The sequence below is a fragment of the Triticum urartu genome, chromosome 2A (genome assembly GCF_056163025.1).
Source record: "Triticum urartu cultivar PI428250 chromosome 2A, HENAU_Tu73, whole genome shotgun sequence".
In the NCBI taxonomy this organism is placed as follows: Eukaryota; Viridiplantae; Streptophyta; class Magnoliopsida; order Poales; family Poaceae; genus Triticum; species Triticum urartu.
Genome location: NC_141874.1, coordinates 646,316,932 through 646,461,110, shown reverse-complemented (window position 1 = coordinate 646,461,110; position 144,179 = coordinate 646,316,932). Strand labels below are relative to the sequence as shown.

The window sequence follows — 144,179 nt, the reverse complement described above, 5'->3', positions numbered from 1 at the left end:
TAAATCGACTGAGGAAACCAAGTCAGTTGATTTTGTTCCTGGCGATTCATCCAAGCAGTTTAGCATCAGTGCTAATCTGGATCCGAAATAGGAAAGCACGCTCATCGAGTTCATCCGTGAGAACCGGAACATCTTTGCATGGAAACCTTCTGACATGCCAGGTGTACCGAGGGAACTCGTTGACCACACTCTTAATATTGATCCGAAGTTTAAACCAGTCAGGCAGTTTCTCCGCCGCTTCAATGAAGATAGGCGTAAGGCTATTGGTGAAGAGGTAGCCCTGCTCTTGGCAGCATGTTTTATTGTGGAGGTTTTTCGCCCTGAGTGGTTAGCTAACCCGGTGCTAGTACTTAAGAAGAACGTCACTTGGCGTATGTGTGTGGACTATACAGATTTGAACAAAGCTTGTCCGGCTGATCCCTTTGCTCTCCCTCGTATTGATCAAATCATTGAAGCTACGGCGGGTTGTGAGCATTTGAGTTTTCTGGATGCTTACTCTGGTTATCATCATGTGACTCCCCCGATTTGACCGTACACTAATCATACACGCAAATGAGTACGATCAAGATCAGGGACTCACGGGAAGATATCACAACACAACTCTACAAATAAAATAAGTCATACAAGCATCATATTACAAGCCAGGGGCCCCGAGGGCTCGAATACAAGAGCTCGATCATAGACGAGTCAGCGGAAGCAACAATATCTGAGTACAGACAAAGTTAAACAAGTTTGCCTTAAGAAGGCTAGCACAAACTGGGATACAGATCGAAAGAGGCGCAGGCCTCCTGCCTGGGATCCTCCTAAACTACTCCTGGTTGTCGTCAGCGGGCTGGACATAGTAGTAGGCACCTCCCTAGTAGTAGTAGTCATCATCGACGGTGGCGTCTGGCTCCTGGGCTCCATCGTCTGGCCGCAGCAATCGGGTATAGGAAGGGGGGAAAGGGGGAACAAAGCAACCACGAGTACTCATCCAAAGTACTCGCAAGCAAGGAGCTACACTACATATGTATGCATTGGTATCAAATGGAAAAGGCTATCATATGTGGACTGAACTGCAGAATGCCGAAATAAGAGGGGGATAACTAGTCCTATCGAAGACTACGCTTCTGGCCACCTCCATCTTGCAGCTTGTAGAAGAGAACAGAAGGTAAGTTCGCCAAGTAGCATCATGTAGCATAATCCTAACCGATGATCCTCCCCTCGTCGCCCTGTGAGAGAGCGATCACCGGTTGTATCTGGCACTTGGAAGGGTGAGTTTTATTAAGTATCCTGTTCTAGTTGTCATAAGGTCAAGGTACAACTCCAAGTCGTCCTGTTACCGAATATCACGGCTATTCGAATAGATTAACTTCCCTGCAGGGGTGCACCACATAACCCAACACGCTCGATCCCATTTGGCCGGACACACTTTTCTAGGTCATGCCCGGCCTCGGAAGATCAACACGTCGCAGCCCTACCTAGGCACAACAGAGAGGTTAGCACGCCGGTCTAAATCCTATGGCGCAGGGGTCTGGGCCCATCGCCCATTGCACACCTGCACGTTGCGTACGCGGCCGGTGAGCTGACCTAGCCTCCCTTATACAAGAGTAGGCGTTCCAGTCCAACCCGGCGCGCGCCGCTCAGTCGCTGACGTCACGAAGGCTTCGGCTGATACCATGACGTCGAGTGCCCATAACTGTCCCTGCATAGACGGTTGGTGTGTATAAGCCAGTGGCCAGACTCAGATCAAATACCAAGATCTCGTTAAGCGTGTTTAAGTATCCATGAATGCCGACCAGGGCCAGGCCCACCTCTCACCTAGGTGGTCTCAACCTGCCCTGTCGCTCCGCCACAAAGTAACAGTCGGGGGCCGTCGGGAATCCAGGCCCACCTCTACCGGGATGGAGCCACCTGCCCCTTCAGCTCCCAACTCCCAACAGTACCACATGTAATGTAACAGTGTAAAGTATATAGTATATGCCCGTGAGCACCTCCCGTAGTGATCACGGCCCAGTAGTATAGTATGGCAGACGGACAAGAGTGTAGGGCCACTGATGGAACACTAGCATCCTATACTAAGCATTAGGATTGCAGGTAAAGGTAACAATAGTAGTAGCAAGGACAGGCTATGCATTAGAATAGGATTAACGGAAAGCAGTAACATGCTACACTACTCTAATGCAAGCAGTAGAAAGAGAGTAGGCAATATCTAGTGATCAAGGGGGGGGCTTGCCTGGTTGCTCTGGCAAGAGAGGGGGGTCGTCAACACCGTAGTCGAACTTTGGGGTCACCGACAGTCTCGGGGTCTACCGGAAAGAAGTAACGGAGGGGAACACAAAAAATAACAGAGCAATCAAATTATAACATGGCAATACGCGGTGCTAGGTATGCCCTAACGCGGTAGGAGGTGATACCGGCGAAGGGGGGAAACATCCGGGAAAGTATCCCTGGTGTTTTGTGTAGGATTGAAAGTATGTCTAGAGGGGGGGTGATTAGACTACTTGACCAAATAAAAACTTAACCTTTTCCCAATTTTAGTTCTTGGCAGATTTTAGCTATTATAGGACAAGTCAAGCAATCATCACATAATTCAAGCAAGCATGCAAAGAGTATATTGGCAGCGGAAAGTAAAGCATGCAACTTGCAAGATTGTAAAGGGAAGGGTTTGGAGAATTCAAACGCAATTGGAGACACGGATGTTTTTCCCGTGGTTCGGATAGGTGGTGCTATCCTACATCCACGTTGATGGAGACTTCAACCCACAAAGGGTAACGGTTGCGCGAGTCCACGGAGGGCTCCACCCACAAAGGGTAACGGTTGCGCGAGTCCACGGAGGGCTCCACCCACGAAGGGTCCATGAAGAAGCAACCACCCACAAAGGGTCCACGAAGAAGCAACCTTGTCTATCCCACCATGGCCATCGCCCACACAGGACTTGCCTCACTAGCGGTATATCTTCACGAAGTAGGCGATCTCCTTGCCCTTACAAACTCCTTGGTTCAACTCCACAATCTTGTCGGAGGCTCCCAAGTGACACCTAGCCAATCTAGGAGACACCACTCTCCAAGAAGTAACAAATGGTGTGTAGATAATGAACTCCTTGCTCTTGTGCTTCAAATGATAGTATCCCCAACACTCAACTCTCTCTCATAGGATTTGGATTTTGTGGAAAGAAGATTTGAGTGGAAAGCAACTTGGGGAAGGCTAGAGATCAAGATTCATATGGTAGGAATGGAATATCTTGGTCTCAACACATGAGTAGGTGGTTCTCTCTCAGAACATATGAGTTGGAATTGTGTATGTGTTCTGATGGCTCTCTCTTCGAATGAAGAGGAGGTGGAGGGGTATATATAGCCTCCACACAAAATCCAACCATTACACACAGTTTTCCAATCTCGGTGGGACCGAATCAACAAACTCGGTCGGACCGAAAATGTAAACCTAGTGACCGTTAGAGATTTTCGGTGGGACTGACATGCAACTCGGTAGGACCGATATGGTTAGGGTTTGGGCATAACGTAATCTCGGTGAGACCGATTACACAAACTTGGTGAGACCGAATTTGGTAATTAGCTAACCAGAGAGTTGGTCAGGCAAACTCGGTGGGACCGATTTGCTCTTTCGGTGAGACCGAAAAGTTACAAAAAGGAAACACTGAATTTACATTGCAATCTCGGTGGGACCGATTCGCTCTTTCGGTGAGACCGAAAAGTTACGAAAGGGAAACAGAGAGTTTGCAATCCCATCTCGGTGAGACCGAGATCCCTATCGGTAGAACCGAATTGCTAGAGTTTGGCAGTGGCTTATGACAAGTGAAACTCGGTGGCGCCGGATAGAAAGAATCGGTAGGACCGAGTTTGGCTTAGGGTTTAGGTCATATTTGGATATGGGAAAGTAGTTGAGGGTTTTGGAGCATATCACTAAGCACATGAAGCAAGAGGCTCATTAAGCAACACCTCATCCCTCCTTGATAGTATTGGCTTTTCCTATGGACTCAATGTGATCTTGGATCACTAAAATATAAAATGAAGAGTCTTGAGCTTTTGAGCTTGAGCCAATCCTTTGTCCTTAGCATTTTGAGGGTTCCACTTTCACATCCATGCCATGCCAATCATTGAGCTTTCCTGAATTAGTCATCTTGGAATAGCATTAGCTCAATGAGCTATATGTTGTTATGAATTACCAAAACCACCTAGGGATAGTTGCACTTTCAATCTCCCCCTTTTTGGTAATTGATGACAACATATAGATCAAAGCTTCGACAAATGATAATAAGCATGAAATATATCGTCGCTTTGAGAAGTATGTGATAAGTAAGAGCTCCCCCTAAATTTGTGCATATTTAAAATTTGCTTTGGACTGCAAATGCACAAGGAGTTAGAGTCACGGGTTACTCTTCCATGTCACATACATCTTGGTGGAGCGCTTAAAATGATAAGAATGAAATACATGCACTCATCACCAAGAATAGTGAATGATCACATAAGATAGATAAGATAATAGCATTAAGTGTAGCTTATGATCAAACACATGATCATCAATGTCTCACGAGCAATGACATAGTATCTCAAGCACTCAAAAGCAAACAAGGTTCGAAAAACCACCAAATAAAGCAAGAGAGAAAAAAAGCAACACTCTCTCTCTCTCGAAGCCTATGATCTATACATTTTCTCCCCCTTTGGCAACAAGTTACCAAAAAGTTCCTAGAAAATGCATAGTGCTAGATCGACGCTCAGGCTTGATCTTCTGGTGGTGGTGGAGTCCGGATCACTCCAAGGACGAAGGCTTCCGTAGACGCTGAAGTAGACGCTGGAGTTGGAGCTGAAGTAGATGCTGGAGCTGGTGGAACTGAGGCTGTAGCTAGTGCAGACGTGGTGGCTCTGGTGTCAGCAACTGGCACTGCAGACGACCTCGGACCTCGTGGCACTCTGGCAAAGGCATCAGTTGTAGTCCTGCCTCTCCTCTCCTGCATGTCATCCTGGAGCTGCTCCACGGTAGTCTGAATCTCTGTCACCTTGACATCCAAGTCATAGAACTTTTGTTCCATGATTCTCTCCAGGCTTGCCTGGTTCTGAGTTAGGGTGGCTAGTCCTTTCTCAATCCGCAGGGTGGATGCAATTAGGTAACCAAGCTGCTCTTGTTTGGTCTTCAAGAAATACTCAGATGCCTCCTCTTGAGTTGGCATCTTGGCAGCTTTCTCCTTCCTTGCCTTCTCCTTCTTCGCTTGTGCTTGGGCAGATGATGGCTCATTCTCAGTCATGACTACTTGATTGTCCTCAATCTAGACGGATGGGCAAGTGTTCCTTGTCCAACAAGTATATGCCCGTGCCCATCTTGGAGTTGATGAGCTCCTGAATCTGTGGGGCATATCCACAACTCCTCTTCTGGTCTGCTGCAGTCCTCTTGATGGTCTCTACCATGAGGCTCATCACTTTGAACTTCTGTGGCACATCAAATACATGTAGCAAGTTGATTACATGGCCTCTGATCATCTTGTGATCACCTGACTTGGGCAAGAGAGTGTGCCTCAGTATCCAATTTATAGTTGGCAGCCCTGATAGAAGATAATGCACTGAGCCAAATTTGAAAGTGTCAAGTGCCTCGTTTGGAATTTCCTTGTACATATTGGACATTGAGTTATGATCCATCTGAAGGAAATATGCCCTAGAGGCAATAATAAAGTTATTATTTATTTCCTTATATCATGATAAATGTTTATTATTCATGCTAGAATTGTATTAACCGGAAACATAATACATGTGTGAATACATAGACAAACAAAGTGTCACTAGTATGCCTCTACTTGACTAGCTCGTTAATCGAAGATGGTTATGTTTCCTAACCATAAACAAAAGAGTTGTTATTTGATTAACGGGATCACATCATTAGGAGAATGATGTGATTGACATGACCCATTCCATTAGCTTAGCACCCGATCGTTTAGTATGTTGCTATTGCTTTCTTCATGACTTATACATGTTCCTATGACTATGAGATTATGCAACTCCCATTTGCCGGAGGAACACTTTGTGTGCTACCAAACGTCACAACGTAACTGGGTGATTATAAAGGAGCTCTACAGGTGTCTCCAAAGGTACATGTTGGGTTGGCGTATTTCGAGATTAGGATTTGTCACTCCGATTGTCGGAGAGGTATCTCTGGGCCCTCTCAGTAGTGCACATCACATAAGCCTTGCAAGCATTGCAACTAATGAGTTAGTTGTGAGATTATGTATTACGGAACAAGTAAAGAGACTTGCCGATAACGAGATTGAACTAGGTATTAAGATAACGACGATCGAATCTCGGGCAAGTAACATACCGATGACAAAGGGAACAACGTATGTTGTTATGCGGTCTGACCGATAAAGATCTTCATAGAATATGTAGGAGCCAATATGGGCATCCAGGTCCCGCTATTGGTTATTGACCGGAGACGTGTCTCGGTCATGTCTACATTGTTCTCGAACCCGTAGGGTCCGCACGCTTAAGGTTACGATGACAGTTATATTATGAGTTTATGCATTTTGATGTACCGAAGGTTGTTCGGAGTCCCGGATGTGATCACGGACATGACGAGGAGTCTCGAAATGGTCGAGACATAAAGATTGATATATTGGAAGCCTATGTTTGGATATCGGAAGTGTTCCGGGTGAAATCGGGATTTTACCGGAGTACCGGGAGGTTACCGGAACCCCCCGGGAGCTAAATGGGCCATGATGGGCCTTAGTGGAAAAGAGAAGAGGCAGCCCTACATGGGCCGCGCGCCCCTCCCCTCCCTTGGTCTGAATTGGACAAGGAGAGGGGGCCGGCCCCTCTCTCTCTTTTCCCCCCTCCACAAGTCCTATTCCAACTAGGATTGGGGGGGGGGAATCCTACTCCCAGAGGGAGTAGGACTCTCCTGGCGCGCCCTATGTGGCCGGCCAGCCTCCCCCCTTTTGGTCCTTTATATACTGAGGCAGAGGCACCCTAAAACACACAAGTTGATCCACGTGATCTATTCCTTAGCCGTGTGCGGCGCCCCAGCCACCATAGTCCTCGATAATACTGTAGCGGAGTTTAGGCGAAGCCCTGCTGCTGTAGTACATCAAGATTGTCACCACGCCGTTGTGCTGACGGAACTCTTCCCCGACACTTTGCTGGATCGGAGTCCGGGGATCGTCATCGAGCTGAACGTGTGCTCGAACTCGGAGGTGCCGTAGTTTCGGTGCTTGATCGGTCGGATCATGAAGACGTACGACTACATCAACCAAACGCTTCCGTTGTCGATCTACTAGGTATGTAGATCATACTCCCCCTCTCGTTGCTATGCATCACATGATCTTGCGTGTGCGTAGGAAATTTTTTGAAATTACTACATTCCCCAACAGTGGCATCCGAGCCTAGGTTTTATATGTTGATGTTATATGCACGAGTAGAACACAAGTGAGTTGTGGGCGATATAAGTCATACTGCCTACCAGCATGTCATACTTTGGTTCGGCGGTATTGTTGGATGAAGCGGCCCAGACCGACATTACGCGTACGCTTACGCGAGACCGGTTCTCCCGACGTGCTTTGCACAGAGGTGGCTTGTGGGTGACAGTTTCTCCAACTTTAGTTGAACCAAGTATGGCTACGCCCGGTCCTTGCGAAGGTTAAAACGGAGTCAAATTGACAAACTATCGTTGTGGTTTTGATGCGTAGGTGAGATTGGTTCTTACTTAAGCCCGTAGCAGCCACGTAAAACTTGCAACAACAAAGTAGAGGATGTCTAACTTGTTTTTGCAGGGCATGTTGTGATGTGATATGGTTAAGACATGATGCTGAATTTTATTGTATGAGATGATCATGTTTTGTAACCGAGTTATCGGCAACCGGCAGGAGCCATATGGTTGTCGCTTTATTGTATGCAATGCAATCGCGATGTAATGCTTTACTTTATCACTAAACGGTAGCGATAGTCGTAGAAGCACAAGCTTGGCGAGACGACAACGATGCTACGATGGAGATCAAGGTGTCACGCCGATGACGATGGTGATCACGACGGTGCTTCGGAGATGGAGATCACAAGCACAAGATGATGATGGCCATATCATATCACTTATATTGATTGCATGTGATGTTTATCTTTTATGCATCTTATCTTGCTTTGATTGACGGTAGCATTATAAGATGATCTCTCACTAAATTATCAAGAAGTGTTCTCCCTGAGTATGCACCGTTGCGAAAGTTCTTCATGCTGAGACACCACGTGATGATCGGGTGTGATAGGTTCTACGTTCAAATACAACGGGTGCAAAACAGTTGCACACGCGGAATACTCAGGTTATACTTGACGAGCCAAGCATATACAGATATGGCCTCGGAACACGGAGACCGAAAGGTCGAGCATGAATCATATAGTAGATATGATCAACATAATGATGTTCACCAATGAAAACTACTCCATCTCACGTAATGATCGGACATGGTTTAGTTGATTTGGATCACGTAATCACTTAGAGGATTAGAGGGATGTCTATCTAAGTGGGAGTTCTTAAGTAATATGATTAATTGAACTTAAATTTATCATGAACTTAGTCCTAGTAGTATTTTGCAAATTATGTTGTAGATCAATAGCTCGCGTTGTTGCTTCCCTGTGTTTATTTTGATATGTTCCTAGAGAAAATTGTGTTGAAAGATGTTAGTAGCAATGATGCGGATTGGATCCGTGATCTGAGGTTTATCCTCATTGCTGCACAGAAGAATTATGTCCTTGATGCATCGCTAGGTGACGGACCTATTGCAGGAGCAGATGCAGACGTTATGAACGTTTGGCTAGCTCAATATGATGACTACTTGATAGTTTAGTGCACCATGCTTAATGGCTTAGAATCGGGACTTCAAAGACGTTTTGAACGTCATGGAGCATATGAGATGTTCCAGGAGTTGAAGTTAATATTTCAAGCAAATACCCGAGTTGAGAGATATGAAGTCTCCAACAAGTTCTATAGCTAAAAGATGGAGGAGAATCTCTCAACTAGTGAGCATGTGCCCAGATTGTCTGAGTACTACAATCGCTTGAATCAAGTGGGAGTTAATCTTCCAGATAAGATAGTGATTGACAGAATTCTCTAGTCACCATCACCAAGTTAGTAGAACTTCGTGATGAACTATGATATGCAAGGGATAACGGAAACAACTCCCAAGCTCTTCGTGATGCTGAAATCGACGAAGGTAGAAATCAAGAAAAACATCAAGTGTTGATGGTTAACAAGACCACTAGTATCAAGAAAAGGGCAAAGGGAAGAAGGGGAACTTCAAGAAGAACAGCAAGCAAGTTGCTGCTCAAGTGAAGAAGCCCAAGTCTGGACCTAAGCCTGAGACTAAGTGCTTCTACTGCAAAGGGACTGGTCACTGGAAGCGGAACTACCCCAAGTGGTTGGCAGATAGGAAGGATGGCAAAGTGAACATAAGTATATTTGATATACATGTTATTGATGTGTACTTTACTAGTGTTTATAGCAACCCCTCAGTATTTGATACTAGTTCAGTTGCTAAGATTAGTAACTCGAAACGGGAGTTGCAGAATAATCAGAGACTAGTTAAGGGTGAAGTGACGATGTGTGTTGGAAGTGGTTCCAAGATTGATATGATCATCATCGCACACTCCCTATAAAATTCGGGATTAGTGTTGAACCTAAATAAGTGTTATTTGGTGTTTACGTTGAGCATGAATATGATTTGATCATGTTTATTGTAATACGGTTATTCATTTAAGTAAGAGAATAAATTGTTGTTCTGTTTACATGAATAAAACCTTATATGGTTACACACCCAATGAAAGTAGTTTGTTGGATCTCGATCGTAGTGATACACATAATCATAATATTGAAACCAAAAGATGCAAAGTTAATAATGATAGTGCAACTTATTTGTAGCACTACAGTTTAGGTCATATTGGTGTAAAGCGCATGAAGAAACTCCATGCTGATGGGCTTTTGGAATCACTTGATTATGAATCAGTTGATGCTTGCGAACCATGCCTCATGGGCAAGATGACTAAGACTCTGTTCTTCGGAACAATGGAGCGAGCAACAGATTTGTTGGAAATCATACATACTGATGTATGTGGTCCGATAAATATAGAGGCTCGCAACAAGTATCATTATTTTCTGATCTTCACAGATGATTTGAGCAGATATGAGTATATCTACTTGATGAAACATATGTATGAAACATTTGAAAAGTTCAAAGAATTTCAGAGTGAAGTGGAGAATCATCGTAACAAAAATGAAAGTTTCTACGATATGATCGCAGAAGTAAAATATTTGAGTTACGAGTTTGGCCTTCAATTAAAACAATGTGAAATAGTTTCACGACTCACGCCGCCTGGAACACCATAGTGTAATGGTGTGTCCGAACGTCATAACCGTACTTTGTTGGATATAGTGCGATCTATGATGTCTCTTACCGATCTACCACTATCGTTTTGGGGTTATGCATTAGAGACAACCGCATTCACGTTAAATAGGGCACCATCTAAGTCCATTGAGACGACACAATCTGAACTGTGGTTTGGCAAGAAACCAAAGTTGTCGTTTCTTAAAATTTGGGGTTGTGATGCTTATATGAAAAAGTTTCATCCTAATAAGCTCAAACCCAAATCGGAGAAATATGTCTTCATAGGATACCCAAAGGAGACTGTTGGGTACACCTTCTATCACAAATCCGAAGGCAAGACTTTTGTTGCTAAATTCGGAGTTTTTCTAGAGAAGGAGTTTCTCTCGAAAGAAGTGAGTGGGAGGAAAATAGAACTTGATGAGGTAACTGTACCTGCTCCCTTATTGGAAAGTAGTTCATCACAGAAATCTGTTCCTGTGACTACTACACCAATTAGTGAGGAAGCTAATGATGATGATCATGTAACTTCAGATCAAGTTACTACCAAATCTCGTAGGTAAACCAGAGTGAGATCCACACCAGAGTGGTACGGTAATCCTATTCTGGAAGTCATGTTACTAGACCATGACGAACTTGCAAACTATGAAGAAGCGATGGTGAGCCTAGATTCCGCAAAATGGCTTGAGGCCATGAAATCTGAGATGAGATCCATGTATAAGAACAAAGTATGGACTTTGGTTGACTTGACAGATGATCGGCAAGCCATAGAAAATAAATGGATTTTCAAGAGGAAGACGGACGCTGATAGTAGTGTTACTATCTACAAAACTAGAATTGTCGCAAAAGGTTTTCGACAAGTTCAAGGTGTTGACTACGATGAGAGTTTCTCACTTGTATCTATGCTTAAGTCTGTCCGAATCATGTTAGCAATTGCCGCATTTTATGAAATCTGGCAAATGGATAAACAAAACTGCATTCCTTAATAGATTTATTAAAGAAGAGTTGTATATGATACAACCAGAAGGTTTTGTCAATCCTAAAGGTGCTAACAAAATATGCAAGCTCCAGCGATCCATCTATGGACTGGTGCAAGCATCTCGGAGTTGGAATATACGCTTTGATAAGTTGATCAAAGAATATAGTTTTATACAGACTTGCGATGAAGCCTGTATTTACAAGAAAGTGAGTGGGAGCACTACAGCATTTCTGATAAGTATATTTGTATGACATATTGTTGATCAGAAATAATGTAGAATTAATCTGCAAAGCATAAAGGAGTGTTTTTAAAGAAGTTTTTCAAAGAAAGACCTCGGTGAAGCTGCTTACATATTAAGCATCAAAATCTATAGAGATAGATCAAGACGCTTGATAAGTTTTTTCAATGAGTACATACCTTGACAATATTTTGAAGTAGTTCAAACATGGAACAGTCAAAGAAAGAGTTCTTGGCTGTGTTACAAGGTATGAAATTGAGTAAAGACTCAAAGCCCGACCACGGCAGAAGATAGAAAGAGAATGAAAGTCATTCCCTATGCCTCAGCCATAGGTTCTGTAAAGTATGCCATGATGTGTGCCAGATCTATTGTATACCCTACACTGTGTTGAGCAAGGGCGTACAATAATGATCTAAGAGTAGATCACTGGACATTGGTCAAAATTATCCTTAGTGGAATAAGGAAATATTTCTCGATTATGGAGGTGACAAAAGGTTCGTCGTAAAAAGTTACATCGATGCATGTTTTGACACAGATCTGGATGACTCTAAGTCTCAATCTAGATACATATTGAAAGTGGGAGCAATTAGCTAGAGTAGCTCCGTGCAGAGCATTGTAGACATAGAATTCGCAAAATACTTACGGATCTGTATGTGACAGACCCGTTGATTAAAATTATCTCACAAGCAAAACATGATCACACCTTAGTACTCTTTGGGTGTTAATCACATAAATAATGTGAACTAGATTATAGACTCTAGTAAACCCTTTGGATATAGGTCACATGACGATGTGAACTATGGGTGTTAATCACATGGTGATGTGAACTCTTAGTGTTGAATCACATGGCGATGTGAACTAGATTATTGACTCTAGTGCAAGTGGGAGACTGAAGGAAATATGCCCTAGAGGCAATAATAAAGTTATTATTTATTTCCTTATATCATGATAAATGTTTATTGTTCATGCTAGAATTGTATTAACCGGAAACATAATACATGTGTGAATACATAGACAAACAAAGTGTCACTAGTATGCCTCTACTTGACTAGCTCGTTAATCGAAGATGGTTATGTTTCCTAACCATAAACAAAAGAGTTGTTATTTGATTAACGGGATCACATCATTAGGAGAATGATGTGATTGACATGACCCATTCCATTAGCTTAGCACCCGATCGTTTAGTATGTTGCTATTGCTTTCTTCATGACTTATACATGTTCCTATGACTATGAGATTATGCAACTCCCGTTTGCCGGAGGAACACTTTGTGTGCTACCAAACGTCACAACGTAACTGGGTGATTATAAAGGAGCTCTACAGGTGTCTCCAAAGGTACATGTTGGGTTGGCGTATTTCGAGATTAGGATTTGTCACTCCGATTGTCGGAGAGGTATCTCTGGGCCCTCTCGGTAGTGCACATCACATAAGCCTTGCAAGCATTGCAACTAATGAGTTAGTTGTGAGATTATGTATTACGAAACGAGTAAAGAGACTTGCCGATAACGAGATTGAACTAGGTATTAAGATAACGACGATCGAATCTCGGGCAAGTAACATACCGATGACAAAGGGAACAACGTATGTTGTTATGCGGTCTGACCGATAAAGATCTTCATAGAATATGTAGGAGCCAATATGGGCATCCAGGTCCCGCTATTGGTTATTGACCGGAGACGTGTCTCGGTCATGTCTACATTGTTCTCGAACCCATAGGGTCCGCACGCTTAAGGTTACGATGACAGTTATATTATGAGTTTATGCATTTTGATGTACCGAAGGTTGTTCGGAGTCCCGGATGTGATCACGGACATGACGAGGAGTCTCGAAATGGTCGAGACATAAAGATTGATATATTGGAAGCCTATGTTTGGATATCGGAAGTGTTCCGGGTGAAATCGGGATTTTACCGGAGTACCGGGAGGTTACCGGAACCCCCCGGGAGCTAAATGGGCCATGATGGGCCTTAGTGGAAAAGATAAGAGGCAGCCCTACATGGGCCGCGCGCCCCTCCCCTCCCTTGGTCCGAATTGGACAAGGAGAGGGGGCCGACCCCTCTCTCTCTTTTCCCCCCTCCACAAGTCCTATTCCAACTAGGATTGGGGGGGGGGATCCTACTCCCAGAGGGAGTAGGACTCTCCTGGAGCGCCCTATGTGGCTGGCCAGCCTCCCCCCTTTTGGTCCTTTATATACTGAGGCAGAGGCACCCTAGAACACACAAGTTGATCCACGTGATCTATTCCTTAGCCATGTGCGGCGCCCCAGCCACCATAGTCCTCGATAATACTGTAGCGGAGTTTAGGCGAAGCCCTGCTGCTGTAGTACATCAAGATTGTCACCACGCCGTCGTGCTGACGGAACTCTTCCCCGACACTTTGCTGGATCGGAGTCCGGGGATCGTCATCGAGCTGAACATGTGCTCGAACTCGGAGGTGTCGTAGTTTCGGTGCTTGATCGGTCGGATCGTGAAGACGTACAACTACATCAACCAAACGCTTCCGTTGTCGATCTACTAGGTATGTAGATCATACTCCCCCTCTCGTTGCTATGCATCACATGATCTTGCGTGTGCGTAGGAATTTTTTGAAATTACTACGTTCCCCAACACCATCTTCTTCTTGGCATAGATATCAAAGTCATCCTCATGCTCCTCTGGGGCATTGATGAGCTGTGCCCACTCAGCAACAGTAGATTGGTACCTCATACCCTCTGACATCCATGTGATCTTTCCATCTGGGTAAAAGTGTGTTGTGGAGTAGAATTGCATGATCAGTTCCTCGTTCCACTTTGTGAGCTTCTTCCCAACAAAGTCTGCAACTCCACAAGCACTAACGCTGCCATACACTCCAGGGTAGTGTTTCTCATTTTCCTTCATGTAGGTCCAGTCGACCCATCTCATATCACACACAATTGGCTTCTTGTCCAACAAAACTGTCTCATAGAAATCCTGCTGTTCCTTAGTGTGGAACCTGTAGTCAATAGCAGTCCTTCTCCTTGAAGCATACGGATCTGCTTCTCTCCACTTCCTCAGCCCCAAGTCTCTCCTGAGCTTCATATCCTCAGCCACAGGATGAGCATCGTTGTGGTCTGGGATCTTGGGCTTGAGTTTTCTGAGTACTTGCTCTTCATCATCTTCTTCTGCAACTTCAGGCACTGGGGCCTTGTTCTTCTCAGCAGCAGGTATGCTCCTTGTATTTCTCTTTGGTGCAGACTTGGGCTTGGAGGCAGCTTTGGGTGCTTCTTTGGGCTTAGATGCAGCAGCCCCTGTCCTGATAGCATCACCCATAAGCTTAGGTGCCTTAGGTGCTGGTGCAGCAACCTCTTCTTCCTTTTCCTCTTCCATGATGGAAGCCTTTCCAAGCACTCTGGCTACGGTCTTCTTGACCCTTTCCTTCCTCTTCTTGCCTTCAGTAGCAACTGGCTCTTTGGGTGCAGGCTTTTCAGTTGAAGCTCTAGCCTTTGACATAGGTTGCCTGCCTGCTGGCCTTTTGATCTCTAAGCCTGGCTTTGTGCCCTGTGCTGGCTCAACTCTCTTTGATGTGGCCTCTTCCTCTGCCACATAATCTTCATCTTCAGAATCTGAAGTTCTCTTCTTCCTCTGTCTAGTGGCAGCTTTTGGCAAATTGCTTGGGGTACTTCTGCTGCCATCATCTGAAGAGCTGGAGGGACTAGTGCCCTCACTCATGTGCACTTGCTGTTCTGACACATTCTGGCTGTCACTCTGGTCTGACATGATGAACAAGCTGACTGCTGACCCTGTGAACAGTTTATAGATGAGGTAGAATAGATGAGCATCACAAAATGCAGAGATTTTTGCAAAAGAATGATCCAAAAACTTAGTTTTAGTTTCCCACTGAAATCATCTCGGATCTACCGATTTTTAAACTCGGTGATACCGAAGCAGTTTTGGAACCTAAACTAGTGAACTCGGTCAGACCGAGTCACAGTTCGGTGGCACCGAGACTGCTAGGGTTTCACAGAGTTCCAAAATCGGTCACACCGATAAGTAATTCTCGGTCAGACTGAGTCTCACTTGTGCAATGGCATAAGCCAAATCGGTGGGACCGAGTTTTTCAACTCGGTGGGTCCGAGATGGTTTCGATGGAAACCTAACCCTAAAATTTTCGAATCAAACCTAATCTACGAGCGCATTGACTGGATAGGAGTGTTTCAATCGTGGCAAGAATCATGATGATCACAATGTGCTAAGAATCAGATTGGAGAATAGCACAAAGATCGAGTCCATACCCTAGTTCGGCGGAGACTCGCTACGGCGGCAATGGCGGGGTAGAATTACATTGACGGCGATGGAGACCAGCGACTGGAGGCGGCTGGCGGCGAGGAGATGATCCGGAGACCAAGTTGGCAGAGTAGGCTATCGCGCGGGCGAAGGGGTTCGGAGAAATTTCCAAATTTTTGCCCGTGACTATATATAGCCCGACCCTGTCGGTGTGACCGTATGGATCTGCTTCTCTCCATTTCCTGAGCCCTGAGTCTCTCCTGAGCTTCATATCCTCAGCCACAGGATGAGCATCGTTGTGGTCTGGGATCTTGGGCTTGAGCTTTCGAAGGACACTCTCTTCCTCTTCTTCGATAGCTTCAGGCACTGGGGCCTTGTTCTTTTCTACAGCTGGCATGCTTCGTGTGTTTCTCTTTGGTGCACTCTTAGGCTTAGATGCAGCCTTAGGTGCTTCCTTGGGCTTGGATGCAGCTCCCCCTGACCTTATGGCATCTCCCATAAGTTTGGCTGCCTTGGGCGCTGGTGCAGCTGCCTCTTCTTCCTCATCCTCTTCTACCATGATGGAGGCCTTGCCAAGCACCCTAGCCACAGTCTTCTTCACTCTTTCTTTCCTTTTCTTGCCCTCGGTTGCAACGGGCTCAATGGGAGCAGGCTTCTCAGTTGAGGCTCTAGCCTTTGACATGGGCTGCCTGCCTGCTGGCCTCTTGATTTTCAGGCCTGGCTTTGAGCCTTGAGCTGGCTCAACTCTCTTGGAAGTGTCCTCTTCCTCTGCCACATAGTCCTCATCTTCAGAATCTGAGGTTCTCTTCTTCCTTTGACGTGTGGAAGCCTTAGGCAGATTGCTGGGGGTGCTCCTGCTGCCATCATCAGAAGAACTTGAGGGGCTAGTGCCCTCACTCATCACAACTTGCTGCTCAGACACATTCTGGCTATCACTTTGATCAGACATGTTGCAAACTGACTGCTGACCCTGTGAATACATTATGGATAAGATAGAGTGGATGAGCATCACAAAAAGCAGAGATTTTTGCAAAAGATTAATTCAAAAACTTAGTTTTAGTTTTCCACAAAAAGCATCTCGGATCTACCGATTTTCAAACTCGGTGACACCAAAGCAGTTTTGGCACCAGAACTGGTGAACTCGGTCAGACCGAGTCACAGTTTAGTGGCACCGAGACTGCTAGGGTTTCACAGAATTCCAAAATCGGTCGCACCGATAGGTTATTCTCGGTCAGACCGAGTTTCACTTGTGCAATGGCAAAAGCCAGATCGGTGGGACCGAGTTTTTCAACTCGGTGGGTCCGAGATGGTTTCGGCGGAAACCTAACCCTAAATTTTTTGAATTAAGCCTAATCTACGAGTTCATTGACTGGATAGGAGTGTTTCAATCGTGGCAAGAATCATGATGATCACAATGTGCTAGGAATCGGAGTGGAGAATAGCACAAAGATCGAGTCCATACCCTATTTCGGCGGAGACTCGCTACGGCAGCAACGGCGGGGCAGAATTCCGTTGACGGCGGCGGAGACCAGCGACTGGAGGCTGCTGGCGGCGAGAAGACGATCCGGAGACCACGAAGGCAGAGCAGGCTATCGCGCGGGCGAAGAGGTTTCGGAGAAATTTCCAAAATTTTGCCCGTGACTATATATAGCCCGACCCTATCGGTGTGACCGAGTGGAACAACTCGGTGGCACCGAGATGCAAAACTGCGTGCAGTTATTGCAACTCGGTGTGACCGAAAAGTTCAAATCGGTTGCACCGAGATCGAAAACCTAGATCAACTTAATGAACTCGGTAGGACCGAATGGAGTATCGGTCAGACCGAGATTCATAAAGAGGTGTTGGAAGTTTAAGTCTATGACGAATCGGGGACTCCGAGCGCTCCTCACACAGAGTGGTTCGAATCTGACTTGATCAAATTTTGTGATGTAGCATGAATAGAGTTTGAGACGAGAAAAGCATAGATAGCTAGAGGAGGTTCTTAGGCACTCTTGTCCATCCACTTGGCAAAAGGAAATAAAACCAAACAATAAAAACAACAAGTGGATGTCCTCGAATGAGTAAAATATGCAACCAGCATGCTCACACAATAAGATGGCAAATGAAATATGTGACAAGGCATGCACAACCAATTCTAGCATCTATCAAGCAATTTGCGATGACAAGGTCATCTATATATGAGTATATTGACTTAGGAGTCAAGCGAGAACACTTGATCATAGGTCATACTCATCGTTTAAGCTCAAGTGGGGTTACCACTTTTACATAAAGCATTGTTGTGTTCACATCTTTAGAGTTGCTTTAGCTCAAGTCTTAGAGTAAAGCTCCCCCTAGATGTGATATCCCCCCTTAGAGGGATGAACTAACCTCGGGTTTTGTCGATGATAACTTCATGTAGATGTTGAAGATGTGGATGCTCAATGTTGATGTAGATCTCTTGGAGCTATCCATTTGAGTGAATTGCACTTTCAATACCTACATGGGTTAGTCCCACAAGGAACAAACAAGGATATCCATAGACATAGAGTGATGCACACACAAGATGATGTCCATGAAAACTTTTAGGTTACCTTGTCCCTTGTCTTACCAACAAGAGGGTTTGTGACTCCTTGAACTAGTGCAAGATGTGGAAGTTGATTGCACTTGTTCTTGCCAAAATGATAAGAGTGAAGTATGTTGGCGGAGTCACCCTCAAGAACTCTCTAGTTCTTCTTCTTTTGGATCCACATCATCTTGATGGGAATCCTTGGAGTTGTAGTCGTACTTGATGAAGTGGAACTTGAAGTAGTCTTGGGAATCCACTTGACTAAGGTCTTAGGAGCTTCTTCAAATGCATCAATTTCCTCTTGAAGCTTGTCCTTGCCTTTTTGCTCGTAGTCTTGTGGTGGAAGATCATCTTGAGCTTGTGTCCCCTTGAAAGAAGTATACTTCTCTTGTTTAGGGACAAACTTCATCTTGGGGTATTGATCTTCTTCCCATTCAACTCCATTGGCATTGAACTTTCGTTCAAAACCAACACCTTGATTCTTCCGGTGCATTCCTTGCTTGCGCACAATTTCCTCGAATTGCTTACTCCCGGCAAGGCTCTTGTACACTCCTTTCTCTATAATTCCCTTCAATAAGCTATTTTCTTGCTCAAGTGTAACTTGGCTAAGAGAATCATTAGTGGAATCAAGAGAACTACTAGAAGCAACAATATTGGATTTAGCATGATCATTGTTACTACTAGAGGAAGAATCTTTCTTGTTACTAGACTTGACTTGAGGCATGTAAGTGGATAAGAGTAAACGCTTGGCAATGTAAGAAGAACTTTTCTTGCGGAGATCATCGTTGATTGCTTTTAAGAACTCATGCTCTTGCTCAAGATTGAGCTTTTCAAAGCGTACTTTCTCATGAGCTCTTAAAAGTTCTCGATGATCTTCGAAGATAGTTTCGTGAGCTAACTTAAGAGTGTTTAGTTCTTTAGTTAGAGACTCAATCTTCTCCTTATCATTGTCATTCGTTTTATCTTTATTAACATGATTAATTGACGTTTCATCATAGTATTCATCACTAGAGTTGTCAACAAGCAAATCATCACCTAACAAGTCATCTTCATCACTATTGAAATCAACATACTCGGGTGTGTTACCTTAGGACCTTTGGCCATGAAGCATCTTCCAATTCCTTCATTTGGTGAGTCAAATATGTCGTAGGAGTTGGTTGACACAAGTGCTAGACCGGCAACACCTTCATCTTGAGTATCTTCGGAGTCGGAGTGATAACTTCTCTCGGAGTGGCTGTCGGAGTCAGAGCCAGATACCCATTCACCAACATGAGCTTGATGTCTTCGTTTTGTGTAGCTCCTTGATGATTTTTCCTTCCTTTCCGAATCCTTGCTTCTCCGTGAGTATCTTCGTTCATAACGATCATCTCTACTCCTTCTCTCTCTTGGTGGTGATTCTTTGCTTCTTCTTTTTGGAGAATCTTCTCTTCTCTTGTAGGGAGCCGTACACTCATTGGAATAGTGTCCGAGTCTTCCACAGCTGTAGCAGTTTCGCTCTCGACTAGAAGATCTTTTGTCATTGTAGGACCTTGACTTGAAGCTTCTATGTTTGCTTCTACTCTTGTAGAACTTGTTGAAGTTCTTCACCATTAAGCTCAATTCTTCATTGAAGTCATGTTTCTCACTTGATGATGTGGGGGCTTCACATGAGGCTTTATAGGCACCACTTGACTTGTTGTGAAGTTCCTCTTTATCCTTAAGTGACATCTCATGAGCAACAATTCTTCCAATCACCTCCGTTGGCTTGAGATCTTTGTAATTGGGCATCATTTGGATCAATGTGCACACGGTATCATATTTTCCATCCAAGGCACTTAGAATCTTCTTGATGATGAATCTATCGGTCATCTCTTCACTTCCTAAGCCGGCAATCTCATTTGTGATGAGAGCAAGCCTAGAGTACATTTCAGCGACACCTTCACCATCCTTCATTTTGAACTTGTCAAGTTGACTTTGAAGCACATCCAACTTGGATTCCTTGACGGAGTCGGTACCTTCGTGCATATCAATCAAAGTGTCCCAAATTTCCTTTGCATTCTCAAGGCGGCTCATTTTGTTGAATTCTTCGGGGCATAATCCGTTGAAGAGAATATCACAAGCTTGAGAATTGTATTGCAACATCTTCAACTCATCCGCGGTAGCTTCACGGTTTGGTTCTTTCCCATCAAAGAAGTCACCTTGCAAACCAACACACACAATAGCCCAAACGGTGGGGTTATGTCCAAGAATATGCATTTTCATTTTATGCTTCCAACTAGCAAAATTAGTACCATCAAAGTAAGGACGTCTACGGTGATAATTTCCCTCGCTAGACGCCATACTCTCCTAGGTTGTGAAACCAAGGCTATGACCACCAAAAGCTATGGAGATCAAATCGAATTACACAAACTCGGTGGGACCGAATTTGGTAATTAGCTAACCAGAGAGTTGGTCAGGCAAACTCGGTGGGACCGATTTGCTCTTTCGGTGGTCATAGCCTTGGTTTCACAACCTAGGAGAGTGTGGCGTCTAGTGAGGGAAATTATCACCGTAGAGGTCCTTACTTTGATGGTACTAATTTTGCTAGTTGGAAGCATAAAATGAAAATGCATATTCTTGGACATAACCCCGCCGTTTGGGCTATTGTGTGTGTTGGTTTGCAAGGTGACTTCTTTGATGGGAGAGAACCAAACCGTGAAGCTACCGCGGATGAGTTGAAGATGTTGCAATATAATGCTCAAGCTTGTGATATTCTCTTCAACGGATTGTGCCCCGAAGAATTCAACAAAATCAGCCGCCTTGAGAATGCAAAGGAAATTTGGGACACTTTGATTGATATGCATGAAGGTACCGACTCCGTCAAGGAATCCAAGTTGGATGTGCTTCAAAGCCAACTTGACAAGTTCAAGATGAAGGATGGTGAAGGTGTCGCTGAAATGTACTCTAGGCTTGCTCTCATCACAAATGAGATTGCCGGCTTAGGAAGTGAAGAGATGACCGATAAATTCATCATCAAGAAGGTCCTAAGAGCCTTGGGTGGAAAATATGATACCGTGTGCACATTGATCCAAATGATGCCCAATTACAAAGATCTCAAGCCAACGGAGGTGATTGGAAGAATTGTTGCTCATGAGATGTCACTTAAGGATAAAGAGGAACTTCACAACAAATCAAGTGGTGCCTATAAAGCCTCATGTGAAGCCCCTACATCATCAAGTGAGAAACAAGACTTAAATGAAGAAGCAAAGATAGAAGCTCCAAGTCAAGGTCCTACAATGATAAAAGATCTTCTAGTCGAGAGCGAAACTGTTACAATTGTGGAAGACCCGGACACTATTCCAACGAGTGTACGACTCCCTACAAGAGAAGAGAAGATTCTCCAAGAAGAAGAAGCAAAGGATCACCACCAAGAGAGAGAAGGAGTAGAGATGATCGTTATGAACGAAGATACTCACGGAGAAGCAAGGATTCGGAAAGGAAGGAAAAATCATCAAGGAGCTATACAAGACGAAGACATCAAGCTCATGTTGGTGAATGGGTATCCGGCTCCGACTCCAACAGCCACTCCGAGAGAAGCTATCACTCCGACTCCGAAGATACTCAAGATGAAGGTGTTGCCGGTCTAGCACTTGTGTCAACCAACTCCTACGACATATTTGACTCACCAAATGAAGGAATTGGAAGATGCTTCATGGCCAAAGGTCCTAAGGTAACACACCCCGAGTATGTTGACTTCAATAGTGATGAAGATGACTTGTTAGGTGATGACTTGCTTGGTGACAACTCTAGTGATGAATACTATGATGAAAGACCAATTAATCATGCTAATCAAGATAAAACGAATGACAATGATAAGGAGAAGATTGAGGCTCTAACTAAAGAACTAAAAACTCTTAAGTTAGCTCATGACACTATCTTCGAAGATCACCGAGAACTTTTAAGAGCTCATGAAAAACTACACTTTGAAAAGATCAATCTTGAGCAAGAGCATGAGTTCTTAAAGGCAATCAATGATGATCTCCGCAAGAAAAGTTCTTCTTACATTGCCAAGCGTTTACTCTTATCCACTTACATGCCTCAAGTCAAGTCTAGTAACAAGAAAGATTCTTCCTCTAGTAGTAACAATGATCATGCTAAATCCAATATTGTTGCTTCTAGTAGTTCTCTTGATTCCACTAATGATTCTCTTAGCCAAGTTACACTTGAGCAAGAAAATAGCTTATTGAAGGGAATTATAGAGAAAGGAGTGTACAAGAGCCTTGCCGGGAGTAAGCAATTCGAGGAAATTGTGCGCAAGCAAGGAATGCACCGGAAGAATCAAGGTGTTGGTTTTGAACGAAAGTTCAATGCCAATGGAGTTGAATGGGAAGAAGATCAATACCCCAAGATGAAGTTTGTCCCTAAACAAGAGAAGTATACTTCTTTCAAGGGGACACAAGCTCAAGATGATCTTCCACCACAAGACTACGAGCAAAAAGGCAAGGACAAGCTTCAAGAGGAAATTGATGCATTTGAAGAAGCTCCTAAGACCTTAGTCAAGTGGATTCCCAAGACTACTTCAAGTTCCACTTCATCAAGTACGACTACAACTCCAAGGATTCCCATCAAGATGATGTGGATCCAAAAGAAGAAGAACTAGAGAGTTCTTGAGGGTGACTCCGCCAACATACTTCACTCTTATCATTTTGGCAAGAACAAGTGCAATCAACTTCCACATCTTGCACTAGTTCAAGGAGTCACAAACCCTCTTGTTGGTAAGACAAGGGACAAGGTAACCTAAAAGTTTTCATGGACATCATCTTGTGTGTGCATCACTCTATGTCTATGGATATCCTTGTTTGTTCCTTGTGGGACTAACCCATGTAGGTATTGAAAGTGCAATTCACTCAAATGGATAGCTCCAAGAGATCTACATCAACATTGAGCATCCACATCTTCAACATCTACATGAAGTTATCATCGACAAAACCCGAGGTTAGTTCATCCCTCTAAGGGGGGATATCACATCTAGGGGGAGCTTTACTCTAAGACTTGAGCTAAAGCAACTCTAAAGATGTGAACACAACAATGCTTTATGTAAAAGTGGTAACCCCACTTGAGCTTAAACGATGAGTATGACCTATGATCAAGTGTTCTCGCTTGACTCCTAAGTCAATATACTCATATATAGATGACCTTGTCATCGCAAATTGCTTGATAGATGCTAGAATTGGTTGTGCATGCCTTGTCACATATTTCATTTGCCATCTTATTGTGTGAGCATGCTGGTTGCATATTTTACTCATTCGAGGACATCCACTTGTTGTTTTTATTGTTTGGTTTTATTTCCTTTTGCCAAGTGGATGGACAAGAGTGCCTAAGAACCTCCTCTAGCTATCTATGCTTTTCTCGTCTCAAACTCTATTCATGCTACATCACAAAATTTGATCAAGTCAGATTCGAACCACTCTGTGTGAGGAGCGCTCGGAGTCCCCGATTCGTCATAGACTTAAACTTCCAACACCTCTTTATGAATCTCGGTCTGACCGATACTCCATTCGGTCCTACCGAGTTCATTAAGTTGATCTAGGTTTTCGATCTCGGTGCAACCGATTTGAACTTTTCGGTCACACCGAGTTGCAATAACTGCACGCAGTTTTGCATCTCGGTGCCACCGAGTTGTTCCACTCGGTCACACCGATAGGGTCGGGCTATATATAGTCACGGGCAAAATTTTGGAAATTTCTCCGAAACCTCTTCGCCCGCGCGATAGCCTGCTCTGCCTTCGTGGTCTCCGGATCGTCTTCTCGCCGCCAGCAGCCTCCAGTCGCTGGTCTCCGCCGCCGTCAACGGAATTCTGCCCCGCCGTTGCTGCCGTAGCGAGTCTCCGCCGAAATAGGGTATGGACTCGATCTTTGTGCTATTCTCCACTCCGATTCCTAGCACATTGTGATCATCATGATTCTTGCCACGATTGAAACACTCCTATCCAGTCAATGAACTCGTAGATTAGGCTTAATTCAAAAAATTTAGGGTTAGGTTTCCGCCGAAACCATCTCGGACCCACCGAGTTGAAAAACTCGGTCCCACCGATCTGGCTTTTGCCATTGCACAAGTGAAACTCGGTCTGACCGAGAATAACTTATCGGTGCGACCGATTTTGGAATTCTGTGAAACCCTAGCAGTCTCGGTGCCACTAAACTGTGACTCGGTCTGACCGAGTTCACCAGTTCTGGTGCCAAAACTGCTTTGGTGTCACCGAGTTTGAAAATCGGTAGATCCGAGATGCTTTTTGTGGAAAACTAAAACTAAGTTTTTGAATTAATCTTTTGCAAAAATCTCTGCTTTTTGTGATGCTCATCCACTCTATCTTATCCATAATCTATTCACAGGGTCAGCAGTCAGTTTGCAACATGTCTGATCAAAGTGATAGCCAGAATGTGTCTGAGCAGCAAGTTGTGATGAGTGAGGGCACTAGCCCCTCAAGTTCTTCTGATGATGGCAGCAGGAGCACCCCCAGCAATCTGCCTAAGGCTTCCACACGTCAAAGGAAGAAGAGAACCTCAGATTCTGAAGATGAGGACTATGTGGCAGAGGAAGAGGCCACTTCCAAGAGAGTTGAGCCAGCTCAAGGCTCAAAGCCAGGCCTGAAAATCAAGAGGCCAACAGGCAGGCAGCCCATGTCAAAGGCTAGAGCCTCAACTGAGAAGCCTGCTCCCATTGAGCCCGTTGCAACCGAGGGCAAGAAAAGGAAAGAAAGAGTGAAGAAGACTGTGGCTAGGGTGCTTGGCAAGGCCTCCATCATGGTAGAAGAGGATGAGGAAGAAGAGGCAGCTGCACCAGCGCCCAAGGCAGCCAAACTTATGGGAGATGCCATAAGGTCAGGGGGAGCTGCATCCAAGCCCAAGGAAGCACCTAAGGCTGCATCTAAGCCTAAGAGTGCACCAAAGAGAAACACACGAAGCATGCCAGCTGTAGAAAAGAACAAGGCCCCAGTGCCTGAAGCTATCGAAGAAGAGGAAGAGAGTGTCCTTCGAAAGCTCAAGCCCAAGATCCCAGACCACAACGATGCTCATCCTGTGGCTGAGGATATGAAGCTCAGGAGAGACTCAGGGCTCAGGAAATGGAGAGAAGCAGATCCATACGCTTCTAGGAGAAGGACTGCCGTGGATTACAGATTTCATACCAAGGAGCAGCAAGATTTCTATGAGACTGTTTTGCTTGACAAGAAGCCAATCGTTTGTGACATGAGATGGGTCGACTGGACCTACATCAAGGACAATGAAGAGTACTACCCAGGAGTTCAGGACAGCTTCAGAGCGTGTGGAGTAGAGGACTTTGTTGGGCAGAAGCTCACAAAGTGGAACGAGGAACTCATCATGCAGTTCTACTCCACCGCTCACTTTTATCCAGATGGGAGGATTACATGGATGTCTGAGGGTACAAGGTACCAATCCACTGTTGAGGAATGGGCAAAATTGATCAATGCCCCAGAAGAGCAAGATGAGGACTTGGATATCTATGCCAAGAAGAAGATGGACCACAACTCAATGTCAAATATGTACAAGGAGATCCCAAATGAAGCACTTGATACCTTCAAGTTTGGCTCAGTACATTACCTTCTGTCAGGGCTCCCGACGATCAATTGGATACTAAGGCACACCTTACTGCCCAAGTCTGGAGATCACAAGATGATCAGAGGCCATGCTATCAACTTGCTACATGTGTTTGATGTGCCTCAGAAGTTCAAGGTGATGAGCCTCATAGTGGAAACGATCAAAAGGACAGCGGCAGATCAGAAGAGGAGCTGTGGATATGCCCTCAGATTCAGGAGCTCATCAACTCCAAGATGGGCACGGGTGTATATTTGTTGGATAAGGAACACCTGCCCATCCGTCCAGATTTTGAGAACAATGAAGTTGTGATGACAGAGAATGAGCCATCGTCTGCACAAGCATATGCAAAGAAGGAGAAGGCGAGGAAGGAGAAAGCTGCCAGGATGCCTACTCAAGCAGAGGCATCTGAATACTTCTTGAAGACCAAACAAGAGCAGCTTGGTTACTTGATTGCGTCCACCCTGCGGATTGAGCAGAGTATAGCCACCCTGACTCAGAACCAGGTGAGTTTAGAGAGGATCATGGAACAGAGGTTCTATGACTTGGACATCAAGGTAACAAAAGTTCAGTCTGCAGTGGAGCAGCTCCAGGAGGACATGAATGAGAGGAGAGGCAGGACCACGACTCATGCATTTGCGAGGGTGCCACGAGGTCTGAGGTCGTCTGCACTGCCATTTGCTGACACCAGAGCCACTACTTCAGCACCAGCTACAGCCTCAGCTCCAGCGTCTACTTCAGCTCAAACTCCAGCGACTACTTCAACATCTACAGAAGCCTTCGTCCTTGGAGTGATCCGGACTCCACCACCACCTGAAGATCAAGCCTGAGCGTCGATCTAGTGCTATGCATTTTCTAGGAACTTTTTGGTAACTTGTTGCCAAAGGGGGAGAAGATGTATAGATCATAGGCTTCGAGAGAGAGAGTGTTGCTTTTCTCTCTTGTTTTATTTGGTGGTTTTTCGAACCTTTTCTGCTTTTGAGTGCTTGATACAACGTCATTATTTGTGAGACATCGATGATCATGTGTTTGATCATAAGCTACACTTAATGTTTGCTTAATGCTTGCTTAAATATTATCATTCTATCTATCGTTTGTGATCATCCACTATTCTTGGTGATGAGTGCATGTATTTCATTCTTATCATTTTGAGCGCTCCACCAAGATGTATGTGACATGGAAGAGTAACCCATGACTCTAACTCTTTGTGCATTTGCAGTCCAAAGCAAATTTTAAATATGCACAAATTTAGGGGGAGCTCTTACTTATCACATACTTCTCAAAGCGACGATATACTTCATGCTTATTATCATTTGTCGAAGCTTTGATCTATATGTTGTCATCAATTACCAAAAAGGGGGAGATTGAAAGTGCAACTATCCCTAGGTGGTTTTGGTAATTCATAACAACATATAGCTCATTGAGCTAATTCTATTCCAAGATGATTATTTCAGGAAAGCTCAATGATTGGCATGGCATGGATGTGAAAGTGGAACCCTCAAAATGCTAAGGACAAAGGATTGGCTCAAGCTCAAAAGCTCAAGACTCTTCATTTTATATTTTAGTGATCCAAGATCACATTGAGTCCATAGGAAAAGCCAATACTATCAAGGAGGGATGAGGTGTTGCTTAATGAGCCTCTTGCTTCATGTGCTTAATGATATGCTCCAAAACCCTCAACTACTTTCCCATATCCACATATGACCTAAACTCTAAGCCAAACTCGGTCCTACCGATTCTTCCTATCCGGCGCCACCGAGTTTCACTTGTCATTAGCCACTGCCAAACCCTAGCAATTCGGTCCTACCGATAAGGATCTCGGTCCCACCGAGATGGGGTTGCAAACTCTCTGTTTCCCTTTCGTAACTTTTCGGTCCCACCGAAAGAGCGAATCGGTCCCACCGAGATTGCAATGTAAACTCAGTGTTTCCCCTTTGTAACTTTTCGGTCTCACCGAGTTCCACTCGGTCTCACCGAAAGAGCAAATCGGTCCCACCGAGTTTGCCTGACCAACTCTCTGGTTAGCTAATTACCAAATTCGGTCCCACCGAGTTTGTGTAATCGGTCTCACCGAGATTACATTATGCCCAAACCCTAACCATATCGGTCCTACCGAGTTGCATGTCAGTCCCACCGAAATTCCTAACGGTCACTAGGTTTACTACTTCGATCAGACCGAGTTTATTTATTCGGTCCGACCGAGATTGGAAAACTGTGTAACGGTTGGATTTTGTGTGGAGGCTATATATACCCCTCCACCTCCTTCTCATTCGATGAGAGAGCCATCAGAACACACACATCATTCCAACTCATATGTTCTGAGAGAAAACCACCTACTCATGTGTTGAGATCAAGACATTCCATTCCTACCATATGAATCTTGATCTCTAGCCTTCCCAAGTTGCTTTCCACTCAAATCTTTTCTCCACCAAATCCAAATCCTATGAGAGAGAGTTGAGTGTTGGGGAGACTATCATTTGAAGCACAAGAGCAAGGAGTTCATTACCTACACACCATTTGTTACTTCTTGGAGAGTGGTGTCTCCTAGATTGGCTAGGTGCCACTTGGGAGCCTCCGACAAGATTGTGGAGTTGAACCAAGGAGTTTGTAAGGGCAAGGAGATCGCCTACTTCGTGAAGATCTACCACTAGTGAGGCAAGTCCTTCGTGGGCGATGGCCATGGTGGGATAGACAAGGTTGCTTCTTCATGGACCCTTTGTGGGTGGTTGCTTCTTCGTGGACCCTTCGTGGGTGGAGCCCTTCGTGGACTCGCGCAACCGTTGCCCTTGGGTGGAGCCCTGTGTGGACTCGCGCAACTGTTACCCTTCGTGGGTTGAAGTCTCCATCAACGTGGATGTAGGATAGCACCACCTATCCGAACCACGGGAAAAACATCCGTGTCTCCAATAGCGTTTGAATTCTCCAAACCCTTCCCTTTATATTCTTGCAAGTTGCATGCTTTACTTTCCGCTGCCAATATACTCTTTGCATGCTTGCTTGAATTGTGTGATGATTGCTTGACTTATCCTAAAATAGCTAAAATCTGCCAAGAACTAAAATTGGGAAAAGGTTAAGTTTTTATTTGGTCAAGTAGTCTAATCACCCCCCCTCTAGACATACTTTCAATCCTACACGGAGGCGGGCACCGGTCGAGGCCAGACAGGGAGGTGAGGATCGATGACGGGGGGCGACCGCGTCGGGGGCAGGGCGTGCGCCCGATCCAGATCGCGCGGGGAGGGGAGAAGGGGATCATGTGTGTGTGGGGGGGGGCAACTGGGTAGTGGTTGGAGCCTAGGGTTCCTGTCGGTGGGGGTTAAGGAGAGTGCGGGTTGGGCCGGTTGGGGCCAGTTGGGCTGGCCAGCTAGGCCGTTTGGCCCAGTAGGCTGGGGGTATGTGGCTTTGTTTTGCCCTTTCCTTTTATTTATTTTCTGTTTTTATTTTACTTTAGTTTTGCAAACTATAAGCCTAGCCCCTAAATTAGTGCTAATACTAATAACACTGTCGCAATTAACTTGGCACCCTAAACAATTATTTTATATTTGTTTAGTATTTAAAGGCATTTAAATTTTAGTCTTACTGTTGTTTTAATTAATTTAGTGCAGTCAACTATTTTATAAAAAGAAGTTTTCTCGACCATAATTACCTATGCAATATCTGGTTCATCTAGAGCATTTTAGTTTTAATGTCTGGAAACTTTTATTGTTTGACTTTATTTTTAAAATTTGAACTAGGTTTCGAACTGACGCGAGATTAGCAACAATAATCATGATGACGTGGCATCATTAGCAGAGGTTACTGTAGCTTGATTATCCGGGCGTCACACATCAGATCAAAATGGCAGTTGAGGACCAGGAGAAGATGACTTTTATAACTCCCTTTGGAGACTTCTACGATGTATCTATGCCTTTTGAGCTCAAAAGTGCCCAGGCGACTTATCTGCACTGCGTGCAGAATTGTCTTCATAATCAGATTGGGCGCAATGTTCATGCTTATGTGGATGATATAGTTGTCAAGTCCAGGAAGGAGGAAATGTTGATAGATGATTTGAAGGAAACTTTTGATAATCTCTGAGTTTATAAGATGATGCTTAATCCGGCCAAGTGTACCTTTGGTGTACCGACGAACAAGCTCTTCGGTTTTCTAGTGTCTAACAGGGGTATTGAGGCTAACCCGGACAAGACCAAAGCAATCACTGCTCTAGCTAAACTGGTGTGCATTAATGATGTTCAACGTCTGGCGGGTCGTATTGCAGCATTGAGCCGGTTTATCAGCCGGTTGGGGAAGAAGGCTATCCCTCTGTATCAGATGTTGAAAAAGGCAGATAATTTTGTCTGGAGTGATGCAGCTGATGCAACATTTGAGGACTTGAAGAAACAATTAGCCGAGCCTTCCGTGCTTGCTGCTCCTATTGATAAAGAGCCACAACTGTTATATGTGGCTGCTAATGCCCGAGCTGTCGGTGTGGCTATTGTGGTAGACCAGAAGGAGGCAGGCAAGGAATATCTGGTTCAACGGCCGGTTTATTATATCAGTGAGGTACTCATTGAGTCCAAACAGAGATACCCACATTGACAGAAGCTAATGTATGGAGTTTTTGTGGCAAGCCGGAAGCTTAAACAATATTTTCAGGGTCACCCCATCACTGTGATTAGCTCTGCTCCTTTGGGGGATATAATCCAAAACAGGGAAGCAACTGGCCGGGTTGCCAAGTGTGCCATTGAGCTTGGACCTCACAGGTTAAAGTATATGCCTCGAACGGCAATCAAGTCCCAAGCACTTGTGGATTTCATCAATGACTGGACAGAATTGCATACACCAGAGGAAAATCCGGATAACACATATTGGACTCTTCACTTTGATGGGTCCAGGAAATTGGAGGGCTCAGGGGCTGGAGTTGTGCTAGCTTCCCCTCGAGGTGATAGATTTTGTTATGTCCTCCATTTAATGTTTCCTTGCACTAACAATGTAGCTGAATATGAGGCTTTACTCCATGGTCTTCAAGTGGCTAAGGAGATGAACTTGAGCCGGGTTAGGTGCTTTGGTGACTCAGATTTGGTAGCTCAACAAGTATCATGTACTTGGGACTCTAAGGATCCACTCATGGCGGCTTATCGACGGGAGGTGGATATTATCGCTGGTCATTTCAAGGGTTACCAGGTTGAGCATGTGGACCGGAGGAAGAATGAAGAGGCAGCCGCTTTAAGCCGGCTGGGTTCTCAACGTAAAGTGGTGCCGCCCAACGTTTTTCTTGATGTCCTTCATAACCCGTCGATAAAGTTACCTATAGAGGAGGATTTGGCTATTCCTGACCCGGAGGCTCAATTGTTGGTGGCTCTTCATGTTATCCCAGATTGGACGGTTCCCTATTTGGCATATATGACCCGGGACGAGTTACCTGAGGATGAGGTTTTGGCCCGACAGATAATCCGGCGGTCCAAGTCAATGACTATTGTCAACGGAGAGTTGCATCATTGCAGCGTTACAGGGGCGTTTCAGCATTGAGTGTCTCCGGAAGAATGCTGTGAGATCCTCCGTGAGATCCATGAAGGGGACTGTGGGCATCATGTCGGTTCAAAGTCTCTGGTAGCCAAAGCTTTTCGTCATGGTTTTTATTTGCTGACGGCTCATGCTGATGCTGAGGACTTGGTTAGAAGGTGTGACGGTAGTCAGAAATTTGCACGTAGAGCTCATGTTCTGGCTCAGGAGTTAAGAATGATTCCAATCACTTGGCCATTTGCAGTCTGGGGGCTTGATATGGTGGGGCCCTTTAAGAGATCCAAGGATAAGAAGACCCACCTCTTGGTGGTAGTTGACAAGTTTACTAAATGGGTAGAGGCCGAGCCAGTGAGCAAATGTGATGCAGCGACAGCGGTTCAGTTCATGAAGAAAGTGATCTTCCGTTTTGGCTTTCCACATAGCATTATCACTGACAATGGCACTAACCTTTCCAAGGGAGCTATGGAAGATTTTTGTCAACGTGAGCATATATCCGGTTTGATATATCATCAGCAGCTCACCCCCGGTCTAATGGTCAAGCTGAGAGAGCCAATCAAGAGATCTTAAGAGGTATTAAACCCCGGCTTATGGTTCCTTTGCAGAGGAGGCCGGGTTGTTGGGTTGAGGAGTTACCTTCCGTATTATGGAGCATTAATACCACCCCCAACAAGTCTACGGGTTATACGCCCTTTTTCATGGTTTATGGAGCAGGAGCAGTTCTCCCTAGTGACATCCGTCATGACTCGCCCCGTGCGGTGGTTTATGTTGAAGCTGACAATGAAAAGGCACACCAGGAAGCACTTGACCTGTTAGATGAAGAGCGTGATATTGCAGCAGCTCGTTCAGTGATTTACCAGCAAGACCTGTGCCGTTACCACAGCCGCCGGGTTAAAACCAGAACTTTTCAAGAAGGTGATCTGGTGCTCCGACTCATCCAGGATCAGACTGATATGCACAAGCTATCCCCGCCTTGGGAAGGACCCTTTGTGGTCAGCAAGAATCTAAAAAATGGGTCATATTACCTTATAGATGTTCGAGACCACAAGGACTCACGCACGTCGGAGGAGGAGACCCACCGGCCCTGGAACGTTGCTCAGCTTACGCCATACTGCACGTGAGCTACAGGCTCTCCGTGTGTACATATTTAAAACAATGTATATATTATGATTGATATAATAAAGCGACATCCTTGCTAAAGCGGGGCTTCTGTCATTCTCTTACATGAGTTTTTGATTACCTTGGTAATCCGGCTATCAAGCCCATATTATAAGAGCACAGCTCTGTTACCTTGGTAATCTGGCTATCAAGCCCGTATGATAAGAGCACAGCTCTGTTACCTTGGTAATTTGGTTGTCAAGCCCATATTATAAGAGCACAACTCTGTTACCTTGGTAATCCGGCTATCAAGCCCATATTATAAGAGCACATCTCTGTTACCTTGGTAATCCGGCTATCAAGCCAATATCACAGCTTCATATGAGCAGGGTTCTGATCTACTTCAGGCTTAATGCCCAGATTAAAGGGACTAAAGAGAGTGTGATGCATAGCAAAACTCAAACATAGGAATCCCTTGAGCACAGCACACAAGATCACTTGGGGGCTTGGTCATATTCAAACCATAGCTACACCTCTTGATAGGCATAAGGCCACCAGGGAAACCACTTGGGGGCTTGGTCGTATTCGAACCATAGCTACACCTCTTGATAGGCATAAGGCCACCAGGGAAATCACTTGGGGGCTTGGTCGTATTCGAACCATAGCTACACCTCTTGATAGGCATAAGGCCACCAGGGAAATCACTTGGGGGCTTTGGTCGTATTCGAACCATCGCTTTAACCCTCTTGATCGTTGTAACACCACAATTATGACTATTTCAAACTTTTTTGATTTTTTCTTCGGTTTATAATGCTTTATGAGTGTAATTTATTTATGCTATTTAAACTTGGTCTGGGCCCGTTCATAAACCGGCAACAACTGAGGAATATCAATATTCAAGTTATGGGTTATCACCCTTATTATACTACCTTGCTGATCCAGCAGTGTGATAAAATATCACAGGTATGCTATCTTTCATATTTTGTTAGTCTTAAGTACAACTTTTGTCGTGGGTTTGTCACGGCAGATGTCCTTGTGAAAGGACTTAGTTGTGGAGCCATCGGTACGGGTTAGCTTAAAGGGGTTAAACCGGACAAGGGACACAAGGGATTTTATACTAGTTCGGCCCCTTCGATGAAGGTAAAAGCCTACGTCTAGTTGTGATTAGTATTGCTAGGGTTTCGATGACCAGGGAGAGAATCCGCTTTACCTGGCTCTCGAGTTGTTGTCTGTTGTCCCTAAACTGCGGCCGGGTCGTCCCTTTATATACATAGGTTGACGCCGGCCGGTTTACAAAGTCCCGAGGCCGGATCATAAACGTGTCCGGCTCGGTCTCTATTCCTCTAACTTACAATACAAGTTACATGAAAGAGTCGGTTGACATCTACATGCCTTAACTCGCCTTTGGGCCTTGGGCCTTCGTAAAACGCCACCATCCTCATGTCTTCATGGGCTTCTATATTCATGGAGTTAACTCGGCCACTCTTATCTGGTTTACCTCCAGTAGTCATATCCCCAACATTAGGCCCCAGATTGATTTGAACTTGTTCATGTCAATCTTCAATACTTAGAAACATTCTTGCCCTGGCACCTTCGTATAGATCTGGTAAACCACCGTGATGTCATCCTTTAGATCCGTAGTAAACCGTCATGACGTCATCTATCCGTTAAAGCCGAAGATACCCTTCATTAATGAATATCCAACCCTCGAGGAAACATCCTTATTAACTATCCATTTTAAGCTCCTCGATTTATGCACTTGTCGCTTATCGGTTCACCTTATAAATAGGCCCGGCGGGCCATTATCTTTTCCCCCTTCGCCTCCTTCGCTTCTTCTTCCTCATTGTGACACCTCTGCACCCGAGCGCCGCCGCCGTTGCCGAGCTTCGCCTCCGCCTCTCCGTTGGCCGCTGCATCAACCTGGTTGCACTAGAGAGCCACGACGTGCCTCCATTGCTTCAACAGTCGCTGTAAGTCCCTTCCTTTCCTCCTTTGTAGATCTGTCTAGGGTTTTCTTGTTCATCTCAGTTCGCTGAAGTTCATCGGGGATTCGGTGCTGCTCTTCCCTGTTCCTCCTTAGTCCATGGATAAAAAACCTCAAGCTTGATATATTCCGCGTAATAGCTTATCTTCCGCTACCACAACAAACCCTTGTGCGCATAAAAACTGATCTGGACCTTTGCGACCCGCTTCGGGACCAACCCTTTTTAGGTCAAAATATTTTTGCTTTCCTGTCTTATGGTACATCAAAAATTTCCATGCAACCTTGTGAAATCTGTTTTACCTTACTTAGTCATTTTTGCCTCGGATCTGTATTCTCTTTATCACATAGGCGAGTTACCTTTGTAAAAGCAATCTATCACATACCATTAGTCCCCTGGTGAACCGGCAAGCCCTTTATTTCCGTTGTCACACTCTGGTTTAACAGCATACATATACCTTTGTTCCGACATTGCTTTGTTATTCATTATTGTAGTAGCCTCCGGTTTACGAGATTTACATACTTGTATATCTTTATTCCGTTGCACCTCATGCACCATCATGAATGAATTGTAAGCCCGTATTTCTTTTCAGCTTTTCACTTGCAATGGCCAAACAGTTTTATGCGTGTAACTGGGCTCCTTCCCGGATTATCGAGGAGCAGCTCAATGGAATGGTCAGAATTGGTACCTTACCAAAAAAGAATGAGATCGGGTGGCGAGTTCCTGGACCGGAGAATCCTCCCGCCCCTAAGCAGGGTGAGGTAGTGGTATTTGTTGATCACATAGGCCGTGGTTTCAAACCGCCCGGGTCAATGTTTTTCCGGGATGTGCTTGCTAGTTTCCAGCTCCACCCTCAAGATATTAGACCTAACTCAGTATCCAATATATGCAATTTCCAAGTCTTCTGTGAAGTGTACTTACAAGAAGAACCAACTGCTGAGCTGTTCCGGGATTTTTTCCATCTGAATCAGCGCATTGAATTTGTAGACGGACCCAACACTGAACTGTTGGGGAACGTAGTAATTTCAAAAAAATTCCTACACACACGCAAGATCATGGTGATGCATAGCAACGAGAGGGGAGAGTGTTGTCCACGTACCCTCATAGACTGAAAGAGGAAGCTTTAGCACAACGCGGTTGATGTAGTCGTACGTCTTCATGATCCGACCGATCAAGTACCGAACGTACGACACCTCCGAGTTCAGCACACGTTCAACCCGATGAACTTGTAGACACCTGTAGAGCACCTTTACAATCACCCAGTTACGTTGTGCGTTTGGTAGCACACAAAGTGTTCCTCCGGTAAACGGGAGTTGCATAATCTCATAGTCATAGGAACGTGTATAAGTCATGAAGAAAGCAATAGCAACATACTAAACGATCGGATGCTAAGCTACTGGAATGGGTCAAGTCAATCACATCATTCTCCTAGTGTTGTGATCCCGTTAATCAAATGACAACCCATGTCAATGGTTAGGAAACTTAACCATCTTTGATCAACGAGCTAGTCAAGTAGAGGCATACTAGTGACACTCTGTTTGTCTATGTATTCACACATGTATTATGTTTTCGGTTAATACAATTCTAGCATGAATAATAAACATTTATCATGATATAAGGAAATAAATAATAACTTTATTATTGCCTCTAGGGCATATTTCCTTCATGAACTTGGTGGCGTCTCTATTTAAAAAAGAAAAGAGGTTGAATTTCCTCATGCCAAGCTGCACAGTCACCCCAAAGAGTGGAACCAAACTTGGTTCTACTGTAAAGACACTTCCCCTGAAGACGAGAACCCTCTGCCGGGTTATCGTGCCCACCGGCTTTCTAACACTCATCCACTGCCGCAACGTCTAAGTGCCTAGGAACGGGCCTCATATGCCCCTCAACTCGCCAAGCTCCGAGCCTTTATGGCCAACGGCTTATCAGGCGTCGACTTTGTGCGTTGCTGGATATCTTGGAGCATCTTGCTATTAAGTCGCCGCTCCGGTTTAATGTGTGAGTACACTGGTGAAGTAGAAGACCCTCAACGTCACATCAACATTTAGTTAACCGATGAAGAAGTCACTGAGGGTGTCAAGAAGATTTTGAATGAATCGGAGTCTGTCTGCCGCCAAACCGGCTAAAACCCCTTTTACGCAAAAAACAAACCGCCTGCTGTAAGTATTATCTTCCACTTTACACTTGATATCCTTGTATTGTTGAATCTGTGAATATCCCTTGCCCCTCTTTGAAATAGGGTGATGATCCGTTCTGGAAAAGGAAACCTTAGGAGAAAGCAGCAAAGCCTTCCTGCCCTAAAAAAAACCGTCAAGAGAACCTCAAAGCAGAAGGCAGCTGAACGCATCAGCATGGAACTTGATGACGACGCGGATGATCCGGAAGTTGAGGTAGAACTTGATTCACTTGGCTCCCTTTTCATGCATCTCATTAACAATGATACTTATCAGGAGGATGTGGAGGGCAGCCAAGCTGACAATGTAGAGATAATTACCCTTTCCTCCGGTTCAGACTCTATGCCAACACAAAAAATCTGTCAAGCAGTTCGGAAAGTAAGCTTTTCTTATCCTCTTGCTCATTTGGACCCAACATTTATTTTGAAGACACGGCAGCACGAGGCTCGCCGCACCACCTGGCATAGCGGCCAAAAGGTCACGTCCGCCGGTTTACCTGACATTCCGGTTCGAAAGCGCCGATCTGAGGTCTCACCCACTTCTGACAATTCTTATCCCAAGGCAGGTTATTTCCGACAACCACTTAATCCGTCCGATTCAAATTATCAGGTGAAACCCCCCTCATCCTCTGGCGAGTCAACAACGACCCAACTTCCTCCTCTCAAAACTATAGCTGGGTAAGTACTTGAACCCCTTCCTTGAATGTTTCCATACTTTGTATGCTATGCTTTAACTGTTGCATCTTTTTCTGTTTTTTAGAGCCAAAGCCAGACCCAGCAAAAAGGCTCAGGTAGACAATCCGCCCGAAAACCAAGTAGTTCTTGAACCAGAGCAAACAGTTGAACCGGAACAAACTATTGAACCGGAGGGTCCCAATCCTGAAGCTACTTTTGATGAACCACCCCCTCAAGATCACAATATCAATGAACAGCCAGAAGTTGACATTGCTGCGCCTGATGCTGAACTGGCGTATCCAAACCAGGCCGATGACAGGTCTTCTAGTCCGGTGAGAGCTACTAACACTCCATCAACTCCAAAAATGGCTGCCGGAGACAAAGAAGGCGAGGTGACCATTACTGGCATTGGCCACACCTCTCCTGGCCATCCTGTAATCTTGGCCAAACATAGTGCCAACGAAGAGCGTGCTGCCATGGAGAAAGGCAAATGGAGCACTGACTTGTCAAGCTACGCCCATCTCAGCGCTGAAGAACTCCACTCCGGTTTTCTAAACGTCTTCACTCAAACCGTGATTATGAAGCCGGTTTGGTGAACCTGATGAAGGAACGCTATGAGGTATTCACATCCCTTTTCCTTTCCTAGATTCAAAGTATAACCATCATCCCAAGTAGCCCCCAAGGGTCGGCTTATGATTTTAATCGTAAGCCGGGACTTTGTAATCTCTGAATCCTTGCATGCTGATCATCCATATGTCAAGTCATCGTTAGAAACAAAACGATACTTTATCGTTGTATTCATATAGTGTTCATCGGTGTAGCCCCCAAGGGCCGGTTTAGCTTTGCGAGGTAAACCGGGTCTTGAATCAATGCGTCAGCTTTGAACAGATGTACATTAGCCCCCAAGTATTAAGGATAATGCTTGCATTGTACTTGAGACTTGTGAAAAGTATGTTAATGATAGAGCAAATAGGCATTAGCCCCCAAGTACAAAGTGCATAACTTGTTATACGCTTGGTACTTCATGACCTGTTTTGATAATATGTCTCACACTACTAGGAAAAGGGCTATAGATGGAAATGACACTAATGGCGCACCAGACATGTGGTGCGCCATTAGTATATACTAATGGCGCACCATGTGTTGGTGCGCCATTAGTGTCCAAATACTAATGGCGCACCACATCGACGGTGCGCCATTAGTAACAAATTTTTTTTCATTTTTTTTCAAAACTAGTAATGGCGCACCGTGAGAGTGGTGCGCCCTTACTAGTTAAACTAGTAATGGCGCACCACATCCACGGTGCGCCACTAGTAAATTATTTTCAAAAAAATTTTCCAATTTTTTTTCAAAACTAGTAATGGCGCACTGTCCACTGGTGCGCCATTACTAAGTTTTTTTAAAAAAAATCAGAATTTGTTTTATTGTTTTTTCAAAACTAGTAATTGCGCACCGTGGGTGTGGTGCGCCATTACTAGTTTAACTAGTAATGGCGCACCACCCCCATGGTGCGCCATTACTAACTTGGTCCAAAACGTACCGAATGCACCCCCCTGGACCGCCTTTTCAGTTTTAAAAAAAATAAAAGAAAATGATGGAAATGTCAAAAAAATAAAAGAAAATAAGTTTCCTATGTGATATGTGGTCTAGTTGTTGGGAAAATTTACAAATATGAATTTCGACTTTATTTGCAAAATCTCTCTGGAATTTGTAAAATGGGCATAACTTTTGCATACGAACTCGGATTAAAAAGTTTTTTATATGAAAAATCATCTACTCGAAAAGTTACATCCAAATTTAACACCCCGTTAAACATTTTCAAAATCCCCAAAAACCTAACAGAAAAAAGTTACGGGGCTTTTAAGATCCGGAGGGAAAAAAATTCAAAATTTTCAAACTTACTAGTGGCGCACGTATGCTAGGTGCGCCACTAGTAACAGAAAAAAAATTGGTTTCGAAAAAAAATTTGAATTATTTTTCAAAATATGATACGTAATATGACCGGGAAGTTTGAAATATTTTTTCAAAATTTCATCATACTCATGAACATGAACAAAGTCCTAGACATCAGCAAGGTTTAATAGGATTGATATGATAGATATATCAACAAGTGCCTGTGAAGTGAGGTGGTGCTGGGGTTGGATAGAACTATGAAGTTAAGCGTGCTTGGGCTGGAGTAGTGTGAGGATGGGTGACCTTTCGGGAAGTTTGAACACAGAGTGCGATTTGACCTAAGATTAAGCATATTGACTCGAGATTAAGCCATAGTGACCCGACATAAAAAAATTGAAAAAAAATTGAAAAAAAATTATTACTAATGGCGCACTTCTATGTGGTGCACCATTACTAAGTCAGATAGTAATGGTAGTAATGGCGCACCTCTAGGCATACTAATGGCGCACTACTGGTGCGCCATTAGTACCAGATACTAATGGCGCACCACTACTAGTGGCGTGATACTAATGGCGCACCAGTAGTGCGCCATTAGTACGCAAAACTGGTGCGCCATTAGTAGGCGTTTTCCTAGTAGTGTCACCTTTGTAGGCTGAGCTGAATAAGAGGGATGCTCAAACCGCTGATCTTCAAGAGAATGTCAAATCTCAGCAAACAAAGGCTGCCAAAGCCAAAGAAGAGCTGACCAACGCCTTAGCAGCTATGGAGAAGCTGAAAGCAACTTTTGATAAAGAGCGTGCAGACTGGGAAACGGAGAAGGCCGGTTTAACAAAGAAGGCCGAGGACGCCAAAGCAGCCCTGAAGCCAGTGGTTGATGAACTGACAGGCTTAAAGCGGTAGATTGACGCCATGACTTCCGCTGTGTTTGGTAAGTACCTCCTTGTGCAATTTGTCTAAGTTATAAGATCTTATCAATGGCCGGTTTACTGATGCTGAACTATGACAGGGACCTGCATTGCTCATCTGGGCTCTGGCATGCGATGAAACTTAAAGCAGCCTACACCTTAATAGAGAAGCTGTTCTCTAGATCCCAACGTGCCATTTGCACTGCAGCCTATAACAAGCTGGCGCCATCGTTGATAAAGGAAACAATTGAGAAGCTGGCCATGCTACCTGCCCGGATCAATGAACTGAAGAGATCAGCCACAAGATCAGGAGCGCTGACCGCGCTAATCCGGGCCAAGGCATGGATTCCGGATCTTGAACCGGCAAATATCACAAAAGGGTATCCTGGCGTGAAAGAAGATGGCTCAGACTTCAACAATGACGATCTGCGAAGGCTGACAAAGGAGATGCGGCCAATAGCAAGCAAACTGGCGGAGGACACAGATTTATCTCATTTCCAACCGGTTTATGATGCTGACGGAAAGAGACAGCCCACGGTGATCCATGATGTTGAAGATCTTGTGCCTCCAATCCGTAAGCATACTTACGCTCCTGACATTAACCCCTCCAGCCTTATCCATGAAGAGGCTGTGTTTCAAGCTTTAACCGGAATCGATTGGTCGATGGTTGATTTCCAGCGTCTGGGGAGGGATGAAGAGGATGTAACTGCGCAAGATGACCCTCAATCGTCAAGCCATCCCAATGAAGAATCCTAAACCGGCGGCCGGTTTATCAGCTACAGTCTGCCACTTCTTGAAAACAATTATGCAATTTGGGCCGTTTTGAAACGCCTTGTAATAGGATAGCAGAAACACCTTTATTTGCCATGCCACCGAGCATGTTTGGGTTGCTTGATACCTTGAAAACTTGTTCCACTTTTGGGATCTATTTATGCATAGTCCATTATGATTTGTGTTCCTGCATATAAGAACTTGAAAGCGTCCTAGTGGTTTACCACTGGACGGGTCATGATGCCCAAAATATATACATAACTTGGACGAATAACCAAGATTTGTATTAACCAGATAAAATAGATGATATCTGTGACATACCTCGTTGGCTGACCAACTGCTTGTATAGTAATGGTGAAAAAAATACCAATTCGGAGTGTTGATGACTCCTTGCCCTCTTGCCGGTTCACATAAAAACTGCTATGCGCTATAATAGCCGCTTATGTATAAGACCGGTGACATCTAGTCAAAACCAGACCGGAGCAATGTACTACCAGTTTTTAAAACTGACCATGTACTGACAACTAAGCGTTGAAAGTCATGTCGGTTTGTAATAAACACTGGTTTATCAGAAAATATTCATAAATCCCTTATCATAAAAAACAGCAAAGACAAAAGAAATATGCAAGGCTTTTCATGGGCTGTCAGGCCCTAAATCGAGGCTTTTCATGGGCTGCCAGGCCACTGAGTTAAACCATTTTGCAAAGCCTTTTAAGATGGACCTCAAGCTTTAACCAATCACCATTTTAACTTTGATAAGTTCAGGGTCCATGGGATTGACTTGTCAAACGTTTGATGGGTCATACCAGGTTTACCTAGACGGAGTGGCTTACTTAAAGAGGCAGGATTACTCGGGGTTTTAGATGAATACACCTGGCTTCCAAGCCTGGCTTGATAGCCTATTACAAGGGTGCAAGCTCGTTTGTTCGTTGAGAAGCAAGGAGCCCCCAGGTAATATTTGAGCTGTGCTCACTGGTTACCTATGTTTGAGTTGTGCTTGATGCTATAGACTCTCTTTGGTACCCCATAATATCCTTTTGGCTTGAAGCCTATCAAGAGGTGTAGCTATGGTGTGAAGACAACCAAGCCCCCTAGTGATATCCCTTTTTAGTTTTAAATCGATCAAGAGGTGTACCTATGGTTCGGATACGACCAAGCCCCCTAGTGATTTTCTTTATATCTGTGTGGCCGTATAGGCCAGGTTAATAAAACGCCGCTTTGTCAGTAGAAGCTCCTGTAGGCTCACACATGATGTAAAAGAAAAGAGACCCCGCTTTATTCGAGGCTCCGGTTTATTATATAATATATACATTGTCATAAGTATGTACATAAGAAGAGCATGTGGCTCAAGTATAGTAAGGCCGAAGAAGAGCTATATTCCACGGCCGCTTGGTCTCCTCCTCCGAGTTACGTGAGTCCTTGTGCTCTCGAACATCAATGAGGTAGTATGACCCATTGTGCAGATTTTTGCTGACCACAAAAGGTCCTTCCCAAGGTGGGGATAACTTGTGCATATCAGTCTGATCCTGGATGAGCTGGAGCACCCGATCGCCCTCTTGAAAAGTTCTGGTCTTAACCCGGCGGCTGTGATAACGTCGGAGATCTTGTTGATAAATCGCCGAACGTGCTGCTGCGAGATCACGCTCCTCATCTAACAGGTCCAGTGAGTCCTGATGTGCCTTCTCATTATCAGCTTCAACATAAGCCGCCACACGGGGCGAGTCGTGACGGATGTCACTAGGAAGAACCGCCTCTGCTCCATAAACCATGAAGAAAGGCATGTAACCCGTAGATCTGTTAGGTGTGGTGTTGATGCTCCATAACACAGAAGGTAACTCTCCCCCCCAACAACCCGGTGTCCGCTTTAAAGGAACCATAAGCCGGGGTTTAATACCTCTCAAAATTTCTTGATTTGCCCTCTCTGCTTGTCCATTAGACTGGGAGTGAGCCACTGATGCTACATCAAGCTGGATGTGCTCACGTTGGCAAAATTCCTCCATCTCACCCTTTGACAGATTAGTACCATTATCAGTTATAATGCTGTGTGGGAAACCAAACCGAAATATCACCTTTTTGATGAATTGAACCGACGTGGTTGCATCACACTTACTGACTGGTTCTGCTTCCACCCACTTGGTAAATTTGTCAACTGCCACTAACAGGTGGGTCTTTTTGTCCTTGGATCTTTTAAAGGGTCCAACCATATCGAGCCCCCAAGTTGCAAACGGCCAAGTTATTGGAATCATCCTCAACTCCGGAGCCAGAACATGAGTGCGGCGTGCAAATTTTTGACAATCGTCACACCTTTTGACCAAATCCTCAGCATCAGCATGAACTGTCAACCAATAGAAACCGTGATGAAAAGCCTTAGCCACCAAGGATTTTGAACCGGCGTGGTGACTACAATCTCCTTCATGGATTTCTCGCAAAATCTCACAACCCTCTTGAGGAGATACACAACGCTGAATTGCTCCTGTGACGCTGTAACGATGTAACTCCCCATTGATTATGGTCATTGACTTGGAATGCCGGATTATCTGTCGGGCCAAGGTTTCATCCTCCGGTAACTCGCCCCGGTTCATGTAAGCCAAGTACGGGACTATCCAATCCGGTATAACATGCAAAGCTGCCACCAATTGGGCCTTCGGGTCAGGAATAGCCAACTCCTCCTCTGTGGGTATCTTGACCGACAGATTATGCAGTACATCGAGGAAGACATTAGGTGGCACCGGTTTATGCTGAGAGCCTAGGCAACTTAAAGTGTCCGCCGCTTCATTCTTTCGCCGGTCTATATGGTCAACTTGATAACCCTTGAAATGACCAGCCACTATGTCCACCTCTCGTTGATATGCAGCCATGAGTGGGTCCTTAGAATCCCAAGTACCAGATACTTGTTGAGCCACCAGGTCCGAGTCACCGAAGCACTTAACTCGGCTTAAGTTCATCTCCTTAGCCATCCGAAGACCGTGGAGTAAGGCCTCATACTCATCTGCATTGTTAGTACAAGGGAACATTAAGCGAAGAACATAACAAAACTTGTTACCTCGTGGGGAAGTTAATATGACTCCATCCCCCGAGCCCTCCAATTGCCTGGACCCATCAAAGTGAATAGTCCAATAAGTGTTATCTGGCTTTTCCTCTGGTGCTTGCAACTCTATCCAATCATTGATGAAATCCACGAGTGCTTGAGATTTGATCGCTGTGCGAGGTGTATACTTGAGCCCGTGAGGTCCAAGCTCAATGGCCCACTTTGCAATTCGGCCAGTTGCTTCTCTATTTTGAATGATATCTCCCAGAGGGGCTGAACTGACCACTGTGATAGGATGACCCTGAAAATAATGCTTGAGCTTCCAGCTTGCCATGAACACCCCATATACTAGCTTCTGCCAGTGCGGATACCTCTGCTTTGATTCGATAAGTACCTCACTGATATAATAAACCGGCCATTGAACCGGATACTCCTTTCCAGCCTCCTTGCGCTCCACCACAATAGCCACACTAACAGCCCGGGCATTAGCAGCCGCAAGAACAGGTGGTTCAGCTAACTGCCTCTCCAATTCCTCAAATGCTTTATCAGGCGCATCACTCCAGACAAAGTCATCCGTTTTCTTCAACATTTGATATAAAGGGATAGCCTTTTCTCCTAGACGATTGATAAACCAGATCAAAGCCGCAATCTGACCCGCCAGACGCTGAACGTCATTGATACATGCCGGTTTAGCCAAAGAAGTGATAGCTGTGATCTTCTCCGGATTAGCCTCAATGCCCCTGTTAGACACCAGAAAACCCAAGAGCTTGCCTGCCGGAACACCAAAGACACATTTGTCCAGAGTAAGCATCATCTTATAAACCCAGAGGTTATCAAAGGTTTCTCTCAAGTCATCTATCAATGTTTCCTCCTTCTTGGACTTTACCACAATATCATCCACATATGCGTGAACATTGCGGCCAATCTGCTTATGAAAACAATTCTGAACACATCGTTGATAAGTCGCCTGGGCACTCTTGATCCCAAAGGGCATGGAGACATAGCAGAAGGCTCCAAAGGGAGTTATAAAAGATGTCTTCTCCTGGTCCTTAACTGCCATTTTGATCTGATGATAACCACAATAAGCATACAGAAAACACAAACGGTCACAACCCGCCGTAGCATCAATAATCTGATCAATATGAGGTAGGGCAAAGGGATCTGCTGGGCAAGCCTTGTTCAAATCTGTGTAGTCCACACACATACGCCAAGTGCCGTTTTTCTTAAGAACCAGCACCGGATTAGCCAACCACTCTGGGTGAAAGACCTCCACGATAAACCCTACGGCCAACAGCCGAGCTACCTCCTCACCGATAGCCTTGCGCCTTTCTTCGTTGAAGCGGCGGAGAAACTGTCTGGCCAGTTTAAACTTAGGATCTATATTAAGTGTGTGCTCAGCGAGCTCCCTCGGTACACCTGGCATGTTAGAAGGCTTCCATGCAAAGATGTCCCGGTTCTCATGGATGAACTCGATGAGCGCGCTTTCCTATTTGGGGTCCAAGTTAGCACTGATGTTGAACTGCTTGGATGAATCGCCAGGAACAAAATCAACCATCTTAGTGTCTGTGGCCAATTTAAACTTCAACACCAGATCGTTCTTCGTGGTTGGCTTTTTCAAATAAGGCATGTCTGCCGGATCAACCTTGTCCTTATAAAACTTCAGCTCTTCCGTGGCACAAACCGACTCAGCGTAAGCCGCATCACCTTCCTCACACTCCAAGGCAATCTTCCTGCTTCCATGTATTGTGATGGTCCCCTTGTGACCTAGCATCTTAAGCTGCAGATAAACATAACACGGCCTCGCCATGAACTTGGCATAAGCCGGTCGCCCAAACAGAGCGTGATACGGACTCTTGATTTTCATCACCTCAAAAGTCAATGTTTCTGACCTTGAATCATGATCATCTCCAAAGGCCACTTCTAGAGCTATCTTGCCCACTGGATATGCAGACTTACCGGGCACCACACCATGAAAGACGGTGTTCGACGGTTTAAGATTCTTATCTGTCAACCCCATATGGCGGAAGGTATCATAGTAGAGAATATTGACACTGCTTCCCCCATCCATGAGCACCTTGGTGAACTTATACCCCCCAGCCTGGGGTGCCACCACTAAGGCCAGATGACCCGGATTATCAACCCGGGGCGGGTGATTCTCTCTACTCCATAAAATGGGTTGCTCAGACCAGGGCAAATACTGAGGCACTGCCAGTTCAACAGAGTTCACGACCCTCCTGTGAAGCTTCTGATCATGTTTACACAAGCTAGTGGTGAAGACATGATACTGCCCACTATTCAACTGCTTCGGATTGCTCTGATAACCCAATTGTTGTTGCTGCTGATTCCCCTGATGGTTATAACCTCCCTGGTTACCCTGGTTCCCTTGATTGCTATGTCCGGTTTGATTGCCTTGAAACACTGAACCGGAGCTACTGCCTCCATAACCCGACCCATCAAAACCACCTCCTAAACCGCCGGGCGGGCCATTGTCGTATTGAAACATATTGGAGTTCTTAAACTCTCGCATGATATAACAATCCTTCCAAAGATGCAAAGCTGGATTTTCCTTCGATCCATGCTTTGGACAAGGTTGATTTAACAGGCGCTCCAGATTGGGGCCTGAACCTCCGCCCCTCTAGGGTTTTTTGCCCTTACGATGTTGAATGTTATCCTGAGCATTGGTGTTAGCCACAAAGTCCAAACTATTGTCTGCCTTGCACTTACCATTGTTCCCATGACCTGCTGAGTTATGCTACTATCCCTTGGTGTTGCCGTTCTTTTTCCCTTTCCCCGGTTTGTCCTCCTCTGAGTCAGGGTCTTTGGTATTATCTGAATCGGCATATTTAACCAAAGCGGCCATAAGCGTTGACATATCATTGAAGTGACGTTTGAGCCTTCCTAACTTCTGTTTTAACGGTAGAAACCGACAATTGCCCTCCAACATTAACACTGATGTATCCGCATTGATGCGATCCGACGAATGCAGAATAGCTGAGACCCGCTTCACCCAATGGGTTGTAGACTCCCCATCCTCTTAAACACAAGCGGCCAGGTCCCCAATCGACATAGGCTGCTTACAAGTATCCTTCAAATTCTGGATAAACTAGTGCTTTAGCTCAGCCCATGATCCGATAGAGTTAGCTGGTGAGCTCTTCAACCAGGTTCGAGCTATCCCCTCCAACATCATGGTGAAGTATTTAGCACACACCGCTTCATCCACGTCCAGCATTTCCATTGCCATCTCGTAACTTTCCACCCATGACTCTGGTTGCAAATCGGCAGTGTAATTGGGCACCTTATGAGGTCCCTTGAAATCCTTGGGCAGCCGCACATTACGCAAAGCGGGGGTAAGACACAGTACCCCTAAAGAACTGAAGACCACCCCGGGTTCTACTGAGGTGGTAGGGCGAACCAGAGTATGCTGAAGAGTGGTGTGCAGAGCTGCTAACTCGGCTTCTCGACGTGCACGACCATGATCCACCACATCCTGCGCATTAACACCACCACCTGCCGGGTTGTGTCCTCACGGCGAGTTACGGTGAAGTGCACTGCTTGATACGGTCGGTTCATCCTCAACATGCCTGCTGTAGCTCCGGGTCGGACGGGGGGTGGAATGAATCCTCTCGCGACTATGTGAATAAGCCTGCTGCTGGTTTAAAGCTGTCTGAAGGAGCTCTCTGGCCCGTCATGTCTCGATCGCCACAGGTGACTCGTCGTTAGTTAGGAGGGCTGCCAATCGTGAAGCGGCGGCCACAATGTTATCCAACGGGTTGGAGTAGTGCCCCGGAGGTGTCGGAACATACTGCGGCACAACGTTGTTCTAATGAGGCGGGTCCATTGCGCGTTGCTGAACCAGCGCTCCTGTCCCCGGCGCTTCCGTCCAGTTTACTACTGGCTGGTGACTGGCTCCAGCTCTTGGCGTGTTGAAGAGGTTTCTTGGCTCATAACCCAGTGGGAGGTGCGATCGGTATCTCCTTCTCATGACCTAATCTGAGGCATTCTGATCCATCCTAAGCCGGTAGGCTTGAGCTTCCAACTCGGCCCGTCCTGTAGCCATCCTGGTGTTCTCTGCTGCCAGGTCCGCTTTAGCCTGAGTTATCTGATCCTTCACCTTTGCAATCTCCGCATTGTGCTGATCTCGAGCTGTGGCGTCCACTTCTGCTGCCATCAACGTTGCCAAAGCGTCGAACAAATCAGACAATATTTGAGCCGGAGGCGGCGCAGAGCCCCCTGCTCCCGCTGGAGTTGCTTTTGCTGAACCGAAGAGCATCGCCGCAGCGGTGGAAGAGTGTTGTGCTGGCTGTGTTTCGGCCATGAAGACCGTGACCCGGTTTGGAAGATCGAGGAGGTTCGGAATACTGTTGCCATCGGACCCTCTGCTAATCCGGCCATCCTGCAACTGATACAGTGATTCGGTTTCTCCGGTTGAAGACTCGTCATCGGAATGGATAAGGGTTTCTCCATCAGATGCTGGCCCATCCTCATACTCCGTCCCATGGATGACACCTACAAAAACATGCCTTGCTGCGGGTTGAACCAGGGCAGGGCTTGCATGCTGAGCCGTCTCGATAATGTCGGTGCAGGTGTCCGGCTTAGGGCCTGGTTCGCCAATTTTTCCGATGAAGACGTGAATTCCTCCAAAGGGGACCCGGTACCCGTATTCGATCGAACCGGCCTCGGGACCCCACCCCGCGTCGTCGATGTAGAGCTTGCCGCGACGACTCTTCGTCATCCGGCTCACAGAGTATCCCTTGAGTCCTTCAAAGCTGCCCTTCAAGAACTCGAAACCATCGTGCGATAGCCCCACGGTGGGTGCCAACTGTCGTGGGTTTGTCATGGCAGATGTCCTTGTGAAAGGACTTAGTCGTGGAGCCATCACTATGGGTTAGCTTAAAGGGGTTAAACCGGACAAGGGACACGAGGGATTTTATACTAGTTCGGCCCCTTCGATGAAGGTAAAAGCCTATGTCTAGTTGTGATTGGTATTGCTAGGGTTTCGATGACCAGGGAGCGAATCCGCTTTGCCTGGCTCTCGAGTTGTTGTCTGTTGTCCCTAAACTGCGGTTGGGTCGTCCCTTTATATACATAGGTTGACACCCGCCGGCTTACAAAGTCCCGAGGCCGGATCATAAACGTGTCCGGCTCGGTCTCTATTCCTCTAACTTACAATACAAGTTACATGAAAGAGTCGGTTTACATCTGCAGGCTTAACTCGCCTTTGGGCCATGGGCCTTCGTAAAACACCACCATCCTCATGTCTTCATGGGCTTCTATATTCATGGAGTTAACCTGGCCACTCTTATCCGGTTTAACTCCAGTAGTCATATCCCCAACAGCTTTGGTTATAAACCCGGGTTATATGTTGGGCCTTATGACCCGTACGACGGTAAACCGCCAGGACACTTTACACTTGTTTTATGCAGAAACAGGTTGAATAAAACTGCTAAAAATCATAAGCAGACATAGCATAATCATGGAGGATTAACAGTGTCATGCAAAACGAATATGCACGATGGCATAGCAGACCAGGTGTTTAAACTAGCCTATTACAAGGCGTTCTGTTGCCCAAAAGGATAATTGTTTTCAACAAGTGTTGCAGTATGCAGAAGGCTAAACCGGCCTCCGGATCATGATTCTTCGCCGGGCTGACTTGACGGTTGTGGATCATCCTGTGCCGGTTCATCCTCCTTCTCTCCACCCAGCGGCTGGAAGTCAATGGTTGCCCGGTCGATTCCAGTTAGGGCCTTGAATACAGCTTCGTCGCTTATAAGTGTGGAGGGATCAACATCAGGGGCGTAGGTATGCTTACGGATAGGCGGGATAAGATTTTCCACATCATGAGTTGGCGCATTAACCCGTTTGTTGTTGGCATCATAAATCGACTGGTAATGAGAAAGATCCATCTCTTCAGCCAATTTGCTCGCTAATGGGCGCATTTCCTTCGTCAAAGCTCGGAGATCATCATTGTCAAAATTTGACCCGTCCTCCTTTATGCTCGGATAGCCGCATCCTATATCAGTCGGGTCAAGATCTGGTATCCATGCTTTAGCCTGGATTAGCGCAGTTAGAGCACCTGCCCTTGCAGCTGATTTTTTAACTCCTCAAACCAGGCAGGCAGCATTGACAGCTTCTCTAATGTTTCCTTGATCAAAGTTGGGGGCAGTTTGTTATGAGAGGTAGTACAAATGATCCGTTGCGCGCCGGTATATAATTTCTCTATAAGAGTATAGGCAGCCTTCAATTTCTTCTGCATATCAGAGCCTAGATGGGTAATGCGAGATCCTGCATCATTAAGCACACCGATAAACCGGCAGTTCATAGGATAATACATGTTAACAGCTTATACTAAGGGTACTTACCAAACACAGCAGGGGTCATGGCATTTATTTGCCGCTTCAAACCAGTCAGCTCTTCTACCACCGGATTAAGGGTTGCTTCTGCATCCTCAGCCCTCTTTTGTAGTGTGGCTTTTTCTATGTCCCTGTCTGCCCGTTCCTTCTTGAAGTTTTCCTTCAATTTCTTCATGGCTACTGATGACCCACAAGTATAGGGGATGTATCGTAGTCCTTTCCATAAGTAAGAGTGTCGAACCCAACAAGGAGCAGAAGGAAATGATAAGCGGTTTCCAGCAAGGTATTCTCTGCAAGTACTGAAATAAGTGGTAACAGATAGTTTTGTGATAGGATAATTTGTAACGACCAAGTAACAAAAGTAAAGAAAGTGCAGCAAGGTGGCCCAATCCTTTTGTAGCAAAGGACAAGCCTGGACAAACTCTTATATGATGTAAAGCGCTCCTGAGGACACATGGGAATATCGTCAAGCTAGGTTTCATCACGTTCATATGATTCGCGTTGGGTACTTTGATAATTTGGTATGTGGGTGGACCGGTGCTTGGGTGCTGCCCTTACTTGGACAAGCATCCCACTTATGATTAACCTCTATTGCAAGCATTCGCAACCACAACAAAAGTATTAAGGTAAACCTAACCATAGCATGAAACATATGGATCCAAATCAGCCCCTTACGAAGCAACGCATAAACTAGGGTTTAAGCTTCTGTCACTCTAGCAACCCATCATCTACTTATTACTTCCCAATGCCTTCCTCTAGGCCCAAATAATGGTGAAGTGTCATGTAGTCGACATTCACATAACACCACTAGAGGAGAGGCAACATACATCTCATCAAAATATCGAACGAATACCAAATTCACATGACTACTAATAGCAAGACTTCTCCCATGTCCTCAGGAACAAAAGTAACTACTCACAAAGCATAAACATGTTCATAATTAGAGGGGTATTAATATGCATATATGATCTGAACATATGATCTTCCACCAATTAAACCAACTAGCATCAACTACAAGGAGTAATTAACACTACTAGCAACCTACTAGCACCAATCCCGGACTTGGAGACAAGAATTGGATACAAGAGATGAACTAGGGTTTTGAGATGAGATGGTGTTGATGAAGATGTTGATGGACATTGCCCTCTCCCGATGAGAGGAGCGTTGGTGATGACGATGGCGATGATTTCCCCCTCCGGGAGGGAAGTTTCCCCGGCAGAACAGCTCCACCAGAGCCTTAGATTGGTTCCGCCAAGGTTCCGCCTTGTGGTGTTGGAGTTTCGTCTGAGAAGATGGCTTACGATTTTTCCCATCGAAAGACTCCATATAGCAGAAGATGTCCACCAGAGGGCCACCAGGGGGGCCACGAGGTAGGGGGGCGCGCCCAGGAGGGTAGGGCGCGCCCCCACCCTCATGGGCAGGGTGTGGCCCCCCTGGTGAAGTTCTTGCTCTCAGTATTTTTTATATATTTGGAAAACATCTTCCGTGAAGTTTCAGAACTTTTGGAGCTGTGCAGAATAGGTCTCTAATATTTGCTCCTTTTCCAACCCAGAATCCCAGCTGCCGTCATTCTCCCTCTTTATGTAAACCTTGTAAAATAAGAGAGAATAGGCATAAGTATTGTGACGTAATGTGTGATAACAGCCCATAATGCAATAAATATTGATTTAAAAGCATGATGCAAAATGGACGTATCAACTCCCCCAAGCTTAGCCTCGCTTGTCCTCAAGCGAAAAGCCGAAATCAAAAAATATGTCCACATGTTTAGAGATAGAGGTGTCGATGAAAATAAAATACGGACATGAGGGCATCATGATCATTCTTAGAACAACAACTCATATAATTCTTTGTCATATAATCTCTAATCCTAGAGTAATAATTCAATCACAATATCAAGTATGAATCGTAAACTTCATTGAAAACTAACAAACTACAATCTCAGTCATTGAAGCAATTGCAATTTATCATAACATAGGAAAGAGTCAATGTATAAAAGCTTTTCAGCAAGTCCACATACTCAACTATCATATAGTCTTTCACAATTGCTGACACTCATGCGATACTTATGGGTATGGAGTTTTAATCGGACATAGAGAAAGATAGGGGCTTATAGTTTTGCCTCCCAACGTTTAACCTCAAGGGTAATGTCAACAGTAATAGTTCATGAAAACTCACATCCAGTTAGCCATATATACCAGGATCTTTCCAACATATTGTGCTTGCCAAAGGATAAAGTGTAAAAAGGAAGGGTGAAAATCACCATGACTCTTATGCAATGTAGGAGATAAAAGTAAAAGATAGGCCCTTCGCAGAGGGAAGCAGAGGTTGTCATGCTCTTTTATGGTTGGATGCACAAAATCTTAATGCGAAAGAACGTCACTTTATATTGCCACTTGTGATATGGACCTTTATTATGCAGTCTGTCGCTTTTATTACTTCCATATCACATGCTCGTATAAAGCTTATTTCCTCCACACCAATCAATCATACATATTCATAGAGCAATTTTTATTGCTTGCACCGATGACAACTTACTTGATGGATCTTACTCAATCTATAGGTAGATATGGTGGACTCTTATGGCAAGACTGGTTTAAGGGTATTTGGAAGCACAAGTAGTATCTCTACTTGGTGTAATGAATTTGGCTAGCATGAGGGGGAAAGGCAAGCTCCTCATGTTGGAAGATCCAAGAGAATATAATTTATCTCAGATGTAAGAAAACATAACCCATTACGTTGTCTTCCTTGTCCAGTGTCAACTTTTTAGCATGTCATATTTTAATGAGTGCTCACAATCATAAAAGATGTCCAAGATAGTATATTTATATGTGAAGACCTCTCTTTCTTTATTATTTCCTATTAATTGCAACGATGACCAAAACTGTGTTTGTCAACTCTCAACAACTTTTATTCATCATACTCTTTCTATGTGAGCTCATTACTCTCCATAAGACTCACATGGTCTCTTTGTTTCTTTTATTTCTTTCTCTTTTCTTTTATTCACTTAGGATCATGGCAAAATAATCAAGCCCTTGACTCAACACTAATATTTATTATATAGATCATGGAATCGATTACATAGAAGGATAATAAAGCAAAACTCACAACTAGAACACACTAAGAACTTTTATTCTACTAGATCAAGATATTACCAAAAGGATCAAACTAAGAAAAACGGTAAAGATAAAAGTGATGGTGATACGATACCGGGGCACTCCCCCAAGCTTGGCAGTTGCCAAGTGGAGTTCCCATACCCATGTGATTATGTCTCCTTTGTTGGTGAAGAAGGTGGGGATGTCGATGATGTATAGTCGCACATTGAGCGTAGGAGGTCTTCTAACTTGCGGATAATGCCCTTGAGTGCGATGATATGCTCCTTCAACAAAATATTTTCACGTGTGAGATACTTATTTTGTATACGAGCTAACTCAATCATCTTGAAAGCTTCGATTTCTGTTGGGGTAAGAAGATTGTGATCCAGTTGAAGGGTGTTTTCTGTTGCCGGAACTTGGTCCTCCATGGCCTTCTTGATCCCTTCATCCTTGTTGATCTCCATGGGTTCTTCTCTCTTCAGCTCTATCTTCATTAGCCAAGCATCGTTGCCCTCATGGTTGGAGGAGGAGGGAGATGACATAGTGCATGGCCTTGACAACCCTGACAGAAAACAGCTCGAAACAAAGACAGGAGATTTTTGCGTGATATGGGAGTCAAAACCCCCGGGAGATTATATAATGAATTTTTACCGACCAAATTAGGTGTCGTGTACGAAAACGGAGTCCGGAGAGCACACGAGGTGCCCACAAGGTAGGGGGCGCGCCCAGTAGGGTAGGGCGCGCCCTCCACCCTCGTGGAGCCCTCGTGTCCTTCCCGGACCGCTTCTTATTTTTCTATTTTTCTAAATATTCCAAAACGGAGAAATATTGCCTTAAAAACTGTTTTGGAGTCGGTTTACTTACCGTACCACATACCTATTCCTTTTCGAAGTCTGAAATGTTCTGAAAAGTGTGCCTTATGTATTCCTCCGGGGTTACGGTTTCAATAACATTGGTTTCAACATTTATGGGATTACCTGAGATATAATGTTTGATTCTTTGACCGTTCACCACCTTCGGATTTGTGCCTTCGAAGTTGTTGATTTTTATGGCACCGAAACGGTAGACCTCTTCGATAACGTAGGGACCTTCCCATTTAGAGAGAAGTTTTCCTGCAAAAAAATCTTAAACGAGAGTTGTATAGAAATACATAATCACCTACATTAAACTCACGCTTTTGTATCCTTTTGTCATGCCATCTTTTAACTTTTTCTTTAAACAACTTGGAATTTTCGTAGGCTTGGGTTCTCCATTCATCAAGTGAGCTAATATCAAATAACCTCTTCTCACCGGCAAGTTTAAAATCATAATTAAGTTCTTTAATAGCCCAATAAGCCTTGTGTTCTAATTCGAGAGGTAAGTGACATGCTTTTCCATAGACCATTTTATACGGAGACATACCCATAGGATTTTTATATGCAGTTCTATAGGCCCATAATGCATCATCAAGTTTCTTGGACCAATTCTTTCTAGACATATTAACAGTCTTTTGCAAAATTAATTTGAGTTCTTTATTACTCAATTCTACTTGACCACTAGACCGAGGGTGATAAGGAGATGCGATTCTATGATTAACATCATATTTAGCAAGCATTTTACGGAAAGCACCATGAATAAAATGTGAACCACCATCAGTCATTAAATGTCTAGGGACTCCAAATCTTGGAAAAATAACTTCTTTAAGCATTTTAATAGAAGTGTTACGATCAAGACTACTAGTTGGAATAGCTTCTACCCACTTAGTAACGTAATCAATAGCAACTAAAATATGTGTATAACCATTAGAGGAAGGAAAAGGTCCCATATAGTCAAAGCCCCAAACATCAAATGGTTCAATAACAAGTGAATAGTTCATAGGCATTTCTTGACGTCTACTAATATTACCAAATTCTTTGACATTCATCACAAGATAAGACAAACTTACGAGCATCCTTGAAGAGAGTAGGCCAATAAAAACCAGATTGCAGTACCTTATGTGCAGTTCTATCTCCAGCATGGTGTCCTCCATAGGCTTCGGAGTGACACTTGCGTAGGATCTGTTCCTGTTCATGCTCAGGTACACAACGTCTAATAACACCATCCACTCCTTCCTTATAAAGATGTGGGTCATCCCAAAAGTAATGCCTCAAATCATAGAAGAACTTTTTCTTTTGCTGGTATGTGAAACTAGGTGGTATAAACTTAGCAACAATGTAATTAGCATAATCAGCATACCATGGAGCAGTATGAGAAGCATTTATGACATTTAATTGCTCATCAGGAAAGCTATCATCAATAGGTAGTGGGTCATCAAGCACATTTTCTAACCTAGACAAGTTGTCTGCAACGGGGTTCTCAACTCCTTTTCTATCAACAATATGCAAATCAAATTCTTGTAGCAAGAGAACCCATCTAATAAGTCTAGGTTTAGCATCTTTCTTTTCCATGAGATATTTAATAGCAGCATGATCAGTGTGAATAGTTACTTTAGAATCAACAATATAAGGTCTAAACTTATCACAAGCAAATACAACTGCTAGGAATTCTTTTTCAGTGGTAGCATAATTTCTTTGAGCATTGTCTAGAGTTTTACTAGCATATTGAAATTTAGTTTCTTATCAACTCTTTGTCCTAGAACAATACCTACAGCATAATCACTAGCATCACACATAATTTCAAAGGGTAAATTCCAATCAGGTGGCTGAACAATAGGTGCAGAGATCAATGCTTTCTTAAGTATTTCAAATGCTTCTACACAATCATCATCAAAGACGAACGATATATCCTTTTGTAATAAATTAGTCAGAGGCCGAGAGATTTTCGAGAAGTCCTTAATGAACCTCCTATAAAAACTGACATGACCAAGGAAACTTGTACCTTTGATATCCTTGGGATATGGCATTTTTTCAATAGCATCAATCTTGGCTTTATCAACTTCAATACCTCTTTCAGAAACTTTATGACCCAAGACAATACCTTCATTAACCATAAAGTGGCACTTTTCCCAATTCAAGACAAGATTAGTGTGACGCCCCGAGACCGATGCTCGAGAAGACTTCCATATGTTCCGGGTTTCTCCATGTGTTTCATTTGTGCCTGCCCTTTTATTTTTGCATTGCATCATGTCATCATGCCATCATCTCATAAATCTTTTGCAACTCAACTAAATAAATTGCATGGATCTTCGGTCCATTTAAACCGAGGGAATTCACATGGTGATTCTCTTTATAACATATCCTCCCGATATTAGGGAGCTATTTTAAATATTCCATTCTTTTGGAGTTAACCATAACACACGTGTAAAAATAATCCTCATGCCTATTCCACTTCGAGTTTGACCTTCAAATCTTGTCCACAATTCTGTGTCTCTTTTATCGAGGCTCCTCTAAAAAAAGGGAACATTTTTGGACCTTCCAAACCTCCACTTCCTATTCACCCATTTGAATTTAATTCAAATGTGTTTGAATCTAAATCTTGCATCCATGCCCACTCCTATTTCTTGGATTAAACTCATTTTTCTGAGTTTGAGAATATTAACCCCGTGCCTAATTATTTCTCCTACCATCTTCTTTTCTCTCTTTTCTTTCTTTCTTGTTTTTATTCTCTGTAATGGAAAGGAGGGAAGAGGGAGATCTTTTTTTCTTTTCTTTCGTTGAATCCAGCCGGCCTGGTCCCTAGGCCCAACTCCTGCGGCCGGCCCAACCTTCTCCCATCCCCGCAATCCCACCTACCCCCGCTCTAAACCTAGCGCATCTCTCCTGTCTCCCTCGACCCTTTTCCTCTGCCGCCGCCTCCTATCGATCCCCACAGCGCCCCCGCAGCCAGCGCTAGGAGCCCGCGTCCCGACCCCCTCGCTCTTCCTCCCCTCGTATCCCTCTCCTCTCTTCCACCTCGAGCTAGGGGAGGAGCCCCCGCGCCCAATCCCCTCCAGCGCCGCCGGCGACGACCGAGCCTCCCCCGGCGCGCCCCTGCTTCTCCTTCGCCTCCCCATCACCATGGCCTGACGCCCGAGCGTCTCCTACCGCGAGCTTCACCAGGAGCGCCGCCACCAGTTCTCCGCCTCGCCTGGAGCTCCAAGTCCGCCGGCCACAGGTGCCGCTGCCGGCTGGCGCCCCGTCACCATGCGGTCCTCCTCCACCTCCGTCCCATGGCGCTGCAGCCCCCGTCGTTTTCCTGCCTCTCTATTGCGCCAGGGACTCGAGCCTTCCACCGCGCGTCGCCGCCGTGCTGCCTTCCCCACCATCGGCTGCTACCTCGCTGGAGCTCCTCCGACCTCCCCGTCCTCTGCTTCGTCTCCTCGCGCCCCTGCCTTCTACGCCCACGCCGTCCTCCACCAGCAGCGTCGCCACCCTCGCCGGACCTCGTACCTCGGCCCGCAGCCATGGCCTCAAGTTCGTCAAGCCACTGCTCCGCCTCTGCCTCGTTCGAGCGGAGAGGAGGACGCGCCTCTGCTCGCCCGCTATGACCAGTCGCATGAACCGCAACTCTTTGTACCGGCCTCCGAACCGCAAGACAAGAACACCCACCGACCTGAGCGTCCCCTGGACACGTCAAGGTCGACTCCATCGCAAAGAACGACTACATATTTGACCCTGGATATGGGATTGCAAAACGTCAAGTACCCTTCAGTTCGGCAAGACCGGCAAGTTCGACTGCAACACTGTAATATCAAGTACACGACGAACCTCGAAGACTTTGGACGTGCAAAGTTCCTCTTCAAATATGAACGACTACATCTGATGTGGAATTCGTCAAGTACCCTGGAGGCCACATTGACGTCAAGTACCTCTACCGCCGCCCGAACTTTTACAGAACGTGTACCACAACCATCGCTGAAGACCCGTGAACAACTACTTCCCCCTCGACACGTGTACCCCTACCGCCGAACTCGATCCATTTCGATAATGCACGCGTCAAAGGTATAACCCCGAGACAACCACCCGTGGACCGTATGCATGAGTTGTATGAGGATTATTATTATATTTCCTTGTTCATGATAAATGTCTTTTATTCATGCTATGATTGTGTTATCCGGAAATCGTAATACATGTGTGAATACATAGACACCAACATGTCCCTAGTAAGCCTCTAGTTGACTAGCTCGTTGATCAACAGATAGTCATGGTTTCCTGACTATGGACATTGGATGTCATTGATAACGAGATCTCATCATTAGGAGAATGATGTGATGGACAAGACCCAATCCTAAACATATCACAAGATCGTATAGTTCGTTTGCTAGAGTTTTTCCAATGTCAAGTATCTTTTCCTTAAACCATGAGATCGTGTAACTCCCGGATACCGTAGGAGTGCTTTGGGTGTACCAAACGTCACAACGTAACTGGGTGACTATAAAGGTATACTACGGGTATCTCCGAAAGTGTCTGTTGGGTTGACACGGATCAAGACTGGGATTTGTCACTCCATATGACGGAGAGGTATCTCTGGGCCCACTCGGTAATGCATCATCATAATGAGCTCAAAGTGACCAAGTGTCTGGTCACGGGATCATGCATTATGGTACGAGTAAAGTGACTTGCCGGTAACGAGACTGAACAAGGTATTGGGATACCGACGATCGAGTCTCGGGCAAGTAACGTACCGATTGACAAAGGGAATTGTATACAGATTGATTGAATCCTCGACATCGTGATTCATCCGATGAGATCATCGTGGAGCGTGTGGGAGCCAACATGGGTATCCAGATCCCGCTGTTGGTTATTGACCGGAGAGGTTTCTCCGTCATGTTTGCATGTCTCCCGAACCCGTAGGGTCTACACACTTAAGGTTCGCTGACGCTAGGGTTGTAAAGATATTAGCATACGGTAACCCGAAAGTTGTTCGGAGTCCCGGATGAGATCCCGGACGTCATGAGGAGTTCCAGAATGGTCCGGAGGTAAAGATTTATATATAGGAAGTCCAGTTTCGGCCATCGGGAAGGTTTCGGAGGTCACCGGTATTGTACTGGGACCACCGGAAGGGTCCCGGGGGTCCACCGGGTGGGGCCACCTATCCCGGAGGGCCCCATGGGCTGAAGTGGGAGGGGAACCAGCCCCTAGTGGGCTGGTGCGCCCCCCCTTGGGCCTCCCCTGCGCCTAGGGTTAGAAACCCTGGGGGTGGGGCGCCACCCTTGCCTTGGGGGGCAAGGCAACCCCTTGGCCGCCGCCCCCCCTAGGAGATTGGATCTCCTAGGGCCGGCGCCCCCCTAGGCACCCTATATATAGTGGGGGGGATGGAGGGCTGCGCACCCAAGCCCCTGGCCTCTCCCTCTCCCTCCCGTGACACTCCTCCGTCTCCCTGCGCTTGGCGAAGCCCTGCTGAGATCACCGCTGCTTCCACCACCACGCCGTCGTGCTGCTGGATCTTCATCAACCTCTCCTTTCCCCTTGCTGGATCAACTTGGAGGAGACGTCTTCCCAACCGTACGTGTGTTGAACGCGGAGGTGCCGTCCGTTCGGCACTTGGTCATCGGTAATTTGGATCACGGCGAGTACGACTCCATCATCCCTGTTCTCTTGAACGCTTCCGCTCGCGATCTACAAGGGTATGTAGATGCACTCCCCTCTCGTTGCTAGATGACTCCATAGATAGATCTTGGTGAAACGTAGAGAAAATTTTTGTTTTCTGCAACGTTCTCCAACAACCTACGCATCAAAACCACAACGATAGTTTGTCAAGTTGGTGTTGTTTTAACCTTCGCAAGGACCGGGCGTAGCCACACTCGGTTCAACTAAAGTTGGAGAAACTGACACCCGCCAGCCACTTGTGTGCAAAGCACGTCGGTAGAACCAGTCTCGCGTAAGCGTACGCGTAATGTCGGTCCGGGCCGCTTCATCCAACAATACTGCCGAACCAAAGTATGACATGCTGGTAAGCAGTATGACTTATATCGCCCACAACTCACTTGTGTTCTACTCGTGCATATGACATCAACACATAAAACCAGGCTCTGATACCACTGTTGGGGAACGTAGTAATTTCAAAAAAATTCCTACGCACACGCAAGATCATGGTGATGCATAGCAACGAGAGGGGAGAGTGTAGTCTAAGTACCCTCGTAGACCAACAGCGGAAGCGTTATGACAACGCGGTTGATGTAGTCGTACGTCTTCACGGCCCGACCGATCAAGCACCGAAACTATGGCACCTCCGAGTTCTAGCACACGTTCAGCTCGATGACGATCCCCGGACTCCGATCCAGCAAAGTGTCGGGGAAGAGTTCCGTCAGCACGACGGCGTGGTGACGATCTTGATGTTCTACCATCGCAGGACTTCGCCTAAGCACCGCTACAATATTATCGAGGATTATGGTGGAGGGGGGCACCGCACACGGCTAAGAGAACGATCACGAAGATCAACTTGTGTGTCCATGGGGTGCCCCCTGCCCCCGTATATAAAGGAGTAAGGGGGGAGGAGGCCGGCCCTAGGAGGGGCGCGCCAGGGGAGTAGGATTCCTACTCCTAGTTGGAGTAGGTTTCCTCCTTTCCTAGTCCAACTAGGAGAAGGGGGAAAGGGGGGAAGAGGGGAAGGAAGGGAGAGAGGGGCCACGCCCCAAACCCCTTATCCAATTCGGACTGGGCTTGGGAGGGGCGTGCGCCACCTCCTGGTCCTTCCCACTAAGGCCCATTGCTTCTTCCTCGTATTCCCGTAACTCTTCGGTACTCCGAAAAATACCCGAACCACTCGGAACCTTTCCGATGTCCGAATATAGTTGTCCAATATATCGATCTTTACGTCTCGACCATTTCGAGACTCCTCGTCATGTCCCCGATCTCATCCGGGACTCCGAACTCTTTCGGTACATCAAAACATATAAACTCATAATGAAACTGTCATCGAAACCTTAAGCGGACCCTGCGGGTTCGAGAACAATGTAGACATGACCGAGACACGTCTCCGGTCAATAACCAATAGCGGAACCTGGATGCTCATATTGGCTCCCACATATTCTACGAAGATCTTTATCGGTCAGACCGCATAACAACATATGTTGTTCCCTTTGTCATCGGTATGTTACTTGCCCGAGATTCGATCGTCGGTATCTCAATACCTAGTTCAATCTCGTTATCGGCAAGTCTCTTTACTCGTTCCGTAACACATCATCCCGCAACTGACTCATTAGTTGCAATGCTTGCAAGGCTTATAGTGATGTGCATTACCGAGTGGGCCCAGAGATACCTCTCCGACAATCGGAGTGACAAATCCTAATCTCGAAATACGCCAACCCAACAAGTACCTTCAGAGACACCTGTAGAGCACCTTTATAATCACCCAATTATGTTGTGGCGTTTGGTGGCACACAAAGTGTTCCTCCGGTAAACGGGAGTTGCATAATCTCATAGTCATAGGAACATGTATAAGTCATGAAGAAAGCAATAGCAACAAACTAAACGATCAAGTGCTAAGCTAACGTAATGGGTCAAGTCAATCACATCATTCTCCTAATGATGTGATCCCGTTAATCAAATAACAACTCTTTGTCTATGGTTAGGAAACATAACCATCTTTGATTAACGAGCTAGTCAAGTAGAGGCATACTAGTGACACTCTGTTTGTCTATGTATTCATACATGTATTATGTTTCCGGTTAATACAATTCTAGCATGAATAATAAACATTTATCATGAAATAAGGAAATAAATAATAACTTTATTATTGCCTCTAGGGCATATTTCCTTCAGGAATATCCTTCGTTAACCGTGAGAGCTTGTGACGGGCTAAGTTGGGACACCCCTGCAGGGTTTTGAACTTTCGAAAGCCGTGCCCGCGGTTATGGGCAGATGGGAATTTGTTAATATCTGGTTGTAGAAAACTTGACACTTAACTTAATTAAAATGCATCAACCGCGTGTGTAGCCATGATGGTCTCTTTCCGGTAGAGTCCGAGAAGTGAACACGGTTCTTGTGTTATGCTTGAACGTAAGTAGCTCTCATGATCACTTCTTGATCACTTCTAGTTCACGACCGAGCTTTGCTTCTCTTCTCGCTCTCATTTGCATAAGTTAGCCACCATATATGCTAGTGCTTGTTGCAGCTCCACTTCACTACCTTTTCCCTACCCATAAGCTTAAATAGTCTTGATCTCGCGGGTGTGAGATTGCTGAGTCCCCGTGACTCACAGATTCCTTCAAACAGTTGCATGTGCTGATGACAACCGTGCAGGTGACGCAACTGAGCTCAAGTGGGAGCTTGATGAAGTTCGTGTTCGTTGTGTTGTTTCATTTCTAGTTGTTCAGTAGTGGAGCCCAGTCGGGGCGATCGAGGATCTTTTGCATTAGGGGTTGTCTTTCTTTATTTGGTCCCGTAGTCGGACCTTGATTGTATCTGGATGATGTAATGCTATATTCATGTATGAAGTGGCGATTGTAAGCCAACTCTTTATCCCTTTCATATTCAGTACATGGGATGTGTAAAGATTACCCCTCTTGCGACATGCCTACTATGCGGTTATGCCTCTAAGTCGTGCTCCGACACGTGGGAGATATAGCCGCATCATGGGTGTTACAATTAGTTTCTTCACATATCTGCAAAACTCGATCAAGGTTGCTCAAGCAATCATCAAAAGAAGATCCATAGACGGAAAAGTCATCCATGAAAACCTCACAAATCTTTTCACAAAAGTCAGAGAATATAGCCATCATGCATCTTTGAAAGGTAGCAGGTGCATTACATAAACCAAAAGGCATACGTCTATAAGCAAAAATACCAAAAGGGCATGTAAAAGTAGTCTTTGATTGATCTTTGGCTGACACAGGTATTTGAGAGAAACCAGAATAACCATCTAGAAAGCAAAAATGTGTATGTTTGGATAGTCCATTTGATCGATAAAAGGTAAGGGGTAATGATCTTTTTTAGTAGCCTTATTTAATTTGTGGAAATCAATTACCATCCTATAACCTGTGATAATTCTTTGAGGAATCAATTCATCTTTATCATTAGGAACAACAATAATACCTCCCTTCTTAGGGACACAATGGACAGGGCTTACCCACTGACTATCAGCAACGGGATAAATTATACCTGCCTCAAGGAGCTTTAGTATCTCCTTTCTTACCACTTCTTTCATTTTAGGATTCGGCCGGCGTTGATGATCACGAACTGGTTTAGCATCTTCTTCCAAATTAATTTTATGTTGACCTAGAGTGGGACTAATTCCCTTAAGATCATCAAGAGTATACCCAATAGCAGCGCGGTGCTTCTTCAGAGTTTTCAATAATCTCTCTTCCTCATGCTCTGAAAGGTTAGCACTAATAATAACATGATATATCTTTTTCTCATCAAGATACGCATATTTAAGAGTATCAGGTAATGATTTAAGCTCAAACACAGGATCACCCTTGGGTGGAGGAGGATCCCCTAGGATTTCAACAGGTAAATTGTTTTTTAGAATAGGTTCCTGTTTAAAGAATACTTCATCTAATTCCCTTCTTTCATTCATAAACATGTCATTTTCATGGTCTAGCAAATATTGTTCTAAAGGATCACTAGGAGGTACGGCAATAGAAGCAAGACCAATAATTTCATCCTTACTAGGTAATTCTTCTTCGCGGTGTTGTCTACTAAATTTATAAAAATTAAATTCATGAGTTATATCATCTAAACCGATAGTAACAACATCTCTTTTGCAATCTATGGTAGCATTAACAGTGTTCAAGAAGGGTCTACCAAAAATAATGGGACAAAAGCTATCTTGTGGGGAACCAAGAACAAGAAAATCAGCAGGATATTTAGTTTTCCCACACAAGACTTCAACATCTCTAACAATTCCCATCGGTGAAATAGTATCTCTATTGGCAAGTTTAATTGTAACATCAATTTCTTCTAACTCAATAGGTGCAATATCATGCCTAATTTCTCTATAAAGGCTAATAGGTATTGCACTAGCACTAGCACCCATATCACATAATCCATGGTAACAATGATCTCCTATTTTAACAGAAATAACGGGCATGCCTACCACAGGTCTAGGTCTATCTTTATCACGGGGTTTAGCAATTCTAGCAGTTTCATCACAGAAATAAATAACATGCCCATCAATATTATCAGACAAGAGATCTTTAACGATAGCAATATTAGGTTCAACTTTAACTTGCTCAGGAGGTGTATATGTTTTAATATTTATTTTACGAACCATAGTTGAAGCTTTAGCATGATCCTTTATCCTAACAAGGAAAGGTGGTTTCTCAACATAAGAAGTAGGAACAATAGGATCATTATAAGTGATAGTCTTTTCTTCAACTTTAATAGGTGAAGCTACTTTTACTTCTATGGGAGGATGATATTTAAACCACTTCTCCTTGGGGAGATCAACATAAGCAGCAAAAGATTCACAGAAAGAAGCTACTATCTCAGAGTCAAGTCTATATTTAGTGCTAAATTTATGAAAAATATCGGTATCCATAAAAGATTTAACACAATCAAAACTAGGTGTCATACCTGACTCCTTACCATTGTCGAGGTCCCAATCTTCAGAGTTGCGTTTAATTCTTTCCAATAAATCCCATTTGAATTCAATAGTCTTCACCATAAAAGAGCCAGCACAAGAAGTATCAAGCATGGTGCGATTGTTACGAGAAAGCCGAGCATAAAATTTTTGAATAATCATTTCTCTTGAGAGCTCATGATTGGGGCATGAATATAACATTGATTTAAGCCCCCCCCCCCAAGCTTGAGCGATGCTTTCTCCTTCGTGAGGCCAAAAATTATATATATAATTGTGATCACGATGGACAAGATGCATAGGATAAAACTTCTGATGAAATTCCAATTTCAATCGTTTGTAATTCCAAGACCTCATATCATCACATAGCCTATACCATGTCGATGCATCTCCCCTCAAAGATAAAGGGAAGACCTTCTTCTTAACAACATCTTCGGGTACACCTGCAAGCTTAAATAATCCATAAACTTCATCCACATATATCAAATGTTCATCAGGATGTTTTGTTCCATCTCCTAGAAAAGGATTAGCTAGCAGTATTTCTATCATACCGGCAGGAACTTCAAAGCAAGCATTTTCATTTTCATTTTTAGTAGGTTCAGTAGGTTGAGGAGCAACTCTTTGCTCTACTGGTCGGGGTGAAGATACCCCGAACAAGCCCCTCGGAGGATTACTTTCCATAGTAACAAGTGACAGTAAATTTCAGCACACTATATAAATTTTTCCTTACCAAATTCCACCTACAAAAGGCGCTTCACTCCCCGGCAACGGCGCCAGAAAAGAGTCTTGATGACCCACAAGTATAGGGGATCTATTGTAGTCCTTTCGATAAGTAAGAGTGTCGAACCCAACGAGGAGCAGAAGGAAATGATAAGCGGTTTCCAGCAAGGTATTCTCTGCAAGTACTGAAATAAGTGGTAACAGATAGTTTTGTGATAGGATAATTTGTAACAACCAACAAGTAACAAAAGTAAAGAAAGTGCAGCAAGGTGGCCCAATCCTTTGGTAGCAAAGGACAAGCCTGGACAAACTCTTATATGATGTAAAGCGCTCCCGAGGACACATGGGGATATCATCAAGCTAGGTTTCATAATGTTCATATGATTCACGTTCGGTACTTTGATAATTTGGTATGTGGGTGGACCGGTGCTTGGGTGATGCCCTTACTTGGACAAGCATCCCACTTATGATTAACCTCTATTGCAAGCATCCGCAACTACAACAAAAGTATTAAGGTAAACCTAACCATAGCATGAAACATATGGATCCAAATCAGCCCCATTCGAAGCAACGCATAAACTAGGGTCTAAGCTTCTGTCACTCTAGCAACCCATCATCTACTTATTACTTCTCAATGCCTTCCTCTAGGCCCAAATAATGGTGAAGTGTCATGTAGTCGACGTTCACATAACACCACTAGAGGAGAGACAACATACATCTCATCAAAATATCGAACGAATACCAAATTCACATGACTACTAATAGCAAGACTTCTCCCATGTCCTCAGGAACAAAAGTAACTACTCACAAAGCATAAACATGTCCATAATCATAGGGGTATTAATATGCATATAGGATCTGAACATATGATCTTCCACCAATTAAACCAACTAGCATCAACTACAAGGAGTAATTAACACTACTAGCAACACTACAAAAAAATACACTTCTGTGATGATACGTGTTTGTCACAGTAGGTCGCTTTTTTTGTCATGCATGTACATCCATGACAAAATTATGACAGATTCAAGATAGTCATACCTGTGCTGTCGTAGAAGTGTTCCATGACATTACCAAAATTATCATCACGGAAGTGTCCACTTCCATGACGATAAATCGCGCGTCACAGAAGTGCTTTCATCAAGGGTGACCGACACGTGGCATCCACCGTAACGGAACGCCGTTAAGCTATCGGGTCGGGTTTTGGATCCGATAACCCGTTAACAGCCCCAACCAATGGGGATTTTCCACATGTAAAATCATCATTGGCTAGAGGAAACACGTGTCGGCTCATCGTCGGGACAGATGTCATCCACTTAGTGGACAGAAGGCGCCTATGATACGTCGACACGTGGCACGGCCCAACAAGTTTAAATGGGCAGGCCCAACTAAAGGCCCACAAGATTTTGCGGACCATAATGGGCCGGCCTAGCTAAAGGCCCACGAGATTTTGCGGACCATAATGGGCTGGCCCAGCTAAAGGCCCACAAGATTTTGCGGGCCATAATGGGCCAGCCCAGGTAAAGGCCCACAAGATTTTTGTGTGCCATAATGGGTCAGCCCAGGTAAAGGCCCACAAGATTCTTGCGGGTCATAATGGGCCAGCCCAGCTAAAGGCCCACGAGATTTGGCCGACATTAATGGGCCGGCCCAGCTGTAGGCCCACAAGATTTTGAGGACCCTAGTAGGCTGGCCCATTAACTGGCTGCCATGTTTTGGGCCAAATGCCGGCCCATATTTGATCCGGTCCATTAATGGCCTGCCACGCTCCGGGCCTAATAGTGGCCCATATGAGATTCGGCCCGTTAAAAGCCTACCACATTCTAGGCCAAATTATGGCCCAGATTAGGTCCGGCTCTTTAAGAGGCTTTGGGCTCAATTATGGCCCATATCAGATTCGGCCCGTCAACTGGACACTATGCTTTTGGGCCCACTTGCTAAAGGCACACTTAGTAATTCGACCTGATATTAGTTTTGGCCTGTTAAGGGCCCGTTTAACATTTCGGCCCTATATTAATTTCGGCCTGTTAAAAGCCCGTCATATAGTTGGGCCTAACTACGGCCCGGTTTGCATCCGGCCTGCTCGTAGCCGATATCTGATTGAGCCAAACAAGGACCCAGACAATTTTGGCCTGTTAAAAGCCAGTGATTTGATTCGCACAATCATGGGCCAGGGTTCATTTCGGGCTGCTGCGTAACTAGTAGGAATTAAGAACAAACCTACTCTATACAATAAAGAAATTACGACATAGTAACTAAGAATAAACCTACACTACACAATAAAGGATTTAAGGTATATTACATCCACTGGGCATCAAAGTTCGCCACCAGTGATCATAAAGCGCAACGAAGAAGCAGATTACAAAAACTGGGCACCATTGCAGCGTAACAAAATAATACTGAACCGAGACCACTTCCAAGACAGTTCAAGAAAGGTTAGCCTTGCGGGGGAACTGTTGTGCAAGCTGCTGAGCAAGGCTATGAGACTGGCCTAGCATGTCGGTCATAGCTTCCAGGTGTGGATGTTTAGCGATGAGGTTCTCATTGGTGTTCTCCGCAATCTTTCTTAGAGATAGGACTTCAAGTCGAAGTTGAGTTGCAGAATGCCTTTCTGCTAGAACTTGGGACTGAAGAAGTCGAACTGATTCAGACAACGAATTCTGTGAGCTTGTCTGACTATTAGTCTCAAGTAACTTGAACACTGCATCAAGACAAGACTTTGGGGTTGTCTCGCTATCTTCAAGATGTTTTGCCTTCTTTGCTGCAATATATGTTGGGTTTGTCTCACAGCCTTCAGCAGACTTGTGCATGCCATCAGGCATATCACCCTGAAACAAAGTAGAGAGATGACATGTTTTGCACGTGTATAAACAAAGATTATAATTGTTCTGTCAATTCTATCCAATTTCAAATTAGAAAATCAAGAGTATGTTCAAAATATCAATAGCATAATTTGGCATTGTTCATAATGCGGGGAGCTTCACCACACTATTGGATTACCATGTCAACATAACAAGCATAGATGAAGGGCAAAGAAAATCATTGTATCTATTTTGGATAATGTGCATGGCATGTTGTTCATATCATCAGCCACATCAGTAAGATAAAACAGGAGATGACAAGGTGCAAACGTATGCTGCTTCACCACACACTGGATTATAGATCCACAAAAACAAGCATACATATAGGGAGTATTAAGTAATGTGCATGGTATGAATAAGGAATTTAGTTTTACAAGTAAAACTTAGAACTTACGGTTCTTACGAACATGCATTTTGGTAGAAACAGCAAACTAAACAGCAGTAAACAATAGGGAGTATGAGCAAATTAAATAGCAGTTGAGGATAAAGGCTTTAGAAGGACTGACTTACATTAACAGTTAACACCGGCTTTATAATGACCTTCTCCATGGCAAGGGAAGGATAACTCAAGAATTTTAGCATAGAATCTTCTTCATAAGCATTGCCTGTACTCTACATTTTGTAGAGAGTAATTATAGATATGATAATACTGGAAGGGATAGAGGATTATGAAGATAAGATGCAGATTGATGCTACATAATCAACTACCAATCCCTAGAAGTACAAGCGTTACAGGACAAAATGTACTGACAAGAGTAATGGGCTACACTTCTGCACTGGCATTGTCTGTGTATTCTACTTGTTGGTAAGATTAAATATAGATCTGATCTTTTTTAGTAAATGGTGGGCGAGGGAGATAAGATGCAGATGCTACAAAATGAACCAATCCCTCTTCCCATAATACAAGAGTGTTTTGAGCACTTGTGTACTATACAAAATGTTCTTATATTATTTTACGGAGGGAGTAGCTGTTAATGTAAGTACAGTGATAGACGACGTTCAGTCCTTACAAGAGGACTGCAGAGCTAAACCTCTTCAAAAGCATTGGGTTGATTCTAAATTTATGTAAGAGTCCATATGGATCTTATAATGTCCACCAAATGGACGATTACGAGGCTAACATGTGCAGTGATGCTACATAATCAAACAGCTATGAAAGTAAGTATGGTCATACAGGGCAAGAGGTACTCACAAGAGCAATGCAGTGTGCAGTATAGTTGCGAGATTCTGTGGTCCCTTGAGAACGAATGTTCTTCTGTTAACAGTTTTCATATAAGTGAGACATTAAGGCAAATGCAGAAATGTAGTTCAAATTGTGATGTGATATCATAGACAGTACCTTACGCTGCAGCCGAGACCAATGTGTAACAAGATTATTCCAGTCACCGTCGGATAAATGTAGCACCGGAGACTTTACAGAAATTTCGTTCAGAGGCTTTCCATCGAAGTGCGCTTGCCTCAGGTAGGAACGATACTTCATCAATGAGTGCTTGAAAAGCGCAACCAACCGTTGCTCATCATCACAATCCAGTTTACGCCTTGCCTATTTAAAAGAATGAAATCTTGTGTCTTCTGTCAGCAGAAACATATGCAGTAATGACCATGAATAACATTAGTACATTACTTACACGTAAGTTGCGGAGGAAGACTGGAAATTGTTCTGTGTCTACGGTATAATCTTTCCATGAAGGAAAGATGCACACAAAGTTCCAGACAACAACATAAGCTTCGTCTTCTAAACTGGGAAGAAATGGAACAGGGGTCCTATTTGCTGCAGTTGGGGCTCTCTCTGGTTCGAAAAGGGATTTGGCAACTGGATTTGGTGTACTCTTTGCTGGAATGGGGGTTTTGCGTCGTACAGCTGGTGCTATGTCAACTGGCATAATCATACTGTTTGCTGCAGTTGGGGTCTGCTGAGTTGGGGCATCAGAAATGACCAGTGTAGTAGGGCTAGAGTCTGCTAGAGTTGGGGTATTTTGTGGGTCAGGTGATATTGCAACTACACCTAATGGGCTATTTGATTTATCAGGTGCCACTACCTTTTCCAAATACTTTGCTTGTGCTCCTCCACGATCAGCAATCGCCCTCTTCCTTTTGAACTTCTGATACACAAGAACAACATTTGAATGGATAAATATGGTATGATGACAGATGGAATATGTACTGAAAATGGATAGGCATGGTGTATTCACATACACGATGTGTAAACTAAGCTAATGGAAGTTCAACAAAGTAGAAGCAATGAAAAGCATCAGTTGCAAGATATGTGCGAGCAATGTAACCTTGGAAAGTTAGAGCAAGTACCTTGATGGGTGAATAAGATAGGGCATCTTCCTCTGACTCCTCCACTAGGGAGCTACATTGACTTAGGTCTCCCTCTAGCTCAGAATCACTGTTAGGATCATATTCTGAGCATGAATCTGTAGGTGGAGAGTGTTTGCATTGCATTGCATCCAGACTTGATTTCAGTCCCTTAATGCCAAGTTTGACAGCCATGGCATTGTTCTGCTTTATTCTTTTCATGCGCGCAAGCTCATAATCATTACGATGCTGTTCAGAATCTGAGATTCATGAAAACATAAAAAGTAGTCAGATTATCTATGGAATGCATTGCGGTTTCAACTCGGAGAGTGTCTCCCTATAAACCCCTGCATATGCAAAGTTCACCTCCCCAACCATGCTGACCAGACCACACACAGAGATACACACCCGAGCGGTGAACATGCATTTTCGAAACTAATTTAGGAACATTTAGCTGACCAATTAAACAACTCTGTTTTAATAATATCAGATTCGTATTTGAACAACTAAGCTTGTTTAGCTTGATGGGTGGAGCAGTGTTATTATGACACGAAGCATGTATTCTGATCGTATAGTGATCATAAAAGGGGGAAACTCTAAGCATATATTTTTTAGCAAAAGAGGGTTTCCCCTCTGATTTCTATTAAAGAAACCACCACGGAACCAACATGATCAATTAAACCCTAAGCATGATCAATTAAACCGTATTATGGCTGTGCCATGGCAGATTTGAAGCTGCAAACCGGAGAAATGATATTTAGCATCCATTGTTTACTTCGAACTAAGAACTAAATTCTAAGAGCTGAAAAGAAAGTAGAGTAACCAAGTTAAGATCTATTTTCTGGTTGAGATCAAAAAGTTGAGGAGATATGAAGTACCACCTCTCTTGCGGTGCCGTGTAGGCATCGGGGGTGCGATGGTTGTCGGTGGTGTTGAAGCCGATCTGCGATGGTAGATGGGTGCATCAGGGGATAAGTCCCGTTGCGGTGTAAGAGAAGGTCGTGTGAGCGGCCCCGGCATAGAGGACGACGGCACCGATGAAGCGAGAGGACGCGATGCAAGGCTATTGGTTCGTCGCCGTGGATGAGAAACGTCCATCTCTAGCAGTGGACGACGCGGTCTTGGTAGGCGCTCCGGCATGGTGGAGGACGGTGGCGATGGATGTGGTGGAGGACGGCGGCGATGGATGGGGTGGCGGACGGAGGCTAGTGTGGGAATGGGGTGTTCTAGCGCGGACGGTGTACGAATGGGAAAATGGAGGGAGAGGTACGGGGAACCGTGTTTTTGGGACGCGCCTGTCTGAAATATGGGAAAGTTATGAACTTATCCCCCGTTTCAAATTTGGACGTCTCGTCGGTTGGGGATAGGACGGTAATCTCGCATCTCCCAAATATTTGCCGGTAACTATTTCGGGCGAGGAGAGGGTGTTTTGCCACCCACGGTTGGCGCCCACGGTGTATGAATGGGGCTGACAGGTAGGGCGGTTGTGTCACGTCTGATGGAAGTTACACATCTGCCCCTATTTAAAATATTAGCCTACATCTATTTCGGACGAGGAGAGGGTGTTTTGCCGCCCACCGTGTATGAATGGGGAATGGAGGGAGAAACACAGGTCTTTCGGACGAGCTTGAATCAAATGAGTTTTGCCGCCCATGTTTGACGCCCACCGTGTCAGAATGGGCTCAGAGGCGGTCGTGTCACGTCTAATTGAAGTTACTAACCTACCCCTATTTAGAGCAGTGGAAATCGGGCCGATGGATTATCCGTGTAATGGGTAGACAGTAATTTCCATCTCCCAAACACTTGGCTTCGGGCAGCCGATGTGGGAGTGGACATTTTGCTGTTTCTTTCGAATTTTGGGACAATAAGCATCCACGTTTACCCTGGCAACTAAATTCGAATCCATTTTCTTTTCCTATATGAATCTTTATAAATCATTCTATGTGTTTTTATATATCTTCAAAAGGACGACAAAGATGTATTCCACTGTCATATATGAATATGGTTTACAAATGCCGATACTCAAATTCAGAAACTAGAATCCAGTTTAAGGTGAATTCGAATATTTGGAACACTTCATGTCCAACTCAAATGTCACACGCAGCATAATGTGTACTGCCATTTAGATATGTACACAAGCGATGTATCAAGATTCAAATACAGAGTCAATCAACCAAGAATGTACGGAACTAACAGACATATAAACACTTATAGAGTATATGGATCAATAATATCAACTAACATACATAAGCCAGGCCGTTGTACTTTTTTTGGCTACAACAGCATCCTTTTTTTAGCCAGCATCTTGGCCCTTTCCGATGTGTGCCACTTATGGTCCATCTATACTACTATTGTTGAATGCACATTCAGCCCGATTGGCATATTTGTAGGTCTGGGACAGCAATCCAAATGAAATGTCTCCGAGTCTTACCAATTAATACAGACTTGTGCTCAAATAAAATTACAAACAAAAAAAACAAAAAAACAATTATTATATGATCTCTAAAACAAATGGTTTGATTGATTACATGAACAAACAACACAAAGGTTATTCAACTATGGAAAGAACATTTCACCTATGATTTACCAAGTAGGAATTTAATTTGCTTTTTCCTTCAGGACCTTAACAATCTGGTCAGTCTCAGCTTGCTTTGTTTTGAAATCCACCAAATATTTAATGGTTGTTTTGAGTACTGCTTGTGATTGTGCTGTTTGCTTCCTCAACATGTCAACTTCATCTCTAAGTGCAGAAGCAGAATCTCTTTCTACCACTAGTTTAGCCTCTAGAGCATCAGCAGTTGGCAATTCATAATGCACGATTGGGCCGGTGCCACTGCTGTGGGATGATGCAACGTCCATGGGGACCTCGTTCTTTGATCTTGGGCTAACCTGTTTTGCCATTAAAGTTCCGATTGGATTCAGAAAAGTTGAAGTTAGCAAAACATCTCAACTGGGAGTTATAACAGCAAACCATTTAAACAAACAAGGAATTAAAGAGTTTCAATTGGATGCTGAAAAGTAGTTATTAACATCATTGTAACCCGCTGTTGCAGCAGCAAAGCAGTTAAACAAACAAGTAGATATTTAAGTTAAGGCAAACAGGTAATTCTTAACAGTAAGTATCAAACACATAGATAGGCGCAGTCTACAATATGATTAACATGTTGTGCCATTATGTAATCAGTAGCAAACTAAATTAAGCCAAGCAACGTAATTGAACAATTTTGCAATAAGTGGCTAACTAAAATTCTGAGAAGCAGGTAACTGAACTTACACTAGTTCTTTGTACAGGCACACTGCAACTTCTTTTTCGCTTACAAGGTTGTACGAAGGAGTCCATGCATCAATTGCTTGGATACGCAGTCCCAATACTTCTTTCTTCCCACACTGCATGGGTAAGTCGAATGGTTAATCTGGTAAGATGGTGCGTCCTTGATATGTTATATGAGGACGTGTAGTCGGACTGGTTGTAGCCAAACACATCACACTGGCTTTTACTGTATATTTCATGCGATTACTTTTGGCATATCGAGATCTAAGCAATCTACAATAGGATGAAAAGACTGGCATCCTTCACATTATTGGCGAACTCGGTTCATAGAAACAAGCAATTCAACCATTCTGTGGGTAAATCAAAAGCGCCACTGGAATATTTTTTACTATCCAATCATACACGCAAAAAGGGGCGACGCCACCATAGGGGCTGGTATGGGCGGCCGCCTCAGGTGGCTGGAAAGTGTGCACCTAGTTTGAGTCGTCCAGGTTGGCCCATGCTAGTTTTGTTCGTCCCAACGCACGAGCAGGCAATGTAAAAAATGAAGAAAAATGTTTCAATTTGGATGGGCCAATAACATAAGTGCAAGGTAGTCCCTATAGCAGGCTCGCGGCCCAAATGAGCGCCTCCCATATCGATCGACAACAGGAAAAATTCTAATTCATTCGCTCCAGCCTCCAGTCTTGTTCGCTCCTAACCTAGCCGCCGCTGGACAGACCGACACAGCACTTCCTCGCGCCCTCGTTGGAGGGCGGTCGCCGGGCTTCAAGCAAACGGAAGGACAAGAAGATGAAGATCCAACCCTGGGTGTAGCCTGCATGGGAGGCAGCGGCGGCATCACGGGCATGGCATCGAGCTTGCGCAAACAGACAGTCGCAGCTTGCAAGAGTAGCATGTGCAACGAGCAGGTACATCACATCCCTGATTATATCTAATTCAACTCTTCAATTTCTGGCCAATAGTTAAACCTGACGGTGTTGTAAAACTGCTTGTATGTAGGGAATCTATGAGAAAATGAAACCAATTTCTACTTATTTTATAATTACCCCAATCAATACTGAACTGACTAAATCTGATGTATCTAATCAAGTTTCCGGTGCAAACATACAAGCTCATGTTGTTCTTGAGCCTGAAGTGTCTAATGAACAGACTGCTAATGAAGGATTTGATGCAAACATTTTACATGCTCCTGGTGATGAACATATAGTGTCTAATGAGGTATCTAATGCAAGCATTTTGCAAGCTCATTGAAGGATTTAGTGTCTAATGATGATCTACTATGTTGAGAGAGACAGAGATTTGCAGGCATTGATGACAAGCAAATTATAGTGCATTTTCATAGCTTGAGAAAACGTCGAGGCCATCTACCAGAAAGTCCCCGTATCATGACAACATAGCATAAATACTTTTATAATCTGTTTGAAACTATTGGCATACTTGTGCAGGATAGATATATTGATATGCAGTTTGCGCACCGGTTATACGTGCAATTACACTTCGATATTTTCAGCCAGAGAACGAATAATTCAAGCAGGTACAAACCATGTTTGTAGTCCTTGTACACCATGTTGCATTTTGTGTTTCTTGGTGCTTGCATCATTTAGTGTTTATAATCTGAACTACTTTGGATCATTAGCTGGTTTTCAAAGTGCATGTAGCTTCACATTTCTCAAGTTATGTTGATTTCCGGAGTGCAAGTGCCTTCGTATTTTTTAAGTTAAATGTTCACCCCTGGTAACTTGAATTCGTGGATCAGCCACTGCACACAAATCATACATGAATGCCAGTACGAATTAAATGAAATGCAGTGACTTACGCTAGCTCGTTGTACAGGCTCACTGCAGCTCTGCTTGCGCTTGGGATGTTCCATGTACAAGTCCATGTTACCACTTGCTTGGATGTGCAGGCCTTGTGCTCCTTGCATCCCCCTCTGCATTTTGACACGGCGAATGGTTGATCAAATAAGAGGAATCGACCTTGATGTTGTATCGGAGGACAGATACTTACAAGGTTATATGGGTGTGCTGGATGTGTACCAGATCCCGTAGCACCGTCATGCTTCGCTAAAATATGGATTTGCTTGTTTCAGATGATATCTCCAGAAGAAATAAGAGTTAAGGTCAGAGTTGCATAGGCGTGTAAGCTAAGAAAGCAGTGAAAGGATATCCAAACATCGTCGGAACAGTGCACAAGGGAGTGATGTGTGGATACCTAGTTCAGGCCGACGTTTGGGCATGCTCGCCTAGCTAGAGTGCGGGTCACTTCAGAGCCGATGAGGGTGATGCGCTGGCGTTGGCTAGCCGTGCACGGATGCAGATCTTGAGTGGCAGCGGAGCGCTACGATGCGGTGGACGAGACCGTTGGTGAAGCCCCAACGGCCTCGGGGGGCGGAGGTGTGACGATGTGCTCAGTGAAGTAGCCCCGGTGAGCTGGGAGACGGCGTCCGTGAAGCGCACCTGATGCGGTGGAACTCGATGTTTGTGAGGCACGTCAGTTGCAGCAGCCGACGTTGTCGGTGGACCACCCGGTGTGGTGGACGAGGGCGTAGATGAGGTAGCTCCGGTGCGGTGGTGAAGCGCGACCGTCGTCTTCATCATCGTCGTCCGGCACAGAGGTGGGGAACGGTGGGGAAAGAGACGAGACGAGGGGCGATTCGAGGGTTGGCGGCAAATTAGGGATTTGAGCAATCTGGGCACGGAAGGGGACGGTGGAGAAGAGAGATTTTGCAGGGCTGGAATTAGGGCCGCCAGATATTTCAATCCGAAACGTGGAAGCGCGAACTTATATTGTCGTCATCCTTTTTGGGGGGTGGGGGTGGGTGGCTGGGTGCTACGCGTTCGTCCGACACACGCGACCACCCCGACAGGGCTATGCTTCAGTGCCTTAAGGCACCTGCCTTTGTGTCCATGACATATGGGCCCAACAGGTGGCTGGCCCACATGTCAGTGACCCAAAGGCAGTTGCCTTTAAGGCACCGAAGCAGCGTCCACCCCGACACGACCCTGGTTTGCCTGGTGCGCCTACATTTGAGAATGCAAACGAATCTTCTTTCATTTGCAAACGAATCTGTATGTATTACCATGCCCGTGTTTTCCTTGCAATAATTAGTCATTCGAAACGAGATACTCCATCCATTCACTTTTGTAAGTCGTTTCAGACAACTTAAAATGAATTGTTTTGCACATTGTCTGAAATGTCTTCAAGGTCTTATAAAAGTGAACAGAGGGAGTACCAAGGTTGTCAGAATTACGATTTTGAATCGGATCGGAGCTCCGATGGCAGGATCGCAAATCATAGAATCTTCACTATCAGGATCGTAGAAACGTAGATTCTATGAACTAAAATCGTACAATCATAGGGGTTAGTTTGGATCGTAAAGTCATAGAATCGCGATTCTGACAACCTTGGGGAGTACTATAAATTATTTAATGAGCAGTTATTTGAAAAAAATCGAAACGGTACCCACGCTAACGTGGATTAGAGTGTGTCGGTGTCAAAACCGGCGGATCTCGGGTAGGGGGTCCCGAACTGTGCGTCTAGGAGAGATGGTAACAGGAGGCAAGGGACACGAAGTTTTACCCAGGTTCGGGCCCTCTCGATGGAGGTAAAACCCTATGTCCTGCTTGATTAATATTGATGATATGGGTAGTACAAGAGTAGATCTACCACGAGATCAGAGAGGCTAAACCCTAGAAGCTAGCCTATGGTATGATTGTTGTTGTGTATGTTGTCCTACGGACTAAAACCCTCCGGTTTATATAGACACCGGAGAGGGTTAGGGTTACACAAAGTCGGTTACAATGGTAGGAGATCTGCATATCCGTATCACCAAGCTTGCCTTCCACACCAAGGAAAATCCCTTCCGGACACGAGACGAAGTCTTCAATCTTGTATCTTCATAGTCCAGGAGTCCGGCTGAAGGTATAGTCCGGCCATCCGGACACCCCCTAATCCAGGACTCCCTCAGTAGCCCCCGAACCAGGCTTTAATGACGATGAGTCCGGCGCGCAGATTGTCTTCGGCATTGCAAGGCGGGTTCTCCTCCAAATTCCGTGTAACTTTTGAATAAAGTCCGGTTTCTTGTAAATGTTGCGCTCCTTGGCTTCTACGCCCAATAATGGCCGTCTCCCACGTGTCAAACAAATATGAAAAGTCTGAGTGTTTTTTCATTCACACCCCTAGCCGCGTAAATGAGCTGCCCATTTAAGGGGATGAGGATTTAGATCCAAACCACATCTTCCCCCTTCGCGAGTGTTCATCGGAGCGCATCCGACAAAGGTCCATTCCACCATGGCCAGCCATCGCAACTCCTCCTCTCGCCCTTCCAGCCCTCAGCCTGGATATTGGGAGAGATGCTCCGTCCCGCATAGCGAGCTAGTGACGCTCAAGACCAAGGGATTTCTCCCCCCAGCCTATATGATCCCGGTTCGAGCCGGTCTTGCCATCTATAACGGCGGAAAGCAAGCGGAGAGTGCCCCTAATCCCTCCAAAGGAGAGCAGGTATGCCTGATCCCTTATTTAATAAGAGGGCTCGGATTTCCAATCCATCCATTTCTTCGGGGGCTGCTGGAGTTCTACGGCCTCCAGCTACACAATCTCATGCCTGCCTCCGTATTGCATATCGCGGGCTTCGTAGCTCTCCACGAGCTGTTCTTGGGTGTTGAGGCTCATTTCGGGCTATGGAAAAGGTTATTCTGCCTTGTGCCCCGCTCTAAGGAGGGGTCAATGTATCAAGTGGGCGGAGCCGAAGTGTGGCGCATCGCCGGGACCGGATATCTATCCGGAACCCCAAAGAAGGCATCCGAAGAGTGGCCTTCGGAGTGGTTTTATATAGAGGACGTCCCGCTGTCGGATCCTATTCGGATCGGCCTCCCTGAGTTCGACAATGCTCCCTTAAAGAAACGCCTAAGCTGGCGTCCACGGAGCCCTCAGAGGGAAAGTGACAGGGACATCATTTACCTGATGGGCCGAATAAGATTGTTAGCCCATTCTGGACTGACCATGATCGGGGTTATGGCCGAATGCATCATGCGGGGGGGTGCAGCCGCTTCAGTATAGGAGCCACCCCATGTGGGACTTCAATGGGGAGGACGACGCCACCCGCTACGGCCGTAAGGGGCCGGATTCAGCCGCCGCTCTACTAAAGATCTTGTCCACTTTATATAAGGGAGAAGAGGAGGAATTCCTCCGCGTCAACCCACAGGGTGGATTCTCTATGCACAATCCCCCAAGCTGGGTAAGCGGTCGCATTTACTTGCCCATCCGTTTTGTATTCCCATTGTTAAATATTCAGTCTAACGACTTCAACGCAGGAACTGCGCCGGGCTGTTAAGGAAATAAACAGCCCTCCTCCACAACCCGAGGACCCAGGAAGGTCCTTCGACCCGGCCTCTCAAGAGGATCCGGACATATCTGTGGAGCTAATTGATGGAGTGTTCCATCAATTGAGCAAGGACAACGCCTTGGTGGCCATTACGGCCGATTACCCAGGGCTAATCCCGGCCTCCCAGGTAACCGAGATCGAAGTCCCAATACCCCGAATAGGTGTCCGCCCTCTCGTGTTTTCAGTTTCCTGATTACAACTGAGCTTTGCAGGGGAGGTTTTTGAGACGGGAGGCCGAACCTGCGGCGGCAAGCCAATGAGGGGCCGCAGGGCCCCGTGGGCAGAAAAGAGGTGCAGTCCGGACCGAGGCGTCAGCGCAAAGGTATGGCGCACCCCCTTATCCCAGGTGTTACACCTGCGAGGCATATTAACACTCGCGCTTTCTTCAGGACAAAGAGACCTCGCCGGACTATACCCGGAGAGGCTGCCAACCACGCCTCCACCAGCCAGGCTCCAAAGCCTGGTCCGGAGGTGGAGGCGAACACAAGGCGCGCACCGGACGCTCCTCCGATGGAGGATGTGGACAGGTTGTCTGCCACCAACTCTGAGGTGGAGAGTGCCATGAACCACAGGCGTCGCCGGACAATTCTTCGCGATGCTTGTTTCTCCCAAGAGGCATTAGATGCCTTTAATTCGAGATATGCATACCTCCGTGCCGCTCAAAATGGTCTAGCCAGAGCCACGGAGCGATATGTGAAAGACATACGGGTAAGAAAATTTTGGTAATTATATATATATACCAGTAGCCCCTGAGACTTGAAACAGTTAGAATAACTGATTTAAGGATCATTTGTTATGCAGGTTCTTACAGAAAAGAATTCCCTACTGTCCAAGGAGCTAGAAGAGTGCAAAGCCCAACTTGAGGCCGCACTAGCCGTGGCAGGAGAGCCCAAGGAGACCCCCTCTGGTAATATACACTTCGAAAGATAAGTATTTTGCGAAGCACGACATGGGTGCGAATTTGACAAATGAAATTGCAGATGGTGCCGGATTGAATCCAGAAAGGCAACACCTCCTACGCCAGCTAAAAGCTGGTGAGAAGGTGCTGACAAAGGTGAGGCGGGAGAAGAACGATCTCCAAGATGCCAACACCAAGCTGGGCGTCGAGCTGAAAGATGTTCGTGCCCAGCTGTCAGACTCCGTTAAGGAGAATCAGCGGCTTCGGCGCGGCATTTTTAGTAAGTGCTTAAACGAACCTTTGAAAGAAAGTTCGGCGGGGAAGTCGACTAACAGAGCAATGTCTGTAGGTGTGCTAACAGGTCGTCCTGCAGAGGAGATGCCCGGTTCTACGGGTGACCTTCTCCCCGAGCTCTCGCAACTGCTCGATCGAGTTCGGCAGGCGATGCAAGGCGTCGCCCAGGCCCTGTGGCCATCCATCTCCATGCCCAAAGGTCTTGGAGAGCTTGTGGAGAAGCTAAAGGGAGCACGGCGGCGCTTCCGATTGTGGAAGATATCGGCCTGCCGTTAAGGTGCTAGGGAGGCCTAGGCCATGGTGAAGACGCGGTACACAAAGGCTGACCCCAACCACATGGCCGAGGTCGGTCCTGTAGGGCCCGATGGGAAGGAGATCCCTGTAAGCTTAGTATACGGCCAAGTAGAGTTGGCCGCAAAGTATTCCCAGCAGGACTATAAATTAGACAGCCTGTTAGATGGTATTGAAGAGGAATACAATCAATCAAAATGACTATGTAATTTAATTGACATTTATAATGCCTTCTAGCCAGATTGTAGATCATTTGCCATGGCCGACCTTTTCGCTTCAGCCTCGGGACCTGACGGTCCGGAGTGTGTCCGAATTCCCATGCGGTTATATAGGAACCGGGGAATGCATGGAGACCAGGCGTAGGGGTCATTAGTGCGTGAACAGACAAGTGCCCGACAAGTTATGTTATATTACATGGTTAGTAAGAAACATCTTCCAGGGAGAATAGTTCCGTTAGGGGTTCCTTTCCCTGGGGGGCATGCCCTAAAGTGCATGTCCATGCTGCGAAAAGAAACGCAGGAAAAAACATCTGCGGGCGTATAGATAAATAAAAAAAGATCATCTTTAGTTCACCGACCGAATATTCCCTTAAGAACGCTAGCTTTTGGCTTCACCCAGTCTGAGGTACACGTCCGGCTGACCCGGCAGTAACAATCGCAGAGGTGCTCCCTTTACCACCTAGCCGAACAATCGGGAATGTAGGGGTAAGCACAGGAGCCAGGCAACCCAGCTTGGCCAAAACTTAAGTCATATCGATGCATATAATGGTGAATAAAAGGTACATGCGGAAGTGTGACACGTGTGTTGGGCATGAAGCCCATATAAATAAGCTTCTGTTTAAAGAAGCCCCCAGGTTTAATGAGCGTGGATAGCGCGTCACTTTATGAGCCTTTAAAGGCTATAAGAGAGAGAGAGAGAGAAGAAGAGCAATATAAGACAGAAAGTATATAAAAAATGGACAGAGGAAAGAGACGAACACAGAGTCCGGCGCTAGGCATAGAATCTTCGGAGACGGGCTGCGTTCCATGGGTTCGGCTCAAGTCGGTTATCCGATGCATCTCGCAGGAGGTACGCTCCACCAGTCAGGACTTGATCAATTATGAGGGGACCTTCCCACTTGGGCTTGAGTTTGTCCTTTTTCTTGTCCGGTAGTCGTAGAACTAATTTGCCGACGTTGTAATTTTTGGCCCGTACTTCTCTGCTTTGGTATCTTCGAGCCTGCTGTCGATAGAATGCAAAGCGGGCTTTTGCCACGTCACGCTCCTCCTCCAATGCGTCCATGCTGTCCTGTCGATCGAGCTCGGCTTCTCTTTCTTCGTACATGCGCACTCGAGGTGAGTCATGAATTATGTCGCAAGGCAAAACTGCCTCTGCGCCGTACACCATAAAGAATGGTGTGTATCCGGTGGTGCGATTCGGCGTGGTCCGCAGCCCCCAGAGTACGGAGTCGAGCTCCTCTACCCAGTGCGTGTTAGATTCCTTGAGGGACCGCACTAATCTGGGTTTGATGCCGCTCATGATAAGACCATTTGCATGTTCGACCTGGCCGTTAGTTTGTGGGTGATAGATGGAAGCATAATCGAGCTTGATGCCCATGTTTTTGCACCAGAGTTTTACCTCGTCGGCCGTAAAGTTCGTGCCGTTATCTGTGATGATGCTGTGGGGGACGCCGTAACGGTGTACAACCCCGGATATAAAGTCTATCACCGCTCCGGATTCGGACGTCTTAACAGGCTTGGCTTCTATCCATTTGGTGAACTTATCCACCATGACCAGTAAGTATTTTTGCTTGTGGGTTCCGCCTTTAAGGGGTCCAACCATGTCAAGCCCCCAGACCGCGAAGGGCCAAGTGATGGGGATAGTTTGGAGGGCGGTGGGTGGCATATGGCTTTGGTTTGCAAAGAGCTGGCAACCGGTGCATCGTTGGACTAAGTCCTGGGCGTCTGCCCGGGCCGTCGGCCAATAAAAGCCTGTACGGAAGGCCTTGCTTACAAGGGACCGAGCTGCCACGTGATGACCGCCGAGTCCGGCATGAATTTCAGCCAGGAGGTTCCGCCCTTCCTCTTCAGAGATGCACCTTTGAAGGACTCCGGTAGTGCTTTTCTTATAAAGCTCTCCCTCATGGACTTTCTAGGCTTTGGATCGCCGCACTATGCAGCGTGCCTCATTTTGGTCCTCGGGGAGTTCCTGCCTAGTAAGGTAGGCGAGGAATGGTTCCATCCATGGGGCGATAACGGCCATTATTACATGGGCTGAAGGGGTTATTTCATTGGCAGAGCCTCCAATTGTGTCAGAATGATCGGTGTCGGGCAGTGTGGTTGGGTCTGGGCTGTTATTGTTCGGCTCCCCTTCCCATACTACGGATGGCTTGAACAGCCTTTCCAAGAAGATGTTGGGGGGGACTACATCGCGTTTTGCGCCGATGCGTTCCAGGACATTTGCCGCCTGATTATTTTCCCGGGCTACATGGTGGAATTTGAGCCCTTTGAACCGAGCTGACATTTTTAGGACGGCATTGCGATAGGCTGCCATTTTTGGATCCTTGGCATCGAAGTCTCCATTTATTTGGGATATTGCGAGGTTCGAGTCCCCGCGCACCTCTAGGCGTTGAATGCCCATGGATACTGCCATCCGGAGACCATGTAAAAGGGCCTCGTATTCGGCTGCATTGTTGGAGTCCGTGTACATAATCTGGAGTACGTATTGAACTGTGTCTCCTGTAGGGGACGTCAAAACGACGCCAGCCCCCAGTCCGGCCAACATCTTGGAGCCGTCGAAATGCATGATCCAATTTGAATATGTGTCGTACTCTTTAGGGAGTTCGGCCTCCGTCCATTCTGCGACGAAGTCGGCCAAGACTTGCGACTTGATGGCTCGTCGTGGCTTATAAGTTATGTCGAACGGGAGGAGCTCAATGGCCCATTTTGCAATCCGGCCCATTGCGTCATGGTTGTTTATTATATCGTTAAGTGGTACTTCCGAGGCTACTGTTATTGAACACTCTTGAAAGTAGTGTCGTAGCTTCCGGGATGCCATGAATACCGCGTACGCAATATTTTGATAATGCGGGTACCGTGATTTGCAGGGAGTGAGGACAGTGGACACATAATAGACCAGCTTTTGAAGGGGAATTTGTGTCCGTCCGTTTCTCGTTCGATGACGAGCATTGCGCTTACAACCTGATGTGTTGCTGCAATGTATAATAGCATTGGTTCGCCAATGTTTGGCACGGCCAGGACTGGGTTTGTTGCCAATATGGCTTTTATTTCTTCGAGTCCGGCCGTGGCTGCATCCGTCCATTCGAAGTGTTCGGTGCGCCGAAGGAGGCGGTAAAGGGGTAGGGCTTTTTCTCCCAAGCGGGAGATAAAGCGGCTTAGAGCCGCCACGCATCCGGTTAACTTTTGTATCTATTTGAGGTCCTTTGGGATATCCAGTTGCGACAAGGCTCGGATCTTGGCTGGATTTGCTTCAATTCCTCTACCGGATACAATGAAGCCCAAGAGCTTTCCGGCTGGAACGCCGAAAACACATTTTTCCGGGTTGAGCTTGATGTCGTATGTTCGGAGGTTATCAAATGTGATCCTCAAGTCGTCTACTAGAGATTCGACATGTCTTGTTTTGACGACCACATCATCTACATATGCCTCCACTGTTTTGCCGATCTGGGTTGCCAGACATGTTTGAATCATGCGCTGATATGTTGCGCCGGCGTTTTTCAGCCTGAAGGGCATTGTGTTGAAGCAGAATGGGCCGTATGGTGTGATAAATGCCGTTGCGGCTTGGTCTGATTCTGCCATCTTGATTTGATGGTAGCCGGAATATGCGTCGAGGAAACAAAACGAATCATGTCCTGCGGTGGCGTCGATAATTTGATCGATGCGGGGGAGGGGGAAGGGATCCTTTGGGCAAGCCTTGTTAAGGTCTTTAAAATCAAGGCACAGGCGCCAGGATTTGTCCTTCTTTGGTACCATCACCAGATTTGCTAGCCAGTCCGGATGTTTTATATCTCTGATGAATCCGGCCTCCAATAGCTTTGCTAGCTCCTCTCCTATGGCCTGTCTCTTAGGTTCGGAAAAACACCGAAGAGCCTGTTTGAGAGGTTTGAATCCTGTTTGGATATTTAAGCTGTGCTCGGCCAGCCTGCGCGAGATTCCTGGCATGTCTGACGGGTGCCAGGCGAAAATGTCCTAGTTCTCACGTAGGAACTCTCGCAGTGCGGCATCTACATCAGGGTTTAACTGTGCCCCGATGGAAGCTGTTTTATTAGGGTCCGTTGGATGGACTTGGAATTTGACTATTTCGTCCGCCGGTTTAAAGGAGGTGGACTTGGATCTTTTGTTGAGTACCACATCGTCCCTATTCACCGTAGAGCGCAGCGCAGTCAGTTCCTCAGCCGCTAGGGCTTCGGATAGTGCCTCGAGGGCCAGTACGGCTGTCTTGTTTTCGGCGCGGAGTGCTATGTCCGGATCACTAGCGAGAGTGATGATCCCGTTAGGCCCGGGCATCTTGAGCTTCATGTACCCGTAATGGGGTATTGCTTGGAAGATTGTAAACGCTTCCCGCCCTAGCAGAGCGTGATAACCGCTGCTGAACGGAGCCACATCGAACGTGACCTCTTCGGACCTGTAATTATCCGGTGTGCCGAACACCACATCTAGTGTGATTTTTCCTGTACAGCGCGCTTCCCGACTGGAGATTATTCCTCTAAAGGTTGTGCTGCTTCGCTCAATGCGGTTCCAGTCTATTTCCATTTTTTGAACGGTTTCCTCATAGATGAGGTTCAATCCGCTGCCGTCGTCCATGAGTACCTTGGTAAGCCGAAAGCCGTCCACTATTGGACTGAGGACCAATGCGGCTGGTGCTCGGGCTGTTCGGAATTTAGGTTCATCACTGGCGTTAAAGGTAATAGCCGTGTCACTCCATGGGTTTATTGTTGCTACTTGGTAGACTTCGGCAAGGCTGCGGAGTGTTCTTTTTCGCATATTATTTGATGCGAAAGTCTCGAAGACTGTTAATACCGTATTGGTGTCTCTGGGGTGGCTTTCTGTGGCCTCCGTAATTAGGAGATCTTCGCCAATTTTGGCCACCTGTCGGAGTATCCAACATGCTCTAAGGCTGTGAGTTGGTGTGGCGTCCTCTGTACTGTGAATTTTACAGGGTCCATTAAGCCATCCTTCCAGTACGGTTCCATGCCCTGTAGAGGTTTTTTGCTTTTTGGTGCTTGACCCGGGTGTCTGGCGATGATGCACCCTTTTATTTCGGACTGGGTTTGTATTCAGGGCCGGATCGTCCCAAAATTTTATTTCGGTTTTCCAGGCGCTTTCCATCGCACAGTACTTTCGCACGATGGACGCCAAGTCAGCGAAGCATGCAATATCACGGCGACTTATGGCGTTGAGGATTCCCTTGTCCGTGCAATTATTGCAAAAGATTGAGATTGCGTCTTCCTCGCGGCAGTCCTTTACCCTGTTCTTAACCAGGAGGAATCTGGCCCAGTAATGATGTACTGTTTCATCGGGCTCTTGCCTGATTTGGGGTAGATCGCTTATGTTCGGGTGGGTGGGCGGAATTAAACCCGAAGCCTCACCCCATCTAAGGCTCAGAGGCCGAGGAATTTCCGAACTCGAAAATTTGGATTCCTGGATGTTGTCCAATGAATCCAGCCCGTCGCCTGACTCTAAGTTCAGGTCTTGAGTGATATCCTCCCCTCCGCGGGTATCGGGCTTGGAGGGATCGGGAATCCAGACGTAGCTAGTCCTTAAGATAGATGAAGGGTCGCTGCACTGTCCCTCTACCACGGGAACGTGATGGGTGACTTGGGGAGAGTTAATCTTTCTCAGATCGGGTTTAGGCCCAATCTGGTCGTAATCGGTAGCAACTCCCAGGGCGGCGATACGATCCAAGAGCTCGTTTATGGAGGAGAGATCCATTGGATCTAACTGCTCGACGAGTTCCGAGCTGACATGAAGATTGTTTTCGATGGCTCGAGAGGTCATCGTCGGCGCAGAAGCCGAACAGGCGGTCATAAGAAAACCACCTAGCCGGAGGGTTTGGCCGACAGCCAAAGCTCCCTTAGCAACGGTGTCGTATTTAAAGACGGGACGAGGCATCCTTCCTGATGGCGACAACACAGAGGAAATCTCAATGAAAGCACCAATGTCGGTGTCAAAACCGGCGGATCTCGGGTAGGGGGTCCCGAACTGTGCGTCTAGGCCGGATGGTAACAGGAGGCAAGGGACACGAAGTTTTACCCAGGTTCGGGCCCTCTCGATGGAGGTAAAACCCTACGTCCTGCTTGATTAATATTGATGATATGGGTAGTACAAGAGTAGATCTACCACGAGATCAGAGAGGCTAAACCCTAGAAGCTAGCCTATGGTACGATTGTTGTTGTGTATGTTGTCCTACGGACTAAAACCCTCCAGTTTATATAGACACCAGAGAGGGTTAGGGTTACACAAAGTCGGTTACAATGGTAGGATATCTACATATCCGTATCACCAAGCTTGCCTTCCATGCCAAGGAAAGTCCCTTACGGACACGGGACGAAGTCTTCAATCTTGTATCTTCATAGTCCAGGAGTCCGGCTGAAGGTATAGTCCGGCCATCCGGACACCCCCTAATCCAGGACTCCCTCAGAGTGTGTGTCACATAATTAGTTATTTGAATTAGAGTATGTGTCACGTAGTTAGTTATTTGAATTAGAGTGTGTGTCACGTAGCGATCTCCAATTCTAACATGAATTTCACATTTCACTGTATCCACGCTACTTTTTTAATACAAATTCATATGTATATGATGAACACCATGGTAGTGAGAAAATTTTTGGATGGATTCAAACATATGACCTACAAAATAGCACAACAAACTGAGTCAATGTCAACTTTTTGAAACTTAGTATGGCACAAATTCGAAATAATTACCCGTATGCCTGGTCCTCGGTTCAAATCTTACAATGTACACTGAATTGAAACATCGATATTAAGTCTCGTACTATGTACATTCAAATGTTGTTTTTAGCCCCCCCCCCCCCCCCCCCGCACAAACGTTGCATACTTCCTGTATCGGTCAATCTTCCTCTCCTAACCACCTTAGGAAGCTATCGGTTTCCAACACACGCTCATTCTTTCTCTCCATGTTTCGATCTCTAAGTCTCTCAACTACACAACCCCTTTTTCCACTCTGTTACCAAATGTATTTACCTCACACACCCGCCATTGCACCCCATGCCGAGCTCTCTCTCTCCCCCCTCTCCCTCTCACCCTCTCGCGCTAAATACATGCATTGCCTATCTAGCCCCCAACCTCTCGTGCATGCGCACGCACGCACATTGTATATCTAGGTCACTCCCTCGAGACTGTCTCACTCTTTCTTCCGCACGGCGGGCCACACTTGCTCAATATCGCTCTCTTTATCTGAGTCTCGTTTAACCTCGTTTTCTTTCACACACAAATGATATACCTCCCTGTTCGGGCCTCAATCGACACACTCTATACTCTCTCACGCAGATTGTCTATCTAGGTCAGTCCATCCAAGCCGCCACCACTCTTTCGACCTCATGGTAGGCCACGCTCACTCAATCTCTCTCTCTCTGTATGTCTCGATTGACCTCGTTCTTTCTCGGACAAAAACGATATATCACCATGTTTGATCCCAATTCGACCTATTCACATTGTATACTCTCTCACGCACATCGTCTATCTAGGTCACTCTCTCCAATCGGTCTCACTCTTTCGATCGCACGGCGACCCTATGTGATCGGTTGACCTTGCTTCCTCCCACGCACAAAATATATCTACATGCCTGTGACTGGAACATCTCTCAAGCTCTATCTTACAGCCCTCACCCTTGCCAAAAAGCTCGGTCGGACAATATCTCTCCAGAGCATATATATTTGTTCAATGAATGTCGGACCACACTCACTTTGTCTCTCTATCTATATGTCTCTTGATTGACCTCGCTTTCTCACACCGTATCTTCCACGCGTTGAAGCTACTACCTCTCCATCCCTCGCAAACCCGGAGCTATTTACATTGCGAGGGACACTCCAACCTTGGATTAATTTGTGTAGGCATTTATTCCGGTCGGTTTAGATTATATTTTCGTAGCATTCGGCCCACAACTACTCCAATCACCATAGCGGGTAATTAAGCTACGGGGAGCACCTAATATGAGCACCGGGGAGCCGTTGGATTGAAGATGCAGCGGCACACACGAGGCCTGAATGTTTTATTTGCAAAAAAACCTTTGGAGAGTTTGGAAATTGCGCATAATTACAAAGACTACTCCCAAGCCATTGGATCTCACTTCCAACGGTGTAAAAACTCATATCACCATAGTATCTAAGCTACGGGGTGGATGTGATATTCTATGCCGTTGTCATTTTTGTTCGTAAACTTGCAAAAAACGTGTAACTCGTGCCGTTACTTGTCTAACCGCGCAAAGTGTAACTCATATTCCACTCGGCATTCGACATGCCCGGTGGCTTCAATGGCGGCGCCCTCGGCTTCCTCTGCTTCGGCTGGGCCACGGTGCCAGTCGTGGTTGCCGCCGCGCGCGGCATGGCGTACTTCTTCGACGGTATGGCGGCGACTGAAAGGCGAGCGGGAAGGGGTTTGGCGGGAGAAAGGGAGGGAATGGCGGGAGGAAGGCGAGCGAGCGGGAGGGATGCGAGGGAAAAGCATCAAGAAACGGCGGGAAAAGGCCCTCAGGTCACCGCCAGGGCAGACCCACACGTCTTTTTCGTTTGTGCCGGCTCCCCAAACGCCCCCCAGGGCGCCGGGTTCGGCCTGGGTCCACCGGCATCAGTTTTGTCCCAAGCCGGCGAAAAACGGGCTTCTGGGAGCGCGACTAGGCCGTTTTTTTGGCGCCGGCACGACAAAAACGCCTGAAGAGGGCCTGTTGGGGGCGCGACTGGAGATGCTCTAAGGCATTGAGAATTTTGTCACCCCGCGCGCTCCGCCCTCGCTAATCTTTTCACATTGATATTTTATCCTTTATTGGCGGCTGATGGGACGTGCTTCATTTTAACCCCACGTGACATAGTCTATGCAAAATTTTATTAGAATTCCCAATGTTATAACATTATTACATAGACTTACAATAAAAACTTATAATTACCGAAAAAGGCTTTTGCCCCGTGATAACCCACAAGTATAGGGGATCGCAACAGTTTTCGATAAGTAAGAGTGTCGAACCCAACGAGGAGCTAAAGGTAGAACAAATATTCCCTCAAGTTCTATCGACCACCGATACAACTCTACGCACGCTTGACGTTCGCTTTACCTAGAACAAGTATGAAACTAGAAGTACTTTGTAGGTGTTGTTGGATAGGTTTGCAAGATAATAAAGAGCAAGTAAATAAAAAGTAGGGGTTGTTTAAATAAAGAAACAATAAAGTAAATATAGCGAGTGTGGAAAGGTGGTGGTAGGAGTTGCGAAATTGCCCCTAAGCAATTGACTACTTTACTAGACAGATAGCAAGTATTATGTGGGAGAGGCCACTGCTAGCATGTCATCCCTGACTTGGAATTCTATGCACTTATGATTGGAACTATTAGCAAGCATCCACAACAACTAATGTTCATTAAGGTAAAACCCAACCATGGCATTAAGATATATTGGTCCCCCTTCAATCCCGTATGCATCAATTTCTATGCTAGGTTGAATCTTCTGTCACTCTTGCCCTCCAATACATAGTCCTATCAACATACAACTAACCCTAGGGTGTGATCCACGCGCGCAATCATATGATGGTCACCAAAGGACATCAACATAACCACAAGCAAATTAAATCAATCATAGCAATTCATCAACAACCGATAGGACAACGAAAATCTACTCAGACATCATAGGATGGCAACACATCATTGGATAATAATATGAAGCATAAAGCACCATGTTCAAATAGAGGGTACAATGGGTTGCGGGAGAGTGGACCGCTGTAGATAGAGGAGGGAAGGTGATGGAGATGTTGGTGAAGATGGTGGAGGTGTTGGTGTAGATCGCGGTGATGATGATGATGGCCACGGCGGCGTTCCGGCGCCACCGGAGGAGAGGGGGAGAGGGGCCTCCTTCTTCCTCTTCTTCCTTGACCTCCTCCCTAGATGGGAGAAGGGTTTCCCCTCTGGTCCTTGGCCTCCATGGCATGGGAGGGGCGAGAGCCCCTCCGAGATTGGATCTATCTCTCTATTTCTCTCTGGTTCTGCGTTCTGTTCTGGCTCTGTTTCACCGTTTCGTGTATATATGGAGATCCATAACTCCGATTGGCCTGAAACCTTCGCCGTGATTTTTTTTCCGAAAATTAGCTTTCTTGCGGCAAAAGAAGAGCGTCAACCGTCTTACGGGTGGCTCACGAGGGTAGGGGGCGCGCCCCCCTACCTCGTGACCACCTCGGGCACCGTCTCGCGTGGATTTTTCTTCCGAAATTTTCCAAATATTCCAAAAATAAGCTCCATCCGTTTTTATCCCGTTTGGATTCTGTTTGGTATGGATATTCTGTGAAACATAAAACATGCAACAAACAGGAACTGGCACTGGGCACTGGATCAATATGTTAGTCTCAAAAATAATATAAAAAGTTGCCAAAAGTATATGAAAGTTGAATAATATTGGCATGGAACAATCAAAAATTATAGATACGACGGAGATGTATCAGCATCCCCAAGCTTAATTCCTGCTCATCCTCGATTAGGTAAATGATAAAAAATAATAATTTTTGATGTGGAATGCTACCTAGCATAATCTTGATCGTATGTCTAATCATGGCATGAATATTATGACACGAGTGATTCAAAGCAATAGTCTCTCCTTTGACATTAAGATAATAATACTTCAAGCATACTAATAAAGCAATCATGTCTTTTCAAAATAACAAGGCCAAAGAAAGTTATCCCTACAAAATCATATAGTCTGGCTATGCTCCATCTTCACCACACAAAATACTCAGATCATGCACAACCCCGATGACAAGCCAAGCAATTGTTTCATACTTTTGACGTTCTCAAACCTTTTCAACTTTCACGCAATACATGAGCGTGAGCCATGGACATAGCACTATAGGTGGAATAGAATATGATGGTGGAGAAGACAAAAAGGAGAAGATAGTCTCACATCAACTAGGCGTATCAACGGGCTATGGAGATGCCCATCAATAGATATCAATGTGAGTGAGTAGGGATTGTCATGCAACGGATGCACTAGAGCTATAAGTGTATGAAAGCTCCAACTGAAACTAAGTGGATGTGCATCCAACTTGCTTGCTCATGAAGACCTCGGGCATTTGAGGAAGCCAATCATCGGAATATACAAGCCAAGTTCTATAATGAAAATTTCCACTAGTATATGAAAGTGATAACTCAAGAGACTCTCTATATGAAGAACATGGTGCTACTTTGAAGCACAAGTGTGGAAAAAGGATAGTAGCACTGCCCCTTCTCTCTTTTTCTCTCATTTTTTTGTTTTCTCTTTTTTTGGTGGGCTTCTTTGGCCTCTTTTTTTATTTGGGCTTCTTTGGCCTCTTTTATTTTTTTTGTAAAGTCCGGAGTCTCATCCCGACTTATGGGGGAATCATAGTCACCATCATCCTTTGCTCACTGGGGCAATGCTCTAATAATGATGATCATCACACTTTTATTTACTTACAACTCAATATTACAACCCGATACTAGAACAAAGATATGACTCTATATGAATGCCTCCGGCGGTGTACAGGGATGTGCAATGATCTAGCGTAGCAATGACATCAAAAAACGGACAAGCTATGGAAACATCATGCTAGCTATCTTACGATCATGCAAAGCAATATGACAATGAATGCTCAAGTCATGTATATGATGATGATGGAAGTTGCATGGCAATATATCTCGGAATGTCTATGAAAATGCCATAATAGGTAGGTATGGTGGCTGTTTTGAGGAAGGTATATGGTGGGTTTATGGTACCGGCGAAAGTTGCGCGGTACTAGAGAGGCTAGCAACGGTGGAAGGGTGAGAGTGCGTATAATCCATGGACTCAACATTAGTCATAAAGAACTCACATACTTATTGCAAAAATCTATTAGTCATCGAAACAAAGTACTACGCGCATGCTCCTATGGGGATAGACTGGTAGGAAAAGACCATCGCTCGTCCCCGACCGCCACTCATAAGGAAGACAATCAATAAATAAATCATGCTCCGACTTCGTTACATAATGGTTCACCATACATGCATGCTACGGGAATCACAAACCTTAACACAAGTATTTCTACAAATCCACAACTACCCACTAGCATGACTCTAATATCACCATCTTTATATCGCAAAACTATTGCAAGGAATCAAACATATCATATTCAGTGATCTACAAGTTTTATGTAGGATTTTATGACTAACCATGTGAATGACCAGTTCCTGTCATCTCTCTAAATAGATATAAGTGAAGCAAGAGAGTTTAATTCTTTCTACAAAAGATATGCCCACGCTCTAACAAATATAAGTGAAGCAAAAGAGCATTCTACAAATGGCGGTTGTCTAAGTGAAGAGAAACAGGCAATCCAAACTTCAAATGATATAAGTGAAGCACATGAAGCATTCTATAAAGCCATACTCAAAAGATATAAGTGAAGTGCAATGAGCATTCTATAAATCAACCAAGGACTATCTCATACCAGCATGGTGCATGAAAAGAAAAATAAAAACCTAAATGCAAAAGACGCTCCAAGATTGCACATATCGCATGAACGAAATGAATCTGAAAACATACCGATACTTGTTGAAGAAAGAGGGGATGCCTTCCCAGCATCCCCAAGCTTGAGCTCTTGCCTATCTTCCTTATTCTCACATCGAGACCTTCTCGATCATCGAACACTTCATCCACACAAAACTTCAACAGAAAACTCGGTAGGATCCGTTAGTATAATAAAGCAAATCACTACTCTAAGTACTATTGCAAACCAATTCATATTTTGTTTTTGCATTGTGTCTACTGTAATATAACTTTTTCATGGCTTAATCCAGTGATATAAATCGATAGTTTCATCAAAACAAGCAAACTATGCATCAAAAACAGAATCTATCTAAAACAGAACAGTCTGTAATAATCTGAACATTCACCATACTTCTGATACTTGAAAAATTCTACCAAAATTAGGAAAAATAAAAAATTTGTATAGGAAGACAGTGCAAAAACAATCAGAATCATTTGACGTTCCAGCTAAAAATGTAAAATCACGCACTACAACCAAAGTTTCTGTCCTGCACCGTACAAACCATCAAGCAAATGTAAACATCCTAAAGGCAAACCTTGGTACATTATTTTTATAATACAATGGAATTGTACAAGGGGATAATTATTTTTATTGAAAAGTTTCTGTAATCAAGATTCACAAAGTTGTCGTGAGCATGAACAAAGTTCAAGGAGCTCTCCCACTTCAACAATGCTTTTCTTTCTCACTTTCACTTTCCTTTTTGAAAAAGTTTTGGGTTCCCCTCTTTATTTTTGTTGTTTTAAAACTATATGAAAGCACTCAACAGAAATAAATGACTCTCTAAAACTTCCAGGTTGTCTCCCTGGCAGTGCTTTCTTTAAAACCATTAAGCTAGGCATATAGTGCTCAAGTAGTGAATCCACCCGGATCCCAAGGTATATCAAAGCCAATTTTAATTAACAATGATTTGTAATTTAGTAGTGAGCACAAAGCAACATATATCAAGCAATGACGAAGTCTAACTCTCTTCCTATGCATTGGCATGTCATAAAAGAACAATTCATGCACACCTAGTAAAGGCCAATGCATAGTATAAATAGTTTCTTGCAATTTTATCGTATTGGAAACATAGAGAGGTGGAGATATAGTTACTCTCTCATAATAATTGCAAGTAGGAGCAGCAAGCACATGCATATTATATCTATCAAAATCATCATGTGCAACAGTAAAAGGCAACCCATCAATGTAATCCTTAATAAGTGCAAACTTCTCCGATATAGTGTAGTTGGGAGAGTTCAAAAAGATAATAGGACTATCATGCGTGGGTGCAATAGCAACAATTTCATGTTTAACATAAGGAACTATAGCAAGTTCATCTCCATAAGCATAATTCATATTGGCATCTTGGCCACTAGCATAGCAAGCATCATCAAAAAGGGATATTTCAAGAGAATCAATGGGATCATAACAGCCATCATAGCAATCATCCTTCGGTAAGCACGAAGGGGAATTAAACAATGTATGAGTTGAAGAGTTACTCTCATTAGAAGGTGGGCACGGGTAGCTAATCCGCTCTTCCTCCTTTTGTTCTTCGGTCTCCTCCTCATCTTTTTCATCCAATGAGCTCACAGTTTCATCAATTTCTTCTTCCATAGACTCCTGCAAAATATTAGTCTCTTCTTGGACAGCGGAGTAGTACTCAATATATGGTTTAACATAAGCATTAGAAGCATAATTATCATAGCAATATTTAAATATGGCAAAGTTTTCAGATTTGTGAAGAGTAGCATCATACTTTTCAATCAAAGAATCAATTTCAAAAGCACCCTTAAAAGCAACAAATTCTTCAATTTGTTGAACATCATAGTAATTATAAACACCCTTGGCATATGAAGATAAGATTCCATTATCAATAAACTCACATTGGTAGGGAAGGTGTTTCTTAGGGTTTTCAGAGCAACAAGTAAAATCATATATTGCACATAAATTCCAAGCATAGCATTGCAAACGTTGAATTTGACCCCATAATAGTTTCCCTTTTTCAGATATACGGTGTCGCACATAACAAGCATGCTCATCTAAAGATTTGCCCTCAACTAAGCTAGTTGGGGTTTCGGCACGAGCACAAAGGGATCGAAGATGATCCAAGTAATAAGCTTCAACAGTGTGATATATTTTGAGTGGTTCTTCAACCATTGGTTTAGTAGGTACAACTAATTTTTTTGGTATTTTGCGTTTCCTACCCATAACTAAAGATAGAAAACAACTAAGAACAGCAAATAAAAATTACTTAGTGATAAAGCAAACAAGCACACACGAGAATATTCACCCCATGCTATTGCTCCCCGGCAACGGCGCCAGAAAAAGGTCTTGATAACCCACAAGTATAGGGGATCGCAACAGTTTTCGATAAGTAAGAGTGTCGAACCCAACGAGGAGCTAAAGGTAGAACAAATATTCCATCAAGTTCTATCGACCACCGATACAACTCTACGCACGCTTGACCTTCGCTTTACCTAGAACAAGTATGAAACTAGAAGTACTTTGTAGGTGTTGTTGGATAGGTTTGCAAGATAATAAAGAGCAAGTAAATAAAAAGTAGGGGCTGTTTAAATAAAGAAACAATAAAGTAAATATAGCGAGTGTGGAAAGGTGGTGGTAGGAGTTGCGAAATTGCCCCTAAGCAATTGACTACTTTACTAGACCGATAGCAAGTATTATGTGGGAGAGGCCACTGCTAGCATGTCATCCCTGACTTGGAATTCTATGCACTTATGATTGGAACTATTAGCAAGCATCCGCAACTACTAATGTTCATTAAGGTAAAACCCCAACCATAGCATTAAGATATATTGGTCCCCCTTCAATCCCGTATGCATCAATTTCTATGCTAGGTTGAAGCTTCTGTCACTCTTGCCCTCCAATACATAGTCCTATCAACATACAACTAACCCTAGGGTGTGATCCACGCGCGCAATCATATGATGGGCACCAAAGGACAGCAACATAACCACAAGCAAATTAAATCAATCATAGCAATTCATCAACAACTGATAGGACAACGAAAATCTACTCAAACATCATAGGATGGCAACACATCATTGGATAATAATATGAAGCATAAAGCACCATGTTCAAGTAGAGGGTACAGCGGGTTGCGGGAGAGTGGACCGTTGTAGATAGAGGGGGAAGGTGATGGAGATGTTGGTGAAGATGGCGGAGGTGTTGGTGTAGATCGCGATGATGATGATGATGGCCACGGCGGCGTTCCGGCGCCACCGGAGGAGAGGGGGAGAGGGGCCCCCTTCTTCCTCCTCTTCCTTGACCTCCTCCCTAGATGGGAGAAGGGTTTCCCCTTTGGTTCTTGGCCTCCATGGCATGGGAGGGGCGAGAGCCCCTCCGAGATTGGATCTATCTCTCTATTTCTCTCTGGTTCTGCGTTCTGTTCTGGCTCTGTTTCACCGTTTCGTGTATATATGGAGATCCGTAACTCCGATTGGCCTGAAACCTTCGCCGTGATTTTTTTCTTCCGAAAATTAGCTTTCTTGCGGCAAAAGAAGAGCGTCAACCGCCTTACGGGTGGCTCACGAGGGTAGGGGGCGCGCCCAGGGGGGTCAGGTGCGCCCCCTACCTCGTGACCACCTCGGGCACCATCTCGCGTGGATTTTTCTTCCGGAATTTTCCAAATATTCCAAAAATAAGCTCCATCCGTTTTTATCCCATTTGGATTCCGTTTGGTATGGATATTCTGCGAAACATAAAACATGCAACAAACAAGAATTGGCACTGGGCACTAGATCAATATGTTAGTCCCAAAAATAATATAAAAAGTTGCCAAAAGTATATGAAAGTTGAATAATATTGGCATGGAACAATCAAAAATTATAGATACAACGGAGACGTATCACCCCGCTTTATAGATAAAGCAAACCGCCACAAAGCATCCATACACAAAGGGGTTCACACCACACACCCAGGTCTCACAATAAGTACATAAGGTTCTGGTGAGGGCACAACTCAACAAGCCTAAAGAAAAAGAAAAAGAAGATGAGGCCTAGAAAGGCCATAGATGAGTCGGGCTCTTAATCCGACTCAGGAGGAGGAGGGGGGCGGCGGCGGCGACAGACGAACAGCCATCGAGCGGAGGTCGGCGACGAAAGCGGAGATGGCGTCCCGGTCCCGAGGGAGGCTAAGTGGCCGCCAAAACTACAAGTAACCAGATAATATGAAGAGGGCGTCGGTAGCACGTCGAAGCGAAATGCGGTGAATCACAACTCTGTTGCGGATAGTCCAGAGGGTCCAAGCGAGCACCCCAATCTCCAACCACCTAATGTGGCGAGAATGTGTGGGGGGGGGGGTTCTGGAGTTCGGCAAACAGGTCGGGGAAATTGGTGTGGCACCAATTGCCCCCAACCACCTCTCTAAAGCAGCTCCAGATAAATTGGGCAGACAAACAAGAGAAGAAAATGTGATTTGAGTCTTCGGGGACACCACAGAGCGGGCACAGGCCGTTACCAGGGCCGTTGCACTTGCACACCTCCACCCTAGACGGAGTCCACCCACGAATCCATTGCCACATGAAGATACAGATCTTCAGGGGTAGGCGGATGGACCAAACGGCCGTAAGGAGAGGGGCGCAGAGGAGGGGGCAATGGCCTGGTAGAGGGATTTGGTGGAAAATTGGCCAGACGGCTCAATGCGCCACCAGACTAAATCCGGGTCAGCGTCCACCATAGGCTCGTGGAGGGCGATGCAGTCGAGTAACTCGTGCGAAGCGGCAGAGTTCAGAGGCCCAAATGGCCTCCGGAAGGCGAGGCGCCCTAAATCAATAAACTGTGTTTGGCTATGTATCACTGAAAGGTCGTGCGGAAATATGATGGGGAAATTATTCAAATCATTCATAGAAAGCTATGGTGATGGTGACCATGGCACTTACTTATTTATTTTATACTTTTATCTTAATCTTTTGCATTTAGATACTACATATGGATCGAGGAATTTTCTTGGATTTTCAACATAATAATCTATTTATTCTCTTTTATTTTTTAGAAAATAAAATATATTTACAACTTTCCTCACTTATTTGGGATGGATCTCTTATGAAGCCAACAAGTTGTTCCATATGCTCTCTCTTACAAAATTTCTATACGACGCTAGCTGTGTCAAATTACAAGGAAAGGTACACACATTTTGCGAACTGGGCCAACCCAATTTTGGATGTACATAAACAGGGCCGGCCCTGGGTAGGGGCAAGAAGGGCGATGCCCTAGGGCCCAGCCCGATGGGGCCCCCCGACCCTGTGCATATATATACTACACAGCCGAACAAAATGGGCCTTAAAACATGTAGCCCAATCAGTTAGGTTATGTTGTGCTAAAACAAAACTAGTAGGTTACGTGAATTGTGAAAGACCGAAAGGCACTATCCCAGTTTTTTTTGAACATCAGTACAAACACAAGTGCTCATATACACACGCATACACTCACCCCTATGAAGGCACACACGCACACCCTACCCCTATGAACACCTCCGAAAGACTGAGCCGACATATCATCTTGAAATTTATGAAGTCATCGTAGGCACCTCGTCATCGACGGGAACGTCTCCTCCCACTGAATGCGCATCGCCTGAAATCCTGAAATAAATCCAGGAATAAATGCGAGCACCAGGATTTGAACCCTGGTGGGCTGGGGATACCATAGTCCCTCTAACCATTCAACCACAGGTTGGTTTGCCACTATCCCAGTTTCATTCAATCAATCCATCTCCTAACACCAGCCGCCGTCGTTTCTTCTTCCTGTGTCCTCGTTCCCCGTCCCGCTCCTACTCTCGAAGCATGCAACTTGCCTAGGAAATTAATGGATATTGCCGCTATAGTTGATTTCTTTGATACGCTTTCAGTTTCTTCATCTCACTCCTCTATGGATTTGCCTATAAGTATTCTCATCTAGTGGACGCTCATAAGCTCAGTCACTTTGGAAGTTGCAATAGGATAGTTTCTTGGGTCAAAGGCCTACATAGTTCTTGTAATTTCATAGTCCTTTTCCGGTTGATCTTTGTACTATTTTTCTTTGTTTTGTAGCGATTCCCTGACTGATCTTCTATTTCTGTACAAGTTGCTCATTTGAGGATACGAGGACCCTAGGAAGATCCGATATGCTTGCGATTGGATAGCTAGATTTCTTCTATTTTTTCACTGACAAATTCAGGTATTTCCATTCCTTTCTTGTAAAATGTTGATTAAAAACATGAGAAAGAAGAAAGAAAATGCTAGCAGATAAGTTAGATCTGATATATTTTATTTAGTAATGAAAAAAAGATGGTTTTAGGGCATAAAAACATTGTGCTTTGTATCTTTTTTTGCATCGATTGTGCTTTATATCGATGTAATTTATATTTTCACTACTAGCACATATGCTCGTGCGTTGCAACGGGAGATAAATAGTATGCATTTAAAGTCAATGACAATTATATGTGCAAGCAAAATCTTATGTGCACACGAAAAAAAGAACATTTAGCTTCTCGGTTTCGCCACGTGTGAAAGAATCAATCCGCTATTTTTCCATTCATTAATCGAGGGCATTTAAGAGTTTTGTTACGTCACCGCACGTCAGATAAGGCCCATGAGTTATTCAATCTACTTTTCTTTTCAATCCTTTCGATCGAGGGGATTTTAAGGTATGAATTTCCTAAATATTCTAGGAGACATGAACAATTTTTTAAATACGGAACAATTTTTTTAATTATGTACACTTCAAAAAACACGAAAAAATATGAAAGGGAACATCTTTTTGAATTCACAAACATTTTCTGAAAATAACAACGTTTTTTATAAAAATATTAACATTATTTGACTTTGTGAACATTTTTTAAAACGGGAATATGTGTTAAAAATTCATAAGATTTTCAGAAAATGTGTATCTTTTATACAAAGCATTATTTTTAATTGTGCAAATTTCACTAAAAAGGAATATTATTCCAATTTGGAGCATTTTTTAAATGCCATTTTCATTTAAGACATCTCGAAAAAAATTCAAAACAATAATTGTTTTTTAACGTAAAGTTTTTTGTAGGTTCCACATATTTTTCAAAATAGCAAAAAAATTAGGAATTCTTAACATTTTCAAAAAAAATTTTTTCTTAACTTTGAATTTTTTTGAGAGTTTTTAAATTAAGAAATAAATTCTAAAAGAAAAATAAACTTGGAAGGGAAGAAAGAGATAGGGAAATAAGAATAAAATAGAAGTAAAAGACAGAAACAAAGAAAATGGGCCAGCCTACTATTGGTTGTCCTGTGCGAAACTCCAACAGAAAAACATGAACATTATTTGAATTTTTGATTTTTTTTAAAATTGGAACATGTGTTTCATAAGATTTTGAGAAAATGTGTATCTTTTATACACGAAGATCATTTTTAGTTGTGGCAATTTACCTAAAACAATAATATTTTCTTAATTTGATGCATTTTTTGAAATGCCAATTTCTTTTTAGACATCTCGAACAATTTTGAAAAATATGTTTTTTTTGCAAAAATGGGAAACTTTTTGCATGTTCTGAATATTTGACAAAATAGCAAGAAAATTTTGGAATTCTAAATATTTTCAAAATTTTGTTTTTAATTCTGAACGTTTTTTGAGAATTTTAATTTACGAAATAAATGATAAAATAAAAATAAAATTGGAAGGGAAAACGAGATATAATAATAATAATAATAATAATAATAATAATAATAATAATAATAATAATAATAATAATAATAATAGAAGTAAAACACAGAAACAAAGAAAAATGGGCTAGCCCAATATTGGTTGTCCTGTGCGAAACTCGACTATATGTTGCCTTGTGCTGGAAATAGTGTTTTTCCAACTGCGTGGGCAGACAAATAAGTGGGCTGGCTTCGCAGGGCCAGAGCGCGCGGCCCACGGACGGAAATTCTTTTTTAGCAAACAAAGGCATAAAAAATTAGTACCATCTCGGATAGCAAAAAATGTTCTTTTCGGTGGTGAACGGATGAAAAAATTGACGAAACGCACCTTGCTTTATTAGTAGGTATAGATATAGATATTAGGCCCACTTTTTAAGTTCGCCCCGGGCCTTCGAAAAGTCAAGACCGGCCCTGTACATAAAGCATTCTTTTTCTGGTTTTGGTAATCTTCTAGATGTTTCCTATCAGTTTTACCTGTTTTAGGGACCTTCTAGAAAGTAAGGTTCCTGAACTGTTTTACATTTCTTTTATATGTTTTCTCGGTTTTGGGGTTTTCTTTTTTAATTATTTTTTACGTTTTCTCCTTATCATTTTTCCCTTTTCCTTTTTTATTTATTTTACTCATAAATTCATAATTTCCAAAAATGTTCATATGTGAAATGTTTGGAATTTAAGCAATATTCCTTTTCTAAATGATCGAGAATTACAAAATTTTTTTTAGTTTTTATAAAATGTTCAGGAATTTGCATATTGTTTGTACTTCAAAATTACAATTTTTTAAATTTGCTTGAAAAATTACCAAAAATGTATCAAATTTCAACTTTTTGTACATGTCTTTATTAAAATTTTCATATTTCAAAATTTGTTCAATTTTTTAAACAATCACATAACATATTTTGTTTGTTTTTAGAAAATGTTCAACAAAATGAAAATTCTGAAATTTGTTTGTGTTTTCTAAAAGCTGATTTGGGACTTCGAATTTTGTTTCAAATCAGCAACTTAAGTTAGTTCAAATATTCACGTTGCCATTTAGTCATCAGCATCCATTAGCAGTATTGGCCAGCAGCTTCCATTAAATGGTGGTTGGTGCCGGTTCGAGAGGAGAGCTCCTCTTCGGTGCCCTCAGCGCCGGTTAGGGGAGAGGGCACCTAAAGGTGAGCTATAGTGGGCCGGTCCTCTTCGGTGCCCTCAGCGCCGCTTAGGGGAGAGGGCGCCTAAAGGTGAGCTATAGTGGGCCGGGCCAACGATGCTCGTGTCTATGCTAAAAAAACAAATCCTCACAAAAAAAAGAGAGAACTAGGAATCAAACACACATGCCAAACGTGAGGAACTTGCGCACAGTACCAATGCAGCTCATCGGCTTTGGTGTGTTTATTCCGAAAACAGACTATGAAAGTTGTTTCTGTGGCAGTACAATTTTTTAAAAGAAAACATAAATTTGGAAAACGATCCACATTTTCTTTGAAGTTCATCCATTTTGTAAGACAATTCAAGGCTTTTCAAAGAAATTTTCACAAAAATCTAAAAAGTTTATCAAATTTGAAAAAAAAATCATCGTATTTGAAAAAAGTTCATCGAGTTTGAAAAAAAGCTCATCGAGTTTTGAAAAAGTTCATCAAATTTGAAAAAAAATCATCAATTTTAGAAAAAAAGTTCATCCTATTTGAAAAAAGTTTGTCGAATTTGAAAAAAGTTCATCTAATTTGAAAAACAGTTCATCAATTTTGAAAAACATTCGTCGAATTTGAAAAAGTTCATCTAATTTGAAAAAAAGTACATAAATTTTGCAGAAACATCGTCGTCTTCGAAAAAGGTTCATGCATTTAAGGAAAAAAGAGAGAAAGGAAAAAGGAAAGCAAACTGGAAAACAACGCATTCTTTTTCATTTTATAAAGAATACCTAAAACTGTTCTAGCACATCTTGTCATCTGACACATTGGTTGGTTCGCTCCCTACTTAAACGACGAAACGAACACGGTTCGATTCACAGGGAACGCACTAGTTTTTGGTTCGCTCCTGTACCTAATTGCATTTATTCGACGCTTGAAGCGGATGACTGGTCCAAGGCCAGTGGGCAAGCCTCTTGTGCCGCTCTCTTACAGCCCTGTCCGCTTTTTCTCAAAAGAAAAAGTCTAGTTGGCCCGCTTGGATTTGGGCGACTAGCCCATTGGTGGATTAAAAAAAATGGAGATTTCTTCCAGGCGCAACTGCCCAACCAAATTCTAAATAAGGTAATAACGTGCCTTTCATAGCTCATGGCTGCTTGGTGTGATGGTTATGCTCGTGTGCTGTGGATCCATTTGTCCCAATTTCAAATCCTATGCCAACATGTTTTTTTGCCATTTGAATCATGTGTCATGTTGGTCCTGTTCGGGCCCTAGTTGATGAATACATCAAAATATTTTCCATTTGAATTATGTGTCATGCTGGTCTTGTTCGGGTCCTAGTTGATGAATACATCAAAATATAAATAACTAATTTAATATAGAAAAGCGAGTCCTATGCGCTTTGATAATTATGATTTATGAATGTAGTTAATCATATTCTTCGCTTCCTCCCTTGATTTTGTAAAACTATAATGCAACATACAATTATGTGTTACTAGAAGCATGCACGTAACACATCTTCAGCGGCAGAAATATGTAATAGTTATTGCAACGCAACGAAGGTGAGGCAAAAAGTCACCCTATTACAACCAATACATGCTTTGTTGCAATATGAAGCCATGTTTTTTGCAACAATATCTATGACTAGCGCCACATGTCAGAATTGTTGCAATATATTTCTAAATATTACCACAAAGATGTATTTTGTTGCAATACCTAGCCTTTATTGCAACAAGATGACCAATTCACGCAGCGGGATGGAACTGTCGCAATATCACTACCATATTACAACGCGGATGCCGCTTGTGGCAATACATGGCTTCTATTGCAACAAAATGAGTACTTAGCGCGATGAAACGAAGTTGTGGCGATATGTAGATCCTATTACCACAAGCTGGAATTTTGTGGTAATATAACACTTTATTGCAACAAAAGATAGTTGTAGCAATAATTTTTGTTGCAATAGACCGGAATCCTTGTAGTGCATGACTTGATACATCCGTATCTAGACAAAACTAAGACAAGAATTTTGGGATGGAAGGAGTACTTTATGAACATCAATGCTACCTTTTAAGAGGGTATATTTGCCTCAGTAACTTGTGTTATGGATATTGCATGTAATCCCTCTGCTCTCATGCCTTTGAAGACATGTTTTAGTGTCTTTGTTCACTCATTTTTGTGCGTATATGTAGTCATATATGGAGTATAATATCGAAAATCATCTTTTATTTCTGAACGGAGGTAGTAATAAAATATGGTTTCTGTTTGAATTAGAACCAGGTCCGCGGTGTAGATGAAGTTCTCAAAGTCATGCCGTGTGAACTGGAAGACCTGATGATGAGTTCTGCTGCTGAACTATCCAGCTGCTGTGTCCTTGTCGCCACGTGTCCTGAACTAGTGTTTTCCTGTAGCATTGTTGTCAGGCGTGTTCTCGAGGCTGTACTTGACCACAACAATTTTCTGGATGTGCATTCGATTACGAAGGGTGTGGTTCTTGTAAAGCTTCCCAACAAATCTGATGCGGCCTGCCTTCATCATCATGTTTATGAGTGGAAAGACCACTCTGTTAGGTTCTCCAAGGTTGACAAGATGGTGATGGTGCATGTAGACATCTCACACAAAGTCCATGGCCTAGTCAGTTATGCGGGGTTCATCCCGTAGGTCGGTGGCAAAAAATAGTCTGCAGAGTTTAGTTAGTGCAACTTTGCTTGTCTGTAGTAAGTACTATTGTTCAGTACTTGATTTGTGTTTGTGAACCCTGTATTGTTTATTAGTACTGCCGCTTTTAGTGTGTGGTCAGTCCTGAGAACGGTCTATGTTAATGTCTGTCCACTCAATTCAGTCTGTATATTTTGAAGTATCCATATCATATTTTTTGTGAGGACGGTCTATCAATTATGGTTACACTCCAATATCTGTATGCATTGTAGGGTTTATCGCACCCACCAGGATTTCCAGCCCCATGGATGTTCGGTCCATATGATTTGTCACGACCTTTGGACTGTCCTGCTTGTGGGAGTAGGCGGGGCCCCTGCATGCCACGCGTAGTTGGACGATCAATCTTCTGTTTAGTACTTCAACATAGTGATTTCCTAGTAAGGATTCACTCGTGTCACATCAAGTAAATCTTATTGATTTACTGTCTAAATCTTATTGATTTAATGTCATGTTTTCTTTCTTTTCCTGCAATTTTAGGATGCAGGTTTTGCCATGTGACATTCATCACAGAATAAACCGTTTGGTTTGCTCTACGATGGCTATTTTTGCAGGTTTCACTTCTTATGTTGTGTCAGCAACGAAGGCACTGTCCATCACTTATATTACTGGAAAAAAATGGATCAGTCTGTTGTCTGAGTACAAGCTGAATCCCTATGATGAACTGCAGTTTGGTTTAACAAATACGCCACAATTAGTCCTTACGCGTTTAAAAGAAATGAAGAAAAAAACTGGATCACGGTCACGGATCCTAGTCAAGTTAGAAAGTTGATCATAGCAGACCAGACACGATCATCGCTGTCTTGCACAGATCGAGCACCGACAGTTTCTCTAGCACTGACAGCGGCAGCAGCTCAGTCTGATCCAGTTGAGGATTGGGCACCGACCGCGTCAGCGGATCAGTCTGATCTACCGGAGGATCAGGCATCGACACCGACACCTGCTCTAACACCGGCACCAGCTCTATAAGGAGCACTATCTCCGGCAGCAGCAGCGGCTTCGGCACCTGCACCAACACTTGCACTTGCATCTGCTCCGGCCCGTGCAGTTACACCGACAACAGACTAGGCTGCAGTTCGCACTTCATATACCAAAGTCCTTACAAAAACCGACATGTCCACCTTCTTGGTAAGCATTGGCCGCCCAAGTGCTTCGTTCTTTTTTCTTTCCATGTTGTTTCACATGATTCACTGTGTTGATCTAACTGTTTGGGTATGTCTTCTTGTTTGCAAACAGAGAATTCCTAGAGCAACGAGGGAGTCGTTCAACAATCCGGGCGACTGCGGCTAAGTTTCTCTTACCATGTGCAGCCTTGGTGTGAATGAACCTGCTCAATATATCGTAAGTACAAAGGATGGTCGCATGATGATTGATGCTAAAGGATGGTCAAGGTTCAAATCTAAATCATATCTTGCAGTAGGGGATGATGTCAAAATCAAACTTTCTCGGCAAGGAGAGCTGGTCCAAATCAACTTTGAAATTCTTCAGTAGCAGCACGCAACTGCCTAACTGATCTATCCTCCGAGAGATTTTGATGTAATAATCTGGCATGGTGAAACAAGTGTCCTGTGTGTATAAGTAGTACGATAGTATTATTTATCACATGGTATATCGTTGATAGAATTGCAACTCTGATTGCTGGTTAGGAACTGTCATTCGATTTCATTCCAACAGCTGGCGTGCTTTATTCAATTTTGTGTATTCGCCTTGCAATAGCATCTAAAACCAGCGTCATACCGATCGCTTGCAATATGAAAAGCGCTGAGGTAGAACACATGGGCCCCCAAACATGCAGGGTCGGCCTGTGGCCCAAAGTCCAGAACCTGGTTTCGAGAAGCACTAGCTCAGTGCAGAAGTGGCATCCTCCTCCTGCTGTGGGTTGGGCGAAGATGAATGTTGATGATGCGTTATCTCGCAATGGTGAAAGGGGAGCCCTGGCAGTTGTGAGCCGGGATCATACAGGCTTCTTCCTTGGAGAATCAGCACTGGTGTGCGAAAGTGTTACTAATCCAGAGATCCTAGAGGCAATGGCATGTTGCGAGGGGCTATCTCTGGCTCTTGACTTAAACCTGCAACAAGTTTAGATTAGCACCGATTGTTCAGCAACAGTCAAGCATATCGAAGAGGCATACTTGGGGCCCAGCAAAGTTATTATGGACGAGATCAAGATGAGGAAGAATATGTTCCAAACCATGGAGATCATACATGAAAAACGCGAGTGTAATGTTGAAGCGCATGTGCTCGCAAAAGCTGCTACTTCTTTGCCCTGTGGACGCCATCTTTGGCTCACAGGAACCCCCGAAATTATTTGTATATCTATGACTGTTAATCTTCAATAAACCAGCTTTTATCCCTCAAAAAAATCTGAGTATTATATTCTCAGCTGAACCCCCATAATGCCCGTGCGTTGCAGAGGGAGTATATTTCTCGGCAAGGTGACCCTGTGATATAAAAGATTTGTATATTTCTTTATAGAGGGAGTATCTCTCTATCAAAATATATATTTATGTGTAACTAGTTACTCTTGTCTTTCTACTTCCTTTCGCTGATATGTGGGGCAGCCGGCAACGGGGTCTGTTGGGGAACGTAGCAGAATTTTAAAATTTTCTACGCATCACCAAGATCAATCTATGGAGTCATCTAGCAACGAGGGAGAGGGGAGTGCATCTACATACCCTTGTAGATCGCGCGCGGAAGCGTTCAAGAGAACAGGGTTGATGGAGTCGTACTCGTCGTGATCCAAATCACCGATGACCTAGCGCCGAACGGACGGCACCTCCGCGTTCAACACACGTACGGTTGGGAAGACGTCTCCTCCAAATTGATCCAGCAAGGGGGAAGGAGAGGTTGATGAAGATCCAGTAGCACGACGGCGTGGTGGTGGAAGCAACGGTGATCTCGGCAGGGCTTCGCCAAGCTCAGGGAGAGGGAGGAGTGTCACGGGAGGGAGAGGAAGGCGCCAAGGGCTAGGGTGCGGCTGACCTCCCTCCCCCCACTATATATAGGCCCCCTAAGGGGGGCGCCAGCCCTAGGAGATTGAATCTCCAAGGGGGGCGGCGGCCAAGGGGGGTGGAGTGCCCCCCAAGCCAAGTGGGGCGCCCCCACCCCTAGGGTTTCCAACCCTAGGCGCAGGGGGAGGCCCATGGGGGGGCGCACCAGCCCACTAGGGGCTGGTTCCCCTCCCACTTCAGCCCATGGGGCCCTCCGGGATAGGTGGCCCCACCCGGTGGACCCCCAGGACCCTTCCGGTGGTCCCGGTACAATACCGATTACCCCCGAAACCTTCCTGATGGCCGAAACTTGACTTCCTATATATAAATCTTCACCTCTGGACCATTCCGGAACTCCTCGTGACGTCCGGGATCTCATCCAGGACTCCAAACAACTTTCGGGTTACCGTATACTAATATCTCAACAACCCTAGCGTTACCGAACCTGAAGTGTGCAGACCCTACGGGTTCGGGAGACACGCAGACAGGACCGAGACGACTCTCCAGTCAATAACCAACAGCGGGATCTGGATACCCATGTTGGCTTCCACATGCTCCTCGATGATATCATCGGATGAACCACAATGTCGAGGATTCAATCAATCCGTATACAATTCCCTTTGTCAATCGGTACGTTACTTGCCCGAGACTCGATCGTCGGTATCCCAATAACTTGTTCAATCTCGTTACCGGCAAGTCACTTTACTCGTACCGTAATGCATGATCCTATGATCAACCACTTGGTCACATTGAGCTCATTATGATGATGCATTGCTGAGTGGGCCCAGAGATACCTCTTCGTCATACGGAGTGACAAATCCCAGTCTCGATTCGTGCCAACCCAATAGACACTTTCGGAGATACCCGTAGTGTACCTTTATAGTCACCCAGTTACGTTGTGACGTTTGGCACACCCAAAGCCCTCCTACGGTATCTAGGAGTTGCACAATCTCATGGTCTAAGGAAATGATACTTGACATTCGGAAAAGCTATAGCAAACGAACTACACGATCTTTGAGCTATGCTTAGGATTGGGTCTTGTCCATCACATCATTCTCCTAATGATGTGATCCCGTTATCAATGACATCCAATGTCCATAGTCAGGAAACCATGACTATCTTTTGATCAACGAGCTAGTCAACTAGAGGCTCACTAGGGACGTGTTGTGGTATATGTATTCACACATGTATTACGATTTCCGGATAACACAATTATAGCATGAACAATAGACAATTATCATGAACAAACAAATATAATAATAACCATTTTATTATTGCCTCTAGGGCAGATTTCCAACAGGGTCCACGTGCCATATGCACAAATTAGAGTGCACAACTTCACGGTAGACACACCCGGTCGTAGCTCCACAGTAATGCCCAATGAGCCGTCAAATCACAACCCCCCCTTTCCAGCTTTAGCAGTAAGCTGGACGGACGAAGTGGCAATATTTCACTGGGCCTGAATCCCCTTCTCCCTCGTCTGCTTGTTCAGAGAAAACCCCCTCTCGGCGATTGCATAGGGTTTTCTCATGGAGAACCAGGTACGAATTCTTCATCCATCCCCGATAAACCTAAGTCCCTTGGTCGCAGGTAATCCTAGGATGGCAGTCGCCGCCGTTGATGCATATTTCTTCCTACTGAATCTAGTGTGTTTCATTTGCAGTGCCCAAAGTGTGAGTACCCTACAGGTTTCTGCGCCCTCGGCGAGACGCCACACTTGTTCCTTCTCATCCTAACACAGCATTTTGAAACACGCACAGTATGTTCCTAGAATCCTCTTTTCTATCCGGGGGGTGGGGTTTTTTTGAACATGCTGTGTTCTCATATTATTTTTCCTGCAGTGTATTATTTGCACTGCCAGAACACATGTACTCAAGATGCTCGACCTTGCCATAACTGAATACACTAGTTTAATGGTCACAGTGAAGACAAGCCATGGATATAAGTTCCGAGTTGGGTTCATGAACCAAGAAGATCGCTGCTTTTTTATGGCCGAACTTGGATAAACTTTCTCAAGTGTTACAGACTGAAAGTTGGTGCAGAATGTTGATGGAAATAGCAGAACCTGGTCTCATCTTCACTGCGATCTTCCACCCCGGCGTCATTCCAATTGTTCATCCATGTTAGTTTTGTATCTGGTTCTTGCTTGTTGCCTCAATTACTTCTTAATCCACCTATTCTGTCTAACTAATCACAATTTAACTTTAGAAGTAGCAACGAATCTCTCACGAAGATGCTACTTCTAACTAATATTTTCTTATAATTGGTGGCACGTGTAGGTTTTTTCAGAGTTAAGCAGTCTGCTCGTTTGTTACTCTATAATAACTCGACTGTTACTAATGCACTGAAGTTGATTGGATCGACATCCACAAGTTCCTACACTTTATTGATCGTCTTGAGGTCCTTGTGGGGCGTTTCAATGGTGGAAGGCCACGTGGGATATGTGTGCCACTACTGCACTCGTTGAACAGGTCCAACTGTGTCGAGATACTTATGGTACGAGCTGTTTTCTGTTATATATGTTGTTCATAAACTATTGCTTATACACAGTTTTACAGTTGTGATCTTCTTGAAACAGGAACTGTCGAGTTCTATTGTTCCTATACAGATGCCTGACCATGGTCGGGTCAGACTTGCGCTTGGTCACAACATGATGTTTATGTCGACCTACTCAATTCCCCTTGGAGGTGAAAAGATACTTATTCATGGGTGGTCTCAAATAATGAAGGCCCGTCCATCTTGGAGAATAGGACAGAAGATTATGTTCATGCTTTTCCATGGCTCTAAAGCGAATATCCTGTTTATTGACCACGTTGCGAGATGAAGCCGCTTTCAGAAGGTTGTGGATGCACGGGGTGGCGCCTGGGCCTTGTCCTGAGGCTTGGCGGCCTCACCCTTGGTTAACTTTACGCAAAGTAGCACGGTTCGAGGCGTGCTTTGTATGGTTGAACCTGTATAAGTACTCATACTACTTTCAGCTTTGGTTGTTAAGTGCCCCTGCTGGTTTCAGTTAAGGTTGTTAAGTACTCCTGCTGCTTTTATAGTCTATCGTGTTTCTTCAGTCCTGTCTTCCTCCAACCGCCAAAACCAAACCAGCACCGGCGGGGCCGCCTGCTTCTGCCTCCCACGGCTGGCTGCGCCTCAGCGCACGCATCGCCACCCCACCGTCTCCTAAATCGTTAACGCCGACGTCCTCCGCGCGCTTTGGTGCGCTCGCCGCGGCGCCGCCCTCTCACGTTGTCAACATGGTCAACAAACAACAGGAATCGGCAGAAGTACGTGGAGAGGATGACAGTAGGGGCCCACCACGTCAGCGTATGGAAAAATAAAATGCTTCCTCCTAGTGTTTTCCTGACATCTGGGACCCACAACATTGTGAGCATATATAGTCAATAGACAAGAGAACTGCACAAGATCGGTTGATACCTGGGACATAGCTACTCGAGCAGTATTTTTTTGTTTGGTATTGTTGAGACGGAGCAGGGTTTGAACTGGGCTGTGGCCCGTCTAGCCCAGGCTTATATTTTATGTTCACCATGTGACCAGCCCAGCTATTTTTCTTTGTGAAAATGAGCTCAGTTTATTTTTTATGAAGAATACCCAATCCAAGCCTACTTATTTTTCTACGCCCAGATGGGCTGCAACTCTTTCAAGACACCTGCAAATCTTGAAAGTAATATGAAATGGGTTGTAAATATAAAAACAGATGACAAATTGGCAATTACTTTATAATTTCTGAATTTTATTACATTTTCAGATTCCTATTTCACTGGGCATTAACCTAATTTAAATATATCTTCAAAGTACTTTAAATCTGGCTAGACATTTCGGTATTAAAAATAGTTTGGAACCCATAAAAATATGCAAAATTGGCCCTGGACAACAAAAAAAAACGACGGCAATAAATTGCATAAGAAGTTGCCATGAGCTATATATAAATTATTAAAAAAGAGGAAGTGGTCTGACTTGTGGGCCTGTTTAGTTGACGCGTATGCAAGATTTTTTTTAGTTATTATATACGTCAACAAACGATTCTAGCAGACGTGACATCCAACGGCCGTCGTGTTTCTTCAATCTCTGATCTTCTTGCTCCAGCCGCCAAAGCAGCGCTGGCGGGACCGCCTACTCCCGCCTCCCATGGCCGGCTGTGCTGCCGCGCAGGCCTTAGCGCCCCCTACTACTCCCACCGCTAGCCAGGGCATCCCTCTACTCACCCACACCCCTGTTATTCTGCGGCGACGGCAGCCTCACACCGCAGCCGAACCGATGAACGCTCATACTCCTCTCCGCATGGGCATCCACTGTCGCGTCTTCCCCGGCTCGGCGTCGTCCCCTTCCTATGCCTCGCCGTCGTCCACCGCCGTGGTGCTCTCGGCGCGGCGTGGTCAATGTGGTCAACGACCAACTTCCATCAGAAGAGTACTGTACGTGGAGAGGCTGACAGCTGGGTCAACGGCAGCCTCCTTATTACGCAGAAAATAATTATTCCTCCACCCGACAGCGGGGACCCACCAGACAGGCCACCAGTATTTTGCAAAAAAAATCGTTTCCCCCTGACTGCTGGGACCCATCGGACGGGCCACCGTATTTCACGAAAAAAACGTTCCCCCCGCTGTCATCTCGGACCCACCGGAAGTGCCTCCTTATTACGCACAAAAAATGAATACTCCCCCGGCTAGCTGGGACCCACCTTGGTGGGAGGCTGACTTGTGGGCCTACTAAGTTGACGGGGACGAAGGGCTTTGTCAACTTAGTCAATATGAATGATTCTAGCTCCAGTGATTGTATGATGTCCATCCAACGGCCGTAGTGCTTCTTCAACCTCTGGCCTTCTTGCTCCAGCCGCCCAAAGCAGCGCCGGTCGTGCCGCATGCTCCTGCCTCCCGTGGCCGGCTGTGCTGCCGCGGAGGCCTCACCACCCCCTACTATTCCCACCGCTAGCCAGGCCCTGCGGCGACGACAGCCTCACACCGCAGCCGAACCAGTGAACCCTCGTACTCCTCTCCGCGCGGGCTTCCACTGCCGCGTCTTCCCCGGCTCCGCGTCGTCCCCTTCCTAGGCCTCGCCGTCGTCCACCGCCGTGGTGCTCTCGGCGCAGCGTGGTCAACGACCGACTTCCATCGGAAGAGTACTATGCGTGGAGACACTGACAGCTGGGTCCACGGCCGCAGCAAGGAAGTGCCTCCTTATTACACGCAAAATAATTATTCCTCCACCTGACAGCGGGGACCCACCGGACGGACACCAGTATTTTGCGAAAAAAATTGTCTCCCCCTAACTGCTGGGACCCCCGGACGGGCCACCGTATTTTGCGAAAAAATGTTCCCCCTGCTGTCAGCTCGGACCCACCGAAAGTGCCTCCTTATTACGCACAAAAAAATGAATACTCCCCCGGCTAGCTGGGACCCACCTTGGTGGGAGGCTGACTTGTGGGCCTACTAAGTTGACGGGGACGAAGGGCTTTGTCAACTTAGTCAATATGAATGATTCTAGCTCCAGTGACCGTACGATGTCCATCTAACGGTCGTAGTGCTTCTTCAACCTCTGGTCTTCTTGCTCCAGCCGCCCAAAGCAGCGCCGGTCGTGCCGCATGCTCCTGCCTCCCGTGGCCGGCTGTGCTGCCGCGGAGGCCTCACCGCCTCCTACTATTCCCACCGTTGGCTAGGCCCTACGGCGACGGCAGCCTCACACCGTAGCCGAACCAGTGAACCCTCGTACTCCTCTCCGCGCGGGTTTCCACTGCCGCGTCTTCCCCGGCTCTGCGTCGTCCCCTTCCTAGGCCTCGTCGTCGTCCACCGCCATGGTGTTCTCGGCGTGGCGTGGTCAATGTGGTCAACGACCGACTTCCATCGGAAGAGTACTGTGCGTGGAGACGCTGACAGCTGGGTCCACGGCCGCAGCAAGGAAGTGCCTCCTTATTACGTGCACAATAATTATTCCTCCACCTGACAGCGGGGACCCACCGGACGGGCCATCGTATTTTGCGAAAAAAACGTTTTCCCCTGACTGCTAGGACCCACCAGCTACATCTTTGCATGCAAGGAAGTGCCTGACAGTCAGGACCCACCTGGTCGAAGCGTACGTAGCGTTGTCATTCTGGTCGTGAACGCGTACGTACATATATACTGGTCGATGTAGAGGCGTGCACGTGTCGTAGTAGAGGCACGCACATAGCATGTACACGTACGTACAACGGCCAGGGTGCAAGAAAGAAATATGGCCACGTATGTGTACATACGGGCGGGGTCTCGAACGCCTACCCGCGCATACGTACGACCAGGGCTCGTGTACATCTCTGGGTCAGAACGGAGAAACAACGTCGTCGTCGTGTTCATGGGGAGGCAACGGAACGCGTCGTGTTCATGGGGAGGCAATGGAATGCGTCGTGTTCATCGGGAGGGCTTGGACGGAACATGCGATGGAAACGAGGCCTGGCGTACCGCAGAACGGAGGAAATGGCCTTGTGTTCGACCAGCCACGTTCAAAACGGGATCCTGTTGATCGGGAGGGGTCTGGCGTACCGCAAAATGGAGGAAACGGACCTCCTACGGTCGAAACGGGGGTCCTGTTGATCGGGAGGGGTGTGGCGTACCGCAAAACGGACGAAACAGACTTGTGTTGGAGCGCTACAGTCGAAACGGGGGTCCTGTTCATCGGGAGGGGTGTGGCATACCGCAAAACGGGACTCCACGGGATATTGTTCATCTCCACCATCGACCCCCTCCAGCCTCCACGAGCTACTGTTCATCCACCGTCGACCTCCTCCAGCCTCCACCTGCGACTGTTCATCCACAGGCTGCTGTTCATCCAGCCTCCACTGTGCGCTACTCCACCGGCTACTGTTTAACCAGCCCTCTCCACGGGCTCCTGTTCAACCACCCCTCCACGGGCTACTGTTCATCCTGCCCTCCACGGGATGGTCCTGTTCATCCAGCCCCAACTGGCTCGATCGATCGGGGTCCTGTTCATCCAGAGACAACACCACGGGGTCCTGTTCATCCACCCCCACCGGGAACTGTTCATCCACCCCCCCCCCCCCCCGCAACGCTCACTGTTCATCTAGAGGCAGAATTGATCGGGTTCAGTTAGCAGCAATAGCGAAGGAATCGCTCGATCGGGTTCAGTTAACAGCCATCGATCGATCGCTCGGGTTCAGTAACGCGTAGCCTGCAGTGCAATCGCTCGGGTTCAGTTAGATCCCAACACCTTCGCTCGGGTTCAGTTAGAGCCAACGCCTCGCACACACGCGCGTACGTGTATGAGAGAAGCGCGCATCGCTCGGCCCCCGACCTCCCACCGTAACCGGTAACTCCCCGAAATTTTCCTCGCCCTCGCTTCTACCACGGTTTTTTCCGTCATGGATGGCCCAAAGAATGCCATGCAGCTGCGTCTCCGGCCCGCCCAGGACGAAAAGCCCATTTTCTATCATGATTTTTTGTCATAGAAGTAGGAGCCCACCACATCTATGATGATACCGGGTTTTGTCACAATTATCGTCATAGAAGTGTCATATGTATGACAGAAAAAAATTTCGTTCACCCCAAAGTGTCATGGATGTGTCTTTCTTTTTGTAGTGCAACCTACTAGCACCAATCCCGGACTTGGAGACAAGAATTGGATACAAGAGATGAACTAGGGTTTTGAGATGAGATGGTGCTGATGAAGATGTTGATGGAGATTGCCCTCTCCCGATGAGAGGAGCGTTGGTGATGACGATGGTGATGATTTCCCCCTCCGGGAGGGAAGTTTCCCCGGTAGAACAACTCCGCCAGAGCCCTAGATTGGTTCCGCCAAGGTTCCGCCTCGTGGCGGCGAAGTTTCGTCCGAGAAGATGGCTTATGATTTTTTCCCATCGAAAGACTCCATATAGCAGAAGATGGCCACCGGAGGGCCACTAGGGGGCCCACGAGGTAGGGGGCGCGCCCAGGGGGTAGGGCGCGCCCCCCACCCTCGTGGGCAGGGTGTGGCCCCCCTGGTGAAGTTCTTACTCTCGGTATTTTTTATATATTTGGAAAACATCTTCCGTGAAGTTTCAGGACTTTTGGAGCTGTGCAGAATAGGTCTCTAATATTTGCTCCTTTTCCAGCCCAGAATCCCAGCTGCCGGCATTCTCCCTCTTTATGTAAACCTTGTAAAATAAGAGAGAATAGGTAGAAGTATTGTGACATAGTGCGTAATAACAGCCCATAATGCAATAAATATTGATATAAAAGCATGATGCAAAATGGACATATCAGCTACTAAGGCACTGGTCAGCTCCTCTTTGGCTTTGGAAGTTTCAGCTTGTTGGGACTTGATATTTTCTTGAAGATCAGCGGTTTGAGATTCCTTTTTGCTCAGCTCAGCCTGTAAGAGACATACATGTTATGAGTTGGCAGCATTTTGAAGTACCAAGCACATAACAAGTTATACACTTGGCACTTGGGGGCTAATGCCTATTGCTTCTTATTAAATTTCTCTTCTAAAGTCCCAAGATCAATTCAAGTATTATTCTTGGCACTTGGGGGCTAATGCGTATTTGCTCAATAATACAGCCCCAATTCATCTTGAAGAGATAAACCGGCCCTTGGGGGCTACACAAAAAAAACTTGCAAGATTAATACTCTAAAGTCTCGGTTCATCCTGAAAAGATAAACCGACCCTTGGGGGCTACGCAGGCAAAGTTGAAGTATTACAAAGTCCCGATTTACATTGATATCATAAATCGGCCCTTGGGGGCTACTGGGGTTGATATTAGAAATTAGATACAAGAGAGAAACAATTATGGAGAGTTAACAGTATTTACCTCATATCGCTCTTTCATCAGGTTCACTAAACCGGCTTCATAGTCGCGGCTTGTGTACAGGTGGTTTAAAAACCCAAAGTGGATATCTTGGGCGTTAAGGTGGGCATAGCTTTCCAAATCTGTTTTCCACTTGCCCTTATCCATAGCAGCAAATTCTTCCTTGGCACTATGTTTTGATAAAGCAATGGGATTACCAGGAGTTGTGTAGCCTAAACCAGTAACAATGACATCATCTAATTGGTCATTGGCTGCTTTGACTGGGCTTGGCAGTTTATCTGCAGCCTTAGCTGGGCTTGGCGGGTCAGTAGCATGGCCTGTGGGATCATCTTCCATCCGTTCAGTAAAGGTTTCATGATGTTGCGTTGGCGGATCATCAAGAATAGCGTCAGCATTTGGCTCAAACTTTTTGGGATCTTTTCCGGTTCAGTGTCCGGATTATCATCAGCCGGTTTATTCAATTTTTCCTTTTTGCTGGGCCTAGCTTTGGCTCTGAAATGAATGGAAATAAAGGTTAGTAGATTAAACATGTGCAAGGCATAAAGAGCTAAGTGTAGTATGCTTACCCAGGAACAATCTTAAAGGGAGGAAGTTGTGTCCTTGTTGATTCACCACAGGATGAATGGGAAGTTCCCTGGTAGTTTGAGTCAGATGGATTAAGAGGTTGCCGAAAATAACCATCCTTGGGATAAGATGTGTCAGGAATGGATGAAACCTCTGGTGGGCGTTTACGAACCGGCGTGTTCGGTAAACCGGATGAAGTAACCACCTGGCCACTATGCCGGGTTATGCGGCGAGCTTCATGCTGCTATTTCTTCAAAAGAAAGTTTGGATCCAGATAAGCTAGAGGGTGTGAAAAATTTACTTTACAGTTTGCTTGACGGGTTTTCTGTGTTGGCTGAGGATCTGAACCGGAGGAAAGAATAATTACATCTACATCATCAGCCCGGCTAGCTTCAGCGTCATCCTGATAATGGTCATTGTCAATGAGGTGTATGAAAAATGAACTAAGAGAATCAAGTTCTACCTCTGATTCCGGGTTGTCAAGATCTTCGTCAAGGTTCAGCTCGGTGGACTCATCTGCTTTCTTCTTGGTAGGATTTTTGACGACCTTTGTCTTGGGTCGAGGGGTCTTGGCTGGTTTATCCTGAGGTTTCTTCTTCCAAAATGGGTCGTCACCCTGTTAAAAGATTGGCAAAGGTTATAAGGAAGAGTTAAGAATGTCAGGTTCAAATAGGAGTTAAGCAATTCTTACAGCTGGCGGTTTATTCGAAACACAGAAGGGACTTAGCCCTGTTTTGCTGCAGACAACCACCGATTCATCCAGTATCTTTTTAACAGCTTCAGTGATTTCAGTGTCAGTTAACCGAATGTTAGTGTGCCACTAAGGGTCTTTTAAGTCCCCTGTGTACTCGCACATTAAACCGGGGCGACGGCTTAAAGGCAAAATACCCCAAGATATCCAGCAACGAACAAAGTCAATTCATGTTAAACCATTAGCCATAAAGGCTCTGAGCTTTGCAAGTTGTGGTGCATATTTGGCCCGTTCTTTTGCAGTCAACCTTTGGGGAAATGGATGTGTATTGGTAAGTCGGTGAGCACGATAATCCGGCAGAGGATTCTCATCATCAGGGGAAGTATCCTTGCAATAGAACCAAGTTTGGTTCCAATCCTTAGGGTGACTATGATGCTTGGCGTGAGGGAAGCTGACGAAACGCCGCCAAGTTCAGTATTGGGTCCGTCTACAAATTTGGTACAGCGGTTTAAATAGAAAAAGTCCCTGAACAGTTCAACGGTAGACTCTTCTTGCAGATAAGCCTCGCAAAACACTTGAAAATTGCATATATTGGACACAGAGTTAGGTCCAATATCTTGAGGGTGGATCTGGAAGCTAGCAAGCACAACACGTAATTTTTTTGATCCGGGAGGTTTAAAACCACGGCTCAGATGATCAACAAACACAACCATTGTTGGAAATATGCCCTAGAGGTAATAATAAAAGCATTATTATTATATTTCCTTGTTCATGATAATTGTCTTTATTCATGCTATAATTGTATTATCCGGAAATCGTAATACATGTGTGAATAATAGACACCAACATGTCCCTAGTAAGCCTCTAGTTGACTAGCTCGTTGATCAACAGATAGTCATGCTATAATTGCTGGATCAAGAAGGAGGAGACGTTACGCTGACCGTACGTGTGTTGAACGCGGAGGTGCTGTCCGTTTGGCGCTAGGATCTCCGGTGATTTGGATCACGTCGAGTACGCCTTCCTCATCCCCGTTCTTTGAACGCTTCCGCGCGTGATCTACAAAGGTATGTAGATGCAATCCGATCACTCGTTGCTAGATGAACTCCTAGATGGATCTTGGTGAAACCGTAGGAAAATTTTTGTTTTCTGCAACGTTCACCAACAGTGGCATCATGAGCTAGGTCTATGCGTAGTTCTTCTTGCGCGAGTAGAACACAATTTGTTGTGGGTGTAGATGTTGTCAACTTTCTTGCTGCTACTAGTCTTATCTTACTTCAACGGTATTGTGGGATGAAGCGGCCCGGACCAACCTTACACGTACGCTTACGTGAGACCGGTTCCACTGACTGACATGCACTAGTTGCATAAGGTGGCTGGCGGGTGTCTGTCTCTCCCACTTTAGTTGGAGCGGATTCGATGAAAAGGGTCCTTATGAAGGGTAAATAGAAGTTGACAAATCACGTTGTGGCTTTCACGTAGGTAAGAAAACGTTCTTGCTAGAACCCTAATACAGCCACGTAAAACTTGCAACAACAATTAGAGGACGTCTAACTTGTTTTTGCAGCAAGTGTTTTGTGATGTGATATGGCCAAAGTTGTGATGAATGATGAATGATATATATGTGATGTATGAGATGTTCATGCTATTGTAATAGGAATCACGACTTGCATGTCGATGAGTATGACAACCGGCAGGAGCCATAGGAGTTGTCTTTATTTTTGTATGACCTGCGTGTCATTGAGAAACGCCATGTAAATTACTTTACTTTATTGCTAAACGCGTTAGCCATAGTAGTAGAAGTAATAGTTGGCGAGCAACTTCATGGAGACACGATGATGGAGATCATGATGATGAAGATCATGGTGTCAAGCCGGTGACAGGATGATCATGGAGCCCCAAGATGGAGATCAAAGGAGCTATGTGATATTGGCCATATCATGTCACTATTATTATTTGATTGCATGTGATGTTAATCATGTTTTGTACATCTTGTTTACTTAGAACGACGGTAGTAAATAAGATGATCCCTCATAATAATTTCAAGAAAGTGTTTCCCTAACTGTGCACCGTTGCGACAGTTCGTTGTTTCAAAGCACCACGTGATGATCGGGTGTTTGATTCAGACATTCACATACAATGGGTGTAAGACAGATTTACACATGCAAACACTTAGGTTGACTTGACGAGCCTAGCATGTACAGACATGGCCTCGGAACACAGAAGACCGAAAGGTCGAGCATCAGTCGTATAGAAGATACGATCAACATGAAGATGTTCACCGATGTTAACTAGACCGTCTCACGTGATGATCGGACACGGCCTAGTCAACTCGGATCATGTTATACTTAGATGACTGGAGGGATGTCTATCTAAGTGGGAGTTCATTGAATAATTTGATTAGATGAACTTTATTATCATGAACTTAGTCTAAAATCTTTACAATATGTCTTGTAGATCAAATGGCCAACGTAGTCCTCAATTTCAACGCGTTCCTAGAGAAAACCAAGCTGAAAGACGATGGCAGCAACTATACGGACTGGGTCCGGAACCTGAGGATCATCCTCATAGCTGCCAAGAAAGAATATGTCCTACAAGCACCGCTAGGTGACCCACCCGTTCCACAGAACCAAGACGTTATGAACGCTTGGCAGACACGTGCTGATGACTACTCCCTCGTTCAGTGCGGCATGCTTTACAGCTTAGAGCCGGGACTCCAAAAGCGTTTTGAGAGACATGGAGCATATGAGATGTTCGAAGAGCTGAATATGGTTTTTCAAGATCATGCCCGGGTCGAGAGATATGAAGTCTCTGAAAAATTCTTCAGCTGTAAGATGGAGGAAAATAGTTCTATCAGTGAGCACATACTCACTATGTCTGGGTTACATAACCGCTTGACTCAGCTGGGAGTTAATCTCCCGGATGATGCGGTCATTGACAGAATCCTCCAGTCGCTTCCACCAAGCTACAAGAGCTTTGTGATGAACTTCAATATGCAGGGGATGGAAAAGACCATTCCTGAGTTATTTTCAATGCTAAAATCAGCAGAGGTAGAAGTCAAGAAGGAACATCAAGTGTTGATGGTGAATAAAACTGCTAAGTTCAAGAAGGGCAAGGGTAAAAAGAACTTCAAGAAGGATGGCAAGGTAGTTGCCACGCCCGGCAAGCAAGCTGCCGGGAAGAAGCCAAAGAATGGACCCAAGCCCGAGACTGAGTGCTTTTATTGCAAGGGAAGTGGTCACTGGAAGCGGAACTTCCCCAAATACTTAGCGGACAAGAAGGCCGGCAAAACAAAAGGTATATGTGATATACATGTAATTGATGTGTACCTTACCAGTATCCGTAGTAGCTCCTGGGTATTTGATACCGGTGCAGTTGCTCACATTTGTAACTCAAAACAGGGGCTGCGGAATAAGCGGAGATTGGCAAAGGACGAGGTGACGTTGCGCGTCGGGAATGGTTCCAAGGTCAATGTGATCGCCGTCGGCACGCTACCTCTACATTTACCTTCGGGATTAGTATTAAACCTTAATAATTGTTATTTAGTGCCAGCTTTGAGCATGAACATTGTATCGGGATCTCGTTTAATTCGAGATGGCTACTCATTTAAATCTGAGAATAATGGTTGTTCTATTTATATGAGAGATATGTTTTATGGTCATGCTCCGATGGTGAATGGTTTATTCTTAATGAATCTCGAGCGTAATACTACACATGTTCATAGTGTGAGTACCAAAAGATGTAAGATTGATAATGATAGTCCCACATACTTGTGGCACTGCCGCCTTGGTCACATAGGTATCAAACGCATGAAGAAGCTCCATGCTGATGGACTTTTAGAGTCTCTTGATTACGAATCATTTGACACGTGCGAACCATGCCTCATGGGTAAAATGACCAAGACTCCGTTCTCAGGAACAATGGAGCGAGCAACCAACTTATTGGAAATCATACATACTGATGTGTGCGGTCCAATGAGTGTTGAAGCTCGCGGTGGCTATCGTTATGTTCTCACCCTCACTAATGACTTGAGTAGATATGGGTATGTCTAATTAATGAAACACAAGTCTGAGACCTTTGAAAAGTTTAAGGAATTTCAGAGTGAGGTTGAGAATCAACGTGACAGGAAAATCAAGTTCCTACGATCAGATCATGGAGGAGAATACTTGAGTCATGAGTTTGGCACACACTTAAGAAAATGTGGAATAGTTTCACAGCTCACGCCGCCTGGAACACCTCAGCGTAATGGTTTGTCCGAACGTCGTAATCGCACTCTATTAGATAAGGTGCGATCTATGATGTCTCTTGCCGATTTACCGCTTTCTTTTTGGGGCTATGCTTTAGAGACTGCCACATTCACTTTAAATAGGGCTCCGTCGAAATCCGTTGAGACGACACCGTATGAATTATGGTTTGGGAAGAAACCTAAGCTGTCGTTTCTAAAAGTTTGGGGATGCGATGCTTATGTCAAGAAAATTCAACCTGAAAAGCTCGAAGCCAAGTCGGAAAAATGCGTCTTCATAGGATACCCTAAAGAAACTATTGGGTATACCTTCTACCTCAGATCCGAAGGCAAGATCTTTGTTGCCAAGAATGGATCCTTTCTAGAGAAAGAGTTTCTCTCGAAAGAAGTAAGTGGGAGGAAAGTAGAACTTGATGAAGTATTACCTCTTGAACCGGAAAAGGGCGCAACTCAAGAAAATGTTCCTGAGGTGCCTGCACCGACTAGAGAGGAAGTTAATGATGATGATCAAGATACTTCTGATCAAGCTCCTACTGAAATTCGTAGGTCCACAAGGACACGTTCCGCACCAGAGTGGTACGGCAACCCTGTCTTGGAAATCATGTTGTTAGACAACGGTGAACCTTCGAACTATGAAGAAGCGATGGCGGGCCCGGATTCCGACAAATGGCTAGAAGCCATGAAATCCGAGATAGGATCCATGTATGAAAACGAAGTGTGGACTTTGACTGACTTGCCCGTTGAGCGGCGAGCCATAGAAAATAAATGGATCTTTAAGAAGAAGACATACGCGGATGGTAATGTGACCATCTATAAAGCTTGGCTTGTCGCTAAGGGTTATCGACAAGTTCAAGGGGTTGACTACGATGAGACTTTCTCACTGGTAGCGAAGCTAAAGTCTGTCCGAATCATGTTAGCAATTGCCGCATTCTACGATTATGAGATATGGCAAATGGACGTCAAAACGACATTCCTTAATGGTTTCCTTAAGGAAGAATTGTATATGATGCAGCCGGAAGGTTTTGTCGATCCTAAGAATACTAACAAGGTGTGCAAGCTCCAACGCTCGATTTATGGGCTGGTGCAAGCATCTCGGAGTTGGAACATTCGCTTTGATGAGATGATCAAAGCGTTTGGGTTTACACAGACTTATGGAGAAGCCCGCGTTTACAAGAAAGTGAGTGGGAGCTCTGTAGCATTTCTCATATTATATGTAGATGACATACTTTTGATGGGAAATGATATAGAACTCTTGGACAGCACTAAGGCCTACTTGAATAAGAGTTTTTCAATGAAGGACCTTGGAGAAGCTCCTTATATATTAGGCATCAAGATCTACAGAGATAGATCAAGACGCCTCATAGGTCTTTCACAAAGCACATACCTTGACAAGATATTGAAGAAGTTCAATATGGATCAATCTAAGAAGGGGTTATTGCCTGTGTTACAGGGTATGAAATTGAGCTCAGCTCAATGTCCGACCACGGCAGAAGATATAGAAGAGATGAGTGTCATCCCCTATGCCTCAGCCATAGGTTCTATTATGTATGCCATGCTGTGTACCAGACCTGATGTAAACCTTGCCGTAAGTTTGGTAGGAAGGTACCAAAGTAATCCCGGCAAGGAACACTGGACAGCGGTCAAGAATATCCTGAAGTACCTGAAAAGGACTAAGGAAATGTTTCTCGTTTATGGAGGTGACAAAGAGCTCGTCATAAAGGGTTACGTCAACGCTAGCTTCGACACAGATCTGGATGACTCAAAGTCACAAACCGGATACGTGTATATTTTGAATGGTGGGGTAGTAAGCTGGTGCAGTTGCAAGCAGAGCGTCGTGGCGGGATCTACATGTGAAGCGGAGTACATGGCAGCCTCGGAGGCAGCACATGAAGCAATTTGGGTGAAGGAGTTCATCACCGACCTAGGAGTCATACCCAATGCGTCGGGGCCGATCAATCTCTTCTGTGACAACACTGGAGCCATTGCACTTGCCAAGGAGCCCAGGTTTCACAAGAAGACAAGGCACATCAAGCGTCACTTCAACTCCATTCGTGAAAATGTTCAAGATGGAGACATAGAGATTTGTAAAGTACATACGGACCTGAATGTAGCAGATCCGTTGACTAAACCTCTCCCTAGAGCAAAACATGATCAACACCAGAATTCCATGGGTGTTCGATTCATCACAATGTAACTAGATTATTGACTCTAGTGCAAGTGTGAGACTGTTGGAAATATGCCCTAGAGGCAATAATAAAAGCATTATTATTATATTTCCTTGTTCATGATAATTGTCTTTATTCATGCTATAATTGTATTATCCGGAAATCGTAATACATGTGTGAATAATAGACACCAACATGTCCCTAGTAAGCCTCTAGTTGACTAGCTCGTTGATCAACAGATAGTCATGGTTTCCTGACTATGGACATTGGATGTCATTGATAACGAGATCACATCATTAGGAGAATGATGTGATGGACAAGACCCAATCCTAAACATAGCACAAGATCGTATAGTTCGTTTGCTAGAGTTTTCCAATGTCAAGTATCTTTTCCTTAGACCATGAGATCGTGTAACTCCTGGATACCGTAGGAGAGCTTTGGGTGTGCCAAACGTCACAACGTAACTGGGTGACTATAAAGGTATACTACGGGTATCTCCGAAAGTGTCTGTTGGGTTGACACGGATCAAGACTGGGATTTGTCACTCCGTATGACGGAGAGGTATCACTGGGCCCACTCGGTAATGCATCATCATAATGAGCTCAAAGTAACCAAGTGTCTGGTCACAGGATCATGCATTACGGTACGAGTAAAGTGACTTGCCGGTAACGAGATTGAACGAGGTATTGGGATACCGACGATCGAATCTCGGGCAAGTAACATACCGATTGACAAAGGGAATTGTATACGGGGTTGCTTGAATCCTCGACATCGTGGTTCATCCGATGAGATCATCGAGGAGCATGTGGGAGCCAACATGGGTATCCAGATCCCGCTGTTGGTTATTGGTCGGAGAGCGATCTCGGTCATGTCTGCGTGTCTCCCGAACCTGTAGGGTCTACACACTTAAGGTTCGGTGACGCTAGGGTTGTAGGGATATGTATATGCAGTAACCCGAATGTTGTTCGGAGTCCCGGATGAGATCCCGGACGTCACGAGGAGTTCCGGAATGGTCCGGAGGTAAAGAATTATATATAGGAAGTGCTATTTCGGGCATCGGGACAAGTTTCGGGGTCACCGGTATTGTACTGGGACCACTGGAAGGGTCCCGGGGGTCCACCGGGTGGGGCCACCTGCCCCGGGGGGCCACATGGGCTGTAGGGGGTGCGCCTTGGCCTATATGGGCCAAGGGCACTAGCCCCAAGAGGCCCATGCGCCTAGGGTTTCAAGGAGGGAAGAGTCCCAAAAGGGGAAGGCACCCCTAGGTGCCTTGGGGAGGAAGGATTCCTCCCCTTGGCCTCACCCCCCTAGGAGATTGGATCTCCTAGGGCCGGCGCCCCCCCTTGGCCCTCCTATATATAGTGGGGAGATGGAGGACTTCTGACCCACGCCTTTGGTGCCTCCCTCTCCCTCTCCAACACATCCTCCTCCTCCATAGTGCTTGGCGAAGCTCTGCCGGAGTACTGCAGCTCCATCACCACCACGCCGTCGTGCTGCTGCTGGAGCCATCTTCCTCAACCTCTCCTTCCCCCTTGCTGGATCAAGAAGGAGGAGACGTTACGCTGACCGTACGTGTGTTGAACGCGGAGGTGCCGTCCGTTCGGCGCTAGGATCTCCGGTGATTTGGATCACGTCGAGTGCGCCTTCCTCATCCCCGTTCTTTGAACGCTTCCGCGCGTGATCTACAAAGGTATGTAGATGCAATCCGATCACTCGTTGCTAGATGAACTCCTAGATGGATCTTGGTGAAACCATAGGAAAATTTTTGTTCTCTGCAACGTTCCCCAACAACCATCTCGTCATCCTTGGGTGTAGGAGGATTTTCTGGACCGGCGGCTCGCTAGTGGATTTCACTCTGTTTTGGTAAAGCGCCAGTTATAACACATCCTTTCAGATCTTCTTCCGTAATCCAGGATGGAACCCAGTTACAAGCATAAAAAGTCTTGGCCATTTCTTAGACAACCTGAAGGAAGGTTTGTGCCGGTTTAAGATTCATGGTTGACAAGCATAAAGCGTTGCAGGTTAAGAGACAAAAGGTATTCAGGCATGCAAAAATGTTAAACCGGAGGTTGATGCTATTATAAATGATAAAGCGATTGGCGGTTTACAAGGGGACTAATGGTATATGGCAGGTTATTTTCTAAAAGATAAATTGCCTACACGGACAATGAGAGTATAGATCTGAAGCCAAAAAATGACTAAGTGAGGAAGAACAAGTTTCACAGTTTCACATTAGAATTTCAGATCTACCACATGTCAGGGAAAGGAAAATATTTAGACCTAAAGGTTGGTGCTTGAGCAGTTCATGAAGTTCCAGATCGGGTTTTTCTACACAAAAGAGATGGTCTGATGGCAAAAGAAGGACTATCATTGCTACCGCATAAGGATATATCAGGTTTGGAATCTATCATGTAGCCTATGATGAAGAACAGGGGAAGAACACCACGAAACTTTCATGAGCCCGTGCGAACCCTAAACGGATCTATAGAGGAGAAGAAGAAGAACTTACCGAAACTATTGAATGGCGGAGGTGCGTGAGCAGGGTCTGGTCCGAATAGGTCGATGCAGCGGCCAAAGTCGAAGCAAAGGTGAAGTCCGACGGCGGCGGCGGAGCTCGAGCGCTGGGGCGACGCGAGGAAGACGACGAGACGAAGAGGCATGAAGTGAAAAGTGAAAACGACCCTCGACCCTATTTATAAGGTGAATGGATAAGTGGCAGGCGCGAGAATCGAGGAGGTCAAAAAATGGATATGCAGACATGTGGACGCCTCGAATTTTGGAGATCCATTAAAGGAGATACATTAAAAGATTTGGGTTCTGTGTAAAGTTAATAGCGGATGACGTCACGACGGGTTATCATGGTCTTGGAAGATGACATCACGGCGGTTTACAAGATTTTTGTGAAGATATTGAAGAAGGAATTTTTCTAAGTGCTGAAGATTGACATGAACAAGTTCAAATCAACCTGGGGCCTAATGTTGGGGATATAACTATTGAGTATAAACTGCCCAGGAGCAGCCGGGTTATACTCATAGTGGTTTACTCTTATTGAAGCCCATGAAGACAAGGAATATGGCGCTTCACGGTGGAGATTAACAACAAGGCCCAAAGCCCAAAGGCGGATTAGGGCCCGTAGAGGTAAACCACCATATGGTGTGTAACTTTTATTGTAAGATAGGAAAGGGTAGAAACCGAGCCAGACACGTTTATGAGCCGGCCGGGATTCTGTAAACCGCTGGGCGTCAACCTGTGTATATAAAGGGACGACCCGGCGGTGGTTCAAAGACAGAAAAGAACAACAACTCGAGAGCGAGGCAAAGCGTATTTCGTTCCCTGGTCATCGAAACCCTAGCAAACCCATCACAACTGGGAGTAGGCTTTTACCTTCACCGCAAGGGGCCGAACCAGTATAAACTCCTTGCGTCCTTTGTCCCGCTTTAACCCCTTTAAGCTAACTATGTTGCGATGGCTTCACGACTAAGTCCTCACAGTAGGACATCTGTCGTGACAACCCCACGACAAGTACTTTTTTTAAAACGGTGGCAAAAGATTTACCTCGTCGATTAATTACAGCATGAGTACTATATTCTATTCGATGTAACTCTCAACATGGACTTTTGCCATTGTACTTTTGTGTTGTTAGTTTGATCCAACCGGAATTCATAGTGTTCAAGAATAATGCCCATTTTGTTCAAGTGCAATGTGCTAGCAGCGTCACTGTTATGAGTTTTATGTGACTTGTGCATATCCGTGGCCACTTCTTTCAATGTTCTTCAGTTCTTTAATGGTTTCGTTTTGAAAGTCCGGGATTTAGGACAACTTATTTCAGGCGCACTAAACCGTTGTTTGGACATCATTCATGGCCCCTCATACTTTTGATTGCTTTTAATTTTTTTTGCTTCTTGTGAAATTGTTTGAATGATAAATTATTTTTCAGGTTAATCAGTTTATATTTATTTATTTTCTTCCGTTGTAACGCACGGATATGTTTGCTTTAAAAAAATATATAAACGGAGCTGAATTTCTTCATTTTTTTCATCTGTCATGGTATTTACCCGACACAAATGAATTGATGTCCCGTGAAGTGAGAGAGGGGCTAAAACACATTATTTAACCCAACTGTTTTAGCTAGATTTTTTCACGACTCCGTGCAAAATTCGGAAAAAAATTGCTGCTCAATGCAAATTTTGATTTTTTTTCATGGCGTAGTGCAAATCCGAAAGAGTACTCCAACTTTCCAAAATAATACCTTCTACGGAAGATTCGAAAATTAGTCCTTTAATATCAGAACCGTCATACAAAATTTATACAGAAGTATCGTATGTGTAGCATGGTTTTTTATGTATGACTTATATGCATTCCTGCTAGCTTTTGGCACGCGCCTCCCTGCAGCCACCAGATGACACCGTTTAGTTATTGTTGCGTTGTGCTTATGGATGTTTCTATGGACACGTCAATCATCTCTCCCGTTGCGACACACGGGCATTTTGTGCTAGTAATAATAAAATCAACTAAAGTGTATACCATAAAACAGATGGAATTTCGTCAAAATCTGATTTGGTGTTTCTTTTTGGAAGAAAAGCAAGGGGTGGAGCTTGTAAACTGCCCATTCTTAAATGCTCTCTGGAAGATGGCCGGCCGGATTAAATGGGACCGGACCAACCCGTGTTTGACGGCGCTTCTTTTCATGGGCTGACGCGCGCATGCTGCCCAAGAAAACGAAGCGACTGCGGCCCATAGCGAAGCGCCGTCTCCTCGGCTCTGGAGCACACCCCTCACAAGTCCCCGGCCCCACCCCCACACGGCCGACGCACAGGCTGACAAGCGGCCCCTCGCCCCTCGTGTCCCAGCTGCCATGGACACGGAGCAGCCGCCGCGAGGACCAATCGACATCGACAAGGCAGCCGGCCGCATTATTGCCTATCCTGATGGAGGCCATCTCCACCATCCAAAGGGAAGAAGCGCCGGGGACCGAGCGGGGGCGCCTCCTCTACTCCCTCTCCACTCCCGCCGATGCTCTCTTCAGCTCCCCCTCCGACCCCCGCCTCCTCTTCTTCTTCCCCCGGTAAGCAAGATCCCCGTCTCCCCCCTGGATTCGTAGCCTTTTGCTTGTGCTAAGATATACTGGAGCATCCATTCTCTCTCTTTCTGCCATGTGCTGTTGAGTATGTGTTCAAGAACGGTTCGCATTTGGCCGTTTGGTGCTTAGCCGGATTGAATGTAGCACCAAATAATCGTTTTAATGATTAAGTTTGCTATAGGAGAAGTAGCATATTACCATTTTATGGAGTCTCTCGGTTCACAGGCTGAGCAGCTCTGTTCCAATGTGTGCCTCCTTTTATGCTAATAAAGTGTATGTTTTCCCTTGCACGAACAGTAAGATTGCGTAGAAGCGCAGAAGGATCTTTTTTAGCAAAAGGCACCGTGAAGTCCTCAAGTAGCCTTTTACGGCCACATAGCAACTTTTAGTCCATGTTTTGGTTCATCTGCCGAAAATTGGGGCTCTGCGTTTATTTTGTTTCTTGCATTTCTATAAGTCAATAGGAGTAGGAGTTTGAATAAGTTTGTCCTCACAGTGCTAGAATGTACTAGTAGATTTACAAATCAAAGGTGCACACTAATCTAGTGAACGATATAATGGAACAAAAACATGTCCCCTTTTTCTTCAGACCACCATACTTAAGTAAAACCCAAGTGAAGCCGAGCTGTTCAGGTTGAGGGATTAAACACAGCAGGCACAGTTTTCTGCTCCATTTAATATACATGTGCATCGTGTGCTTATACTACCATTTGCTTGGTTCTTAACACAGGTGAAGTGTTCAGCTATGCTTCTCATTGACCAGTCACACCTGAACTGAATCGACCTTGCTACCAAGCGCTTGACAGTTTCAGTGGAAGTATACAGGACTTTGAAGCAATGATCTCATCCATCAGCTTACTTGACAGTTCCCACCAGCTCATCCACAAACTGTACAGAAAATGCTGGCCAAGTAACTCAAATGCCAAACTGAACATGCATTCAACCGCGAAATCTGGGGGTAAGAGCATGAGGGTGAAGATGGCACTTCTGAAGCCCCATGCAACTGACTTCAAGAGGAACCATCAAGCCCACGAGGAAGACAATGTGTTCTACAAATTAGTTTATAGGCTCCCTGAGAGCCTTAGCTGTCTGTACACCAGTCAGAAACCAGTCAGAAAGAAGAAACAGCAGAAGCAAGGAACTGTGCCTAGTAACCGGTTTGGTGTGATCTTGGAGTGGGAGGGAGTTGTTGTGGAAGATGATGACCCTGACCTGGAGCCCCGAGTGTGGTACGTACTATCACTTGAAGAGGCAAAGTCTTTTCCTCATGATGAAATGCTGAAGGAAATCGAGGGAATGAGAACTGATCAGGCTATCTCAGAAGTCTTATGTTGGTCGACAGATGCAAAAGAAATTGAAAGGTTAGCAGCACGCAAGGAGGTAATATATCAGAAACTCCGAGGCACTTTCTACCAGCTGCGACCAGGTGTTCTCGACTTCTTGAACGCCCTTGTGGATTCTGACATTCCAATAGCAGTAACAGCTTCTCGCCCAAGAATGAGCCTGGAAGAAGGCATAAAAGCTGTTGGTCTGCAAGGCTATTTCGATGTCGTAGTGGCGGAGGAGGATTTCCGCCGAGGGAAACCCGAGGGCGACATGTTTGAGATTGCAGCAGAGCAACTTGATCTTGAGCCTGATGCTTGTCTTGTGATGGGTAGCTCAAACTTGACGACAGAGTCTGCGCATACCGCTGGGATGAGGTGTGTGGCGGTTGCAAGCCGGCACCCTGCCTATGAACTCCATGCAGCAAACCATGTTGTGAGATGGCTCGATCAGCTCTCTGTTGCTGACCTGCAGAGGCTCGCCAATGGCGAGGTTCTTGGACGCAGGGGCAGACGGTCTGACATGGACATGGAGATTATGATCGAGGAGTGATGTTTCTGCAGGCACTTATCTGCTACTAATATATAATCATGCTGTAACTTCAGTACTGCATTACAACATTTTGTAACAGACCAAGTAGTGTAACAGATCAGCGTTCACCTCTTGGTTTCTTGTAATGTATAACTGAAACTCGTCTAGCTTAGATGCTTTCAATCATCAGAAAGGAGTTTGAAGCGAAGAAACTTCCCACCGTGCAAATCTTTTGCTGTGTAGTACATATATTACCTCTTCTATTTTATTCCTCGGGCTTTCTCAGAGATGATCGCTGGAGTTGTTTAGTACTACTACATTGGTAAGTGCCGATTAACTGAAAATGTGTGGAAGGTTTTATTTACAGAAAGAACAGATGATGCCCATCTCTACGCATGGGCGTTATGCTAGCATTCATTAGGACAATCTAAACAATTTGCATATCAGTAGTGTGTAAAAATCTCAAAATTTTATCACGCTCCAGTAAAAAATGTAAATTCAATTACTACAACAAAAGTTTATGTTTTTGCACTGCCCACACCAAACAAGCAATTTAAACATTCTAAAACCAAAACTTGGCACATTATTTTTATAATACAATAGATATATACAAAGGGATAATTATTTTTGAGAAACTTCCATGAAAAATTCTACATTGTTTCCATGAGCATGAACACAAGTGTTCAAGGTCGACCCTCACTTCTCCAACGCATAACCTTCCAATCACTTCTCTTTTTGAAAAAGTTTTTAAGCATAAGAGGCAATTTTTTTTTGTATTTTCATTCTTTTAATTTTTTTGTTTGTTTCACCCACAACTAAAAAAACAAAAACAAAAGGGAAAACAAAATCTACTTAGTGAAGAAAGCAAACAAGCATACACGAGAATATCAACCCCACGCTATTGCCCCGGCAACGGCGCCACAAAAGAGCTTGATAATCCCTAAATGCAAGGAATCATCATAGCAATTTCCAAAGGTGGAAGTGATAAGTACGGAGTGTCGAACCCATAAGGAGCTAAAGATAAAGATCAATATTCTCTCAAGTCCTATCTGCCACTGATACGACTCTACGTACATCGAACGTTTGCTTTCATCTAGAAACGAGAAATAAAACTACGTTGTGGGTATGAAGAGGATAACTTTGCATGATATCGGAGAACTAAAATATAAAAATAAGTGTTGTTAACATAAAGTTAGAATATATTACTATATATTATAAGTAGGGAGTGTGGAATAATGATGGGTTGGTGTGCGGAATTGTCCTAGGCAATTGTTAACAAGATCGGTGATCGTTATTGCAATTTTATATGAGGGAGAGGCATAAGCTAACATAATTTCTCCTTGGATCATATGCACTTATGATTGAAACTCTAGCAAGCATCCGCAACTACTAAAGATCCAACCATAGCATTAAAATATCAAGTCCCCTTTATCCCATACGCAACAACCCCCTTACTCGGGTTTATGCTTTTGTCACTCAAGCAACCCACTATAAGCGGATCATGAACGTATTGCAACACCCTACAACGGTAATCCCTCACGTGTGCGCGGCACAGAAGGCACCATAGGACAGCACCAAAATAAAACATACAACTCAAACCAATCTAAATCATCAATCAATCCAAAGACAATAGAAATCTACTCAAAACATTATAGGATGGCAACACATCATTGAATCATAATATGTGGCATAAAGCACCATGTTCAAGTAGGGTATTACAGTGGTGTGCGAGAGAGTGGACCGCCGAAAAGAGATGAGGAAGATAATGAAGATGGTGATGTTGATGAAGACTATCACCGCGGCGATGTTCAAGCACCATGTTCAAGATGGTGATGTTCAAATTACTTTTGTATATTGTGCTGCTTCCGATAGTTGTTTCATCCCTGGAGACAACACCAGAGCAATATATTTTACCCTGTTTACAAAAACCTGGTTGTTTCCAACAGTAGAGATTGAGGCTCTCTTGCAGGTTTCTTTTTGCACCCTGACCAGTTTGCATTATATCCTTCTGATGTAGGGATAAAATTGCAAGAGACACACATTTTTCCTCGCCTATGAAACACAAATTTTCTGATTAACTCATCTCACATGTCTCATCTTCTACCACAGGTAAATATATGTGTTCTTTGTACGCGTTTAGCCACAGGTAAATATATGCATTCCTTGTACGCATTCTTTTACTTGACTAATCTTCATATGTAATGTCCTTCTTGGTCGTGCAAAGGGGTAAATCTATCACCTTGGCTGGATGCACTGATGAGCAGCTCAGTCTCACGCTCAGCTGACAGATCGACGGGCTGAGGCGGGCTTCCATCAGAGAATAGAAACGGGGAATGACCTTTGAGCTGATGGAGGTGTTGGGTTTCGTAGTAATTTCAAAAAAATTTCCTACGCACACGCAAGATCATGTGATGCATAGCAACGAGGGGGAGAGTGTTGTCTACGTACCCAACGCAGACCGACTGCGGAAGCGATGACACGACGTAGAGGAAGTAGTCGTACGTCTTCACGATCCAACCGATCAAGCACCGAAACTACGGCACCTCCGAGTTCGAGCACACGTTCAGCTCGATGACGATCCCCGGACTCCGATCCAGCAAAGTGTCGGGGATGAGTTCCGTCAGCACGACGGCGTGGTGACGATCTTGATGTACTACAGCAGCAGGGCTTCGCCTAAACTCCGCTACAGTATTATCGAGGTTTATGGTGGCAGGGGGCACCGCACACGGCTAAGGAATAGATCACGTGGATCAACTTGTGTGTCTAGAGGTGTCCCCTGCCTCCGTATATAAAGGAGTAGAGGAGGGGAGGCTGGCCGGCCAAGGAGGGAGGCGCAGGAGAGTCCTACTCCCTCTGGGAGTAGGATTCCCCCTCCAATCCTAGTCCAACTAGGATTCCTCGGAGGGGAAAAGAGGAGGAGGGGGCCGGCCACCTCTCCTAGTCCTAATAGGACTAGGGGAAGGAGGGGGCGCGCAGCCCATCTAGGGCAGCCCCTTCTCTTTTCCACTAAGGCCCACTATGGCCCATATAGCTCTCGGGGGGTTCCGGTAACCCTCCCGGTATTCCGGCAAAATCCCGATTTCACCCGGAACACTTCCGATATCCAAATATAGGCTTCCAATATATCAATCTTTACGTCTCGACCATTTCGAGACTCCTCGTCATGTCCGTGATCACATCCGGGACTCCGAACAATCTTCGGTACATCAAAATGCATAAACTCATAATATAACTGTCATCGTAACCTTAAGCGTGCGGACCCTATGGGTTCGAGAACAATGTAGACATGACCGAGACATGTCTCCGGTCAATAACCAATAGCGGGACCTGGATGCCCATATTGGCTCCTACATATTCTACGAAGATCTTTATCGGTCAGACCGCATAACAACATACGTTGTTCCCTTTGTCATCGGTATGTTACTTGCCCGAGATTCGATCGTCGGTATCCAATACCTAGTTCAATCTCGTTACCAACAAGTCTCTTTACTCGTTCCGTAATACATCATCTCACAACTAACATATTAGTTGTAATGCTTGCAAGGCTTATGTGATGTGTATTACCGAGAGGGCCCAGAGATACCTCTCCGACAATCGGAGTGACAAATCCTAATCTCGAAATACGCCAACCCAACATCTACCTTTGGAGACACCTGTAATGCTCCTTTATAATCACCCAGTTACGTTGTGACGTTTGGTAGCACCCAAAGTGTTCCTCCGGTAAACGGGAGTTGCATAATCTCATAGTCATAGGAACATGTATAAGTCATGAAGAAAAGCAATAGCAACATACTAAACGATCGGGTGCTAAGCTAATGGAATGGGTCATGTCAATCAAATCATTCAACTAATGATGTGACCTCGTTAATCAAATAACAACTCATTGTTCATGGTTAGGAAACATAACCATCTTTGATTAACGAGCTAGTCAAGTAGAGGCATACTAGTGACACTTTGTTTGTCTATGTATTCACACATGTATTATGTTTCCGGTTAATACAATTCTAGCATGAATAATAAACATTTATCATGATATAAGGAAATAAATAATAACTTTATTATTGCCTCTAGGGCATATTTCCTTCAGTCTCCCACTTGCACTAGAGTCAATAATCTAGATTACACTGTAATGATTCTAACACCCATGGAGCTTTGGTGCTGATCATGTTTTGCTCGTGGAAGAGGCTTAGTCAACGGGTCTGCAACATTCAGATCCGTATGTATCTTGCAAATCTCTATGTCTCCCACCTGGACTAGATCCCGGATGGAGTTGAAGCGTCTCTTGATGTGTTTGGTCCTTTTGTGAAATCTGGATTCCTTTGCCAAGGCAATTGCACCAGTATTGTCACAAAAGATTTTCATTGGACCCGATGCATTAGGTATAACACCTAGATCGGATATGAACTCCTTCATCCAGACTCCTTCGTTCGCTGCTTCCGAAGCAGCTATGTACTCCGCTTCACATGTAGATCCCGCTACGACGCTTTGTTTAGAACTGCACCAACTGATAGCTCCACCGTTTAATGTAAACACGTATCCGGTTTGCGATTTAGAATCGTCCGGATCAGTGTCAAAGCTTGCATCAACGTAACCTTTTACGGTGAGCTCTTTGTCACCTCCATATACGAGAAACATATCCTTAGTCCTTTTCAGGTATTTCAGGATGTTCTTGACCGCTGTCCAGTGATCCACTCCTGGATTACTTTGGTACCTCCCTGCTAAACTTACAGCAAGGCATACATCAGGTCTGGTACACAGCATTGCATACATGATAGATCCTATGGCTGATGCATAGGGAACATCTTTCATATTCTCTCTACCTTCTGCAGTGGTCGGGCATTGAGTCTTACTCAACTTCACACCTTGTAACACAGGCAAGAACCCTTTCTTTGCTTGATCCATTTTGAACTTCTTCAAAATTTTGTCAAGGTATGTGCTTTGTGAAAGTCCAATTAAGCGTCTTGATCTATCTCTATAGATCTTAATGCCTAATATGTAAGCAGCTTCACCGAGGTCTTTCATTGAAAAACTTTTATTCAAGTATCCCTTTATGCTATCCAGAAATTCTATATCATTTCCAATCAGCAATATGTCATCCACATATAATATCAGAAATGCTACAGAGCTCCCACTCACTTGTAAATACAGGCTTCTCCGAAAGTCTGTATAAAACCAAATGCTTTGATCACACTATCAAAACGTTTATTCCAACTCCGAGAGGCTTGCACCAGTCCATAAATGGATCGCTGGAGCTTGCACACTTTGTTAGCTCCCTTTGGATCGACAAAACCTTCCGGCTGCATCATATACAACTCTTCTTCCAGAAATCCATTCAGGAATGCAGTTTTGACATCCATCTGCCAAATTTCATAATCATAAAATGCGGCAATCGCTAACATGATTCGGACGGACTTAAGCATCGCTACGGGTGAGAAGGTCTCATCGTAGTCAATCCCTTGAACTTGCCGAAAACATTTTGCGACAAGTCGAGCTTTATAGACAGTAACATTACCATCAGCGTCAGTCTTCTTCTTAAAGATCCATTTATTCTCAATTGCTTGCCGATCATCAGGCAAGTCAACCAAAGTCCATACTTTGTTTTCATACATGGATCCCATCTCAGATTTCATGGCTTCAAGCCACTTTGCGGAATCTGGGCTCACCATCGCTTCTTCATAGTTCGTAGGTTCATCATGATCTAGTATCATGACTTCCAGAACAGGATTACCGTACCACTCTGGTGCGGATCTTACTCTAGTTGATCTGCGAGGTTCAGTAGTATCTTGATCTAAAGTTTCATGATCATTATCATTGGCTTCCTCACTAACTGGTGTAGGTGTCACTGAAACAGTTTTCTGTGATGAACTACTTTCCAGTAAGGGAGTAGGTACAGTTACCTCATCAAGTTCTACTTTCCTCCCACTCACTTCTTTCGAGAGAAACTCCTTCTCTAGAAAGGATCCATTCTTAGCAACGAATGTCTTGCCTTCGGATCTGTGATAGAATGTGTACCCAACAGTCTCCTTTGGGTATCCTATGAAGACACATTTCTCCGATTTAGGTTCGAGCTTATCAGGTTGAAGCTTTTTCACATAAGCATCGCAGCCCCAAACTTTAAGAAATGACAACTTTGGTTTCTTGCCAAACCACAGTTCATAAGGCGTCGTCTCAACGGATTTTGATGGTGCCCTATTTAACGTGAATGCGGCCGTCTCTAAAGCATAACCCCAAAACGATAGCGGTAAATCAGTAAGAGACATCATAGATCGCACCATATCTAGTAAAGTACGATTACGACGTTCGGACACACCATTACGTTGTGGTGTTCCAGGTGGCGTGAGTTGCGAAACTATTCCACAGTTTTTCAAATGTACACCAAACTCGTAACTCAAATATTCTCCTCCACGATCAGATCGTAGAAACTTTATTTTCTTGTTACGATGATTTTCAACTTCACTCTGAAATTCTTTGAACTTTTCAAATGTTTCATATTTATGTTTCATTAAGTAGATATACCCATATCTGCTTAAATCATCTGTGAAGGTGAGAAAATAACGATATCCGCCACGAGCCTCAATATTCATCGGACCACATACATCGGTATGTATGATTTCCAACAAATCTGTTGCTCTCTCCATAGTACCGGAGAACGGTGTTTTAATCATCTTGCCCATGAGGCACGGTTCACAAGTACCAAGTGATTCATAATCAAGTGGTTCCAAAAGTCCATCAGTATGGAGTTTCTTCATGCGCTTTATACCGATATGACCTAAACGACAGTGCCACAAATAAGTTGCACTTTCATTATCAACTCTGCATCTTTTGGCTTCAACATTATGAATATGTGTATTACTACTATCGAGATTCAATAAGAATAGACCACTCTTCAAGGGTGCATGACCATAAAAGATATTACTCATATAAATAGAACAACCATTATTCTCTGATTTAAATGAATAACCGTCTCGCATTAAACAAGATCCAGATATAATGTTCATGCTCAACGCTGGCACCAAATAACAATTATTTAGGTCTAATATTAATCCCGAAGGTAGATGTAGAGGTAGCGTGCCGACCGCGATCACATCAACTTTGGAACCGTTTCCCACGCGCATCGTCACCTCGTCCTTTGCCAGTGCCCGCTTATTTCGTAGTCCCTGTTTCGAGTTGCAAATATTAGCAACAAAACCAGTATCAAATACCCAGGTGCTACTGCGAGCTCTAGTAAGGTACACATCAATAACATGTATATCACATATACCTTTGTTCACCTTGCCATCCTTCTTATCCGCCAAATACTTGGGGCAGTTCCGCTTCCAGTGACCAGTCTGCTTGCAGTAGAAGCACTCAGTTTCAGGCTTAGGTCCAGACTTGGGTTTCTTCTCTTGAGCAGCAACTTGCTTGCCGTTCTTCTTGAAGTTCCCCTTCTTTTTCCCTTTGCCCTTTTTCTTGAAACTAGTGGTCTTGTTAACCATCAACACTTGATGCTCCTTCTTGATTTCTACCTCCGCAGCTTTCAGCATTGCGAAGAGCTCGGGAATAGTCTTATTCATCCCTTGCATATTATAGTTCATCACGAAGCTTTTGTAGCTTGGTGGCAGTGATTGGAGAATTCTGTCAATGCCGCAATCATCCGGAAGATTAACTCCCAATTGAATCAAGTGACTATTATACCCAGACATTTTGAGTATATGCTCACTAACAGAACTGTTCTCCTCCATCTTGCATCTATAAAACTTATTGGAGACTTCATATCTCTCAATTCGGGCATTTGCTTGAAATATTAACTTCAACTCCTGGAACATCTCATATGCTCCATGACGTTCAAAACGTCGTTGAAGTCCCGATTCTAAGCCGTAAAGCATGGCACATTGAACTATCGAGTAGTCATCAGCTTTGCTCTGCCAGACGTTCATAACATCTGGTGTTGCTCCAGCAGCAGGCCTGGCACCCAGCGGTGGTTCCAGGACGTAATTCTTCTGTGCAGCAATGAGGATAATCCTCAAGTTACGGACCCAGTCCGTGTAATTGCTACCATCATCTTTCAACTTTGCTTTCTCAAGGAACGCATTAAAATTCAACGGAACAACAGCACGAGCCATCTATCTACAATCAACATAAACAAGCAAGATACTATCAGGCACTAAGTTCATGATAAATTTAAGTTCAATTAATCATATTACTTAAGAACTCCCACTTAGATAGACATCCCTCTAATCTTCTAAGTGATTACGTGATCCAAATCAACTAAACCATGACCGATCATCACGTGAGATGGAGTAGTTTTCAATGGTGAACATCGTTATGTTGATCATATCTACTATATGATTCACGCTCGACCTTTCGGTCTCCGTGTTCCGAGGCCATATCTGCATATGCTAGGCTCGTCAAGTTTAACCTGAGTATTCTGCGTGTGCAAAACTGGCTTGCACCCGTTGTAGATGGACGTAGAGCTTATCACACCCGATCATCACGTGGTGTCTGGGCACGACGAACTTTGGCAACGGTGCATACTCAGGGAGAACACTTCTTGATAATTTAGTGAGAGATCATCTTATAATGCTACCGTCAATCAAAGCAAGATAAGATGCATAAAAAGATAAACATCACATGAAATCAATATAAGTGATATGATATGGCCATCATCATCTTGTGCTTGTGATCTCCATCTCCGAAGCACTGTCATGATCACCATCGTCACCGGCGCGACACCTTGATCTCCATCATAGCATCGTTGTCGTCTCGCCAATCTTATGCTTCCACGACTATCACTACCGTTTAGTAATAAAGTAAAGCATTACATCGCGATTGCATTGCATACAATAAAGCGACAACCATATGGCTCCTGCCAGTTGCCGATAACTCGGTTACAAAACATGATCATCTCATACAATAAAATTCAGCATCATGCCTTGACCATATCACATCACAACATGCCCTGCAAAAACAAGTTAGACGTCCTCTACTTTGTTGTTGCATGTTTTACGTGGCTGCTACGGGCTTAAGTAAGAACCAATCTCACCTACGCATCAAAACCACAACGATAGTTTGTCAAATAGACTCCGTTTTAACCTTCGCAAGGACCGGGCGTAGCCACATTCGGTTCAACTAAAGTTGGAGAGACAGTCGCCCGCAAGCCATCTATGTGCAAAGCACGTCGAGGGAACCGGTCTCGCGTAAGCGTACGCGTAAGGTTGGTCCGGGTCGTCTCGTCCAACAATACCGCCGAACCAAAGTATGACATGCTGGTAGGCATTATGACTTGTATCGTCCACAACTCACTTGTGTTCTACTCGTGCATATAACATCAACATAAATAACCTAGGCTCGGATGCCACTGTTGGGTTTCGTAGTAATTTCAAAAAAATTTCCTACGCACACGCAAGATCATGTGATGCATAGCAACGAGGGGGAGAGTGTTGTCTACGTACCCAACGCAGACCGACTGCGGAAGCGATGACACGACGTAGAGGAAGTAGTCGTACGTCTTCACGATCCAACCGATCAAGCACCGAAACTACGGCACCTCCGAGTTCGAGCACACATTCAGCTCGATGACGATCCCCGGACTCCGATCCAGCAAAGTGTCGGGGATGAGTTCCGTCAGCACGACAGCGTGGTGACGATCTTGATGTACTACAGCAGCAGGGCTTCGCCTAAACTCCGCTACAGTATTATCGAGGTTTATGGTGGCAGGGGGCACCGCACACGGCTAAGGAATAGATCACGTGGATCAACTTGTGTGTCTAGAGGTGTCCCCTGCCTCCGTATATAAAGGAGTAGAGGAGGGGAGGCTGGCCGGCCAAGGAGGGAGGCGCAGGAGAGTCCTACTCCCTCTGGGAGTAGGATTCCCCCTCCAATCCTAGTCCAACTAGGATTCCTCGGAGGGGAAAAGAGGAGGAGGGGGCCGGCCACCTCTCCTAGTCCTAATAGGACTAGGGGAAGGGGGGGGGGCGCAGCCCATCTAGGGCAGCCCCTTCTCTTTTCCACTAAGGCCCACTATGGCCCATATAGCTCCCGGGGGGTTCCGGTAACCCTCCCGGTATTCCGGTAAAATCCCGATTTCACCCGGAACACTTCCGATATCCAAATATAGGCTTCCAATATATCAATCTTTACGTCTCGACCATTTCGAGACTCCTCGTCATGTCCGTGATCACATCCGGGACTCCGAACAACCTTCGGTACATCAAAATGCATAAACTCATAATATAACTGTCATCGTAACCTTAAGCGTGCGGACCCTACGGGTTCGAGAACAATGTAGACATGACCGAGACATGTCTCCGGTCAATAACCAATAGCGGGACCTGGATGCCCATATTGGCTCCTACATATTCTACGGAGATCTTTATCGGTCAGACCGCATAACAACATACGTTGTTCCCTTTGTCATCGGTATGTTACTTGCCCGAGATTCGATCGTCGGTATCCAATACCTAGTTCAATCTCGTTACCAGCAAGTCTCTTTACTCGTTCCGTAATACATCATCTCACAACTAACATATTAGTTGTAATGCTTGCAAGGCTTATGTGATGTGTATTACCGAGAGGGCCCAGAGATACCTCTCCGACAATCGGAGTGACAAATCCTAATCTCGAAATACGCCAACCCAACATCTACCTTTGGAGACACCTGTAATGCTCCTTTATAATCACCCAGTTACGTTGTGACGTTTGGTAGCACCCAAAGTGTTCCTCCGGTAAACGGGAGTTGCATAATCTCATAGTCATAGGAACATGTATAAGTCATGAAGAAAAGCAATAGCGACATACTAAACGATCGGGTGCTAAGCTAATGGAATGGGTCATGTCAATCAAATCATTCAACTAATGATGTGACCTCGTTAATCAAATAACAACTCATTGTTCATGGTTAGGAAACATAACCATCTTTGATTAACGAGCTAGTCAAGTAGAGGCATACTAGTGACACTTTGTTTGTCTATGTATTCACACATGTATTATGTTTCTGGTTAATACAATTCTAGCATGAATAATAAACATTTATCATGATATAAGGAAATAAATAATAACTTTATTATTGCCTCTAGGGCATATTTCCTTCAGGAGGGATCACTCACATGTTTGTGTTGGCTTTATCCAGGGAACACCTTTTGCGAATATTATCCAGGGAACGCATCAGGGCAAGGTGCACTCTGCACTGATGGATGATTAGAGAGCGTCAATAAAGATCATGTGTTAAAATTGTATATTTAACTCTAGATATTGCATTATTATGTTATGTTATATGTATCAAAATGCATGTTTGGCATCCATGCTCATGTCAACCACCACGGGTGGGATGGCATGTTGAAATGGAGGGTGTGGACCCTCGAGGGTATTGTGTCATGCATACCACAGTATATTTTTCGTTTTTTTATTTTTCATTACAACGCACGGACATGTTTGCTAGTGGCATAGTAAATGATAAAATCCCTTGTTTGAAAATCCTGTTGCTTCCCTCGAAAAGGAAAATTTGGAGCACGACATGTTGAAACTTGTCGCATGAGCCACCCACCGTCGAAGCTAGCTGGTGTGCTTACTTCACTCGGACTGCTATTCGTCGGCAAACTAAACGTACGCGTCACAAGACAGTACTAGTACCTCCGCGGTTCGCACAGGTCCAAACGATGAAAGAAATCGCCCAGCGGCTCTCGATTCAACCCGCCGGAAAGGAGCGCGGTGACGGGACGACGAACAGGTGTTCGGCGCGCCAGGGGACACCGCGCCCCAGCGAGTGGGACGCCGCGCGTGTGGTTCCACGAACAACCGCGCCCCACCTCCAGCCAGGCCGCCACGGCCCACGCCACGTACGCATCCGGCGTTACATGACGGGCAGGGGTACGGCCAGGAGCCTGCGACGTGTGCGAGCACCAGCCGGGCCGGTCGGCGTCGCCAGCGCACGCGCGCTGTCGCGCAGCCGAGCGAGCGAGCGGGCAAGCGGGGCCGACCGGAGCGCTCGCGAGGTGCAGCCCTCGCCATACGCCGTAGAGCGGCCGGCATGGGCGAGGCTGGTGGTTGTACCGTGCTCGTGACGCGCATCGCGCACCGACGACGGGCTCGGCTCACATGATTTCAAGTGCATACAATCCAAATAATCGGAAATCTTTTTGTCACGTCCCACATTACTGCACAACCGGACGAAAGAAATAATGCCATGTCTGAAGAACATAGCCACCAGATTTACGGATCTACAGTGCCAGTGTCGCGCTTTCAGCGGCGTCCTTTCAGCGCCTGCGTATAGCTTTCTGAAGTGCCTCGCTGATCATCCCGGGTTCCACGGCGCCAGGACCGGCAAACTGTAACGGTTCACCGAAGCACATCAGTAAATCAATACTGGCCTCCCGTTAATGCTGCATCTCTACTGCCCGATCGAGCTTAATTAATCAGCTGCTACTAGACCTCACCTGAGCTCGTATCTTGAGAGCGAGGAGGCCGTCAGGCGTGGACGCGCGGACGGACAACACGTCCAGGCGGAGGCTCTTGATGGCGTCGAACACTCGTGTCATCAGTAGCTCCTTCCACCGGCATTGCACCTCAAGGAGCACCTCTTTATCCGTCACGGTGACATTGACGATGTTGCTCGGGCCGTCCTCCTTGGGGAGAGGCGTGTCCTCCCCGCCGAGCTCCAACGCCTTTCTCTTAGAACCAGCTAACACCTTCTTCCCGCCAACTTCATGACGTTTCCTGACAACTTTTGTTCCGGCAGCCCTGTTAGATTCTAGCTCCTCCACCTTCTGTTCCAGCTCTCTGAGATATGCTATCGTCTCAGCTAGGATGG

The 144,179-nt window shown here is 45.1% G+C and overlaps 3 protein-coding genes across 5 annotated transcripts in view; 1 reads left to right on the top strand and 2 right to left on the bottom strand.

Annotated features, from left to right (window-relative positions):
* Nucleotides 1–49,997: 49,997 nt before the first annotated feature.
* Nucleotides 49,998–117,137, bottom strand: LOC147986385 (uncharacterized). Its single transcript, XM_087541988.1, has 5 exons — nt 116,805–117,137; nt 116,261–116,365; nt 76,842–76,845; nt 50,293–50,460; nt 49,998–50,215 (listed from the first exon to the last, which is right to left on the bottom strand). The coding sequence occupies exons 1-5, from the start codon at nt 117,135–117,137 to the stop codon at nt 49,998–50,000; spliced, it is 828 nt and encodes a 275-aa protein (XP_087398114.1).
* Nucleotides 117,138–129,360: 12,223 nt separating this feature from the next.
* On the top strand, nt 129,361–131,534 carry LOC125539378 (5-amino-6-(5-phospho-D-ribitylamino)uracil phosphatase, chloroplastic). The gene is made up of 2 exons (XM_048702819.2): nt 129,361–129,526; nt 130,272–131,534. The coding sequence occupies exon 2, from the start codon at nt 130,379–130,381 to the stop codon at nt 131,414–131,416; it is 1,038 nt and encodes a 345-aa protein (XP_048558776.1). The 5' UTR covers nt 129,361–129,526; nt 130,272–130,378; the 3' UTR covers nt 131,417–131,534.
* An 11,934-nt stretch (nt 131,535–143,468) lies between these two features.
* The window catches only part of LOC125552454 (anthocyanin regulatory R-S protein), a 5,967-nt gene continuing 5,256 nt past the window's right edge, over nt 143,469–144,179 (bottom strand). For all 3 annotated transcript variants that reach the window (XM_048716006.2, XM_048716008.2, XM_087544702.1), the window contains exons 8-9: nt 143,806–144,179; nt 143,469–143,697 (exon numbers count right to left, since the gene is read on the bottom strand). The exon at nt 143,806–144,179 is cut by the window's right edge and continues 13 nt beyond it. In XM_048716006.2, the coding sequence (XP_048571963.2) occupies nt 143,626–143,697; nt 143,806–144,179 (446 nt within the window). In that variant the 3' untranslated portion in view covers nt 143,469–143,625. The remainder of the gene's footprint in view (nt 143,698–143,805) is intronic.

Bases quoted from the DNA above. Each gene is read 5' to 3' on its own strand.
- LOC125539378 (XM_048702819.2), top strand. From the start codon at position 130,379: ATGATCTCATCCATCAGCTTACTTGACAGTTCCCACCAGCTCATCCAC.
- LOC147986385 (XM_087541988.1), bottom strand. From the start codon at position 117,137: ATGGAAGATGATCCCACAGGCCATGCTACTGACCCGCCAAGCCCAGCT. The intron at 116,366-116,804 runs GTAAATACTGTT...TGTCTCTTACAG, and splicing joins TGATGAAAGAGCGATATGAG to GCTGAGCTGAGCAAAAAGGA. The intron at 50,216-50,292 runs GTAAGTACCCTT...TTAATGATGCAG, and splicing joins CATGACCCCTGCTGTGTTTG to GATCTCGCATTACCCATCTA.